This window comes from Coffea arabica, chromosome 2e (genome assembly GCF_036785885.1).
Source record: "Coffea arabica cultivar ET-39 chromosome 2e, Coffea Arabica ET-39 HiFi, whole genome shotgun sequence".
Lineage (NCBI taxonomy): Eukaryota > Viridiplantae > Streptophyta > Magnoliopsida > Gentianales > Rubiaceae > Coffea > Coffea arabica.
The window spans coordinates 12749541-12892601 of NC_092313.1; the positions used below are offsets into that span (position 1 = coordinate 12749541).

The 143061-nt window shown below is 35.6% G+C and overlaps 12 protein-coding genes and 2 long non-coding RNA genes across 22 annotated transcripts; 8 read left to right on the forward strand and 6 right to left on the reverse strand.

The window, feature by feature from the left end:
* Window positions 1-12466: 12466 nt before the first annotated feature.
* LOC113731030 (GDSL esterase/lipase At5g45920-like) lies at window positions 12467-17292 on the reverse strand. The gene is made up of 5 exons (XM_027256066.2): window positions 17143-17292; window positions 16797-17039; window positions 13597-13664; window positions 13271-13435; window positions 12467-12743 (listed from the first exon to the last, which is right to left on the reverse strand). The coding sequence occupies exons 1-5, from the start codon at window positions 17239-17241 to the stop codon at window positions 12584-12586; spliced, it is 735 nt and encodes a 244-aa protein (XP_027111867.1). The 5' UTR covers window positions 17242-17292; the 3' UTR covers window positions 12467-12583.
* Window positions 17293-20327: 3035 nt separating this feature from the next.
* Window positions 20328-25542, reverse strand: LOC113731031 (GDSL esterase/lipase At5g45920-like). Its single transcript, XM_027256067.2, has 5 exons — window positions 25259-25542; window positions 24874-25122; window positions 21436-21503; window positions 21105-21269; window positions 20328-20627 (listed from the first exon to the last, which is right to left on the reverse strand). The coding sequence occupies exons 1-5, from the start codon at window positions 25355-25357 to the stop codon at window positions 20468-20470; spliced, it is 741 nt and encodes a 246-aa protein (XP_027111868.1). The 5' UTR covers window positions 25358-25542; the 3' UTR covers window positions 20328-20467.
* A 22444-nt stretch (window positions 25543-47986) lies between these two features.
* On the reverse strand, window positions 47987-49396 carry LOC113728578 (tetrahydroberberine oxidase-like). The gene has a single exon (XM_027252969.2). The coding sequence runs from the start codon at window positions 49394-49396 to the stop codon at window positions 47987-47989; it is 1410 nt and encodes a 469-aa protein (XP_027108770.2).
* Window positions 49397-57684: 8288 nt separating this feature from the next.
* On the forward strand, window positions 57685-58718 carry LOC113731032 (signaling peptide TAXIMIN 1). Its single transcript, XM_027256068.2, has 2 exons — window positions 57685-58000; window positions 58403-58718. The coding sequence occupies exons 1-2, from the start codon at window positions 57882-57884 to the stop codon at window positions 58524-58526; spliced, it is 243 nt and encodes an 80-aa protein (XP_027111869.1). The 5' UTR covers window positions 57685-57881; the 3' UTR covers window positions 58527-58718.
* Window positions 58719-62338: 3620 nt separating this feature from the next.
* Window positions 62339-67044, forward strand: LOC113731034 (pyruvate decarboxylase 1). The gene is made up of 7 exons (XM_027256069.2): window positions 62339-62982; window positions 63725-63888; window positions 64416-64977; window positions 65539-65627; window positions 65775-65892; window positions 66135-66323; window positions 66542-67044. Exons 1-7 carry the CDS (start codon window positions 62521-62523, stop codon window positions 66710-66712), a joined length of 1755 nt encoding a protein of 584 aa, XP_027111870.1. The 5' UTR covers window positions 62339-62520; the 3' UTR covers window positions 66713-67044.
* LOC113731035 (hexose carrier protein HEX6-like) lies at window positions 66902-69221 on the reverse strand. The gene is made up of 3 exons (XM_027256070.2): window positions 68917-69221; window positions 68245-68567; window positions 66902-68108 (listed from the first exon to the last, which is right to left on the reverse strand). Exons 1-3 carry the CDS (start codon window positions 69044-69046, stop codon window positions 67035-67037), a joined length of 1527 nt encoding a protein of 508 aa, XP_027111871.1. The 5' UTR covers window positions 69047-69221; the 3' UTR covers window positions 66902-67034.
* Window positions 69222-69925: 704 nt separating this feature from the next.
* On the forward strand, window positions 69926-74425 carry LOC113731036 (pentatricopeptide repeat-containing protein At1g28690, mitochondrial-like). Of its 6 annotated transcripts, XR_011840224.1 has the most exons (4): window positions 69926-71892; window positions 72950-73248; window positions 73667-73762; window positions 73878-74160. XR_011840224.1 is itself a non-coding variant. In XM_027256071.2 (2 exons), exon 1 carries the CDS (start codon window positions 70297-70299, stop codon window positions 71878-71880), a length of 1584 nt encoding a protein of 527 aa, XP_027111872.1. In that variant the 5' UTR covers window positions 69926-70296; the 3' UTR covers window positions 71881-71892; window positions 73667-74160. The 6 variants fall into 6 exon arrangements, 1 of the variants encoding a protein (XP_027111872.1); XR_011840226.1 differs by lacking the exons at window positions 72950-73248; window positions 73878-74160 and adding an exon at window positions 74282-74425; XR_003458472.2 differs by having other exon boundaries at window positions 73667-74160.
* A 4585-nt stretch (window positions 74426-79010) lies between these two features.
* LOC113728579 (GDSL esterase/lipase At2g27360-like) lies at window positions 79011-79707 on the forward strand. The gene is made up of 2 exons (XM_027252970.1): window positions 79011-79254; window positions 79442-79707. Exons 1-2 carry the CDS (start codon window positions 79011-79013, stop codon window positions 79705-79707), a joined length of 510 nt encoding a protein of 169 aa, XP_027108771.1.
* An 8106-nt stretch (window positions 79708-87813) lies between these two features.
* Window positions 87814-91813, forward strand: LOC140036669 (uncharacterized). Its single transcript, XM_072079037.1, has 4 exons — window positions 87814-88238; window positions 89369-89561; window positions 90105-90440; window positions 90941-91813. Exons 2-4 carry the CDS (start codon window positions 89436-89438, stop codon window positions 91553-91555), a joined length of 1077 nt encoding a protein of 358 aa, XP_071935138.1. The 5' UTR covers window positions 87814-88238; window positions 89369-89435; the 3' UTR covers window positions 91556-91813.
* A 3612-nt stretch (window positions 91814-95425) lies between these two features.
* On the reverse strand, window positions 95426-96725 carry LOC140036670 (uncharacterized). Its single transcript, XR_011840227.1, has 2 exons — window positions 96406-96725; window positions 95426-96054 (listed from the first exon to the last, which is right to left on the reverse strand). It is a non-coding gene; the product is annotated as an uncharacterized lncRNA (long non-coding RNA).
* A 5160-nt stretch (window positions 96726-101885) lies between these two features.
* Window positions 101886-103015, forward strand: LOC140036109 (uncharacterized). The gene is made up of 2 exons (XM_072077386.1): window positions 101886-102952; window positions 103006-103015. The coding sequence occupies exons 1-2, from the start codon at window positions 101886-101888 to the stop codon at window positions 103013-103015; spliced, it is 1077 nt and encodes a 358-aa protein (XP_071933487.1).
* A 6596-nt stretch (window positions 103016-109611) lies between these two features.
* On the forward strand, window positions 109612-113178 carry LOC140004062 (GDSL esterase/lipase At2g27360-like). Of its 2 annotated transcripts, none has more exons than XM_027256072.2 (5): window positions 109612-110034; window positions 110274-110495; window positions 111514-111665; window positions 111851-112127; window positions 112674-113178. In XM_027256072.2, the coding sequence occupies exons 1-5, from the start codon at window positions 109761-109763 to the stop codon at window positions 112928-112930; spliced, it is 1182 nt and encodes a 393-aa protein (XP_027111873.1). In that variant the 5' UTR covers window positions 109612-109760; the 3' UTR covers window positions 112931-113178. The 2 variants fall into 2 exon arrangements, with proteins under 2 accessions (XP_027111873.1, XP_071935139.1); XM_072079038.1 differs by lacking the exon at window positions 109612-110034 and adding an exon at window positions 110061-110214 and having other exon boundaries at window positions 110298-110495.
* Window positions 113179-128459: 15281 nt separating this feature from the next.
* Window positions 128460-140982, forward strand: LOC113731037 (GDSL esterase/lipase At1g28580). 3 transcript variants are annotated; one of them, XM_072079039.1, is made up of 6 exons: window positions 128460-128900; window positions 129135-129356; window positions 136448-136599; window positions 136785-137061; window positions 139642-139932; window positions 140466-140982. In XM_072079039.1, exons 1-5 carry the CDS (start codon window positions 128627-128629, stop codon window positions 139893-139895), a joined length of 1179 nt encoding a protein of 392 aa, XP_071935140.1. In that variant the 5' UTR covers window positions 128460-128626; the 3' UTR covers window positions 139896-139932; window positions 140466-140982. The 3 variants fall into 3 exon arrangements, with proteins under 3 accessions (XP_071935140.1, XP_027111876.1, XP_027111874.1); XM_027256075.2 differs by having other exon boundaries at window positions 139642-139911; XM_027256073.2 differs by having other exon boundaries at window positions 128461-128900; window positions 139642-140982.
* LOC113731038 (uncharacterized) lies at window positions 137788-138238 on the reverse strand. The gene is made up of 2 exons (XR_003458475.2): window positions 138183-138238; window positions 137788-138080 (listed from the first exon to the last, which is right to left on the reverse strand). It is a non-coding gene; the product is annotated as an uncharacterized lncRNA (long non-coding RNA).
* Window positions 140983-143061: the final 2079 nt, after the last annotated feature.

Sequence of the window (143061 nt, forward strand, 5' to 3'; positions counted from 1 at the left end):
GTCATCTGAGTGCAATTACTGTAAATCTTCAGCTAATCTTTTCATGAAAATATTTAGTCCTATATACCAATTTGCCACTGCAATTTGCAATTCCCAATCTGATGGAAAAATTTTTTTTTTTCTCCTTTCAATATGCTTTGTAGAATAGGGATTGAATCTTTGCTCATGGTTTTCCCAGCTACTAAAAGTAAATTGTAATGATCAACTCAGAGTACTAGGCATGTTGCTTTGGAAAAGTAGTTTTAATCACATGAACTAGCATTCGTTTCCAAAGTATGGTTATCATGAATTTTGACTTTAATAGTAACCATAGTACTAGATGTTCATTGCTACCTGCCCCAGGCTAGAATGGTAAATATCGCATGCCCTTGGTAATTACTGCCAAAATAGAAGTTTCGGAAATTATGAATTTATTTGCTTTTGTTTATGTACATACATTATACTGTATACATTAGTTGTTCGTATTTGGTAGTCTAGTCTGCAAGGGCGGGGATTAAAAAAAGCTCCGCTGTGGAAAATTCAAAGCTTCCTCCCTCCTGGGGAGTGTTTTAATTCTGCAAGACAAAAAAGCTGGCGGGCATTTTCTCCCTCCCAGTCCTAGACGAGGGGAGAGGACCATTGGATTTGGAGTTGGAGGGCTTGTTTGAATTTTTAACTATTCGAAATCAAAACAACGACCATCTCCAAAGTCCAAACAACTTTTACATTCGATTCAACTCTCAAATTTAAAATGCAAATCCCATCTCCCCTCCAAAACAAATCCAGTTTCAGTACAAATACCCCTTCCTATCCCCACCTCTAATCTGTCTCTGTATGACTCTGTCTCTCTTAGCTGTTGCCTTTCTGCAAACTACCCTCGAATACTCGCACAGAGAAACACAGACAGTGTCATAAATGGCTCTACCTTCTCTCTGTGAATTAATCAACAAAGAAAACATCCCAAAAACAGAGGTTCCTGAAGTCAATTCACATCCTTCAATTCAGAGTTTAAAAAAAAGAAGACTACTCTGGAGGAAGCCACTCGAGGACATTACCAACATCTTTCACCCTCCATCTGAACAATCTGTTCGTTTAAATCCATCGTCAGGCACCATTTCTCCTGTTGTTTCTTGCTCTTGTTTGGCTTGTAAGGTCAATAACTCCTGTGATAATTTACAGGTTTTGATATTCCTTTCGAAGACTTCTGTGAATGGATCGAGCATTTTGAGATTAAGAAAGGGCTTTAGATAGTGTAATTTACAGGTTTTGATATTCCTCTCGAAGACTTCTGTGATAATAGCAGTTATTCAATAAATTCTTCTTGAACGAAGTTGTTCTACATAGAATTGACATCTTAACAACTGTTTTCAGTCTCGAAGTTTGTCCTTTGGTCTTGCTTCAAATTGCAAGAATCAAGATGAATATACTTGTCTGTTTATTGGTGGGTATTATTTATGCATTCATGGGCTTCTTCTCGATTGTGAAATCATTAGACGAAATACATTGAACTTTCATGGATGGGTCATTTTTAAGCTGTTTCAAACTGCACTGACAATTTTAATGATCAAGTTTTTATATCGAAGGTAGCCTTCTGAAAATTTTAGTGCACATGATTAATACATTTATAGAAGGGATCGTTAATTAAAAAAAAAAAAAAAAAAGCGTTCATCTTCTTCCTGCATTAAATTCACGCTTATGTTCGGCCTTCTCTAAAAGGTTCTATTACATTAACTAATGACATATGTACGTCTTTTATTCTCCACTTGCAAAAAACGTCAAAAGAAGATATTCTCAGTTAAAGGTGTCGTTACTTTTGAATCTGCTGACTGCAATAGGCCAATCCTCCAGATATGGGCATTAATGAAGGTGTTTAGACCTACACTACACCAATCGTAAACAATCATAATCACGCTTTTCTTTCAGGCGGAGCAACTACAAGTCTTAAACATCTCCAAGAAAAGGCGCAATCAGCACTAATGAACAATCACGCCTTTATTCCTGAAATAAAAGGAGCTAACAACAAAATTACCTGAATTTTGCCCAAGTATCTCTAATCTTAAAATCTTGAAAACTAATAATTTGGCCATAGCTTTGAGAGAATGGAAAGATCATCTTTTTGTTTTCATATTGACACCGGGGAATCCTGGAAAGGGAGTTTTCATGGTTTCATATTCATGGAAACATATATCATCTTTTGTTTGTTTGAGGGTAAAAGTTCTGTATCTATTTAAACATTCATCTTTGCCGTCCTTATTCATCATTTTAAAACATCTCCATAAGCCTCCTCTTCCTGTCTTTTTCTCAAAAATGAAATCAAAGGTAGGTTTATACTCAATGCGCAATTTGTGCTTCTTAAATGCTGATGAAAAATCCAATTCAACTAGGCAATAAACCACACCAAGAATCAATTGGATCAGCCGTGCCGTCCATCCTGATCCTGCAATACTCTTTTATCTTTAGTGGATGAGCTCGACTAGGCAATAAACCATTAAATTTCAACAGCCTAACCATTAAACCATCCTGCAATACTCTAGTTGACTGGATTACTTAAAAAACTGTTGATCAACAGTAATGGTTCATTTACGTCATACAATTAGGTCGTCTGACAAGCGCGCTCCTAATTTGTTGTCGCCATACTATTGCTATGGATTCATCATGATCTTTTAGATAAGTTTTTCGGCGTCGCATTCTGTACCTAAAAGCCAAGATTCACACAACAACGATTAACATTCATTGAAGTCTAGAGGAAACGTCCAATGAAAAGAGAATTTCGTCTTGAGCAAGACCTTTATTGCCGACATCAATATGGTACTATGCACTTTGGCCTACTCAGATGCTGCGCTTATCAGTTAGCCATCTGCACCAGTCAAGCCAAAGCTGGGTGGCTCAAAAAGGCATAAACTTTTTCTTTTTGCTTCTAAAGAAAATAAAGGAATCCTCCTTTAATTAAAAAAAAAAAAAAAGCTGGGATTTTGGTAAGATGATCAGCAAGTGGCTCAACTGGAAACAACTCAAGGACTCGCAGTTTCTTTGGCCCCAGTTACAATTTCAATGTGGCTACTGTTCTTGGGACTCGATGCATCGGTTCTAGGTGTTCCTGTTCCTCTATTGTAGTCGTGCTTTTTAGGGTTGCAACCATGTTACACTAGGTTAACCTTCTAAAACATAATAGTAGTATAACATGAATGCAAGCAACATTCAATAGTGTAACAGAGGACCAAGAGCCTCGGTTCAGAGAAATCCATTAGTCTGAGGTGCTAGCAAATTTGTCCACTAGGACATCACTTGAGCTGACCCGACAAGTCTAAAGAAAAAGGAAAGTATTTCCTACCTAGAAGGCCAAGTTAGAATAAGCAATCGTGTTCTGGGGTGACTGCTGAATTGGCCGGTGATTAACATAAGGATGCTTAACCAATGATATCACATCAGCTGCATCAGCGATAAAAAAGAACGGATCATTCTTGTAGCTTTCACTTTTGCACCAGCCAACAGCCGCCAATCCGCAGTTTTTGTGCCGCGGCATCTCAAATCCAACTTGTCCTTTTCTTATCTGAGAGGGTAGGATATACCTATGAATCAAATTGCTGACTAAGGATTTACTTTAGTTTGACTCATCCATGACCCGGAATTTCGTCAAGGCCACATCAGTCATTGAGCATCACTGGAAATTCATTCGTTCTGTGTCAACTACAATTCGAGGGCTTTCAAAGTAGTAGTATAAGATATGAACTTTACATGTAAGGACAGATGGACCTGCTTTTTGAATCAGTTTCTTTTTTAGAAATTTGAGGAGGAAAAATTTGTGACATAAATGGGATTGCAATATATATAACGGAACCCCGATTCTATGAATCATTTACCTAATCTTCAATCAGTTGCAAAGCTGCTTGTGTTAACTAGCCACTTAAATCTCCAAAGAGCTATTACAGCTGCTTGTTAACTAAATCAAATGGCTAACATGAAATTTCTTTTCTGCCTTATCCTACTAGTTCTTTCATCAGAAACTGCACATGCTCGGCCTTTGAAGCAAATTAGTATTGCTAGAATAGCATTGGAGGCACAATTTGCAGCTGTGAAGATAAGTGGAAACAACAATGACTGGCCTGACAGAGTGGCTCCAGCAGGACCTGATCCACATCATCATTTTGACAATCATAATTGAGTAGAAAACGATTGTGCTGTCACTTTGTTCTTCATCTTAGCCAATCATTCTAGACTTTTTTCTTTTTCTTTTTCTCGTTCTAATCGGTTTTATGGTTGTTACACTTGACATTAACCATTTGAACGGGACGTGGTTTTTAGAATTAGGGGAAAATATGGATATAAGAAAGAGTATATGAACAGTAATGTTGTTCATTGTGCAATCAATCTTTGTATCCACTATCAATCACGTAATTATGGAATTTGAGATTTGATTCTCAAATCCTCCTCTTTCTATCTTCTGTTTGTAAGGTTTAAGAGTCTTGGATAAAATAAATAAGGGTATACATGCATTCTAAAGAGCTTTTTCATCGTGCATGGGTCATATTTTGAGCCTTTTTAATGTGTATTAAGTATCTTTTTATATCCTCCTCTGGCAGTATCAACCGTAACCTATCAATTGTTGATGAAGAAAGCTTTTGAAATTGTTGCAACAGACAATATGAGACTTATTTTTTTAGAGATTGCTTGAAATGGTTACTTCTTTCCGATTCCTTCCGTCTTGGTTATAGGAGGCTGGAATGAGCCATCAAAATGTTTTGTTCTCCGAATATAGAGTTCATGGAAGACGTAATATTATCTAGTTACGATCATTGATATGCTTTTGCACCTAAGATGTGGCCTCTAAATCTTGGCCCAACTACATATTATGCCACTATTTTTTTTTCCCAACATACAACTAATCAACTCCATAAGCTATTAAAAGGGAGTTGAATTGAACGGTAAGATGAAAGAATTGTAATTAAGAGATTCTGGATTTAAAATCGCTCACTTATAAATAAAAATAATAATAAAGCCACAATGAGGGAGAAAAAGAAAACTCCGTGTGCTATTATCTATGATTCATCAAGATCCCAACTGAGGCCGATTTTCCAATTTCTCTTGGTTCCTTCAACTCTACGCCAAGCCACCATTTCCCCTTTCACATCTTGAATCATTCTTTGGATGACAAAATTACACGGCCAATATTTGTGCTGTAGTTCCTAGCTTTCCAAATGCGATAAATAGTAGTCGAAAAATATAACGTGCATACTTGATCAACGAATGAGCTGCTGCTATAATAGAACACAACCAATGCTGTCCCGTGTATTAGACATAAATGCTGAATTTGCCTCCAAACTTGAAAAGAGAATTGACATTGAAAAATAGGTGATTTTCAGTTTCAGTAGCATGCATGACCACATAAGATACAAATATCATCAACCACCATCCCCCAGCTTAGCTTTTAAGTCTGGCTAAAATAGACAATCGCCCTTTACAAAGAAACCAGAGAATATATTAGCAAAACGAAGGACACAAGCCTCGTAACTGTACAATCGAATGCCAGGCCACGACAGATCCGTGGAGAAATGTCTACTCATTTTTCAAGTTAAACGTATGTATTTTCTTTTATTTTAGAGAGAATTGTAGTTTTGATCTCAAATGTTTAGAGGATAAGTACTTTTAATACTTAAAGTTTGCACGAAAGAAAATATAGTCCCAAATGTTTCAAATACGAAACACAATTAATCCTAATGACTGTTTTTACCAATTACTACTGGAATCAGGTCACTTGCCGGTAACTAATTTTTTGAAAATATTCTAAAAAATTAATAAAATATTGATAGCCATAATTTTTAATAAAAGATCACTAATTACCCATATGCTGATCAAGAAATTAATTAGTCTTTAACCTATTTTTTTCGTCAACCGTGTTTTTGTATTATGAGCTAAAGACTAACTAACATGATCATCGTGTGAGTAATTAATCCTCTTTTACTACAAATTATAGCAAAAAATAATGTTTTCACTTTTTTTTAAGTCATTTCAAAAAATCACTTGTTAGTACGTGATCAGATTCTATTAGCAATTGGCAAAAATCAGTCTATTAGACTCAATGTGTTTAAAAATTGAAACATTTGAAACTACATTTGCTTTTGTCTAAATTTTAGGAACTAGAAGTGCTCATACCCCTAATATTTGAGATCAAAATTACAATTCTATTTTTCTTCTAACTTTTTATGCTAGACAGACTTTATATTATACAAGTGGAAAAGATAAAGAGGAAGACGTAGGAGTTGAACCAAACCTCTTAAGTGTACCATAATTGATGTTAATATCAATTAAACTCGTCATAAAATATTACTTGTATATTCAACCTATCATTTGTTCTTGTAGAATAGATTGAAGTAGGTGCAAAATATTAAGGTAGACATGCATTCAGTTACTCCAGAACCTACTTGCTCTCTCTTCTGTCGTAATACCATTCTTTTTTTATCTTCTGAAAATACTGAAAGTTTCATATTTTGAAGAAGCTGTGTTATTTTACATTCAAAAGAATAATTTGTGAACTTTTTTTATACACGAATAAGATTTTCTTATCTAATAAATTGAAATCAATTTTTTTAATAAATTGAAATTAATTGATCACCGGTTGGTCTACAAGTAAAGAATCGGGGGTTTTTTTTTTTTTTTTGGGTAAAAGGGGAAGGAGAAAATGGGTAGGGATGGTGAGTCGAACCCGAGATGTCATGTTAATAGATATACTAATTAATTTAGGTATTAGGGACAAAATCTAGTTCTACTGTACTTTTAGAAAACCAATTTCCTTGTACCACCATTTGGATTTGCAACATATTTACTTTCTTAAAATAGATTGTAACATTACACTCTCGTACGAAGTTTAACCAGCCAAAGTATAGGCCTTGAAGGAATTTCTCGACATTAAACCGAGAAAGGTGGTTGTTTAACGGAATGGGTTTGTCTATCCTAATGTTGACTTGCTTCATATTACTAATTGCCACATGGAATGAGCAATATAAAAATTCACTAAATTTCTTCAAATTATTAATCCAACCATATTTGATCATTCACTAAAATTTGTCTACAAATCCAGCATGTAGGAATAATATGACGAACACTTACTAATAACTGGATATTTACTTTGAAAAATGGATATTTCAGCTAAATATTTGAATTTCTAGTATTTGAAATCTTGACTAAATTCATTCTCTTATATTGAAGGATTTTTCTAAAAATTTACTCCGAAGCATTCGTTAATACACCTAAATTATACTTGACTCACCATGTAAATTTTTGCTAAAAAATTTTATCACTTGAGACCAGTGTTGTTAGATCCGGGTCAGATTGGCCGGTTCGACCGATTTGACTGTGAACTGGCCTTTTTTCCGAATTGGTTTCTGGTATAAAACCGTTTTGATCGGACCGGTCGAACCGACTTTCTTTCCGAACTGGTTTGTAGTATAAAATTGCTTTTGTCAAAAACCAATTAAAACCATCAAAACCGGCTAAACTAGTGATCCGATTCGATTGGTTGACTCGATTTTCAAACTTTTCTTTCTTGTTTTTCCCAAACATAATTTGAGTTACCTAAATTGTAACACTTTTATTTATTAATAGGAATAAAAAAAGTCACCCATTTAGTATGAATATCAAAATCATTCGCTTTCCTAAATGATCTCTAAATCAAGATGTTTTCATCCCTATGATCTCATGATTGTAGCATCAGTGATTCCAACTTACATTAATTTATTTTAATTTAGTTTTTCAAGTAGTTTTGGAGAATGAACATATTTTAACCATGAATTTACATTTTTATATATAATTATTAGGTGTATATTTGATTGCAAGTCTAATATTTTTGAAACATTTTTCATGATTGGCCAAATATAACCAAGAACTTAATTTCAATATTTTTGAAAATTATAAAAATATAAAATAATTATAACATCATGCGGACATCAGTGGATTTTTTAGAATGGTCCGACCGATCCGACCAATTGACCCCTGACCCAATAATTTAGCGGAGTCATTATTCAGTCCGAGTTTAACAACATTGCTTGAGACCAAGAGTGTTTTAGGGTACCCGCTAGCCAAACGCATTATTAAAAACTCATGCTGCCATTTTAAAGTTGATAAGATAGATTAACAATTGAATTCTTATCCTTAGATTTGAGATTGACACTTGGTGAATCCAAGTACAAATAGAGTAAATAAATGGTGGGCCGAAGGACATTTTCAGATCGGACAAAAATATCACAAAACAGGAGAAAATGCTTCCCTCAGGCAAGCTAGGTAAAAATGGTTGACGGGCTCCTGAACTTGAAACTTGAAAGCGTCCCAAGACCAAGACGATAAATACTTGCAAATAATCTTGTACACGATTTTGGAAAAAAGTAATGAAGATTGATAGGTGATATACTAAGGGAAATCGATTAAAAAAATTGTCGTTGTAAACATTTTTAGTTCCTTTATTTTGAAAATTTTGGTATATCGGCTTTAATTTTTTTTAAACTAAAGAAATAGTTGTCTTAGTAATTTTAATGCAAGTATTCCCTCTCGTCTGTTTCATCACTTCTCACCGCCATGGGCCAAAGGACTACGAACAGTACAAATAAAGAGCTACTGATATTTCTTGGCAAAACAGAACGAATATGTCGTTTTTTTTGGCATATCAATGTGTTTATATATCACAGAAAAATATTTGTTTCCACAAGATAAAAAAAATTGAAAATTATCATTGATTTGAATATAGAATTTGCTAAAATAATAATTTAAACAAAAAAAAAGAAGTAAAAGATATAGTAGAGCTAATGACAGAAAATAATTTTGACCCTTACATTTCATTAGTTGAAAAAGACAATTACAACGGACAAAGTTCATTCATAAAGAAGATTAATGACAATATTTTGAAAAGTAACACTAGTAAGAAAAGACAAAATTTTGTTTTATTAGTAACCAGACATTTTTACTTTCCACATGCGATTACAAATTAATCATTGCTGGTCTTAGTATTTTTGTCATTTCTTAGTACTAAGTTGACTCACTAATGATTAAAATTAATGATCTTTGGTAAAGAAGGAAAATTTTATGATTTAGCCTCCATGCCCACTTACCATCCTAATATTTCTTTTATTCACAATTCTATTACTGCCCTCCTAGCACTCGTGAGGCAAGCAAAAGATTCATTTCATAAATTAACCAACAAAAAACCAAGTGATAGTTGGATAAGCATATTGAGAAGAAAAGCAGCAAAACGACAATATGCCGATTTAGGAACGGAAAGAGCACCATCTTTTGGAAAGAAGAGAAATATGTAATGTTATCAACCACCATGCAAATCTTCAATAGTCAGTGGGAACGACCCCATTTTTGCATGTGGCGATTCGAATGTAGAAATGTAAATTTATCAATAATGATAATTGCTACCTAATTATGTTTTTGGCAGTCGGCGCATGCTTTTAATTAGCTTGATAGTACTGTAACATTAGGTCTATCCAATAAGCAGCGGAAGTGTAGAAACAGGAGTTTCATGAACACTTGAGAAATGTTACATGAACGAATTCCAACCATGAATTAAATATTAACGAAAAATAAGAGAAACTCTCAATAATTGGTAGAACCAACCAATATTTGATTTATCACGAGAAAAGTCTTATATCACGTTTATTCACTATTTCACCTTTATGTCAATCAGTAACAATTTCTTTCCCCGCTTCGACTGTATATTTCCTCATCTCCAAGCATATTACAGCAATTTCCGTACATTGATTCGAAATTCAAATATATGAACAGTGGACGGAATCCGGCCCTCGGCGCTAAAGAAATGGCAAATCTAAATACTTATTATAAATAAATGTGTGTATCTGCAATTGTGTACCTAGATGACAATTCGTGCTTTGTTAAACCAATTCCAATTTGATACCTGCTAGATTTTTTCCCCCCTTTTCTTGATGTTTTAGAGCTATCCTTGTCTGCAAAATCATTGACTAATTTATATCTGTCACTTGCATGCATATCTCCATATGTGCGATACGCCTAGTAAAAGGGCCAGATGACAAGGTTGACAACTCAGAAAACCAATTTTATAGGACGAGAAAGGACAGAAAGGAAGTTAAGGCATTAAGGAGTTGCTTTTGTGGGGACAAAAGGCAATTTACACAAAGTTTGTTTGAGATGATAATGGAAGATTGCAGTATATGAATGCTAGTCCACAAGGGAAAGTATATAAAACCTACATTTGCTATTGATGCAAACGCCAACAATTACGTATGTGTTTAAATTTTTTAATCTTATTTTACATCTGTTGGGTCTCTTTCATTTACTTGTTATAAATCTAGAGTGATGTTAATTGATGTGTTACTTCGCAATCACCAAGAGACCATAATCCAGCTGCATTGGTTTCCTCTTTAATTAGCTTTTAGACTGTGCATGAATTATGGCATATTCAACTACCATACGAATTCTTCTTTTAGTATTGTTAATTTTCTTTGCACATTTCAACATCTCAAGTGCAATTGGTTACAGAGGTGTTGCAAATATGCACAGAAAGATAAATAGCAGGGAGCTTTTGCGTCAATTAAGCTTCGAATTATCAAAGATGAAAGATGATAATGATAAGGATGATAACGCTAAGGGGGGACTGACTGACCTTCCGGGTGACAGACTAGTTCCTGAAGGGCCAGATCCTCATCACCATTACAATTCTCCAATGCCAGGATTATCCTGATGTTATAATCCACCTCTAGCAAGGTAGTCAATTTCTGCCACCATTTTAAATCTGCACCATGTATAAGTTCAATACTAGTGATACTAGTCATCTACGCATTAATAGTGTAGATTTAAAATGGAGAAATTTATATGTTTCGTTAGTGAATGCAGGAAAATGTAAATTTTCCTTAATGTGATTATGAATTTCAGTTTTTCTTCCATGAATTTTGTTTTGCATCATTTGCTTCTAATTTATGATGATCATACTCTAGCCTCCTAGCATTGTTAAAATGCTATTTAAAAAAAAAGATGCTTTTATTTGTCTGTCAACTAACTTGCTAACCGATACAAGCAAGTCCAATGTCTTGATTTATTTGTTGATAAAAATGTCGGTATGCATAAGTGTCCCTGCGTTGATTGCATGTAATTCAATTTGATATCCATTTCTTTGACGTTGAGTCGTTTAGATTTCAGTGAAAGCTTGGTTCAATACAGTCCTTTTGAGTCATTTTGATTGCATAGTTATGTGGTACAATTACCTCAAACTGTTGAAGTGATAAATTCCCATGCACATTCCAGATGGAGTTTTGGTCCAAAATGTGAGTTTGTTGTCAAAGTCATTGACATGAATGCTCATTATCAAGCCAAATAGGGATTTCTGAAAATTTTAAAGTGCAGTAAGTAACTCTCCAAAATGAAACTTGAGAATTGTGACGTGCAGTAGAAAGAGATAAACAACATTCATTCAAGTGTACGTCCAATAATGTGGGTTAGCCCCTTTACATGTCTTTATTACTAATTAATCTGATCCATTTCCAAAAATACTAATTTAGTCCCCTAATATTTGACATGCATTAAAAATTCCCATTTTAATATCCTTTGCAAAAAGTTCGCAATTTTCAACTAATCCGGATTAAAATGCCCTCAACTAGTCAAAAATTGATGAGATAAGGGTCCAAATTGGTTTCCATGGTAATTACACGAGTGCGAAGCTGCGCAGACCTAGATGATCTGGACTGCTTAAAGTCTTGAAAGCAGTTGTTATCCGGAATGCAAAAAACCCAAAAACTTTTTAAGAGGTGTAAAGTGGAATAACCATCAACTAATAAACTGCCTCAGATCCTATCCCCTGCATCAAAGCTTGCTCAATGATCCGGAATAGCACTTCTAATTTGAGCTTATCACTAGCCCAAAAAAAAAAAGGGTACTAGTATCATATTTGTCCATGCATTCGGACGTAATGGACTATATATGTCAAATCATCGGAAAGACACAAGTCTTCTTTTTGATAGTGCTACAAACATGAATATACACATACCACTAGCAGGGTTTTCAGTGCGCGTACGGACAGTTGACTGGACTGATTGATGATATATTAATCGAGAAAGGTTCCGTTTCTTGGATTCCAACGCCATTTCGATTCAAAAAATAAAGCAAAAGATCAATGAAACCTGAGGCTTACAAAGCAAAACATTTCTTGGATCCAGCAAACACGGTCGAGAAAAAGTGTTTGATATAAAAAGTTACAGTCTGCTATCGACTTGGTCGGTGCAATTTGAACATTTCTCAAACCCCAAGTGATTTTTTAATCAAGCTGAGTCATTTTCTTGCAGAAACAACAGTATTCTAGTCTCTAGAGTAGCGTTTTATGATAGTCATACGCGTTTCCTGGATCATGTATACCACCTATTGTAGTAAAAACGTTGAGCATCCAAACTGCATAAAACCAAGAATTTGAGGACCACTTTCAAAAGGCAATTTTGAAGATTACCTAAGAACCCCAAAAAAGTACCAACAGTTTGCTACTTGAACATCCTCATGATTATTATAATATTTATACATTTGTTGCTTAGACATCATACTCTAGATCTGGCATGAGGAAACAAAGGCATAGAAGCAGAAGGCTCTGTTTAATTCAAATTTCAAAAGCTTTAAGAGGATCATTTGGATCAATGTCGGTTATGAGAGGAAGATCAGCCAGTAGAGTTTCCAGACTCAGGCCTTCTCCCTTGAGCTTTTCAACGACTTCTTCAAAAACAATCCTATTGCCCCGCTCAGTAAGGTGTAAGCCATCCCTAAAATAAAAATTGCAGCAATCATCACGAATATCAATACCGAATTACCAGTCATATTTAGTCTAAAACCATAAAGCCATCATGAATACAGGTGTTGGATCATATAACTTCATATATTGAAAAGAGGTCTATATCAGCATACAAAAATCTGACATAAATCAGGATAGCATAGATTAAAGACCATTGAAAGGGTCGGCCTAACAACTAAGTCATCATGTTATTCAAATTATCAACAATGATATAGTCTGGATACATTCAGAATACAGAATTTAAACGACGCAGGAAACAAATACCAAGAAGAGAGAAAAATCCCCGATATCTTCAATCAAAAAGGATGAATGCAAACTAAAATCAGCAGTCTACCTGCCTTTACATGCTATTATGGTTGCATGAGTAGTTGGAAATTAGATAGCTAACTATGACTCTGCCACCAGATGGTAACTAAAATTCTTTTACACATATAGTGATGCTGGAGCATGACTACTGGTGAAATAGTTCATAAACTTGGAAATATAATGAAAGAATACCAGAGCAAAGCAGTTTGCCAGCCAGGAAATTGCTGCATTTTGGTCCAGAGATCTATAGCAGGTGCTTCAAATTCGGCTGCAATAGAAAGACAAGCTTTGGCATAACTACCAGCTGCTTCATTTGTCCTCTCCGGCAAGCCCAGCTTGTTCTCACCATATGGATACCTGCATTACGAAATTACAGAATTTCAACTTTTCCAATGCTATCTAATTGAAATGTCAAACAACAACTGAAGTAGTACTACAAGAAAATGGACTGGAAAAAGACGAATGAAGATATGTGTATTCAAATAGACAGCACAATAAATCTCAAGATAGATCCTCACAAGAGTCGTGCTGCTTCATGGATAGGCGGAGGTGTGATTAGCAGAACATGAGTCCGAGGCCATCGTCTCTGAATCAACAAATTCAGATAAGGAACTACTAAGAACCTTGAGATGCATACATACATACATACGTACATACATACATACATATACACACACATATGTGTATATATATGTATCTCTGTATGTGTTTGTATAGAGTAATCTTTTCAATATTTTAGTGGAATGTGCCTCCCGAATATTCTTCATAAGCTTTTCATAAAGCAAATATAGTAAATCAATAAGAACAAAAAAATAAAATAAAATTTAGCTGCAAAAATGGCCTAAAGTATGAGCAAGCACCAAAAAACTTTGACTTGTAACATTGCCCTGCAACATTTGCTAGGCTATTAGATAGGCTTTCCTGCAAATTCGGAATAAGATGATATAGAAAGTTGCTAATGCAAGGGACAAAGACTGCAAAAATTTTCTTGATTCATGCAACCAACGTCAAGCTTATTGAAATAAAGGATGCCTCAAGTTCAGTAGCTTGACTAAAGACCCAATGACCCTAACTATTTTTGAAAACCACATTTAACCTCGACTTAATGTTCAATTCAAATTTCATTACGCACCTGAGCTGAATAAAGCATAGCTCACATATTTTTGGTTTGAGAGGCTACTAATTAATTTTGATCCAACCATATTGTTAGCTTTCTAAAGATCCTTCCAGGTTTTGATGTATACCATGGCAAAAATTATCATTGGATTTAAGGACACAAGAGATAGCAGACCAATTCAACTAATCTGTTTGTAGGCCGAAGATGCTCCAATTTGAAGTCAGACTCAACCGAAGAGTTCCAGAAAGTACAGTACAGTCACTCGTCTATTTTAAATTCATGATTCTAGAGACACTTGGTTCATGCCAAGGCCAAAAACAATCTTGTCACTAAAAAATTCATAATGCCATCAATGCCGGTTTTGTTTCTCAATTTGTCAAAGTTTCCATGCGCATCATGACAAGAGTAGTAGAAGAAGCTAGATGCAGCTCTATTCTTTGATGTGCTATCATGTCAATTCTAGCAAATCCATTAGAAGCACCATGAGTGACGACTAACGATATTATTAAGAGGAAGGACTTGTCAAAGGAAACAAAAGTAACCTTACAATGATGCCATTAAAAAAATCTTGCATTAATTATTGTCCAACAAAGACCTCTAATAAACCTCTTGGATGTGAAAACCTCACACTCTCAGGACATTAATTAATACTCATACAACAAGATCAAAGGCCTCACCTAAAAAGAAATGGCCCACAATTTGCAATAATTGGTAGACCCATATACCAACAATAAAACACACGAATTATTGATCTAACAAACAACTACAATTGACATGCTCCTAGTTTGAGATAGCAGATGATCGGTGTTTGTGATGTGATGCAACTGAGGCCCTTCAATCTAATGAAAATGACAGGGCACTCAATGCACTGCATTATTTAACTTTAAAACAGTAAAATCAGTCGAGTGGCAAAGGCCAATAGTGACAACTGGGCCTGATGCATGCATGCTTTCTCTGGCACATGCTCTTTCTTTTAAGGATGCTCCTAGACCCACCAGTCCAATATGACCAATTTGCGGCTTCACGCTTCCTGATTCACTTCTTGATAACCACTCACATAATATCCCCACTTCAATCCAAGCTCATTATTCAGCAACCAGAATGATATTCTAGCAAATATCAGTCTGGTTGCTGAGTAAACTGAGAAAATAAGCATATAATGAAAGCCTGCCATAAAGGATATTGTCGACATATCCAAAAGAAACCACACAGACACTTACCATAATAGTTCGGAGCTTGAATGTTTAGTGTTATTGGTGGACATCAGTCATATATAATATATATATATAAACATTTGCTCATGTGATAAAGATAACAGGTCATAAGATATTTTAAGGCATGGTATGTAATCAAGAGTCAGTTCTGGAAGATTACACATGCTATGCAAAAGAAAAGGCAAGAGACTAGGAAAGTAGAAGTGTACAACGAAATCTAAGCTATGGTTTGGTGGGAGTCAATTAAGATTCTTTTTCACCCGAAGGTTCTAATTATTAAGTTGAAAGAAAAACAATCTCTTAAGACAACTTGACATGATACTAAGTACATGTGATTTCCTAAGTAGGTGGAGTCAACAACAAAGATAATTCAGTGCATATATATATATATATATATATATATATATATATATATGTATGTATGTATAGTTTACTTCTCCCCTCTCCCTCATCCCCCAAAAAAAGATCGTACCTCGTAAGCCTCATAGTTTCTGATTGCAAGATGGAGTGGTAACTATTGACCTAAAACAGAGGAACAAAGCTTTAACGCACTTAATGTGGTCATGAAGTTCATCCTTTAGTAGTTACTATCTGCTAGGGAAAGACTTATCTGGTTGGATGCAAAATGCTTAATGTGTAGAGCATTTTGGCTTCTCCCATATTAGGATGTGAATGCAGGATCAACCGATACTTATTCAGTTGTTAAATTCCTTTTGCTATTATAAAAGATAATTAAAACAATCCGGTTGTACTTTCATTCTAAAAAGTTTTAGTTCTTCAATGGAAGTAAATGGACAAAAAATGAATTCAAAAGTGAGAAAACGGAAGGGTTCCCAGTCTCCTCTTCTAACGTTAGAAAGCTCTTCAGAAAGGAAACTCTATTCCTATGGAGAAGAGAAAAGCGTCATGAAAATTGACAGAGAAAATGTGTCAGAGTTTGAGTTCTCCTTCATACACAAAGAGGCACGAATTTATGCTAACCAAACTGTGCAGAACTCTAAAAACGATTTTTGACAAGTTCTATGGGAATGTATACTGACAAATACATATTGTTTCTAGATATTGACATACACTTCAGCATTTTCAACTCCTCCAAACCAATTTATAACTTTTTTTTTTTTGCACTATACCTCAATGAACATTATGTCACCAGGGTAATCCTTTTCAAACAAAACTTGCTCTTTTTCCAGCTTAAAAATGGACAGTAACACCATGTGGAGACTGGAGAGAGAGAGAGAGAGAAGCGGTAACATTCTCTTTAAAAGAATAGCTTCAAATCCCCATACAATATTATCAAGAATCATGATATGATACAATCCCTCATCTGCATGTGTGTGTGTGTGTGTGTGTGTGTGGGAGAAAGAGATACAGTCCAGCTAGGCAGTACCTTCAAAAAGGAAACGATGGAGCAAAGATTCTGCTTATACTCATCAACAGGTACGTGTTGGAAGGCAGCATGTCGATCAGGAAGGGAAGCATCATTTGCACCAAAGAACACCGTTACAGCCAAGGGTGCCTCTGCTTCCCCGACGCCACTGTCAGCCGCCGGTGCCGGAGGAAACACCTTGTCTATCACCTTCAAAGCCCACCTTGTATTGTACCCACCAAACCCTCTTACAACCATGTCTACCTGTATATCATTCAAGTAGTGTACTAGTAGCATTAGCAGTCTAGCACCTCAATTTGTTAATTGTATTTGTAAGTACATTGTATATGTTTAAATAGAAACTTACCCTTCGAGAAAAATGGTTGGTAAGAGAAGCACCCCATCCTCCTCCAGCAAAAGAGGATTCAGTGATCGAGTCACCAAAAAGATAAATCTTTGGTCTCATTTCTGTCAGAATCTTTGTAACAGCCTGAGAAGTATGCTGGAGAAATTTGAACTAATGGGAATTAATGGTGTAACAAACACAAACTAACTCTTCGTTTGCTCATATACAATGTTTTAAAACTCGGACCATTAATTGAACCGGTGAGGTGTTCGGATCGAGATTCAATCGGTCGGACCGATTCAACCCTGATTTAATAAATTTTTTAAAAAATAATTTATATAAATATATATGTACAAAATAAGACATGCATTGGATTAATTTAAGATTTTATATGATGAAAAATATAATACTTTCAAAGAAGATGGATTTTCACAAATAAATTTTTTAAATTATAAGTTGAAACAAATAATTTTCATCTCAATCTTAATTGAATTTACCAAAAAAATATTGTTAAATTCAACTAAAAAATGCCACAATATTTTGAAATTATACAAAACTCACATCTATGAGAATTAGACATTGTGAATTTGAATTCTAATTCAATTTTTTGATATTTAGAAATTGCAACTTAAAAAAAAAAGTTTTGAGTTTGGAGGAAGTCAAGAAAAGAGAAAATACAAATACAAACTTGATAAGAGGCAAAAAATGAGAAGAAAGTGAGTGAATGTCGCATTTAATGATTAGTTTTTAGGGTTAAGAAAAACATTTTCAAAAAATGATTAGTTCTTTTAAAAAAAATTTTCAATTTAATAGATAAAAACAAAAAAGTTGCCAGTTCAATCCGGTTCGTACGGTTTGCATGATTTGAATAGTTCAATCCAATTTTTTAGTATAATCAATCCAAAGCATGAATCGGATCGGAGCCAAACGGGCCTGTCCGATCCGATTTTTTAAACACTGCTCATATAGAGAGAGCTGTTGCGCTGGGCTGGCTGCTACTAAAGCGTTGATATTTAACACACACGCAAGGATGAGAGACGGAGACAGTTCCAGTGTGATCGTGGTCAATTGTGGTTCCATCCGCAATGCACAAGGCGTCCACGTTTTAATTACTCTGTCGTCTTTTACAGTTTTACGGAATGGATGTTGGTGAGTAATTAATGGGTGTCACTACTCATTAGGGGGCTGGTGACACTGTCGGAGCTATGATTTTCATGCTAGAACAATTTTTATTCAAATACTAATATTATTCTCAATCAATCAACCTCATGTATTTCCATTGATTTTGTTGGAGCCCATTGTCTACTGATTTCTCTTTTGCTTCTTTTTTCACATTAATGCAGCAACAAGATTTTTTCTCTCATTTCCCCTCCCATTCCCACCTTCAAATCTCTTTACATCTTTCCTATTATATAATTTCTTTTCATTTTCTTGAAACCTTTGCAAAGTGTGGTTCAAGACCTTTTGTATCATATTTTTCTCCGCATCACTCTTGCTATTTGTCCATCACTATCAATAAGTTTTCTCTCTTTTTTTCTTTTCTTTTTTGGTTTTATTCCATTATATTTTCTATCAAATAATCTTTGCCTTACAGGTTTTTGGAATGATCATAAATTTTGATTAAATTTGGGATGCAATTTTGTTGCAATTATAGTGAGATTCAGGTTCTCATCTTTTGAGTAATTTTTGTTGCAATTATAGCACTATTGTACATTTTTTGTTTTATTTTCCTTTTTTTTTTCAATTCAATCCCATACTAACAAATTATAGATTCTATATAGAGTTTTTTTTTAGCTTTTGTATTACTATGAATTTGGGTTCAATTATAGATCATGAGCAAGTCTTGTGGTTTGTTGCTTGCATAGGAGTAAATTTGGAGTTGTTCAATTATTATATGAAACTTAACTTCAACATGTGTCCGTATTTATTAATAACTAGATTAAAGTAATTTTAAATTGCATTATGTTCTACATCCCATAAATATTGAAGGAAAAGTGTGTCTACATTTTTTCAGATTATTTTCATATGGATTGTTAGTTGTTTGAGTTAAATTATGTTGTCATTGCAAAAATAATTTTTAAATATAACTTTGAAAATATAAAAAAGAGCATTTTAAAGCAAAAAAAATTACAATATAAGAAAATATTATGTTAAAAAACTCAAAACCAAATCAGTGAGTTGCGAAAATAATTGATAAATAAATTAAAGAAAAAAAAAGGAGAAGGCAAACTAGTTAATTAATTAGAGAAAAAGAAGTAATTAGTGGACAATGAATCCAACAAAATCATTGAGAATATATGGAGTTGACTAGTCAAAGGTAATGTTGGTGTTTGAATAAAACTTAATCTGGTAGAAAGATTATGGCTCTGGCAATATCACCAGCCTACTCACTAGTATAAGTATAGGTGTTAATTTTTTGGAAAATTAAAATTAAAAAGCAAAGAATGGATAAATATAAAGAAAGGTAACATTTGTTAAGCGTATAAATTTGTATAAGGGATATGATATATGTGTACTAATGAATATATCTACTAATCCAATATAACTTCTCTCTCGAAAATAATTTCACTCTCTCTAGAACTATTTTCTTCTCCTTGTCTCTAGAATTACTTCAATCAAAATCTCCTTCAACTCTCACATGAGAAAGAGACCAGACAAAAGATTTGGTCTTCGATCGCCCTCTCCTATGGGGGGGGGGGGGGGGGGGATTCCTCTCTCTAGTTTTTTAGTTTCTTTTGTAGAAATAAATACTCTCCTACGGTAATTGAATAAGAGTTTCATCTCTTCTAAGATTTTCTCTTGTGAGAGTGCTCGAAAGGCACCGATTAGATTTTTTTTTAACCGAAGCACTTTAATGATATTTTAATATCACAATATGTTCTGCTGTAATTACTTTATTGAGGGATAAAAAAAAAAAGAAAATTACGAGTACTTCAATCGATGAGTATTAATTTTTTTTTTTTTTTTTTAGAACTGCAGCTGCCACATTAGGCTTCATGAGGCATTAATGAAAGAAACCATAGTAAATCCAATTCACATGGACTTTTATAATAGATCTAGGCATCTCCCGGATAAAACCATTTATTGGAGCAAGAAAATTATGGATCCAAATATATCGATCGAATTAGTGTAAAACCAAGAATTTGAGGACCACTTTCGAAGGCAATTGTTAAGATTATCAAAAGAACCAAAATAGTTACGAACAATTTGCTAGTTGAACTTCCTCATGATCATGATAAAGAGTATAATATTTATGAAGATATGTATATGTTTGTTGCTTTAGACCTCATACTCTATAAGTAGCATGATGAAATAAAACGCACAGGGGCAGAAGGTTCTGCTAAATTCAAGTTTCAAAAGCTTGAAGGGGATCATTTGGATCAATGTCTGTAAAGAGTGGAAAGTCAGCTGGCAGAGTTTCCAGCCTCAAGCCTTGTTCCTCGAACTTTGCAACGACTTCTTCAAAAACAATCCTGTTGCCCCGCTCAGTAAGGTGTAAACCATCACTGAAATCAAAGTTTAAGGGGAAAAAAAACGGTTATTGTGACAATTACTGCCGAATCACCTGTCATATTTAGTCTAATACAGAGGTTGGATAATATAAAAAAGAACACTAATTTCATAGTATTGCAAAGAAGTTTGTATCAGCATACAAGAAAATGTAACAAAAGTTTCAGGGAAGCATCCTGGCTTTTCAGAATAGAGGATTTGGATGAACGACTATCTACAAGAGAAAAATCCCAAACTACCATCAAGAGGAAAATCAGGGATATCTTCGATCGAACGGGACGAATGCAAATTAAAGCTAGTAGTTTACCTGCCTTTTCCTGCTGTTGTGATTGCATTAGTATTTGGAAAGTAAATCCACAAGTATGATTTATCCGCAAGATGGAAATATAGAATTCTTTTACACCTTCAAGGATGCTGAAGCATGACTCAAGATGAAATTGTTCATGACACTTGGAAATGAAATGAAAGAATACCATAGGAAAGCAGTTTGCCAGCCAGGAATTTGCTGCATTTTGGTCCAAAGATCTATAGCTGGTGTTTGACATTCGGATGCAACAGAAAGACAAGCTATGGCATAACTGCCAGCCGCTTCATTTGTCCTCTCGGGCAAGCCCAGCTTGATCTCACCATATGGGTTCCTGCATTTTTAACGAACTTAAAGAATTTCGAGCTTTTCCAATTCTATCTATTTGTTATGTCAAACAACATTCAAGGATATAGTATAAGAAAATAAATTCAAAAAAGATGAATGAACATTCGTGTACACAAATAAACAACACAATAGAGCTCAAGATAGATGCTCACAATAGGCGTGCAGCTTCATCAATGGGTGGAGGTGTGATCAGCACAACATGAGTCTTAGGCCATCGTCTCTGAATCAACATATTCAGGGAAGTGACTAATAAGAGCCTCAAGATACAAGAAAAAAAACATATTAATGCAAAAACATAGAGCCATATTTTCCGTATTTTCCTGGAAAAATGCCTTCCAAAAGTTTTTGCATAGCTTTTCATATAGAGAGTTTTTGTAAATCACACAAGAAAGAACACAATTTATCTGAAAAATCACATAAAATAGAGACGGCAACCAAAAACTTTTGAGGTGTAACGTTCTCCTGCAACATTTCCAAGCTATTAGACAGGTTTCCCTCCGTATTTGGGAATAAGACAGTATAGAAATTGCTAATGCAAGGGAGAAAGAGTGCAAAAGTGTTCAGTAGCTTTACTAAAGATCAATAACCCTATTTTTGAAAAGTTCAGTCAACCTTGACTTAAGTTCAAACTTCATCACCAAGATAGCAGAACGAATAATAGCACGCTTATATTTGGCTTGAGATGATTACACAAATTACTTGGGCTACCATTTAATTTCTCTTCAACTGTATCGTTAGCTTTCTGAAGATCCTTTACATCTTGGTGTTTAATAGACAAGCATTATCCACTTGGAAACGACACAAGAGACAACAGACCAATTCAACTATCTGTTCTCGAGCCGAAGTTGCTCCATTTGGAAGCTGGGCTTTACTTTTCACGTTAGACTTGACTCAACTGAAGACTTCCAAAAAGTAGAGGACACTTGCCTAAAAGGAGTGATAACTTTCGGGATTCATGATTCTAGAGACACTCCATTCTTGCCAAGGTCAAAAATAAAAGGTAAAGAATATTGTCGCTTGAAAATTTTTTCTGCCTATCATGCCCATTGATTCTTAATTCGCCAAAGTTCTCGTGCACATCATGACAATGGTAGAAGAAGATAGATACAACTGTGTTCTTTGATTTGCTATCATGTCAAGTCTAGCAAATCAACTAGAAGCACCAAGGGTAATGATATTATTAAGAGGATGGACTGGTCAAAGGAAACAAAAGTAACCTTACTCAATGCCATTAAAAAAATCTTGCATTATTGGCCAACATTGAAGACATCTAATAAACCTATAGTATGTGAAACCTCGCATACTTAGGACTTCTATTAGGACTCCTAAGACAAGATCAAGGGCCTAAACTAAAAGGCATTGGCCCACAATTCAGAATAATTGATAGATCCATCTACCAACATTAAAAAGATAGAATGATTGATCTAACAAACAATTGCAATTAACATACTCCTGACTGGAGAGAGAGCAGGTGATCAGTGTTTGTGATGCAAAATGCGACTAAGGCATTGCCTCTCAATGCCGGAGTAAAGTAAAGGCTAACGAAAATGACAGGGCACTCCATGCACTGCATTATTTAAATACAATTTAGTAGTAAAATCATTCCAGTGGCAAACACCAATAGTGACCCCTGGGCCTTATGCATTTATACTTTTTTGGCACCAGCTCTTTCTTTAAAAGATCTTCCTAGACCCACCAGTCCAATAACAGCACGTTGTGGCTTCACGCTTCCTGATTCACTTCTTGACAACTACTCACGTAATATCCCCACTTCAATGAAAGCTCATCATTCAAAGAGTTGATATTTTATGTTTAAACAAATATGAGTCTAGTTGCTGAATATACTTAGAATAGAAGCATATACTGAAAGCCTGCAATGAGGAAGGAGAATATTGTTATATGCAAAAGAACCATACAGATACTTTCCATAATCGTTCAAAGCCTGAATACTTATTGTTATTGGTGGACACCAGGAATATAATATAAACCAAGATATTAAGATAAAGATAACTGGTCCACTTCTGATACATATGTAATTAAGATATTTTAAAATATGGAAACCAAGATATTTGGAAAGAAGAAGAAGATATTTTAAGGCATGGTAATCAAGAGTCCGTTCTGGAAACTACACATGCTATGCAAAAGACTAGGAAAGTAAAACAAAACCTGGGCTATGGTTCAATTGGAGTTGATTGAGATTCTTTTTGGTTCCGAAGGTTCAAATTATTCAGTTCAAAGAAAAAAAAAATCTCTTAAGACAACTTGACATGATACTAAGTATTGTTTGATTTCCTAAGTTGGTGGAGCCAACACAAAAAGTTAGTCAGTGCATAAAGTTCATTTTCCTCCCACATAGTGTCAGCCTCATAGTTTCTGATTGCAAGCGGAGTACGTAGAAAGAATTGGCCTAAAACACAGGAACAAAGCTTTTATCTACTTAATCTAAGAACGAAGATTATTCTTGGTTGATTATTATTTCATGAGAACATTTTATGTGGTTGGATGCAAATTGCTTAATTTGGAGCATTTTAAATTGCCATGTCAGGTTGTCAATGCAGGCTTTTTTTTAACTATTGTAAAAGATAATTAAAACAATCCAGCTACCTAGAAAGAATAAACTGTTAAACTTTCATGCTAATAAGTTTTAGTTCTTCAGTGGAAGTAAATGGACAAAAAATGAAACTGAAATTTGGAAAGTAAGTAGATCGAAGGGTACCTAGTCTCCTTTACTGGGATTAGAAAGATCTATATAAAAGAAACTCTGTTCCTACGGAGAGGATAAAAACATGACGAGAATTGACAAAGAAAAACTCTACAAACAATTTTTGTGAAGTTTTATCTGTCCTTTACGAACTGGTACTTAAAAAAATTTCAAATTGCTTCTAGATATTGATATAAAACATTTTTCATTATACCTTAATGAACATTAATACAATATGGTCATCTTTTTCATACGAAATTCATATTTTTCCAGCTTAGAATACATACTAACACAAGAGACAAGATAACTAGATAGGTATTCTTTTGGACTAATGGTATCATGACTGTGTGTAGTTGGTGTATTTGCTATAGGAATTTGTTTATCAACATACCAACAAAGCACGTTGAATATTGTTGGTGTATTCCAATTCTTGTTGAACAACAACAATACTCTCTTATTGCATATCTAATGCTATAACAAACACATCAATTGTATACAGCCGGACCAACCTGTAATTGTACCTACCCTAGTCTTTCTATGGAGTATTATTTTTCCTTCGCAGCTTTCTTCATCAAGAAAAGGAAAATGAACATGTGCCAGATGCATCATAGCACAGCAAATTTAAGTCCAAACCACAGTACCATCCCCCAACTAATCTTCAGCAAAGATCATCAGACAAAATCAAGACTGACTTTTGAAGAATAGCTACAAATCCCCACAGTATCAAGGAATCATGATATGATTCTCTCTCATCTGCATGTGTGCGTGTGCGTGTATGAGTTTGGAGAGAGATATGGTCCAGCTAGGTGCACGTGTACTGGCTCCCGATTTGTTTTTGGGTTGGGGGGGGGGGGGGGGGGGAGTGAGGGCGGTCGTGTTGGGGAAATACCTTGAAAAAGGAAAAGATGGAGCGAAGATTCTGCTTATACTCATCAACAGGCACGTGTTGGTAGGCACCATATTGATCAGGAAGACAAGCATCATTTGCACCAAAGAACACCGTCACAGCCAATGGTGCCTCTGCCTCTGCTTCGTCGCCGCCACTGCCAGCCGCCGATGCCGGAGGAAACGCCTTGTCTATCACCTTCAAAGCCCACCTCGTATTGTACCCACTAAACCCTCTCAACACCACATCAACCTGTTGTGCGTATACAACATTCAAGTGGTAGAGTATAAGCAGTTTAGCATTAGCACCTCATTTTGTTATTGATTTTGGTGAAGATAATCAATTATGTAAGGATATTACATATGTGTACAAGAAAAACGAAGCTAACCCTGCGAGAAAAATGATTGGTAAGAGCAGCACCCCATCCACCTTCAGCAAAAGAGTATTCAGTGATGGAGTCACCAAAAAGATATATCTTTGGTCTCATGTTTTTTTGAGATTGAAGGTTGTAAATGCTTGAGAAGTAATGGGAATTAATGGTGTAACAGGTGACAGGAAGGGGATGCTTGAGAATTAAAGCGTAGAAGGCAGAAAGCTGCTTCGTTGGGCTAACTGCTACCAAAACAGTGTATATTTTACACGCACACGCGTACTGCGGAGAGAGGCAGAGAGTTTTGGCGTGTTTAAATCGGACACGGCCCAAACGGTTGTCAAGAAAATCATTCGGCCAGTTTTGTATAAAATACACAAGAAGTGATTTTGTATGTATACGGTGTAATTTATTTTTAACAATATGTAACTATAGAATAAAATTTTGTAGATCCCATACATAGTGTGAAAAACGATGTACAAGATATAATTTGGATCTTTTTTTTTTTTTTTTGTCAAATCTTGATCATGAACCTTCAGGAGAATCAGAACCCCTCATCTGTTTAAATCACGGGCAAGCGTGGTTCGACTCTTCGCAGCTACAAAGACTTTTAAGTGTCTTTGTTGTAGGGCGGGAGATCAGGGGTTCAATCTTTATCTTCTATCATCTACCACTAATATATGATTTCTCCAAATTCAAACAGGTATATAAAACACCCATTTGGTTGGATGGTATTTTAATTTCCGCTAGTTGGATCCTCCCTTAAATAGGTTAATGTAGAAGTAGGGTTCCGATAATAGTTCAATTTAGGGTTCCGATAGTAGTTCAGTTTCGTTGATTCTCCTGGACCCTATTTGTTGGGCCCTCTCTTTGATAGGTTAATATAGGAATATGTTTCGATGATAGTTCATCCCCGTTGGTTTCCCTTGATCCAATTGGACCCCCTAGATAGGTTGGTGTGGGAGTACAAGTAGCGTGAAAAGTTCGACCAACTATTTATGAAGTATGAACAAGGCATTTTTTTTTCCTTTTTTTGATAAAAAAAGGCTACTTCGTCTTAAGTGCCTAATTTATTTTATTTTTTTGGTATAAAACTACGGGCAATTAATTGAAATTGAATTAACCTGAATTCCATCACCAGACGCTACCAGCTCACTTCACATTGATAAACCATCCGATGGTGTCACATGTGCTCAACATCCTATAGTTTTTCTGGTATGAAAAATGACCATTAATAAATAAAATTGAATTAATCAGTCAAATGGTGTCACATATATTCAATTTGACTTTTAGTTTGTATCGTCTGATCCAGATTAGAGTCTTGATTTATACTTTCTTTGATAACATCGAAAAAATCTCATGTTACATCACTAACTTTATTGAATATATATATCACTAACTTTAATTTGACTTTGAAAGGACGTCTTCTATTGTTGGGTTGGCTATTAAACTCTTTGTATCAAATGTTGATTTTTTGGCACATACTAATCCAATTATTTCTCATTTCGATCACTGTGCTCGATCTATTGTATGGTGGAGGTCTTCGTCTTATCTTTCAACAATATCAGTAGGTGGCGCAATGGCTTAGCATTGAACAATTCTAATTATCTCAAATAACAGTTAGTGTGAAAGTAAAAACAGTTATGGAATATTTAGATCGCAAAGTATATCTAAGTTTTTTAGTTTTCTTCAAAAAATTTATTCAAAACTTGTTCATTAACTTGTCTTTTACTGTCTTATGTTTCAGGCCAATGATATTGGAACTTCAAAAAAACCCTCCAAACACTCCATTCTTTTTTTTTTTTTTTGTGGCTAATGAAATCACACAAAACCTTTAAAATATTCTAGGAGACAAAAATTGCTCTTTATGCATTACCCGTAACTATTCCTATTTTGTCACTTCAATTTTTTTCCATTTCGTTGCTCTTACATCAGTCTAAACTTGTTGTATAATTAATAATGGAGAAAATTTCAATGGTTATGATTCTATAAATACCGTGCGGGTATTAATCGTTTTAGTTGTTCTTGAACAAAGTGCTATGGTTTGAAATTGTCTATCGTTTTGGATTTGTTCTTTTTTCTTTAGGTAGAGCTTTATAAATTTAACCAATGCTATAGTTTTTCATCTTTTATATTTTAAGCTTTAACCATTTGTAGTGAAAGGTCTCCACAAAATAATGTAAAATGATCATTTACTGTGCCTCGGGGTAATTTGGTATTGAAATTGTTAAAAATTTTAAATTATGAATTTTTATGTCATTTTCAATGATAATAATGAGTAAGGATGGAATCCCAAGAGTTTTGTTGGAGGTTACAACGGCGTTGGCCGTGTTTCACTATTTACTGCATGGAAGCTATGAATTGATTCTTTCCTTCAGTTCATGAATGCACGTGTTGGTCGAACCAATGTAAAGGTGCATCGATTGACCCTGGTTCCAACTTATCTTTTCTTTCTTTTCTTTAGGTAAGCCTGATTCCAACTTTACAGATTACCACATGATTTTCTTACTATTTTAAAATGTTTACACAACCCTCTTCTAATTCCAAATAAAGTAGATTGAAAATATTCTCCATAAAACCGTTAATTAAAATACCAGTAATACACTTATTTAAGCACTAAATCGAATAATAGTTTGACCACTTTAAAGAAAATTATAAGAAGATTATGTGCAAAAATGTAAAAATCACACAAGGTCTATTGAATATTTATGAAAATTATAGAGGGATTAACTGAATATTATGATTACATCACACATATTTCTAGAGTGCTTTTGGTTCAATTGACATAATTGTTAGTACTTTCCATTCATCTTTCACTTTTCATAATTATGAAGATATTTTAATATCTTAAGGAGGTCATATGATAATGTGAAAAATCACGATATTATTATATGAGCGATACAGTCATTCTTTTTCACGATCAAGTCTACAGAAGTTTTTACGAATGTGTGTCGAAAAATTCGTTAATATATAAACCTAATAAGTAATAAGTATGGATTAATTTTTCTCATATTATGGGTAGGAAAAGTGTATGTGATCTGAACCGAAGCATCGAAGAGGTGAGTGCGAGGAGGGTCGCAGAGGATTTAGATGCTTGATGCATGATTTTCGAAATAAATCTCCATTTTTTTTTTTACACAAGTGGACATATACCAAAAGTTTTTATTAATTCAAAAGTATAATTGTTATGATTATGCTTCAATTGTGTGCATTCTTATTTGGTTACGGTTTCTATTAACTAGCTCGGCAATTAATTTGGTAGTAACAAAAAATTGAAAGGGCATAAGGGAGTAGGAAAAATCTTTCTTCACTGTCATGTAGACTGCAGAGCGTATGTAACATGCAATACCTTCTCAAAAACCCGCGAAATTACAGGTGCCCCTTCAAGATTTTTAGAATTTTTTTGATGTAATAGGTACTTAGATTTATGAAATTCTTATGGTTTCAGTATTAGTCGCTCAGGTGGAAATTGCAAAGGTTTACCAAAGCAAAGAAAATCAGTAAACTATTCTTTCGTTTAATCTTCCTGTGTCTACTATAACTACGGAATGCACATTCTTTGCAATCAAATTCATTAAGACTTCGTGGCGAAACAAAAATGGAGATGACTTTTTGCAAGAGAAAAAAATATTGCTAGAAGTATTGATACAGATTCTATTATTGATGCTTTTAAATCTAAGAAAGGATGACAAGCACAATTTAGAACGCCTAGATTAGATAGATTGCAGCAAGTTGATACCTATTCTTTTGGATATAAATTTTTTTTTTATTTTGAATATTATGCTATAGTAGATTAACCTTTTGAGAATTTGTAACCCCATCGATTACATAATATGCTTTATACTAAATTCTTCAATAAGTGACTGTCATTTCATTAGATACCATTCTTAAATGCCCAACAAATGTCCAGATCTTAGTTGGGCAGGTCTTCTCAAAGGGAGAACCAATTAATATCTAGTGCTTGATATGGGGAAGTACGAGTGTATTTGGATATAAAGGAGTTCATCTGGAACAATATTCTTTTAAATAATGTAGTAATTTTTTGTGATATAATATATTTGTGGTATAGACTTAATTGAAAAATAAAAAGGTTGTTAGAAATATAAAATAATTTTTGACAAATAACAATCTATCCAAACAAATTGAGTGTCTATCTACTATAAAATGAGACTCAGTGATTTTAATTATTATGCTATGCTAGTTCACAACATGACATGTACATGTAAATTTGTATTACAGTAAAATCTCTATAAATTAATACTCAATAAATTAATAACCTCTATCGAATAATAATTTTTTGGTTCCGACTTGGGCTAGCGAACTAAATTAATAATTTGATAAAATAATAAGATAACAAAATTTTTTTTGAAAATCTTACATAACTCTTTGGTCCCATTTATATTATAAATTAATAATTCACTAAAATTAATATCATATTTTCCTATCAGAAACCCATTGTTGCAATTATTTTTGAGTGCATGTGGGGTTCTCTCTACTATGCTCACATAACACTTCACACATTTGATCAGTTATGATTGATTTATGAATGGGATAATTTCAAAAACCTCCCTCGAGGTTTCTAACAATTTCATCTAGTACCTTTGAGATTTTCAATATTACACTTACCTTCTTTGACCCTATAACATGACCATAATAACCTTAATATATTAATATTTTTCATGCAATTAAATAATACGCTCATAATCTTGTGCATAGGAATGCACCACACAATTAAATATTTAATGAAAACAAAAACAAGGTCACTTATAGAATAACTAATTATGTTCTAAACATAATTTTAATCTATTACAAATTAATTTTAGTTTGGTTTGAAAGATCTAAAGATGAATAGAAGAAGATGTAAGTTGAAGATTTAAATATATGGTCATGAATTGGTACTCCAACATTTGAGGGATGAGATGTTATATTAACATAGTTAGTGAAATTTTTTAAGTTTAACAGTACTGACTTTTTTTCTTTTGTAACTTATATTGAGATCTTAGAATTTAAGGATTGATGGTAGCGGTAGTCATGATGATAATAGTACTAATTTGAGATATAGGAATATGAAAGTTTTAAAATAGTAGAGATGAGGGTTGAAAGTGGGTTTGAGATTTTGTGCATATTTTATATATTTTTTTATAGAATTTTATAAGAAGGTAAAATGAACTTCACAATTTCATGAGGGCAATTTGGGTTATTCATTCAAAATTTTGACCATTGAATAGTTTTTGTTACCCAAGTGGTAAATTCAATGGAGGTATGTGTAATTTTTAAAACTTTAAGGGTACTAAGTAAAATTATTAAAAACCTCAAGGTAGGTTTCTAAAATTATCCCTTTATGAATACCTTTTAGATGAAAAGTTATAGTTTAACAATAAGAAATATAAGAAGACTTTGTGTTTGTTTATTATAAGAAAAGTTTCTTATCATTTATATACATAATATTGCTAATATGATTTATTGTATATATTTAATAAAGTAGAAATGGGCATCTATCATTTAATTTTCCTAAATGATAAAAATAATATCAGTTACTTACATACTTACATTGAAAACATTAATAGAATTAAATTATACTTGCAAATTAGGTAGATATGGATTGGTTTATATTCCTTAGATTTGTAGCCTTCTTCTATTAATAGAATTATTCATATTTTTATAAAATAGAAGAAAAGTTTAGTTGATTATATGAGTGTTTCTTTGAATTGTCAGAACACTCTAAAAATTAATAATTTATTAATTCATCAATTAATTAATACCTCTTTAAATTAATAGAATTTATATGGTCCCAATATTATTAATTTATAGAGGTTTTACTGTAATTGCATGCTACTCTCATTGTATATAAAAATCAATATTCAATCCATAATTGTGTATCCAATGTCATTTCAATTTTGATGGTAAATGTGCTCATTACTTTTTTGCAAACATACTTTCAAGTGTGTACTAGGATGCATAAACAAACCGTCGTCGCGATCACCTTATATGTATGAAAGAGAATAAAAGAGTTGCAATGAGTCAAAGAGACCTTGATATATTAGTTAAATATAAGATTCCAAAATTTAAAGATTTTGGTTAAAATCTTTCTTTCCCTTTTCTACTTCTTAATTTCCAGCCATGCAAGTTCAACTAGTTAACAGTAAATTACTTTGAAGGTTCTTGAACTATTTCCATGTATTCATTTTAGTCCTCAAATTATCAACACAAATTTTTTAAAGGCTCAAAATCATTTTAGAATTCAAATTGTGGCCTTGGCATTAATCCAAAGTTTAACAATCAAGTCTTGTCCCGATATTCTTTTATCAAATTTTACAAATACCAAAGAACTTCCAAAATTTTAAAGTCAAGACATCATGGATATGACCAGTAAGGCAGCAACCAATATACTGATTTAACGTTCACATCATGATGCTAAGGTGATATGATTTTGGTGTACATAGGCTTGTAACTCATATATCATTTGAAGCAAGGCTTTATATACCTTTATGATGCAATGTGGGTGTAGTAATTTGGAATCATTACATAGTTACTTAAGTGCATTACGTTGACATCTTATTGCATTTAGATTCCATACTTCACAAAGCTTTGTAACCCGAATTTAGCATTGTACGGTCCATATTTCATGGTGCTATGTGGTAGTATTGATTTGCAATCATTACATACTTATTCGAGTGCATTATGTGGATATCTTACTGTATATTCCATACTTCACGAAGTTTTGTAGGCCAAATTAAGTGTTTACATGAAACTTAAGGGTGGTATGAAAGGACCAATTTGGTTGGTCGAGACACTTTAATGGCAAATTTGAATTGATACTCAAAAACTAAGGACTAAATTGATTAAATTTCAACATACGGGATTCCTAACTCAATAAACCCAAAATGCCAAAATACATGATTCGGAAAAAACTAAACTCTAAACGCCGCCCACATAATTTATCAAATAAATCTATTCGGTGCCTCGATTCCTGAAAATTCCATTCATAACAAATTTGTTATGAATTTAGGAGGAAACATGCACTTAAATTTCGTTCTCACGAGCGTGCGCTGAATCCATATATGGGTGTCCTATAGCCAGATTATTATTATTTTTAAATTCCCTTCTCTGCGTAATTCAACAGAGGTTTGCCTGGGTTGGATAGTTTGTGCTATGCCTCCACATGAAAACAATAAACATTATGGAAATCCGCAGGAGTACTGAATTTACTAGCTTTCTAGAAGCAGCAGACAAAATCTGAATGAAGAGCAGGAGCAGCCAGTATGGACTTGAATTTAATAGAATCTATAGGAATCTCATATTCAATAGTAATAAATTCTTGGCTTCATATTATGGCCCTGAATTCCATGATGAGCTAGTATGGGCTTGAATTTAATAAAATCTACAGGAGCGTGCTCCTAGCAATGATTGGACTGGTGACGAGATACAAGTTGCAACTTCAATCAATTTCGAGGTCTGGAGCCCATTTATTTAAATTCTAATACATAATTGTTCATTATCCAGCAAATTCAAGTGTATAATCTTCATGTTCTGCGATTAATTACCAACTTTTTATTTCCTTTTTTCCTTTGGACTGGCAAGGATTGGATGACGCGTAATTGCTAATCTCCTTTGTACCTTCTGATAATGGTGGAATGCTTTGCTCGTTCTTAAAGAAATCTCCTGGATCCACCATAGTCTTTACCTCCATCAATCTGTCAAAATTTTGCTTGAAATACTTAGTTCCCCAAATGCTTGCTTTTTCATAGCTTGTGATGCCATCAATATTGTTGACTCCCAAATCAAGATCCCTGTAGTTCAAATAGGCAGCTCTTGGGGACTTTGAAACATAGGGATCCTAGAAGTGCACTTGAATATAGTTCTCGAGAATGTAATTTCCGTTGATTTCTATGTAGCGGGTTGTTGTAAAATTTGTCTGAAGAGAAAATCGAATACCCCCAAAACTCGCCGAATTCCTAACAGTTCACATATCTTTTGGAGTCGAATTACAAGTCCACGTATGTCTCCCCTATTTAGAGGTAAAAATAACAAAAAAAAAAACTCAAAAGTTGACTTTCCTGATAATATGTTTTTGCTCCGTCCAATCCACATATGTTTATATACGATTCAGCAGTAAAATTGAAGAAAAGCTCGAAAGTTGACTTTCCCGTTTTATAAGGAATTGACTAACTATTTTGTGGCCAAACCATTATCCATCTTGACCATCTAAATGGTGAATTGCACTTTAAGCTTAATGCTCAATAAAACAGAAGTTCTTAACCATGTTAAGAAAAAATAGATGGAAAGGTCTTTTGTCACCTTTTATTAGTTGTGGTAGTTATATAGCAGAAGGATTACCATTTGTTAAACTGAGTAAAAGATTATTTTTCATAAAGCAAGTTGGATGTACATCATATGTAAAACAAAAGTTATGAAAAATAAAGACTACCTTACAATTAGACTTGGTGTACAATTATCAGTTCAAGCGAATTCCACAATTAGGTGAAGATTTTATTTAAGTTTCAATACACATCTTTATTAGTAAACGCACATATCTTATTTTAACACATTCACGAGCATACGTAATTGAAGAACAGCAATAGTGTAATTCACAAGCTTATGTAATGCGAAGCCAAGTGTAATTGAGGAACATCGATAGTGTTTTTATTTAGATGGACATATTGACGAAACAAGAAGTGCACGAAGAAACGTCATACATTGATTACCAAGTACACATAAGTCCACAATAACGATAAAAATCTATACTTGGTTTTCTTATTTATTATTTTTCTTTTATTAGTTATTTTTTCCCATCCTCATAGATGGATTTCTTAGTAAGATAGTCGAGTGAACAAGTAGTTCATAAGAAACATATATCACCAAGTACGTATATGGTCTGTAATTGGCTTTCCTTATTATTAGCTTTTCCTTTATTATTCAAACTTTCCCTCCTCCTGGGCATGGGGTTACGATAATATCGCCCCTTATAACGGTATTATTCCATGCCGGCCTTTGTAGAACTGTCTGAAAAAATGCATATCCCCGAGCAAACCTAAATGTTTTGGTGCCACCAACTATTGGAACTTCTCTCGCCGTACCACCAACTTGTAAGTTATATCCTGGTCCTTGGAATTCCAATGTGCTACCGTTGTATTGTGAGTTGGAGAAAAGGAGGGAAAATATGCCCTGTGAGGTTGATCCATCACGGGATGAAGCTATATAAATGCCTTAGGCCCGGCCAATAGTTGGAGAATTGTTGCTGATGCCTTGTGTCATGTTAGCATCATTAACAATAATGGTTCCAAAATTGGAGAGAGTTCTCGGCATACCAGGGGCGCCGGCAACTGCAACACTGGTGGTATTTGGTCCGCCCGTAAACACTTGAAGGTACACAGTAATATTTGTTTCCTTTCCACGGCAGCAACCGTAAGGTCCAAGAAGATCAGCTTCTAAACAAACAAAGATTGCTAGTAATAGCACAAGGGTAATTTGGATGGATGCTAAAGCTGAACCTTTTGCCATTTTGTATGTTGAAAGGCTAGCTGAAAAACAAAGAAGGAAGAAACAAAATAGTTAGATGGTGAAGATAATTTGTTCAATGACCGTATTTATAGGATGGAGGAGGTAGCAGTTGCAAATGGTTATAGTAGAACAATTAAATCAATCTTGACTTTTGATTTTTCCACATACAAATGGTTTAAATGAAATAATATTACATTACAAAGAGTTAGGTATAGCACAAAAAGTTTTAAAAGACAATTAAACATCAATGGGTCGCCACCTATCACAATAGGTTTGTGTAATGGTGTGGTGTACTCAGCAGATATATCATTTAAAGTTCAGAGCCAAGAATTTCTTTTGATATATAGTGGGATAATGGAGAACCTTGAAAACATGAAACACATTTCCCTAAAAAAAAATGAAACACATTCAATAAGATTCTGGAAAAGGATTAACTCCACTCTGCATTTTCAAACCTGTACCACTTTAACAAGGTTCCAAACATATACTCAGTAGATAAATTAATGCCGACTTTTGATTTTTCTGCATATAAATGTTTTAAATGAAATAGGATTGCATTTGAAAGAGTTAGGTAGAGCCTATAAAGTTTTAAAAGAGAATTAAACCTCAATGGGTGGCCAACTATCATAGTAGGTTAGTGTAGAATGGTGTGGTATACACGGCAGATATCATTCAAAATTCATAGTTAAGAATTCCTTTTGGTGATGGTAATCCAGGAGGGTGCCCTCGGGCAAACGGGGCTGGGGGGGAGGGAGAATTTTTTGCCCCATTAAAAAACAGGGCAGACGGCGAGGGAGTATACCCCCACCCCATCCCCCGCCCCATCACCCGTTATAAACAATTAAATTTATATGTATATAATTATATATGTGATATTTAATTTAAATAGTTACAAATTTACAATAATGATATTATTAGTTATAAGTATTACATAATGTATATTAGTATTCGTACTATAATTGATATTATCAAATGCTAACAATTATACATGTCTGCTAATAGAAATTGTTAATTAGTTATATCAAATTTACTAACACATTTATACTAAGTTCCTAATTATACTTAACACAATAACATTTTTTTCTCAAAAAATCACACAACAATGATTTAGTGATTGTATTTGTATCAAAAGTGAAAACTTGACTACTTTAGTTGTGTTTGTTTCATCATATTGGATTGCATTTAAATAAATTTTGTTTAATTGTTTTTATGACTTACAATTGTGAAATTACAATGGATAATGATTTGGTGATGTGTTGACATTTAAGTATTTGATCCTTTGGTCAAATTTGACTACAATAAAATTGTATGACAAATTTTTATTCACCCTGTGGGTGTGCCCGTAGGGAAGCGGGGCAAGGCGGGGACGGGGCAGGGGAGGAGTCCCCCGTCTAACCCCCGCCCCATTGCCATTCCTAATTTCTTTTGCTATATAGTGTAATAATGGAAACCTTGAAAACTTGAAACAGATTTACCAAAAAAAAATGAAATACATTTAATAGGGCTCCGAAAAATGACTAACTCCACTTTGCACATTCGAATTTGTACCGATTTAACAATGTTCCAAACTTATACACAGGAGATAAATCAAACTTGACTTAATGGTTCAAATGAAATAAGATTACTTTTCAAGGAGTTTGGTAGAGCATAAAAAGTTTTAAAAGAGAATTAAACCTCAATGGATGGCCACCTATCAAAGTAGCTTTGTGTAGAATGGTGTGGTATACATAGCAGATATATCATTCAAAGTTCAGAGTCAAGAATTTCTTTTGCTATATAAATAGTGAGATAATGGAAAGCCTTGAAATCTTGAAACACTTTTGCCTAAAAAACAAATTACAAAACAATGAAACACATTTCACAAGGTTCTGGAAAGAATTAACTCCGCTTTGCACCTTCGAACTTCTACCACTTTAATAAGGTTCCGAATTTACATTGAGTAGCTAAATCAATCTTGATTTTTGATTTTTCTCCATATAAATGGTTTGAATGAAATGTGATTACATTTGTAAGAGTTAGGTAGAGCGTCAAAAGTTTTAAGAGAGAATTCAATATAAATGGGTAGCCACCTATGAAAATAGGTTTGTATAGAATGGTGTACTTAGCAGATGTATCATTCAAAGTTGATAGTCAAGAATTTCTTCTGTTGTATTGTGGGATAATGGAAAAACTTTAAAACTTGAAACAAAATTACCTTAAAAAAAAATAAGGAAACACATTTAATAAGGTTCTAGAAAAGGATTAACTTAACTTTGCATCTTCAAACTTATCCCACTTTTTCATTTTATACATAAAATTTTAATTTTGAACACTTTGCACCCTAAGCTTTACTTTCACCTTTTAGTCTAGGGCCATTCATGTTTGCAAATTGCATAAGAGCCACTCATTTTCTTGTTAGTTACGTGTAGTAATAGGCTTTTAGCATCCTCTCATTAAAAAATTAATTTAAAAAAATGTCCAAGCATAGGTTTCAATTTTGTAGTTGAAATTGAAAATGTTCACGCATGTTTGGCTATTTACACGCCATATAGGCTTTCAACCTCCTAACCCTAAAATTTAGGGGGTTTGGGGGGAAGGGGAGGGTTGGATGAAGAACAGAGATTGAAATAATAAATCTTTTGTAGCCTTCATTAAGGCGTTGGTCGAATAAGAGAATGTCTGAAGAGAAATTAGAATGAAACAAATACCTTAATTGCCCTAACGAAATGCAATTGAATATAGTTCTCGAGAATGTAATTTCTGTTGATTTCTATGTAGCTGGTTGTTGTAAAATTTGTCTGAAGAGACAATCGAATACCCCCAAAATTCGCCGAATTCCTAACAGTTCACATATCTTTTGGAGTCGGATTACAAGTCCGCGTATGTCTCCCTTATTTAGAGGTGAAAATAACAAAAAAAAAACACAAAAGTTGACTTTTCTGATAATATGTTTTTGCTCCGTCCAATCCACATATGTTTATATACGATTCAGCAGTAAAATTGAAGAAAAGCTCAAAAGTTGACTTTCCCGTTTTATAAGGAATTGACTAACTATTTTGTGGCCAAACCATTATCCATCTTGACCATCTAAATGGTGAATTGCACTTTAAGCTTAATGCTCAATAAAATAGAAGTTCTTAACCATGTTAGAAAAAATAGATGGAAAGGTCTTTTGTCACCTTTTATTAGTTGTGGTAGTTATATAGCAGAAGGATTACCATTTGTTAAACTGAGTAAAAGATTATTTTTCATAAAGCAAGTTGGATGTACATCATATGTAAAACAAAAGTTATGAAAAATAAAGACTACCTTACAATTAGACTTGGTGTACAATTATCAGTTCAAGCGAATTCCGCAATTAGGTGAAGATTTTATCTAAGTTTCAATACACATCTTTATTAGTAAACGCACATATCTTATTTTAACACATTCACGAGCATACGTAATTGAAGAACACCAATAGTGTAATTCACAAGCTTACGTAATGCGAAGCCAAGTGTAATTGAAGAACATCAACAGTGTTTTTATTTAGATGGACATATTGACGAAACAAGAAGTGCACGAAGAAACGTCATACATTGATTACCAAGTACACATAAGTCCACAATAACGATAAAAATCTATACTTGGTTTTCTTATTTATTATTTTTCTTTTATTAGTTATTTTTTCCCATCCTCCTTGATGGATTTCTTAGTAAGATAGTCGAGTGAACAAGTAGTTCATAAGAAACATATATCACCAAATACGTATATGGTCTGTAATTGGCTTTCCTTATTATTAGTTATTCCTTTATTATTCAAACTTTCCCTCCTCCTGGGCATGAGATTACGGTAATATCGCCCCTTATAACGGTATTATTCCGTGCCGGCCTATGTAGAACTGTCTGAAAAAATGCATATCCCCGAGCAAACCTAAACATTTTGGTGCCACCAATTATTGGATCTTCTCTCGCCGTACTACCAATTTGTAAGTTATATCCTGGTCCCTGGAATTCCAATGTGCTACCGTTGTATTGGAAGTTGGAGAAAAGGAAGGAAAATATGCCCCGTGAGCTTGATCCACCATCACGGGATGAAGCTATCTCAATGCCTTGGGCCCGACCAATAGTTGGAGAATTGTTGCTGATGCCTTGTGTTATGTTAAAATCATTAACAATAATGGTTCCAAAATTGTAGGGAGTTCTCGGCATACCAGGGGCGCCGGCAACTGCAACACTGGTGGTATTTGGTCCGCCCGTAAACACTTGAAGGTACACAGTAATATTTGTTTCCTTTCCACGGCAGCAACCGTAAGGGTCAAGAAGATTAGCTTCTGAACTAACAAAAATTGCTAGTAATAGCACAAGGGAAATTTGGATGGATGCTAAAGCTGAACCTTTTGCCATTTTGTATGTTGAAAGGCTAGCTGAAAAACAAAGAAGGAAGAAACAAAATAGTTAGATGGTGAAGATAATTTGTTCAATGACCGTATTTATAGGATGGAGGAGGTAGCAGTTGCAAATGGTTATAGTAGAACAATTAAATCAATCTTGACTTTTGATTTTTCCACATACAAATGGTTTAAATGAAATAATATTACATTACAAAGAGTTAGGTATAGCACAAAAAGTTTTAAAAGACAATTAAACATCAATGGGTCGCCACCTATCACAATAGGTTTGTGTAATGGTGTGGTGTACTCAGCAGATATATCATTTAAAGTTCAGAGCCAAGAATTTCTTTTGATATATAGTGGGATAATGGAGAACCTTGAAAACATGAAACACATTTCCCTAAAAAAAAATGAAACACATTCAATAAGATTCTGGAAAAGGATTAACTCCACTCTGCATTTTCAAACCTGTACCACTTTAACAAGGTTCCAAACATATACTCAGTAGATAAATTAATGTTGACTTTTGATTTTTCAGCATATAAATGTTTTAAATGAAATAGGATTGCATTTGAAAGAGTTAGGTAGAGCCTATAAAGTTTTAAAAGAGAATTAAACCTCAATGGGTGGCCAACTATCATAGTAGGTTAGTGTAGAATGGTGTGGTATATGATAGGGTATAATTTGTTAGTAAATTTATTATTGATTTCCCCTTCTATCCCTGACAAATATTGTGTTAATTGCTGATATTTACTCATATTTGGTATTTGGAATCAATTTCAGGAGTGAAGCAGAAAATTACCAAAAAGGAGGGACTTGTATGGAAAAATGCAGACTTCTAAGGGCTTCAACCTTTAGGTCCTTGAATTGGTGGGGACCACAAGCTAGTGCAAGGCATTTAGTCATTTGGGCTTTTCAAAGAAAGCAACGTAGAGAGACTTGGAACAACAAGTACTTTGGAGGCTTTGTTCACATGTGCGGGGACCACGGATAAGAAGCATGAGTCATTTGGACTCTAGGAAAAGAAACGTACAAGACTTTGAATTTGGTGTGGGGACAACTAGAGATAGCATTAGACTTCCTTTTGGCTTTAAAAAGGGAGAAACGTACGAGAGGTTGATAAATCAATAGTTTTAGCTTAGTTTTTAGCATAGTTTAGTTTGATTCTTTCTTGGTTTCTCTTATGGCCTGGACCTCAGTGGAATTACTTGAAGATTTTCTCATGAGGCGTGGCTAAGTTTGTCTAGTCAAGAACAACGGAGGATTTGGTTCTACTAAATTTGTGAGATCGAATTAGTTTTTATTTATTCCCATTATTCACTGGTATTTGTCTATCTTCTGCTTTATGTTCATATGGTTGTTTTATTATTCGATTATCCAGGGCCCGGATTCTAGATTAATTCAATAACCTGAAGCCAATTAGGGTAGTTAAATCCGTAATTGTTTAATTATTCTAAACTGGTGGCAACTGGCATGATTGGGTTTGTGTCAGGGAGATAGGCAGGCTAACTTAAAGAGACCCTCGTAGCGTGTTGATTGGTTAGAATTAGGCTCTTCTAATTATTCATGCAATTAGGGAATTGAACTTCTATGGTCGTACCTAGGGTTATTTCCTGATTAGAGAAATAGTCAACGGTCGTACCTTGGCTATCGACAAATTGAGGAAGAGTTGGTTGTTTATCGCGTGTATGACAACTATAACTAATTTATCAGATAGTAACTGGAATAATCCTTGCATCTGTGATCGAATTAAGTGAACCATCTCCGAAGTTGTCTCTTGGCTAGAGTTCGTCCATTATTATTTTTATTGTGATAATTAGTTATTTGAGTTGTAGTTATTTTATTTTATTTAATTTATTCCAAGTAATTTAGTTACTATCATTTTCAAAACCCCCCATATCTGGAACTTGAGAAGAAATTAAATTATCCCCAGTCCCTGTGGATTCGACCCTGCTTACCGCTATATACAGAATTTGTATTTTATTTAAGCAGGTATTTATTATTGCACAGGTTTGACGCCTGTCAATTTTTGGCGCCGTTGCCGGGGACTGGTGCCAGATTAATTTGTTTCTTTTCGAGTTCACCTTGTTTTTTATTTCTTATTTTTTTATTTATTTTTCTCTTATTTTTTTTATTATAGTTTATGGCTTCTAACACTCCGTATTTTGGTGATAGACTGGATTTTATTTCCGGGGAAGGCGATGAGACTAGTTTTTTTGCTAAGTTTGCATATTCAGAGGCAGTAAACTCTATTAGAGAAAGAATGGCTGCTGCAACCTGTGAAATTTGTTATGCCAGGGATCATTCGACCGGTATGTGCCCCGAATATCAGGATAATCTGAGTGTCCCACTCAATACTTTTGGAAATTTTTCACCTCAATATCAAACATGGTATGACCCTATTTCACACGGGTATGATCAAGGATGGTTGGATGATTCCAATTTTAATTATGAACAAAGGCCAATAGATTTTCAACAGCTAGAGTTTCAAGAACCGTCATCCATGTCAGGTATGTCTCTTGAAGAAATAGTTGAATCACTAGCTACTAACACATATCAAATTCAACAGGAGGTACATCAACTTCAACAGGAGACACAAAAGATGAGTGAAGAGATGAAAGAAGGAAGGCGTGAATGGGCATCTAAAATAAGCAAATTGATTTCTCCAGTTTATGAAGAATTGCCCTCACCGACTATTATCGACCATGAGGAAGATGAGAGTGCAATTATTCTGACAAATGACATGGTACTGCAAGGGTCTCAAGAAGAAGAATCTAAAGATGCAGATGAAAAGAAAGTTGAAGCACAAGAATTGAGACCCCAACATCAAATGGTTCAAGTGAATGAATCCAGTGAACAATCTCCAAATGCGGTGACATCTCCTCCATTCCTTAATGAATATTTTCCTGACTCTTATTCTTTAATTCCTGTTAGTGAGATTGATTTTATTATACCAGAAAATTTTGAGTTTCATGACATGAACAATTTAAGAGTCACGATGGCAAAATATCTCAAACCAGCAAGTGCTTGTGATGGAGGAGTGAATGAAGATTTAAGGTCATTACTTGGTTGTTTGGTGCCATTTACTAGTCCATGGAAGCCCGTAGCTCGTGTGCTCAAGAATTACTCTATTTACGAGGGCTATCAGGATTACATAGAAGATGAAGCACTGAAGCGAGCTACGCGATTTTATCCTCCATGAATAAACAGGACAATGTCTAGCCAAAGACATTAAAGAAAGGCGCTGCTTGGGAGGCAACCCAAGGCTTTTGTTTTAATTTTTTTATGTTTTCGGAGTTTTTGTTAAGTGTCAGTTGCATTTAGTGATTTGTTGCTTGGTGGCAGGAAAGTGGCAATTAGACGTGCCCACGCCAGGTGGTCACGCCTGAGGGAAAGAAATTTTCGTTCAGAATCTGCGGACTCTATAGCAGTTAGACGTGCCCACGCCTGGTGGTCACGCCTGAGGGAAAGAAATTTTCGTTCAGGATCTGCGGACTCTATAGCAGTTAGACGTGCCCACGCCTAAGCCAGAGGTACTAAAAAAAAAAAAAAAAAAAAATCTTTTCCTTTTTCTTCTCTTCTTTTCTTTCTTCTTCTTTCCTTTCTTTCTTCCCCGCTGCTTTCCCTTTTTTTTTTCCCTTTTCTTTTCTTCTTCACCCGCCGCCGCCAAGAGCTCCACCAATCTCCCCGTAGCTCGTCGCCGAACTGCCATCGCCGCGCGCCGCCCTCACCATGGCACCAGAGCAACACCAGCGCCGCCGTCCAGCCCTGAGCTCCACCGCACGGTCGCTCCCACCACTGCAGCAGATCCAGCTCAGCCGCCTGCCCAAGCTCCACAGCCCAGCGCCGCCACAGCTTGCTGCTGCCTCCAACCCCACACGACGCACAGCGCCCGAACTGTCACCACCGCTCCGTCGTCCAACAGCAAGCTCGCGCGCAGCCGGAGCAGCTTTCCCCCTCGCAGCGAGCCACCAGCGCGCGCGAGCCGTGCCGTTCGCCGCCTTCCAGCGCAAGAGCTCCAGCGCGAACCCCAGCCCAGGCCAGCTCTCAAGCAACACCAGCGTGCACTCCGCGCGCGCGACCAGAGCAGCGAGCAGCAGCTGCAGTCGCGGACTGCAGCCCGCGCGTGCAGGCCGAGCGAGCAGCTTTCCCCCTTGCGCGCGACCTCCAGTCCGCCAGCAGTTTCCTGCAGTGGGCGCGCGACCAGCAGCGCAGGAGCACCTGCGCGCCTGTCATCCCAGCAACAGACCAGGCCAGGCCTCCACACGCCAGCCGTCACCTCTGCCCTAGCGCCAGCCGTCACCCACTGCCAGTCAAAGACTCTGTGAGATCAAGGTTCTCTTCTAGGTCCAGAACCTCTTGACCTTAGCCTACTCCAACCCAACTCAACCATTCCCCGCCTCACTCACTGCTGTGGCCCCGCCATGGTCCCCGTGATTTCAGGGAAGTACCGTTGCTCTTTTGCTTACTATTATTGTTTATTTATCACATTGAGGGCAATGTGTGAATTAGGTGTGGGGGGGTCAGTTTGGGTGCTAGTATTTCCAGTTTTCGATTTCTAGGGGCTTTTCCTTTATTTTTAGTTAGTTTTGCCTATCTTTCATTTATTTTCTTTTCTTTTTCTTTCTAGTGGTCAGTCCTTAAATGAATACCAAGTTTTGATGCTGGATTGTTGCCTCTAATTATGCTATTGCCAATTTTTATTAATAAAAGGGTATTAAATTAATGTGATTGAGTTCATGAACATCTCTTTGGTGAATAGCAATAATTGCTTAACTTTTCCAATTTTTAGTTAACTTTTCTAGGCATAGGGAATGATTGTTGGCATTTTTCATGTGAATTGGTCCAATTATTAATTTTAGTTCTCCATATTTGAAAATTTGAGGCTGGCTGCTGTTCTTTTGTGTCATTTTTAGTTATTGTGCTATATGATTGTAAATAAAAGGTGACTGTACTCCGCTAGTTATCACTACTGAGTAACCGGGGATCTTCACCTAAAGTGTCGATTCTCGCGTCAAAAGGTAGTAATTGCTATGAGTGCGTGGTCCCGTAGCGATTGGAGCTGAGTAACCGGGCTCCTCCATCTATCAAATGTTGGAGTTCGCGTCAAAAGGCTCTAAGGGCTAAGACTAAGTCTTTTGTTACTCAAAAAAAAAAAGGAAAAAAATAAAATAAAGATTGTGTTAGTATGTGAATAAGTCAGCTTGCCGGTTTGTGATCTTAATGTCGAGATTTTGGTTAATAGTTGGACCATTTACTGATAAATGTGAGCAACCATTCTTTTTTCTTAGATTAGTTTGCTTTAAATTGGAAAAGTTGGTGGTTGGGAAGCTAACTGGGGGGATGCTTCTTGGATTTTAATTACTAATGCCCGATATATGGTTCTCTCTTGAATATCTTGGCAATTTGGTAGATAGAGCAATGACCATTATCAAATTTTGGTGTCTGTATACTTTCCCCATGCTTGAGGGCAAGCATGATTCAGGTGTGGGGGGAATTGATAGGGTATAATTTGTTAGTAAATTTATTATTGATTTCCCCTTCTATCCCTGACAAATATTGTGTTAATTGCTGATATTTACTCATATTTGGTATTTGGAATCAATTTCAGGAGTGAAGCAGAAAATTACCAAAAAGGAGGGACTTGTATGGAAAAATGCAGACTTCTAAGGGCTTCAACCTTTAGGTCCTTGAATTGGTGGGGACCACAAGCTAGTGCAAGGCATTTAGTCATTTGGGCTTTTCAAAGAAAGCAACGTAGAGAGACTTGGAACAACAAGTACTTTGGAGGCTTTGTTCACATGTGCGGGGACCACGGATAAGAAGCATGAGTCATTTGGACTTTAGGAAAAGAAACGTACAAGACTTTGAATTTGGTGTGGGGACCACTAGAGATAGCATTAGACTTCCTTTTGGCTTTAAAAAGGGAGAAACGTACGAGAGGTTGATAAATCAATAGTTTTAGCTTAGTTTTTAGCATAGTTTAGTTTGATTCTTTCTTGGTTTCTCTTATGGCCTGGACCTCAGTGGAATTACTTGAAGATTTTCTCATGAGGCGTGGCTAAGTTTGTCTAGTCAAGAACAACGGAGGATTTGGTTCTACTAAATTTGTGAGATCGAATTAGTTTTTATTTATTCCCATTATTCACTGGTATTTGTCTATCTTCTGCTTTATGTTCATATGGTTGTTTTATTATTCGATTATCCAGGGCCCGGATTCTAGATTAATTCAATAACCTGAAGCCAATTAGGGTAGTTAAATCCGTAATTGTTTAATTATTCTAAACTGGTGGCAACTGGCATGATTGGGTTTGTGTCAGGGAGATAGGCAGGCTAACTTAAAGAGACCCTCGTAGCGTGTTGATTGGTTAGAATTAGGCTCTTCTAATTATTCATGCAATTAGGGAATTGAACTTCTATGGTCGTACCTAGGGTTATTTCCTGATTAGAGAAATAGTCAACGGTCGTACCTTGGCTATCGACAAATTGAGGAAGAGTTGGTTGTTTATCACGTGTATGACAACTATAACTAATTTATCAGATAGTAACTGGAATAATCCTTGCATCTGTGATCGAATTAAGTGAACCATCTCCGAAGTTGTCTCTTGGCTAGAGTTCGTCCATTATTATTTTTATTGTGATAATTAGTTATTTGAGTTGTAGTTATTTTATTTTATTTAATTTATTCCAAGTAATTTAGTTACTATCATTTTCAAAACCCCCCATATCTGGAACTTGAGAAGAAATTAAATTATCCCCAGTCCCTGTGGATTCGACCCTGCTTACCGCTATATACAGAATTTGTATTTTATTTAAGCAGGTATTTATTATTGCACAGGTTTGACGCCTGTCAGTATACACGGCAGATATCATTCAAAATTCATAGTTAAGAATTCCTTTTGGTGATGGTAATCCAGGAGGGTGCCCGCGGGCAAATGGGGCTGGGGGGAGGGAGAATTTTTCCCCCCATTAAAAAACAGGGCAGCCGGCGAGGGAGTATACCCCCACCCCATCCCCCGCCCCATCACTCGTTATAAACAATTAAATTTATATGTATATAATTATATATGTGATATTTAATTTAAATAGTTACAAATTTACAATAATGATATTCTTAGTTATAAGTATTACATAATGTATATTAGTATTCGTACTATAATTGATATTATCAAATGCTAACAATTATACATGTCTGCTAATAGAAATTGTTAATTAGTTATATCAAATTTACTAACACATTTATACTAAGTTCCTAATTATACTTAACACAATAACTTTTTTTTCTCAAAAAATCACACAACAATGATTTAGTGATTGTATTTGTATCAAAAGTGAAAACTTGACTACTTTAGTTGTGTTTGTTTCATCATATTGGATTGCATTTAAATAAATTTTGTTTGATTGTTTTTATGACTTACAATTGTGAAATTACAATGGATAATGATTTGGTGATGTGTTGGCATTTAAGTATTTGATCCTTTGGTCAAATTTGACTACAATAAAATTGTATGACAAATTTTTATTCACCCTGTGGGTGTGCCCGTAGGGAAGCGGGGCAAGGCGGGGACGGGGCAGGGGAGGAGTTCCCCGTCTAACCCCCGCCCCATTGCCATTCCTAATTTCTTTTGCTATATAGTGTAATAATGGAAACCTTGAAAACTTGAAACACATTTACCAAAAAAAAAATGAAATACAATTAATAGGGCTCCAAAAAATGACTAACTCCACTTTGCACCTTTGAATTTGTACCGGTTTAGCAATGTTCCAAACTTATACTCGGGAGATAAATCAAACTTGACTTAATGGTTTAAATGAAATAAGATTACATTTCAAGGAGTTTGGTAGAGCATAAAAAGTTTTAAAAGAGAATTAAACCTCAATGGGTGGCCACCTATCAAAGTAGGTTTGTGTAGAATAGTGTGGTATACATAGCAGATATATCATTCAAAGTTCAGAGTCAAGAATTTCTATTGCTATATATATAGTGAGATAATGGAAAGCCTTGAAATCTTGAAACACTTTTACCTAAAAAATAAATTACAAAACAATGAAACACATTTCACAAGGTTCTGGAAAGAATTAACTCCGCTTTGCACCTTCGAACTTCTACCACTTTAATAAGGTTCCGAATTTACATTGAGTAGCTAAATCAATCTGGACTTCTGATTTTTCTGCATATAAATGGTTTGAATGAAATATGATTACATTTCTAAGAGTTAAGTAGAGCGTAAAAAGTTTTAAGAGAGAATTCAATATAAATGGGTAGCCACCTATGAAAATAGGTTTATATAGAATGGTGTACTTAGCAGATGTATCATTCAAAGTTGATAGTCAAGAATTTCTTCTGTTGTATTGTGGGATAATGAAAAACCTTAAAAACTTGAAACAAAATTACCTAAAAAAAAAGGAAACACATTTAATAAGGTTCTAAAAAAGGATTAACTTAACTTTGCATCTTCGAACTTATCCCACTTTTTCATTTTATACCCTAAATTTTAATTTTGAACACTTTGCACCCTAAGCTTTACTTTCACCTTTTAGTCTGGGGCCATTCATGTTTGCAAATTACATAAGAGCCACTCATTTTCTTGTTAGTTACGTGTTGTAATAGGCTTTTAGCATCCTCTCATTAAAAAATTAATTTAAAAAAATGTCCAAGTATAGGTTTCAATTTTGTAGTTGAAATTGAAAATGTTCACGAATGTTTAGCTATTTACACGCCATATAGGCTTCCAACCTCCTAACCCTAAAATTTAGGGGGTTTGGGGGGAAGGGGAGGGTTGGATGAAGAACAGAGATTGAAATAATAAATCTTTTGTAGCCTTCATTAAGACATTGATCGAACAAAAGAATGTCTGAAGAGAAATTAGAATGAAACAAATATCTTAATTGCACTAGAGATCCATGTATTTGTAAATCCTTCTGATCCACTTCATTTCTCTCGTATTTTCTGCATTATTGTATTCTCTACTCCAGGCAGCCCAATAGTGAATGATGTAAACATTCCCTCCTCTATGAGGGAAAGATGTCGCAGATTCTAAGATTTCACTCAGCCTTCCTCCATAAGGACTGAACTGTAGCGAACGATATGCATTAGTACTATCTTCTTCCAAAATTCTTTGGAGCATTCCTTTTAGACCATTTACTGAAATGGGATGCCTAACAAAGTCGGATTTCCCCTTGAAGTACAGCCTATACACTGGAGTCCTGCTTAGAAGAACATCAATGGATTCGTCTCTGGGTAATGATGCAAAGAAGAGTGTGGACTCAATCCAGCTCATCTCGCTGCAATCTTCTTTTACCAAGCCCATCTCGCGGAAGCTTTGCTGCATCAAATAAAGGAGATCATCAACTCCGCCAAGAAATAAAGCAAGAAACGATACTCTGATCGTTCTGTTTCCATCTTGGGGAGAAGATACAGCATTAAATTCAAGCCTGATTGATAGGTTTGGATCAATCTTGTCAGCAATGTATTGCCACTTGTGTACTAGCTCAATTGCATTTTGATCCATTGTCTTGGTTACGTTAAAAATTGTCACATTTTCTGGAACCGAAACTAGGCTTATTTTCCATGCAACAATAATCCCAAAACTTGCTCCTCCACCGCCTCTAATGGCCCAAAAGAGATCCTCTCCCATGGAGTTTCTATCCAAAATTTGACCATTAACATCAATGATTTTGGCATCAATGATGTGATCAACAGCCATCCCGAATTTGCGCGACATCATGCTGTATCCTCCTCCACTGAAGTGCCCTCCCACACCTACCGTGTGACAAGTACCGCCGACAACAGCTAGTCTCCTACTTTTTTCAGCAACCCTGTGATAGAGTTCGCCCAAAGTTGCACCAGCTTGAACCCATGCAGCATAGTTTTCTGTGTCAACAGATATCGAGCTGAGGTTTCTGAGATCCACAATGACAAATGGGATTCTTGAAATGTAAGAAAGACCTTCATAGTCATGTCCACCACTTCGGACTCGAATTTGAATGCCCAGTTTCTTGGCACAATAAATTGCTGCCTGAATCTGGGATTCAACATATGGTGTAAGAATGTAAGCTGGCTCTGAGGATGAGATTGATGCGGATCGCAAATTCGAGGATTGCAAAATTGACAGATATGATGAGTTTTCTGGGGTGTAAATAATGTCAGATATTGAGCTTGAGTTTTGTGATGCAAGGCATTGGACAAAACCATCATGAATTTGAACTGAACCAGCCTGTATGGTGACCAGCAGAAGAATGAGCAAGGAAAGAAGTGAAGGCAACGAGGAGTAGCTTGAAGCCTCCATAGTCCATAACTCCATATCCCTTTCTGGTTCAAGACAAAACCCGAACTTGTTAATCTCCTATTCATAAAAACTCGAGGGAAGGTTTCAATATCAGGAATTGCATAATACCTACACAATGTTCTAGGTGAACCAATCAAATAAACACTTTCCCAAGAAATGTGAAAGTACATGAAACCCAAACGGCAAGCTTTATCTTGGTCAATGACCAACTAGTGGGCAAGCCTAATAGTTGTTTTTTTTTTTTTTTTTTCTCGATACGATAGCTTCTTACACTATAGGGGAGGGGGAGGACCCTAAAGAGATCCAAGAATAATCCGGAAGGGACTGAACCACCACCGGACCAAACGGATGCACTACGTACCCGTCTGGATTTTTTAAACAAGGCCACGTTTAATTATGACAAATTAGTGTGAGGCAAGGGTCACCGAGTTTTAATGCTTTGGTGGTAGGCACCAGCCTTGGGCTGGTGGTTGCCTAATAGTTGATCAATGACCAATAAAACAGCTCCAATTAGAATTGAACACTTTAACTCTCTCCACATCATATGCATTTAATGATTTACTAATAACTAAATACTACCATTTTAACCATTTTTTTTACACCATCATATCTGAGAAAGGATTCAAAAAAAAAAAAAAGATAGGATTCAAAATTAGGATACAGTGCTTTAGATTCCGGAAGGAAAATATGATATAAAAACTGTAGTGAGAGTTGAGGATCTTGTAGTCCTCAACTACAAGATGATGGTTTTGTTATTATCTTGGATTTTATATATTATTATTGTTTAGAAAATATAGAATATATATGCAAACGTATGGGATTCTCACCAAGTTATATGGAATAGACTTGCATATATATTGTCTCATGAAGTTGTAATTTTTATAAAAAATCAACTGTTATATCTTGTTTAAGTTAATTTTGTGTTAATGTAGATGTGGTTTCGTACTCATGGTTTCTATTCTATATTGTTGTTAACATAATTGAGATGACAAATTATTGAGCCTATTAAGTGTTTGATAAAATGCCGAAAAAAAGGCGATCCTTTGTTTTTTATTTTTATTTTTATTTTTTTGGCTCATTGAAGTTAGAATTAGAGTCAACTAAGTTGGAAGAATTGGTCATCCATTTGGCAAGTTGTGCTTGGTCTTTGAACAACTTCTTTTTTTTTTTTTTTTTTTTTTTTTTTTTTTTTTTTTGCTGAAAGGATATTAGAATCACATAAAGAGGGTTTTTTTTTTTGAACAACTTCTATGAAACTAGTTGAGATTTGCTGTGCCTACTCAAAAGCATTTAATTACAATCATATTTTTGAGAAAATACAATGAATTGTTTCTGACCTTCTATTTTTACATTTAGCGTATAAATAGTTTTATAATTTTGGAGTTGATAATGTAGTTAGTGTTTAAAAGTAAAAAGAACAATGTGTATAATCCAATGATGAAAATGGCCAAAACTATTCCGATTTGTTAGAAGTTAGAATAAAAATTTTAGATTAACTTTTTGCATTCTTGATAGGTGCCATTTAACATTTGGAGATAGATATTCGTTAAACATTCAACAATAAGTTATGGTTGTTCAGAGAAACTTAGAAAATAAAATAAAGTGCTTCTTCTAAAATATCTCCAAGAAAAAAAGGCGGAAAAAAGGTAACAGCCCATGTTAAAAAATAAAAAAGAATATAATTCAGAAAAATAGTACTACCATTGGTTGGGCTCACATATTCCTCACCTCAAAGGATTGAATACAGAAGCAAATTTTGTATCTGTTTCAAATTGAAAATTTTGTATAATTGTTAAAAATGAAAAATCAAATTTAAAAAATGTACTGAGTTGAATGTTCAACTCATGATGTTATGAAATAGAAAAAAATCCGACTCCTTTCAGAATCCTTGTCGATTATAACTTGTAAAAAAACCTGCAATTGAGGGGGAAAAAAGATATCTAGTATATTCTTGGCCAAAATTTGTAGCACTCATAAGGAAAATACAAAAACGTCTATCCACAATTTATAAAAAATAAAAAGAAATTTGCATCAATTTCTATGATGGCTGAAGAAATTGCGAGCTTACCAGAGCTACTTTTTTCGTCCGTTAATAAGAACTACTTTTTTTTTTCCATTGAGAGCTAGACCTACCATTTGAAGACATCCTATGATGCCTAGAGCAAAATGCATTCAAGCAAAGTAATTTCTAGTTGGAAAAAAAATTATAGAAAGAATTTCACAAGAGAGGTAGAGACTTATGCTTGACAAAAATCGAGCAAAGAAGGTGAGTTGCAATGGTTGCAATTCTTGCACCGATCTATTTCTTACCTACAGGCAAGTAGGTGGTTCAAACTGAAACAACAACTAATAAATGAAGGATTAAAAAAAAAACAAGGAGAGAAAGAAAACAGTAGGCATAATCATATCAAAATCATAAAAACATCAACTCATCTACAAAAATAAATAAATAAAAGAATCAATTTATAGAGCAATTTGGTAGAAATCAAACATAAGAACGTAACAAAAGAAAACAATTTGGCTGATTTACATAAAAATCGCAAAAAGGAAAAACTGAAAAAGGGTAAAATATCCCAGCAAATGATTCCTCAAACATGCAAATAAAAGAGTTAAACATAAAATATATGTCAATTACTTCTTTAGCTTCAAAATAAGAAAAAGGAAGAAGAGCTTACCGAAACAAAAGCACTAAGAAGAACCAAATGACCAGAAGGCTCAAATAATTGGGCATTCTCTCTTATGTATAAGAAAAATTTTGATTAAAAAAAAGTAAACATCACATCTAATGAATTTTTGGCAAAAAATTGGATGGCGTGTGACAATCGAGACACATAGTCATCCGTGACCATGCAGGTTAGGTAGACAAAGATGGCTTTAGGTAGAGGAAACATATGGAAACAGTAAACTACACTATACCGGCTACTGCTCTTATCTTTCATCATTTGCGTGGCCATTAATTAAAAACCTTCCAATGAAATTGTGCCACTTGTACCAAGAATTACACTAATGGAAACTTGCACATAGATTGTCTCACCATAACTTCTTAAGCACTAGTACTACGTTTGAAGGATGACTGAAGTGTAAATTCTACTTTACAGTCGTAAATTATAGATGCATTCTCTTAAATTTCAATTTTGAATTCTTTACCCCATAAAGTATGAAATATATTCCACTTTAATAATTAAGATTCAATTTTTGGATACTTTACCGTCTAAACCATGAAATCTATTTTACTTTAGTCCACTTTAAATTTTGAGCAATACTTACCTGCTATTCTGTTAGTTTTGATAATTCTATGGATAGATTTTATATTTTACGGGTAAATTGTTCAAAACTAAAATGGGAAGAATTTCATACTTTAGGGAATAAATTGTTCAAAAATTAAAATGTAAGGACTAAGGTGGGACTGCGTCTATAATTAAGGATTTGAAGTAAAATTTAGCGGATGATTAAACGTAATAGTCAAATGTAGTTCTATTTCTTAATTGTCATGTGAAATGTGAACTCTCAAACTTGGAATATAGTTTTAGGCTTTACGAGATAACGAGGATTTGCACGACCACAACTAACAAATTAATATTTTTTTTAATAATTTATTTGTGAATTTAATACCAAAAAAAATGTTGGGCAATGAGGGATTGCACAAGATGATTGCATCTTCGACTCCCTTCAATTATTTCTCCTCAGTCCCTTTAATAATTGAATGTCAACTACAACGTTTTCATTACTAAACTCGTCCTTTTACATTTTTCACAAGTTAAATTGCCATTTAAACAAATTTGTTATATTTTTTACCATAAGCAACGTTGGTAAGTCCAAGTCTGCTTGAACCTACATCATTAATATAATTTAGTCGATGATGGAAAGAGCTAGCCCCAAAACGACTTTTTTTTTAAAAAAAAATTTATAATATAAGTGGAAACACTCGAATACGAAATTTCTTGCTTACACCCCTTCCTTTCAAACCACCAACCCATCCCTCCCCTCTGAACAACTTGATGTTCAACTAAACTACTCCGAAGTTCACATCTCTTGTTGCAAGACACTAGTAGCATTATCTATTATGTATTACATATATATGTAGCACCTAATATATCAATAATAAAATCATTATATGCCTAAAACACCCTTAAGTACTCTGCTACTACGTACTTATTGTGAGTTCTTTCAATTAGAGTCCTATATCTTCTTAACGAGTCTTTACATGCATCTAAATCCCGTGCTCCTAAATTTTTGTTGAGTCCAAGGAAGTCAATTATGATGGTCTTCGTAAGTCTATTACGTGTAGAGGAGTAAAACAATCCCAATTGCCAAGTTTCAAACAATTTGACAGCTTCATTAACAATCACACACACATATGAAGCTAAATATCGTGTTACACGTTCCTCTCCTAATTTGTCCATTTACTCGAAATAAGAGAAACGTGGTTCAGTGTTTGTTTAACTTTCCGCGTAACTTCTAAGCGCGGCTCCTGCTAGTAGCAAAAACAAAACGGAGGTCGTTTTCAGACTATAACTGGAAATGGTCACACGCCATTGACGCCAAGATCAAAGAGAGAAGGATAACATTCATTTGTTGTCCTTTATGACATTATCAAGGCTACAATGCCTCCTGTTATTTTTGTATTCCTCAAGGCTTCAATGCGCATCATGATGATAAGACTTAGGAAACACTGCTAATTGCTACTGATGAAATGTTGCATTATTCCACTTGTCCTTAAAAGCTTGTCTAATAAATGTAAAACTTGCCTTCTAAGACATTACTAATACTCCTACAAAAATTTGGAGGCCACATGTATACAAACGACCATGCACAATTTTCACTTGGATGGATGGTTGATCTGACATGCAATTGTCATACAGTTGAATTCGATAGTGGCAGTAATTAGCTAGTGTTTTGATGCCTGCAAAGCAATGATTCTGACTATCTGAGTTTAGAAAGAGCCGGAAGATAAAAGCGGGTAGTTCATCTACTACATCATTTAACACCGAATTACTAGTAAAATTAGCCAAGTGTTAGAGAGAAGTACCGACAAGTAGGCCATTAGCAAGTAGCTTTCAACCTTTCGGCACCAGTCTAACAAGACCAAACTGAACATCCAACCAAACCAACTTGTTTTTAGCAAGTTCGCCACCAAAGGGGACCCATTATTGGATGTGGGTTGTGAGTTGAAATCTTGCATCCTACAATTAAAAATGTTAAAGAGTGTGCTGGATAGGCTTGTCAATGGTTTGGAATATTGAATTCCGACTTGCATCCTACTCAGACCCATTTAAATGAATAAATAGTTATAAAACATATACAAATATTAATATATAATTTTGGATAGGATATACCAGACCCGTATTCGGACTCGATCGGATTTGGATTCGGGGAGATCAAGTGTAAGACCCATCGAGTATACGGATCGAATCCAGAACAAGTATAAATTAATAAGTTCGGATCTGGAACATTCAATTCTGACCCGAACTCGATCCGTTGACATGTCTAGTGCCGAAGCATACCTTTGATTAATTAGTGTGCCAGAGCACCCTTTTGATCTAAATGAATCTGTCTTTCCTCTAACCCTTTATATAACCCAGTTAAGTTCCCCTCATAGCATAACATCGTATAGGTGTTGCCAATTGATAAAAGAAAAATTTGCATATCACTATTTGATTATGAGTACCCACCTAAAAATCCCCATTTCTAGCAAAGCTCAAGAATCAACACATAGTTTTACACCTCTAAGAAACTATCAGTCAAGTTGATGCCTGTACTAAAGATACAGCCGCGCGATGAACTCAGGCAATAAGTTTAAGCAGATATACTCCATGATGGTTAATAACTTCGCGAGATTCTGCACTGCAGTAGGCAATTTTCAATGCATTGAAATTTGAAAGTAACGAATGCCCATTGTAGCTTTGTTGAACACGGCATGTATGTTCCGGACAATGTTGAGCTGCCGTTCAAGGTGCCAAAGTACTGCGACATGAATGGTTATATTTGTTGGCTAGTAAGCTTTTTTCAAAATTATACTTGTTATTAATTGAGCCAACTTGTATTGGTCCATATATCTTCTCCTAATTTATTTGGGTTGCTGTAGAATAAACAAGGGCCGCTTTGCAATTACAGTTAATCAATTGCACCATATAATGTAAGTACTATCACAATAAATGTATGTACGAGAACAACAAAGGAAGATGATAAGATTATAATATATAAAAACACAGCAAATTTTGTTACTAATTGAAAGTTATGTAACAGGGCTATTTCCATTTGTCAAAATTCAAATTAAATCTTTTGGATCATCAATTGTTTGGTATAATTACTACTATATTTTCAGATTCGGACCGGATATTAACTCGTTCGAGCTTAGGGGTCAATAGGTTCGATCGGGGTTGAAATGTTGAATCGGATGATGTTATAAATAAAAATTATTTAAAAATTAAAATATTATATGTAAAATACCTAAGAGCATGTTAATATTAATAAAGGTATATTTATAGATATTTGATGTTTCAAATATATTTAACAAGAAAATACAAAGAAATTAGAACAATCAAGTAGCAATTTATATTATTTAACGAACATTAACAAGTTTAGAATTAAAATTATGGACTTAATTGAAAAATAACACCAAACTTTAAAACAACATTTATGAAGTATGAAATATTTGAGATATATTAATAATTTTTAACAACTTAGGTGTCAAAACATAATATTAAAAATGTTTTGACCTTTTAAAAAAAAAAAAAAAAAGAACTTTGACAGCCACCGGTTTCCGGTCAAACCCGGTTTTTGACATGGTTTGACCAAGTTTTTATTTTTTAGATTTTTAAGAATAACTCGGACTGAATAGTTGGCCGATTCTCGATTTGACCGGTCGGACCGACCGGTCCGTTCCGAGTTTAAAAACATAGAATTACTTGTAGAGAACTTTGTCTGATAAATGAGACTTGATCTTGAATTGTCCTTCAGTCATTCTTCTTATTGGTCGGACTAAAGTCCCAGGAATCCTGAATTTGTATTTTTTGTTTTATTGACTGTTGTGATGAATTAGAAAAACCAACTCCAAAAATATAGAATTAGTAAGTAATTGAATTCTTACATTATGCAGGTATCAAAACAAGTATTTAGGCTTTTGGTATTGGATATGATGTATTTTAAATAAAGGAAAGAGAAGAAAAACAAAAGGAAAGGGAAATGAAAAATAAGGGGTATTTTAATTTTTAAATAAGGAAAAGCAATAATTGTTAGTTCAACAGCATGAACTAACTCGTGCCACACATATTTGGAAGTATCGGCCGTAAGAATTAGACCAAATGGCATTCTCACCAGCTTCTGTTCACAATTTCCCAGTATGGTAAATCAATACTGCTTCAAATGAAATAATACAATTTCTAAGTTTCATCATAAAAAAAACAATACTGAGTACGTGCACTCTTAACTTTGTGTTTGAAATTTATAATATAGTTTTTTTTAATCTTATAAGATTACAAGAAACCATTGTGGAGGCAATACAATCAACAAATTAACCGAAAAAATGGTAATTACACTTACAATTGAACCCACAAATATTGAGAGATAAACGCACGTGTAGTGAAACTTTATTAGATAGCCTATACATCTTAAAAGTATGATTTTTTTTTTTTTGTTCAAAGGAGATTTCAAGCTTTATAAAACCAACGGCCTTTTGGCTGTTAGCCACCACCAAGACTTGGTGGGATGAGAGGTCAAAGGTTCAAACCTGATCTCCCATTAATTATCATAATATGTGATTTTTTCAAAAAATCTATACGGGTACGTGGTGCACCCGTTTAATCTGATGGTGGTTGAGTTCTCATCAGTCCCCTAGACCCAGTTGGGTCACCCTCCTTAGATTAGGTTTGAAGAGTCAAACTAGAGATCTAACAGTCACCTATCCGATATCCTTGCTAGTTGAGTATTGCGTACAAAGTATGATATTTATGAGGTTGTGATATTTAAGTTTCACAATATGAGCAAATGTAACACCAATTTTTCTCATTAAATGCATTTATTATAGTACTAGAGTGCAGAAATTACGAGCAGCCCATCGCTCAAAATATTTCTCCAATATTATTCCAAAAAACAACGCACCATCAAAGAGATCAATTAAAGTTCAATTTAGATTTTTTTTTAAAAAAGGAATGAGCAAAATAAAATAAATAAAAAAGGAAGTATTTTCAAATACGGACAAGTTTTGGAGCAATCATAATATGAACTGTACAACAAATTACGTAACAGGGTGACTCATTTTATTATTGTCATCGACGCCGGATAACGTGTATGTGTTTTCCTTTGTTTTCTTATTCTCTGTTTTGCCGTTGCGTACAAGAAGAAAAAGAAGGAAGCCTTTGTTTTCTGCTCCCCCGAGGATTTCCGGGAGAGAAATCTGATCATATTTTCCTCCGCGAAAACCAAGAAGATATAAAGGGTCAAGGCTGATTAACCACGATTTCCATCAACAAGTAATATATTTGATCAAGAAGGCAGAGTCATGTGTGACTGCTGTGGTGAAGGCGGTGAATGTCACCCTCTCGGCTTTCTCCTGGGCCTTCCCTTCGCATTGATTTCTTGCCTCCTCTCAATCGTCGGCGTTGTCATCTGGATTGTCGGGTCAGTACATCTTTTCCTCCCTGATCATCACTATCACCCCCTTCTATGTTTTAACTCTCGATACACATCTAATCCTTCACCCTAGAAAAAACTGTGTAGCATGTCTAGGATTAAGGTAAATTCTTTTCAAAATTTTGTTTTCTGGGCTTGAATTAGAGTTGAGCCATTGCCCTCAGTTCTCTGATAATATGTTATCACAAAAATTTGTGTTGTAGCATGTTTAATGTTACGGTAAATTCTTCCTTAAATTTTTTTTGGTTTTCTGGGCTTGAATTAGAGTTGAGTTTTATTAATTATAGCCATTGCCCTCAATTCTTTGGGTTTTTGTCATAAGAATTATTGTAGGATTTAAAATTTTTTCTTTCTTTGTACCAATTGCTTATTGGAAATTTTGTGATGCAGAATATGCATAAGTTGCATATGTCCATGCTGCATCTGTGTAACTGTGGTGATAGAGCTGGCGCTTGGGCTGATCAAAGCTCCATTCTCCATCATGAAGTGGTTCACGAAGCAAATCCCTTGTTAGAAGCTTGAATCTCCTCAACCTGGCCCTGATTTTTAGTAGGTTTTGAAAGTGGAAACTCATCTAAGATTCTGTCTTTCTTGGTTTCAGTGTACGATAACTTTATTGATTTTTCGACTTCTTGATTGAATTCTTTAAACTCAGATCAACTGGACACAGACATCAGTTAGATGCTCATGAATTTCTTGAACCTCATCCTTTAGTTTTACCCCATTTTCTTTTTATGATTCTTTGTCAATTATCAATGTACAATTTTTTTCTTTTACTATAATTTGTGGTGTATAAAAATTTATCTCTTAGTCAATGTGGTGAGCTGTGACATGACGCGTGTGACCCCGACAAATTTTATCTTGAATTCATGATGTGATCACATGGGACATGAAACTTGTCCACGCTATTCGCGGGGGACCATCCTGTCGATCTACAACTAATAATTATTGACAATGGCCGGTGTTCGTTTTCTGAGAGGAGTGTGGTTTTATTTCTTGAGGATAAGGGGTAGGAAGCTGCTAAAGAAAACTTGAGGTAACCCCTGTTTCTTGCTGTGCAGACAACTGAACAAATAAAGAAGAAGAATTGCCTAACAACTAGATATAAACTTGAATCTTTTGGCTTGAAGAACTTAGTGTAAATTAAGCTTGATCCCCATGAACTTGGAGAGGAAATCAATTTGCAACCCTAGGCTTTTCCTAGAGGCAATTGCTTCCATTGACTGAATCAAGTTGTAATTTTTAATGGTCAAAATTTTTTTTTAAGAGCTAATGTTATATAGATTATTAGTGTATATGCTAGCACGATTGCATACATAATATATATGTAAAATTTATATTTCAAATTCTATTTTTAAAAAAAATAGACCGAAGGGAAAGCCACCTAACTCGTTTTAAAGCTCAGTTGGCCTCCCTCCTGGGGCATAGGTCAGGTGGTTGAATCTTCTTAACTGCATTTTCTCTCCAAAATTTTCTGAAACATGGTCGAATGTTATTTAGGATGCGTTTGATAAAATTGAAATCTAAAGTATGAATCCATTAAATTATTAAATTATTAAGTACTAAATTTGAAATTATTGAATTGTTATGTACCAACACTGAGATCTGAAGTCTTAATATATTAAGTTATTGAGTTGTTAAGTATTAAATTTGATATATTTAAGTGTATATCACATTAAGTGATAAGTGAATAGTTTTTCATTTATTTTTGGGAGCAAGTGCCACTTAGTTAATTCATATGTTCAATTTCTTATTATCAGACGCGTCTAAACATAATGACATCTCAATCGATTAAATTTAAGTGCTGAATTGAGTGATCAAACAAAGTCTTAGCTCCTTTCGAGCCCATCAATAGATTAGATAGGTCCATCTTCCTCCGCTTTCCTCCAATATAGGACCAATTGTAATAATGTTGGGCTAAAAAAAAATGCCGTTTTTAACAATATCATATTCTTGTATAATTCTTTAAACATCAGGCAGTCAAAGTTATTCATCGACCTCCTGTATCAAATTGGAAGTCGTCTTTTGCAAGTGATCGTAAGCCATTTGTTGGGCACATCGAAGATGAATAGATACTAGGCGATTTAGTTCAGTATTTAAGGTTCTCCCTTGCGTCTTTGATATTTGATGATTTCATTGAAACATTCTCTAATATCTTATTGTTTGTCTTCTCTGAAATGAAAAACAGAAAAGATGAGAGGGAAAAGAAAGCTGCCTTTCTTAATTTTTTTTTTTTAAGAGTGAGGTTTTTAGTATAAATTGCCTAGAAAAATTGTTGCCAATTTTTTTGAACTATGTTTCAAAGACTTGGGATAAATTACCATCTCTACTATAGGATAGAGCTCCAGCGTTTTAAAACTACAAGGATTAAAGGTTTGGTGACTCGCAAAGCATGTGCGCTGAAGAAACTTTACAGGCCTTGGAATCCAATGTCCAGAAATCTAGCCAGCCACGAGGCCCAAGGAAATGACAAGATTAGTTTACAAGGGCAACTATGAACCATCATGCCAAAACCAACTAGAGTTACCAACAGTTATCCAAGTGTTGAGAGTTGAGGGAAAATTACTTAGATGATCATTTCTGAACTCAGAATTGTATGCCTTAAATCTCATGACCCTGCTACAAAACTAACAAGAAACCAAGAATTTGGATGCCTTCAGAATGGTATATAAGGAACGGATATAGGCTATGATATAAGAAGGAAATGAGATGGTAAAGAATGTTTCGTTGATGATCAAGACAATCCAATCAGATCAAAATTTGACAAAATCTTGGCAAATCAAATTGATTCAAATCTACAATTTACAATTATGGTAAGAACCCGTAAGAAAAGCATGTATCATCATGGATGAAAACATGAAAGTTTCTTATACATAAATTAGGACGTGGACACCCAAAATCTAGTCATGCTAAAAGCCTAAAACAAACATATGGCTTGGCAATTGCAATAATTACTTGAGAATTGAAATTGAATTTTATCTAGAGACATTACTCTGAAATCTTCCTCAAACGCTCTGGGAAAAAAAAATCATGTATACGAGTAAATGGTAAAAGCGCAAGAGAAACATCGCAAATTTAACAAGAAACACATGTTTATTAATTTCATGATATACTACGATTCGATCATACGAGGATGGAAAATATTAAGGGACTAGACCCTAATTCCTTTCACCTTAACGATGTTTATTGAAGCTGTCTGCTGCATACAATTATTTAGACGAGTGCACCAATGCAATTATTTTTGTGTAACCATCTTGGCTGCAAGTGCGAGACAGAGAAAATATAGCGACCCTTGATAAATTTGACTTCTCCCCGGTGAATTCTCTTTTTATTTTTCATAATATATATTTGGATGCATGACATATGTTTTCCTTTACTGAAAAGAGACATAATTATTTTAAATTTGACTAATTTTAAATCTTATTAATAAATAAAAACATGTATCACGCATTCATTCAGACGTGTACTGCAAAAAATGGAGAGGAAATCCATCGGAGGAGAGCCAGATCCGCCCTTCACAAGATCCTACCGTGCCAATAGCTATTTCTAGGAAGGCTTAAAGGAATCTGTCTCCGACTATTCCACAATACAAAAATCCTGCAATCCCATTGGCTATTTCTGATGGAGACCTCTTGTCTTGTCATACTGACAAGGGGTGTGAGAGCAATTTTCAAAATTATAGCTGTGGTAAGTGCTATTACGGAAAACTGCAGGGGAGGTTTCTAAAATTATCTCCCCAAATATACGACATTCCAACCGTAAAAGGGGTGTACGTGGAAGACCACTCAACCTCGGCAGACAATTATAGAGAATTTGGTCAATATTATAGAGATTTTGTCATATTATAGGGATTTTGGTCAATAGTCAATACCAAGAATCTATGCAGCCCACTTGATTACAGCATCTATACCAAAACCTCTTGCCAGAAATTCTTAAAACCATCAAGTGAACCAAATCCAATGAACCATGGCTGCCTCAGGTTTTCAAACCACTTTAACGTGCACATTCCTCTAAAGTCCAGCTCTATGCACCTATTCCTAAATTATGAACAATTATTTCATCAAATCACGAACCTGCCTTTTTGTCGCCTCCAGAATCACTACTACTATAACAAAGATGTGTAATATTAGGTTAATTCATAGGCGTCAATACGGACTAGATACTACAACTATTTGACAGCATTCAAATACAATCCAATCCTCTTGTGCAGCTGACTTCCTGCCTACCATTGCCCATAGTCTTTCAAAAGCACCAAAACTTACAAACACAACACACGGTCACGCACTCCCCAGTCTCCAGTCTCCAGTTTCAAATTTCAACACCCCCCCCCCCCCCCGCCCATCCCACCGCCCACAAACAAAAGACGCTGCTATGATGCCAAGCTATAAATACATGATCATCCCATGATCATGCGACCTAAAACCAGAAAGCTCTTTTAAACCAAAAACCCCGAAAGTTTATAACAATTTCTTGCAAAAAAAAAAAAAAAGTCCAGAAAGGTGACAGAAATGGAAATTCAAGCTATTCATGGAAGTGGCATCACGGCTTGCTCAGCTCAGGCTCCAGCGGGAGGAAGTCTTGGGAGCCACTTGGCTAAGCGGCTGGTGCAGATTGGCGTGAAGGACGTGTTCTCAGTTCCTGGGGACTTCAACCTAGCGCTGTTGGATCATCTCATAGCCGAGCCGGAGTTGAATCTGATCGGCTGCTGTAATGAGCTGAACGCTGGATACGCAGCTGACGGCTACGCACGCGCCAAGGGAGTCGGAGCGTGTGTGGTGACGTTCACTGTGGGCGGGCTGAGTGTGTTGAATGCAATCGCTGGGGCTTATAGTGAGAATTTGCCAGTCATATGTATCGTTGGTGGGCCCAATTCCAATGACTATGGGACCAACCGGATCTTGCATCACACTATTGGGTTACCCGATTTCTCTCAGGAGCTCCGGTGCTTTCAGACAGTTACTTGTATTCAGGTGAAGATGTCTTTACATTTTTTCTTATTTTCCTCATGAGTCACTTTTTACTTAAAATGTAGAACTATTAATTTTTGTTTGCATATCATTATTCGAAAAATAAGATATATTACAGATAAGCCGGTAATTTGTGACATTGTGATCTTGAAACTGTTATTAAATTGAAAAGAGATACAAAGATTGATAATTCAAGAAAAACAAAATGTTAAAAACCTTGATTATTGCCATGCTGAGATGTAATTCAGGCGGGGAAAGAATTTAAGGAAGAATCTTATGATAGATTATGCTTAAAATGTGATAGGTGATTGAAAGAGGCAAGGGGCGAGCGCAGTTGGTAATATAATGTAATGTATTTTGTGACTTGGCTATGAAGGTTTCGTTCACCTTGAAAGTAAAACAACTATTGATATAAATTGGGTTCTAGCAAAATACATTTAAAATTCATAGAGGTCCCAATTATCACCCATTCAAGTCCAATAGAATTATTAACACAAGATTGAAGTACCCTAATATTTGATGGTATGGTGGCTTTATGCAATTGATTTGTAGAGAGTTGTACATATCTTGTTGGAACAATGGTATACCCAATTTGAGCTATCGAGTTGACATGTTGAAAGTATTTGCTATTTTTCCACTTGGGTTGGGTGTTATTGCAGTGTTCAATCAGCTGAAATATGTTAATGTGGACTGGTGTTTTTATTGCTATACTGCCAATTGAGATTGATAAACTGTAATGTGACAGGCAGTGGTGAACAACCTGGATGATGCTCATGAGTTGATTGACACAGCAATTTCAACTGCTTTGAAGGAAAGTAAACCAGCTTACATTAGCATTAGTTGTAATTTGCCTGGACTTTCTCATCCTACCTTTGCAAGAGAGCCAGTCCCATTCTTTCTTGCACCAAAGTATGTTATTCTTCTGTAGTTCCTCATTTCATGGAGTTTAATGTCATTGAGTTTTCTGACAGCGTTTTTATTTGCTTAGTCTTGGAGAATGAACATTTTCACTTGATCCGAAGTAGATAATTTGTTATATGTGTTTGCGTAGGAAAAACAACTAAATCAGATAAGCTGCTAATGCTTCAGATTGGTGGCACTTTGTCCTTTGAGATTTTCAGGTCTTTTGGATATCATCTGTCTGTTTCTGTGACAGTTAATTTTCGACTTTTGGCAACTAGACTTCATCATATTCAAGGAAGAACGCATGGAAACTGTCTTTTTTTGTTGTTTTGTCTGCACTTTGCATTTTGTAATTTCGTTGACTATAAACTTTTCTGTTTATAAAACTTAAAACAGCTTTGAATGCAAAATATAGTTGCTATCTTTGTAATATCGCTTAAAAGTATGTTGGTATTTCTTTGCAAGTCTTTCTACTCTTTTTGATTTTAAGAAGTTGTAATACTTATCTACTGCATGAATCTCTCTCCTTGCAGGGTTAGCAATCAGCTGGGATTGGAAGCAGCAGTTGATGCAACAGCTGAATTTCTGAACAAAGCTGTGAAACCTGTCATCGTTGGAGGCCCAAAGCTAAGGGTGGCAAAGGCACAGCAGGCATTTTTGGAGTTCGCTAATGCTTCTGGCTACCCTGTGGCTGTTATGCCATCAGCCAAGGGGCTGGTGCCAGAGCACCATCCCCATTTTATTGGAACATACTGGGGAGCAGTCAGCAGTAGCTTCTGTGGGGAGATAGTAGAATCTGCTGATGCATATGTCTTTGTTGGCCCTATCTTCAATGACTACAGTTCAGTTGGGTATTCTTTGTTGATCAAAAAAGAGAAATTAATTAGTGTACAACCCAATCGTGTTACTATATGTAATGGGCCTTCATTTGGCTGGGTTTTCATGACGGAATTCTTGTCTGCACTGGCCAAAAAGCTGAAGAAAAACAGCACTGCCATGGAGAATTTTCGCAGGATATATGTCCCTCCAGGAGTTGCTCTCACACGCGGGAAGGATGAACCTCTTAGAGTAAACATCCTCTTCAAGCACATTCAGGTACAAATACTATGCACAACTCTCTACTTCTTTTCATGTGCATCTATTATTTGTGCAGTTCTGAAGAAGATCCAATTCTTGCATAATCAAACTCATGAGAAGCACACAATTAAGAATCAATAATTACCGAACGATGATTAAGAAGAATGCTAAATTAGATTTTCTGTTGATTGTGATACAGATTTTGTTGATATCATACTCATGCAAATCCATCTACAATAATTTTGCTTTTTTAGGTTATGCAAGAAGCTCCAATCTTAAATGTCAAATGCTAGAATATGTAGGCATTCATCTCAAAGAATTTTAACAATGTTAGCATCAGCAGGACACTGGCATGCACTAGCTCAGTTTGCTGGAAAGTTAGTGCATGATGTAGAATGGGAACAAAATTTCCCAATATGGCTGATAGACAGCACAGAAGGAAATGAGGGCAGTGGCCCCTTTTTGTAATTAACTCTTGTACTATCAAGTGTTAATACCTATATATAAAACTGTTAATGTTTGTTGGAAAAGAGGACACTGGCATGCCTCTTGCATTGACTTAACCAAGCTCATTTACAGGAAATGTTGAGTCAAGAAACTGCGGTAATTGCAGAGACAGGAGATTCATGGTTCAATTGTCAAAAGCTTCGGCTGCCTGAGAATTGTGGGTAAGTTTGACTCTGTTGCAAAGTTGGATTCAGCATCTACTCTACAGTACTGTGTTTCAAGACATTTTCACAACTTAGAGGAGTTTTTGGTTAGATTTAGGTTTACTGTCTTTAAAACAGTTTTTTTATGTGATTATGTCTGTTCAGGTATGAATTCCAGATGCAATATGGATCCATTGGGTGGTCGGTGGGTGCAACTCTAGGTTATGCTCAGGCTGCTAGAAACAAACGTGTTATTGCTTGCATTGGAGATGGGAGCTTCCAGGTCAGAGAAAGATTGATTTTAGTTCAAATGACATAACAAACTGAATTTATGAACTTAAGGCATGGCACTATACAATTAGTCTTCATAGTCAGCTTCTTGGGCACTTGAGGCCTTAGGTTTAGTGCAATGACATTTCCATCTGAAAGTGTGCTCATCTTGTCAAATTCCAAATATACAAAAAGCTTTAGACCAATGCGAAAAACAGAATGCTGAGTCAATTTTTTTTTTAATTCATTTCACAGGTGACAGCTCAGGATGTTTCAACCATGTTGCGATGTGGGCAAAATAGCATAATATTTTTAATCAACAATGGAGGGTATACAATTGAAGTAGAGATTCATGATGGCCCCTACAATGTCATAAAAAACTGGGACTACACGGGTCTTGTGAATGCTATCCACAATGGTGAAGGCAAATGCTGGACTGCCAAGGTTAGCTTTAACAGACAAATACCTACTGCCTTACTTTTTGAGTTAAAATTATGATCAACATTAACTGAACATTCAACATTAGTATAATTTCTAGTTAATGGTGAGCAACAGCTTGATGAAATTAATGTGATTCTTAGAATGATTTTACATCTACTCTCTAAACTAGTGGAAGTGGTATTCCATATCCTTGTACTCACGGATGGTCTCTTTGGTAACAGGTGAGAACTGAGGATGAGCTGACAGAAGCAATTGCAACGGCAACAGGCACACATAAGGACTCCTTATGCTTTATTGAGGTTCTGGTTCACAAAGATGACACCAGCAAAGAATTGCTTGAATGGGGATCCCGTGTTTCTAATGCAAATAGCCGCCCTCCTAATCCTCAATAGCGGCATGAAACTTGTAGTAATGGCAAAAGACTTAACAATGGCATCCGAATTGCCATTACCTTTGGTCCATGGAGATGCTGGAGAAGTAGAAATAAGAACTTTAGCAATTCCAATTGCTATGTTGTGCTTAACAAGAATGTTTAAGCGCCTGTATATGCAATATTGTAATTTTATTGTACATTAGCGGCGGAGTTTTTGATGTTTCTGAAATTGTATTTCGAACTGAAGCAAAATGAGTATTTGCGTTTAGTACATCAAATTGTGGTGCATTGATAACATGTTGATTCAAGTGAATAACAGTTTGGGTTCTGAGAGAATCCTTTTAGGCCTCAGTCTTGTTGATCACTTCGTTGTCTACTTCTACTATTTTGTTCCAAAACCAGTGTTTCCTCCAAACTCTTTCCATCTGCTCGATCGGCACATTCTTGGTTTCTGGCAATAAGAGGTAAACAAATGCGGTCATGAGCGCAACCCAGCCTCCAAAGAAGAAGAAAAGCCCATACTTGAAATGGCAAAGCATTGATAGAAAAGTTTGTCCAACAATGAAAGTGAACAAAAAGTTGACTGCAACATTGATACTTTGTCCAGCTGATCGTATCTCAAGAGGAAAAATTTCACTGGGAATTAACCATCCTAACGGACCCCATGACAATCCAAATCCAGCAACATATAAGCAGATCAACACCAAAACTAGAAAGGCATGCCCTTTGCTCAATCCACCATGATCCCCCAGCTTTGCCGCCATAACTCCCCCCACTAAAATTTGCATGACAAACATACAAATGCCACCGTTTATCAGCAGAAACCTTCGGCCAACTTTGTCAACGACCAACATTGATATGAAGGTGGTGCAAATACCTACAGATCCAGTCACTGCAGCGGACAAGAGTGATGCACTTTCTTTCAAGCCAATTGTGCGAAAAAGTATTGGAGCGTAGAAAGCGATCACATTAATCCCCGTCACTTGCTGGAAGAATGGTATCGCTACTGACATGACAAGTTGAGGCCTGTATCTCCTCTGAATGATGTTTTTGAAAGGATGCTTAATGGTTTTAGAAATCTCACCAGCTTTTATAAGATCATCAAATTCTGCTTGGACATCTTCGGTGCCTCTGACTCTTTGCAGTATCCTCTTGGCCTTTTCATGATTGTTGCTGTGCTGAAGTATACTATTCGGAGTTTCTGGAAGAAAAAGGGCACCTAGAGTCAGAATAAATGCTGGGACCGCAGCCAGAGCAAGCGAGATTCGCCATCCCCGTCCATCTTTTATCTTTTCAGTGCCATAGTTAATCAAATTGGCTATTAAGGCTCCAATGCCGATGCTTAGTTGAAAGCTGTTGTTGATTGCTCCCCTGAATTTGGCTGGCGCCATTTCTGACAGGTATAGTGGAACAGCCTGAAGATTGGTAGAGGACAACGTATACGTGTAAGCTGAAAAGAAATTAAGATTGATAAATTGAACTAGACCCATTCATAAGCTCATTTGTTTCCTTTATTATTATGCGGAAGGACTGACAGCTGATGCATCCCACCTGGTTTGCAAAACCAACACCTATTCCAAGCAAAATTCTTCCAAATATAATCATGTACACATTGTATGCAGCGCCACCAAGAGCTGCTCCAGAAAGGAAAGCAGCTCCTCCAGTAAGGATCGATGCCTTGCGCCCAAAAGCTCGAGTGAGTGATGAAGCACAGAATGAAGCAACGAGGCCAGCTAGATAGAGTGAAGAGGTGAATAACGTCAAGAGTTGGCTGTCGAATTTACAATAGTTGCTTGTTTTGGTGTCCTCTTTCATTTTAGTGTAGACATCTGGGAAGAATTTCTTTAGAAATGGCTCCATAGAGGTCACCCCGCCTTCAAAATTGCCAAAACAAGTTAGGACTTCTGATCACTCAACAAGTTCATAGCAATGATTAACAAATACACATTTATTCCTTCACAGAATTTGGGGATCAAATTAGTTTATCAGTTATCAACAAAACTTCCTTCACAGAATTTTACTCTTTGCATCTCTAAGAAGACTCGAAACTTACCAGAAATTAACGAAAAATATAGGAAATTCTTATGTTGGAACTATAAAAGTTGGAATATAACTCAACACCTGTATGCCTACTTCACTCAACACTTGTTCATGCATCATTTCATCAAAGATTTTTTTGTTCTCGACGATGAAACATTGAAACAAAATTGCTACTGAAGAAACCTGAAATTCCAATATCATAGCCAAATATGACTCCTCCCATGGCAGCCATCATGCAAGACAAGACCACGAACGGTGTCATCCTGCCATTGTAGTTTCCTCCATCACTTGTAATTGCCAACCCCACAGCCATAGCCTCTTCCAAAATTATCTGCAGCAGAACAAGTTCCGGCAGGTGCTTCTGCCACTGCCTTATTCTCAAGGGATTGAAAGGAGTACTGTTGTACTCAAGCGTTCCAACTTGAAATAGAGCCAGAGAAGGACACAGCAACAAGTCCAACTTGCTTGCTTGCTTGCTTGAGATGAGTATAGTATTTTTCCAATCCACAATTTCAAAATTTATTATCTTTTCTTGACTTTTTGGTAACCATGTGATGTTGGAATGCTGGTTGTCATTATTGGAGGCTTATATGGCCATCATTGTCAGCTATGAGGAATTGAGGAATATTCAGCACAAGCAAGGTAACCCGAGGAATCAATTCACTAAACGTTATCTAAAAGAATGGACATGCAGGATTCTTGACTATAATATCTTTGCCAATTAAATGCACCAATTAGGGAAGATTTCCATCCATTATTGGTAAGAGAAATCCCCGCATTTGATATTTAGTCATCCATACATGATCTTCCCTCCTATCATCAGCCAATATAGTGAAAAATTAGTAGTTTGAAAAGTTTCATACGATTAGTTATGGCACATGGTACAAGTACAACAACGAAAATCTCTTGTTGGAAAGACAGTCATTAGCTACCTAATTGAAGAACATTATCCTTTCTCCTGCTTACGGCTCTGAGCATTATCTTGAGTTCAAGGCAATTAGTGTATAACAAATATGCATTTCAAATACATAACGGTGAAAGAAAGTAACAAATATACTTTTATTTCAAGTTTTAGTAATTATTAATGATTAAAAGATATATCAATTGATTATTATAAAATTAAAGTTACGTAGAAAAAGTATTATAAATGCAGGAGACGCAATGAAAATGAGAAAATATTGTAACCATTTATTAGAAAGAATCTAAAATATTTTTTCCCCCTTAAACTTGGGATTATTTAGGTATCATCCCGTTTAAAACTTCTCCTAATCCTTTCTGTTTTTCTTCTAGCAAACAAACAAAAGAACTAGAATCCAAATTTTGCATAGTTTTTCTTGACCTGTTGAATCTACCTATCCCATCAGTTTTAAGACTCTGACAAGTTGCTAGGTTAGATGTGTTCGTAGAACCTGGGAGTTGAGTTTAACACCCCTACTGCTGCATATTCTCATGGCCGACACATTCGTTGCATTATGCTGGATAAATTGTTTGGGCTTAAGAGCTAAATGTACATACTGTTGATGGAATTAGCGTGCTCAATGCAATTGTGCAGCAGCCAGAATAATGTCAAAATGTGCGAAATTCAAAACCCCGATCCTATCAAGCTCGAATTTCCCACCAAAAGATTGTAACTACCTTTTGAGCCCTTTAACATCATCCACTTCTCTCTCCTCTGTCCTGCAACACTACATCAACTCAGACCACCCTTCTCATGGCCAAAAGATTCATTCCCACATCATTAAAACTGGGTTCAAGCCCAATCGCAACATCTCCATCAAGATCATCATACTTCACCTGAAATCATCTAGCTTGTCATATGCGCAGAAAGTGTTTGATGAATTGCCTCAGCCAACTCTTAGTTCTTATAACTACATGCTATCAGGTTATATAAAACATGGGCTCGTTGAGAAGTCTTTTGATTTGTTTAGAAAATTGACGTTTTCGGGTGAAAAGTCTGACGGGTTTACATTTTCAATGATATTGAAGGGGTCTAGTTTTGAAAGTGTATTGTCGCGATCCAAGACTGTGGGCAGAGAAGTACATGCGCAGATAATAAAATCTGGTGTTGATGGTGATGATGTGCTTTACACGGCTTTAGTTGACTCGTACGTGAAGAGTAGGAGATTGGACTATGCAAGGAGAGTGTTTGATTTGATGTTGGAGAAGAATGTAGTTTGTTCTACATCTATGATCACTGGTTACATGAACCAGGGTCTTATCGAAGATGCTGAGCACGTCTTCAACAAAACAGTGGAAAAAGACGTGGTGGTTTTCAATGCAATGATTGAGGGTTACAGTAAATTGATTGAAACTGCCAAGAAAGCAATTCAGGTTTTCATTGCCATGCAAAGGACAGGATTTAAGCCCACAATATCAACCTTTGCGAGCATTATTGGGGCTTGTTCTGTAATATCTGCATTTGAAGTTGGTCAGCAGGTTCAGGGGCAACTTATGAAGACTGAATTGTTTACTGATATAAAAATGGGGAGCGCTCTTCTTGATATGTATTCAAAATGTGGAAGAACTGTGGACGCAAGAAAAATTTTTGATCATATGCCTGAAAAGAATGTGTTTTCATGGACTTCCATGATTGATGGTTATGGGAAAAATGGTGCTCCAAATGAAGCACTTCAGCTGTTCAATAGGATGCTGTTAGATCCCTTGGTCAAGCCTAACTATGTTACATTTCTCAGTGCTCTTACTGCATGTGCACATGCCGGACTAGTTGCAACAGGATGGGAGATCTTTTACCGCATGGAGAGAGACTACTCGATGAAACCAAGGATGGAGCACTATGCCTGCATGGTTGATCTCTTAGGCCGTGCAGGAACTCTTAATCAGGCCTTGGAATTTATTATGGAGATGCCTCAAAATCCTAATTCTGATGTTTGGGCTGCTCTGCTGAGTTGTTCTAGGCTGCATGGAGATGTGGACATGGCAAATTTAGCTGCCAATGAACTTTTCAAATTAAATGCTGAGAGTCGACCTGGGGCATATGTTGCATTATCTAATACCTTGGCAGAAGCTGGGAGGTGGAGCAATGTAACTGAGCTTAGGGAGCTAATGAAGACAAGAGGAATATCTAAAGGCACTGGGTTTAGTTGGTTTGGCAGTGATAGTCTAGAAGCTTTATATGCTGGACAATAGATGTAAATGAAGGTAAAAGCTTTTCAAATGTTGTCTTAAACTTCATGCTTATGCATTTCGTTGATCTGCTAGATTATGCATGATTCTGAGATCTCTAAATTGAAAACTAACTGACCATGGCTGCTTTTTAACTTGCTTTAGGGACAGACTTACTGATAGTTTTCAACCATAAACATGTCTTAGTCCTCCCTTTGCTTGTCCTGACATATGATAACAGGAAAATACAAGGAAAAAAGCACAACCTAAAAATTGAAAAGCTTATGCACTCTGAGTTCATTTGTAGAGAACCTGAAACCTATAGCCTTATTGCCCAGCATTGAACAAGTGACAGGAAACCAATTCCTTCAATATTTGTTCAATCATGCAATTTTCCTGGATAGGGAAGACATATGTGATGATGCTGGACAAGTTTGAACCTAGCTTGAATCATGTCAATGTTTTCATGTTGACCTCTGCCATTTGGTGGTACAAATCAGTGGTTGCCTTCATTGATGCAAACTTAAATCCCAGATGCAAATCATTTTCACACTGTGGTGAAAACCTACTTACATCACTGAACTGGTCGTTGTAGATGCTATGATGGTCCACTGACGTTAGATATCTATATTCTTGTACTTTCTTGTCTAAAAGGAACATACGTCTTGTGCTTTGCATATCGTGTTTTCATGTGAAGCAATTGATTTTTACTGGATTGCTTTTCCATCAAAGCGTTCTGAACTTCCACTTGTACCAACATGTTTTGGTAGCAGGGACGCACGAAGAAATTTTTTTTTACTTTTGGAATCCAGTATTTGATGTTGCAACCCATGTATGTGTAGATAGGGAAATTTAATACACATTATTTGGTAACTCTTCAACTGATCAACTAGAGTGGTTTAGAAATTTGGTCCAATCTTTTGCATGGGTTTCAAGTTAAAAAGGTTAAGCATGTGCCTTTTGAGACACAAGTTTGATAATACCGGAGTTAGGTTCTGCTGGGTTTGAAGCAATCCTGGTTTTTGTGTCATGAAAATCTTTGCCATGACATTTGTGAGATTAACTAATGAGGTGATTAATGATCCGTTTGCAGGCTGTGATGAATTTTCACAATTACTCATTCTTTGTTTCTAGGCTAGTTGGACTGATTATAAACAGGAAAACAATCAAGGACGAACCTACAAAAAACTTAGCACATGGGCTTGCCTACTTTTGATTCAATGCCTTGGCTAACAGTTGGAGAATATGAAGAACTTGGTTCATGGACGTTGCTGCTCTGTGATTGTTGTCAAGAATGATATTCAAATAAGACATGATTTTTCTTTTTCTTGAGAGGGGATGATGGGGAAAGCAAGAATGGTGCAATAAGAATCCATATCTGGTCAAAGCAAGGTCTGTGTTCACTGCACAATATTTAATTCCAAGGGAAGGCTATGTTTAGCAATTTTTACACAATAACATGGTCCCCTTTTCTGCGCTTTCTTCTTCTTGGATGAGATTCTTCGTTGTCATTCAAAAATTTCCAATGTCATGATATGCATGGGTGATTTAGTTATCGCTTCTTATGTACAGGAATCATCATTCCGTCTTATTCTGGTTTATATTTGGTGTGGCAACTTCTTAGCAACAAAGTGATATATTTAATTCCACTTTGGAAATGAAATAATAGGAGAACTCTTTTTGTACCTTCACTGAGAAACAAAAAAGTTATTGCTCGGAGTGATATTCAAATTGGCTATTCATTTAATCAATACCTACTTGTAGTCAATCAAGTTGCTTACCACATCTACTGTTTATTGAATTGATACAGGTGCTGGCTGAACTTAGCATGGTGAGGATCATGGTTCCATGGTTGGTTCCAGATCGGTCATTTTCATCAATTCAATGGTCAACACAGTTTTTAAGTGTAAATATACATCCTATAATGACTTCATTATATGGTTAGACAAGCTTAGTGAATACCAAAGCAAAAATGCTTTAAGAAGAGTTGATTGAAAATTGAAAGTTTCATCTTCATGCAGTTTATCTTCCGTCCAGATTATTATAATGCTGAACACAGCTTCATCATCATTGGCAACATATGGGTCTTCTTTGTAAAGTTTTGTTTATTGTACTTGTAGCTAGGGCAAGAGACAAATGTAGCAGGGAATAAAAAATTAGCTGATTACCTCTCCGAAAATTTGTAGTTTCTTGTACGTTATACTCAAGATTGGGTGATTTGGATTTGTTTAGTTACTCTTGAATCGCGAAATCTTTCTTTTCATGACCTTCTTAATGCTAACATATTTTCCTTCCTTAAATTCACCAATTAGTTTCTTACCTTTTAAAACTTTTGTCTCTGTATACCGCCAAATACAAAGGATACTTTTATATTTGTCCTGGTATTGCAATTTAATATTACTTTGTTTTCCTCTTTTATTATCAGTAAGCTGGACCGGAAAGAGGGACCAAAGGGAGGAGCATCTGATGTTTGCTATTTAGTCAACTGTTTAGTTCCAAACACAATATTGCATAGAGAAGACTGCAATGGAGGAGAAATTAGTGTATTATCCAAAATCATATTCGGTCATATAATACAAAAATGGAAGAAAGTTCTCACTCCTAAATCATTGAAAGTGTTCTATGAATGGATACTCTATTCCCCAATGATAGCTGTGCATCGAAACTTGTTTAAAACTAGTTTCTAAATATTCTTGAAGTGTGAACCAAAATTTAAACATCATTGATAATCCAGAGTTTGGCATTTATGTGACAAATTAACCAAACATTTTGTTGGAGGAAATGAAAAGGACTAAATCTTGATGTCTACAACAATCTTGGCGAGATATATTTCATTGTTTCAAAACTAGAAAAGAAATACAAAATATCTAGTAACACATATTTGGAAAGGCAATCTTTGTCAATAGTAACACATTAAAACTATGTTTGAAGTGGATATAGTCATGTCCTAAATCAAATTGTTTGAAGTGAAATTAACCCTCTACACTTCTTTCAGTATTAACAAGGCCATTAAAAATGGTCAAATCAAGAAAAAATGCAGTGAATATATTTCTCTACGATTCATCCTCTCCAAGTTCTTTCCTAAGAACATTTTGTTCGTTTGTACTTCTCGCATTATTGTCTTCACCTCAGCATGCGATAGGATGCTATACATCAATCTTTGCCTTTGGCGATTCACTGACTGATGCTGGAAACTATCTGGAGCTATATCCACATTTAGTCCCACATCATAAACCTCCCCATTTTTTCTTTCCACCCAATGGAGAGACCTACTTTCATTACCCTACTGGCAGATGCTGTGATGGTCGTCTCATGATAGATTTCTTTGGTCTGTATCATCTAATTAATGTATAGTTTCAACACATATACTATATACGTTGTGCACTAGAATTGAAGCCCATGTTTTTTTTTTTTTTGGTTTTGCTTTTTAATATTTTTGTTACCATTAATCTATTGCTTTGCAATGGTTTGTTTGCATATCGGTCTGTTTTGTAGCTGAATATTTTGGACTTCCACTCCTACCAACATATTTTGGTGGTAAGAACAATGAAAGCAACAGAAATTTCGACTCTGGTGTGAATTTTGCAGTTGTAGGGTCTCCAGTACTAAATATTTCATTCTATGAACAAAAAGGACTAGTCTACCTTACTCCATGAAGGATCAGCTGAATTGGTTCAAAGATTTGCTGCCAATTCTTTGCAGATCTTCAAGTAAGTTTTTCCCTGACTATTAGTGTAAAGATTTCTTGACATCAACGGATTTGGATGCAGGATACTTAATCTATATTCAAATTCATGTATACCCGCACAAATTATATATTAAAAAAACAATGCAAGAAAGATTAATCAATATATTTATTGGAAAAATGTTTCTCCAGTTTTGGAATGAAATCAACATAAAATTCCACCATTATGGCTAACAATTGATTTCAGTGCTCCTAAACTAGTATTGATTAATTGCGTTCACCAAGTTCAGCAAAAAGTCTTGACATCTACGAGAATCAAAGGACAGTAAATTAATGCGATTCTTTAAAGATATTGAATTAATGCGATTCTATAGAGGGGTTAATGTCTATTAATGTTCATAGTTGGGTAGAAGCAAAAGTCAAATGCAATGTGTACAGTGTACTGAGCTCAATTATCCACTTACCTTAAAGAGGGAATTTAGTTTGATTTTGCTTTGACATTAAAAAAAAATAAATGTAGATCTTGCAAGAAACGCATTTTTGCTCCCTAATTGATTGTAATGAAAAAGTGATAAAAACAAAAGTTTTAGGGATTGTCGAATGAGACATACAACTCACTACAAATTTAATACATGTTTTGTATATTTGATAAGATCGCGTTTCAGACATAAGATTTCTCGTCCCACTTGGAACAATACTGATGATCGGGGATTCAAAATATCTAAATTTTCTTCCTTCCTTTCTTTCTTTTTATTTTTACTCCAATTTTATTAATAAGCAAAACAAAACTTGTACAAGGGATAAAACCCCCAAACATAGTGACATATGAACAACAAAGGCTATACTAGATGTCTAAATTTTCCTAAGGCATATCTATGTAATTAAGTTACCACATCTCTAAGGCACATAGGAACATGTTTCTCTTCTTTTTTTTTTTTGGGGGGGGGGGGCAGGGGGGGGGGAGGGGGGAGGGTGGAACAGGAACATGTTTCTTTGCTAATCTGAGTACAAGAAAGAAGCTCCTGGCAATGGATTCTGTCATCTAGTCTGTTTCATACCCACCTATTCTTTGTTTCATCGTATATTCCTTTTATGGTTAAATATTGAATAACAATTTGCTCTCGATTTGAGCAATTAATTGCTTGATTCTCTTTCTTTGCTTTATTCTTTGGGGCTTGATTGATTCTCGTCCCTAAGTAGTCTCTCATTGTCTTGTGTCGTTGGCAATTTTCTTACACTAGCTCCAACGCAGTCAATATATCAAGACATCGGTCTTCCAGAAATTGAGGGAGCCAATATATCAAGAAATTAGAATTTGTACTTTCAAATTTCTAGAAGGGTTAATCACATTTTATCCCCTTAAAGAATACCCCATTTCTCAGTTTACCCCCTAACCTTTAATTTTGCTCACTTAACCCCCTTTAGGACAAAATTGCCCTTGCATTATTTTGACTTTTCATTTACCTTGTTTTTATTTCTTTTTCTTTTTCTTCTTTATTTAATTCTTCCTCTTTCCCACAAAAATCTTCACCTTAATGATTGAAATTCAAAAAGAGGAATTGCAGAGATCTATCTTCTCTTTAAATGATTAAAAAAATATTCAAATCACTTTCCTAAAATACAATTTTTTTAGCCTTTCAATTCTTTTAATTTTGGGTTTTCCTCTTTCCTTTCTAGTTTCTCATTTTATTCTCAAGAAAATATCATAAGATGAAATTGTTTTCCTTTCTTTTATTTCTTTTTCTCTTTCTTCTCTCTTTCATCCTTCCCAATAGAAATTCCATTTCAACGAAAATTTTTGTTTTGAGTTTGTAATTGCATATTTCTGGGTGAAGGTTTAAAAGTCATCAAAAACTAATTTTGATTTTTTGTATGATGTCACGTGCCACAAATTTCAATTGATGATTATTAATCAGGTCACAATTTCATTTTAAGATATTTTCTTGGGAATAAAATGAGAAACTAGAAAGGAAAGAGGAAAACCCAAAATTAAAAGAATTGAAAGGCTAAAAAAAATGTATTTTAGGAAAGTGATTTGAATATTTTTTTTAATCATTTAAGGAGAAGATAGATCTCTGCAATTTCTCTTTTTTAATTTCAATCATTAAGGTGAAGATTTTTGTGGGAAAGAGAAAATGAAATAAAAGAAAGGAAAACAAGGTAAATGAAAATTCAAAATAATGCAAGGGTAATTTTGTCCTAAAGGGGGTTAAGTGAGCAAAATTAAAGGTTAGGGGGTAAACTGAGAAATAGGATATTCTTTAAGGGGATAAAATGTGATTAACCCTTTCTAGAATTTGATTTTTTTTTCCCTTTTACGCTCAAGAGTATCATGTTATTCCATCACGAAGATTTAGTTTAGTAGATAATTTCAAAATCTTTATTAATTAGTTTAGTTGATCTTTGCTGACCCATGTGGGATTTACTTGTTTAAGAGATATTTTGCTCAATCGATCAAAGTTTAGCAACTGTATGACAAAAGTGGTACAAGTAGAAATTTCTATCACACACAATTGTAATTCTTTTCCTCAAAACGTTTGAATTATCTTACATAGTTTGACCAATACTAAGGTTATCAAAATCCATTTGCAGGCTGCAATGACCTTATGCAACGCTCATTAATTAGTTATTTTTGGACCATTTGGAGCAAATGATTATAACCATCAATACTTTGGAGGAATAAGCAGGGAAGAAATTCAATCGGTGGTACCCCTAGTTGTTCAAGGCATGGTCTCGGCTGTCATTGTGAGAATCCATCATAGAACTGCTTAAATTACATCACTATTCAGTCATATGGAAAAATATTACCTCCTATCAAATATTTTCTCTGTTTAAACACAATTACATGCATTTAACTCTTCATGTTTTTTTGAAACTGAGCTGATATAGACGTTAACTCCAAACCTATGTTTTATATGTCACACCAAAACGATTTGAAAAGGCCAATGAATAAGCCATCATAATAGTATTCTATTCAACTTGTATAACATTCACTAACCATCTCTCACAGGAATACGTTGCATTTAATGCATGGGCTATTAAACCTTGATGCAAGAAGTAATTAGTAGAGTTTCTAAAAGCAGGTTAACTGTGTTTTTTGGCCAGATTATGTCGGGTGCTATTGGGTCTTCTCACCCTAAAAGCTAGTTCATTGGGTGAGACTTTCCTTTACATTTACAACCAAGCATCCTATCCCTTCTACAACTGATGTGAGATAACCTTCAAAAATCTCTCTTTCAGACATTAAGTCCTAGGTTGGAACAGCATCATCCTTTCATCCAACAGACATAGGTTAAGTTGGGACAATATCAACCTTTCATCTAATGGATAACATTTCATTGGGAGGAGTTATCATAATTGAATCTTGATACCCGTGTTGGGTGCTCTAAATCAGTAGGGTAGCAATTTGCATTTTACTCTTCTATTCCTCAGTTGAATTTTCATTATGCAGGAGCTCATCGAGCTCGGAATGACGACAATAATGGTCCCGGGAATGATCCCAGCTGGTTGCTTACCTCAACCTTTGAGTTTCAATAGAGATCACCCTTCAATAGCAGGATGCATTGGATGGTTGAATGAGCTTATGATCTACCACAATGATATGCTTCAAAAGGAGTTGAATAGAATTCGAGATCACCATCCTCATGCATCTATAATCTATGCAGATTATTACAATTCCACCGTGCAACTCTATCATTCGGCACAAGAATATGGTATTTAATTCATTCTTCTCTGTTCATTTCATTGATTTTTTTTCGGGTCTTTAAAACACGTTCCTGAATATTGAGTACATGACCCTTTTTGAGATATTTGACTTTACAGATATCACCAAAAATTTGGAGATGTTATTAGCCATATATTCTTCCTGAATGCTTAGTAATGTGAAGGAGCTTGATTCAGGTTTCAATGGGAAAAACTTCGTAGCCTGTTGTGGAGGTGGAGGCCCTTACAATTATAACTTTACAGCTGAATGTGGCGATCCATTGACAACTTCTTGTCCATATCCTTCGGTGTTTGTGAACTGGGATGGGAATCATTTCACCGAAGCTGCAAATAGATGGATGACCAGGGCAATTTTAGAAGGACGATACACCTTTCCTCAAATTAACACCTCCTGCATTAGCTCGGTAGATGGAGATGATGGAACACACCTTAGCTCTGGCTAGATTTGATTTTTTTTTTCTGGTTTATTTTTTAGATGCATCTACTTAATGAAGTAAATTGATGGGTTTATGGCCCATTTTAGATCAATACAGGTTGGGGTTGTCCAATTCAAACCGATTAATGTAATTTTAACACATTTCAGTGTCTAATTGTACAAATTGGGTATCACTTTGAATTTGTTAACTAGTATAATTAAAAGAGATAAAAAATTTTCGATGGTAAATTGACATAAGAAAGTTCAATAGGCAAACTAGAAGATTTGAATTGTTTAACGCGGTCGCTTGAGATCTTTTTTTTTTTTTTTTTTTTTCCTTTATAAACTAAATGTGTCCTCTCAAACATATTCCATGAACAATCATCAATTTGACAAGGACTAAGATATTGAGGACAACAATTTTTTTAGTCATCATCCGACATATGAAGCTTGAGAAAAGCTGAGTTTCCCCATATATACACTAAGCACCTAGGTTTAAACCCTCAACATGATGTCCGAGAGGGACTTTAAGATGTCCTTCCTAATCGACTTGGCTAAGCTGCGTTGGCTAAGACTTTGGAAAGGTCACTCTACAAAAATTGATGACTCTAATTTGGGACTTGGTTAGCTTGTCTTGCATATCAGTTTCCCTTATAAATGCTCCTTTCTTCATTTTATTTCTTTCTAGTTCCCTCTTTGTTGTCCAACACTAGCGTTTTAGCCGATCAGAACTGACATTAGCGTCACCACATCCACCCCATCACCACTCACATCAAGAACATGTTTTGTTTTTACTACATTTGAAAGTAAATAGTAATATTTTATGTGTTTTGCACGTGATTGTGTTCTCCCAAAATTTTATATTTCTTTTTTGTAAGGTTTTTTGTGAAATGTTGATTGTTAATATCACAATTTTTTCTTTAAAAGTGGCTTTTTGAAAATATTATTTACATTGAAACCATTGCTCTAATATTTTAAAAATATTTTTTGAATTATTTTAGATAATTTATAACTCAAAATCTGAAGAATTTAGCCAAAATTTTTGAATAATCTTAATTTCATTATAGAAAAAGCATAATATTGTAATATTTTATGCACAGAAGGTGTTAAAGAGAGAACAATATATCTAGACATCGAGCATTGGAGCAGCCAATAGAATTAAATCAATATGAATTCTTCGAATATGAATTTTTTTATATTTTTTAAGGTGTTTATTTTTGTTGGTGGTGGGATTTAAATATTCCATCATAATTATTCCTAGCTGGCTATTTATCTTCATAATTTCAATTTCCAGAGATGGTGGGCATATCCTTTTTTATTTTTTTTTATTCCTATTTGTAATTTTATTTTTCTTTTCTTTTATGTTATTTTGTAGTTTTTAATTTTCTTTTATTTTCTTTGTATTTTTTTATTAGTAATCCATCTCAATAGTATTAATATTTTTTTAACCAACGTGTAGATAAAGAATTTTGGTTAGGAAGTTTTCATATTTATTGCCATCATAATACAAATATACTTAAAGTTAATAGAAGGTTGTTATATATATGTATGTGTGTGTATCACCGTAAATGAAATACAATGAATTACACAATAAAAGAATGAGGGCTTATTAGGAAGTACAAAACTAAAAGATAACATTATACTCACTCCAAAACACTAAAGATTCACCATAGATAGATAGACAGACAGACAAATAGATAGATAGAGAGATAGCATATATAATCTTTTAGTGGAAGGCTGTAGACCGGAACGAAATGATTTGCTATGGGTTCGCCTTGATGTGACGAGGACTCCAACTTTTTTCTTTTCAATTGAGAGCTTGTGCTCTACTTTTTTTTTTTTTTTTTTTTTTTTTTTTTTTTTTTTTTTTTTTTTTTTTTGTCGACGGAGTGGGGTGTCCGGGTCAAGTCCGTAAAGGCGGCCCGACTAATCCCCACTCCGGCCCGGTCCAGCGCCCCAACCAAACCTAGCACGTTAAATGCACGGCGAACTGATGTTGCTGCTGAGGTTCGACCCCAGGACCTAACGGTCCCGAGGAGGAGGCGCCAACCACCAGCCCATTCACGTGGGGGCGAGCTTGTGCTCTACTTGATATTGTGAAAGTACACAACGAAAAAAGTGGATTGGCAGTTACATTTTTGGGGCTAAATTTCTTCCATCAAAGTGGTGTGCTATCATCTTTACAGCAACAATTTTAAAGTATTGATTGTAAGTCCACTTTTTTTATTTTTATTTTATAATTCAAAGGTTCTCTAACCTTACAAACGAGAAGGGATAAAAGGGAAGGGTCCAGAATTGACTTAGAAATCTCATGATCACCTATTTTTATTCCCACACTCTTCATTTTTTGACGTGCATATCATGTGCTCTTGGGTACCAAATAAAAAGTTTTTTTTTTTTTAAAAAAAACATCATATGAAATTGTCATGAGAGGAGAAGTCTTTTGCATTTGGTTGTGAAGTATTCCAAGATTGGGCCGTGTTGGCCCGATTCAATTTCAACCATTTATTTCAAAATTGGGATAATTTTATATGCCTCCCCTGATGTTTATCCTAGTTACAGCTACCTCCCCTAGTGTTTCAATAATTACAGTTACCTCCCTTGATTGGTTGAAAAGACTTTAGTATCCTTTGACTTTTCAAGACTTTCAAAAAGATAAAAGCCACAAAAAATCAAAAGTAACCAGATAATGAAAGAACCACATGTCACCTAACAAGGAAGCTACTAACAAGAACACGGCTCAAATGGAAATTGAGATATAGGGATACTCCACAATCTCTTCTATTTGGATTTGAGTCTCCAAACCTTTTTTTTTCTTTGAGTCTATATACTTGGTTGCGTAAAGTTTCTAGAATCTAATGGTTGTCTCTATTTGTTGGTAGTTTTTTGACAAGGGATATTCGTCTCTAATTAATGGAAATTTTAAAATATAAATAAAAAATATAATCCTTTAACCTATAAACTTATGAAAAGCTTTAAAATTCTTTCCATAGTTGGTTAAAGACTTTTCCCATTCACTGATGAATTTTGGTGCGACAATTGCTGTACCATAAGTAACCCGACTTGATGTAGACAATACGATACGAGCCATGCATCTTAGTTGTCACTTCCGGCCGCCACCACAAGTAACCTGTAAGCCTGTAAATGAATCTATAATTGGCACGATGACCATGCAAGGATCTTTGCATGTGCCCATCTTTAATGCTTATCCACAAATTACAAGTCTACGTGCTCGTACTCTAGTGGCGGCGGTGTCTGCAAGTGGGAGCCTGGGTGGGATGGGGACGGGGCATATTTTTCTTCCCTCAGTTTTAAATGGGCCGACAAACGATGCTCCTGCTGATTTGCTCTGTCTCCCCACGTCACCCGCTTGAGTTGGCTTTCGACAATTGAAATTAGGGTTCGAAGTTTTGGCACCAGAAATAAAGTTGTCAATTTTAATCCAAGAAATAATAGCCCAAGTTCTAGGTTGCATGCTAGTCAATACAATTACTCCATTAATGTCACCAAAAAAAAAAAAAGAATAGAAAAAAAGACCTGCCAGGTTTCAGAAAACCTCTTGATACACACTATTAAGTAGTTTTATCTTGATACACATAATTAAGAAATAGATCCGAGGTGAGGTTAAAAATAGAGTGAGTGGATGTTAATTAATGCTTAGTAGAAGCTCCCTGTTCCCTCTCCCTGAGTCCTCACATCGTCTTGTGAGGGTGTAAGTGTCTAGGATTTAGATTTCATAAGTATTGCCAAACTTCAGCAATTGCCTTTTGGTTGAGCTTGTGGGATATAAAAAAAAAAAAAAAAGTAGTTTTATCTCGTGGTAGCAGTGGCTGCTGAAGAATGTCCGGATTCCTCGGTAATTAAACTGCAAGAAGAGTTGATGTGAGGAGCGGTGTACGGCCCTTCTACTAAACTTTTGGTGATAAATTTGTTTGCAGCTTCAGTACAGTGAGCCCCATCCCAGCTGATAGATAAAGATGGCTGAGCACAAGCTGTCGAGGGCGGGTCGCCACACACAGCATCGGAGTCATAATTGTAGGGGATGCCTCCCGCACCACAGCAGGCCATTAGAGGTTCTCCCCCAAACCCTTAAAAAGAACGTTCACAAGAAATGCTTCTCTCAGAATTATGAGAGTCCTGCATATCATGATGATGCTTATTTGGGAGATTACGTACACACACACACACACAAGGATTTCAAACAAATTCACATTGAGTTAATTTTGTTAAGTAAGGTAATTAGTGATGGAAACATATATCTAGACGTGTTATACATGGTTCGACCGAGGCCTCTCAGACTTGGCAGACCAGAACGTTAGTTCCAAAAAACGAAAGGAAAAAAAGAACAATATAGGAACTTCAAATGTGGTTATCACCAAAGCTTAACTTCTTTATTTCCTTTTGTTCTATAGAATAAATTCCCTTTCATGATTAAACATAGACAGCTTTATAGCAGATGTAATAACCTTACACCTATTAACACTAGTTCTATACCCTCCAATCAAAGTTGCCGAAACAATGCTTGATTTGATTTTGATAGTTGTGATTTAGACAATGGTTTGTGTAAAAAGAAACGAACAGAGATATAGAAGATCATACAACTAATATACATAAATAAAGAAGAAAAAAACAGAGAGAGAGAGAGAGAGAGAGAGCATTACCATGTTGCTCTGGAGAGAGATAAAGCTGGATGAGAGCATCGTAATAATTGGCATACATTACTACTGCATTACGATGCCTTTGCCGAATTCGAGTTAACTCTGCTTGAAGTAGTTCATTGTGATACTTGGAGAAATCGTTTAACCAAATGAGACAACCTGTTATTGGATCATAATCTTCTTTCTTATAGCCCTTGAACATTGTTAACGAAATTGGCATACATCCATCTGGCACCAATCCTGGAACCATGATGTTCTTCACTCCAAGATTGATCAATTCCTACATCAGGAAGATGCAAACTACAGATTTTCGGACTTACACTGATATTCTTAAGAATGGAAGCATGCAAGACCATAATCCAAAACATTTGTAAATCTTCAAAGGAAATTATTTTTTGATTTTTTTTTTGTTGACACAATAGTTTCTATTTCATACCTACTCTTACTCTATTACTCTATACTAAGGGAGATGGAGTGGGCTCAAATTAGCCAATGGGGAACCTATTCAAAAAAAATTGCTTTTAGGCCAATGGAAAATTTATTTGTGTATTGAGGTGCTTCCTTTTTGGGAATCTGAAATATCTACTGCTACTTATTGCCCCATTAAAATTTCGAGTCAATATATGAAACAATACAATATCTAATTAAGTGGTTACAATTATCATATCTATTCTTTGGATTAACGTTTTGGTTAGGCTATTAACTCAAGGACATGAGTTAGCAGCTGCAAAGTTCTTGACTTGACTCTCAAATCCTTCCTCCTTCCTCCTTTTCCTTTGTCGCGAGCCTCCCTTGAACAAAAAAAATCTTGTGGTACCCAAAAGGCTTTAGTACTATTCATTGGCATATATAACATAAGGATGAGCCATGTACAGAGAGATTCTTCTTTTGTCCCTGGCGTTAGAAAGAGGGTCCAACCTCAATGTCTTTAGTTCCCCCCTCCCTCTCCTAACCTCCCCTGCCTTCCATGCATTTTTTTTTTCTCTCTCTCTGGATAGCTACAACTGCCCCTTCGTTTCCATCAAAAAGAGAGAAAAAAAAAAGAGAGTTTTACGAGCATCATTTTTTACACCAAAACTTTATATTCGATTAGTCAAATTTTAATTTGTTTCAGTTGAGTCATTTCAATATATGGAATTGGAAAATTGTGAAAGTGAAAATGCTACTTGGCACTTTGGTGAGAAACAATTTCTCTCTCTCTTTTTTTTTTTATTCATTTCAAGAAAACCAACCTAAGACACAAAAAATATCAGATTCTTACTTGAATAGAAATGCTAATGGCATTAATAACCAGAGGAACCAAAGTTTTTGTCTCCTCCAAACTTCTTCCTTGAAGGAAGGAATGGCCATAGTCGTTGCCACCGAAAGGTCCCATAACAATCAGTGAGCTATTAAAAAGTTCCCTACAGCCTGCAAAGAGTGATAGCATACCGATATACTCGAATAGCTTAGCTAAGTTCAATTTTTCAGACAAATAAACCTTCCAATTGAAGGAGCATTGAATTAAAGCTTGTTCAATAGAACTTTGAAAAAAAAAAAGGCATAGTATGTCATCAGCATGTTGTCAAATATCTAAACCCCTCTAAGGTAAACACTAGAGTCAATTTCAACATATACAATTGCAAAAGTATTCTTATGATTGGCCCGTGATACATGGGGTCTGTGGTTTCCCCTTTTAGCCTTTGAGGTGGTAGAACAAGATTGCAAAGATATAGGTGCTTATGACTTAAGCACCTGGCATTGGATGAGGCAAAAATTTGGGTAGAGCCGATTTTAAAGACCTAGTGATCCAAATTTTATCATATCTTTAATACTTAAATTGATAAAATAGTGCAATAAATTTTGAACCACTAAATTTACATAAATCGGGTCTATTCACCTTTGGATGTATCTCCCAAGTTATCCCATATTTCAAAATTATACTTGTCCCTATGAACCTATTAAATTTAGATGAATGGACAAGTGTAACCTAATACATTTATTTAACACAAAGTGTAATTTATAGTTTGGCGGTATCTCTTCTTGAAATTTAACGACAACATGAAAACCTACTTTCGCTTGAAAAGTGTAAGCAAATCAGTTTCGGACTAATAATAACTAGTATTAGTTAGTTTAGTATGTCGCTAACTATTTTCTCGCCAAGAAGTCTTACTTGATGATCTACAAAGAGAGGGCAGTACTCCTTTGAACCAGCTCAGTTGAGTTCTCATGGAGATATTAGACGTAGTAAAATGGATTCCTCTTTCTTCATAAAAACCAACATCAAGTGCTGGAGCTCCCACAACTGCAAAATTGATGCCGGCACCAAAGTTTGAGCTACTTTGGTTCACGCCCCTAATATATGGTGGTATGAGTGGAAGCCCATAATACTCAGCTGCGAAAGAGAATGCCGGCGTTAAATATCCGGCAATGATCTAGACTCTTTACCTGTGTTTTCAAACTCGGACCGGACCGGCCGGTCCGACCGGTTGAACCAGGAATCGGCCAAGTGTCCGGTCCGAGTTGATCATCAGAACCGGGAGATTTAAAATCCGGTCAACTCCGGTCAAAAATCGGGTTTGACCGGATTTGAGAACTGAAAAAACCGGTCCAACATGAGATTTTGTAAAAAAAGTTCAAACTTTTTTAATATTATATTTTGACCCCCTAAATTGTGAAAACTTATTAATATATCTCAAATATTTCATACTTTATAAATATTGTCCTAAAATTTGATGTTATTTTTCAATTAAATCCATAATTTTAATTCTAAACTTGTTAATGTTTATTAAATAATATAAATTATTACTTGATTGTTCTAATTTCTTTGTATTTTCTTGTTAAATATATTTGAAATATCAAATATATATAAATATATCTTTATTAATATCAATATTTTATTGGATATTTTATATACAATAATTTAATTTTTAAATAATTTTTATTTATGACGTCATCCGGTTCGACCCCTATCAACCCCGGCCGAACCCATTGACCCCTGACCCCTGACCTCGACCGAGTCGATATCCGGTCCGGTTCTGAAAACATAGCTCTTTACCACACGAATTTTGTATTGGAACCGAAAACTTATGTGTATGAAGACTGACGATATTGACACTCCACAAGAAAAATGCTAAGCACTCCACGCTTACTCATTATTGTTGGAAATGTCAGGAGGACCGGTAACCAGCTGGAATCTCTAATAATGTCTTGGGACCAAAAATGAAATGTATGACAATGATGGCTACCGAGTTCCATAATCTTAAGTTTGGGGGCAGAAGTTTAACGAAGGATACAGTTTATGAACAAAACAAAGGAAAAACAATGGATCCGTTTGGATAGTAATTTTGGTTAGCGGAATTTACTACAGCAAGTTAATTTTTGAAATTCTTGTTTGGACACGTCAGATTACAAGTTTTGGTTAGCGGCGTTGGTTGACCCCACAAAAGCCATAAAAGGAAGAGAAATTCTTTCATTCACGTGAAATGGTCAGATAAACGAATTTAATATCCCATCAAGGGCCAGACACCGATGCTTTGTCTGGCCCGTGATCCGTCCGTTGGTCTTTCTAACAAAACGACTGCAAAACCTTCGTTTAACTCTTTTCGGCCCCAAAACAACTCTATGCAGCTCTGTCCTCCTGCAGAAGCATTTCACCCCAAAATCTTAAATTGCCTAACTTGCTTGTGCGACCAAGTACCGAAGAGGAAGATTTGCAGAAATCGGTTGGCTGTCAAAGTGGGTTGATTAAGCGCTTGGTTTGTTCTAAAGGGTTTTAACGAAGAAGGAGATCGTCTGGGTTTTGGCAAGCCATAGGAGCAGACGGCGTTGTCAATACCGAACGCAGAAATCAGAAATCCAGAAATCTTTTGCGGAAAATCGGAAGGCCAGATTTGTATAAAGTTAAAATCAGATTTGGCAGGTATAATTTTGATATTATCATTTCCTGTCTGAGATTGGTAATATGGTTTAACTACTCAATTTCATGATTTGGCCGGGATTCTTAAGTGTGTATTTTGTAGGTCTCTATCCCAAAGCCCCTCCCTCGTTTGCCCAATATATATTCACCCGCCCTTCAAAATCCTTTTTGGTTTACGCATATATATCTACATTCCCTAATATTGACAGATTACGTGTAATTTGGAAACCAATCCCAATTCAGTTTTCTTCTTAATCATTCGGCCCTTTTTTCTTTAATTTATATCAGGCCATTCACTAGATTTGCAAAATGCTGAAAATGTTGGTGCTATTGCTGGTATCCGTACTAATAGTCTACAAAATTATGCTCTTCCGATTTCATATATGTGGTCAAATAGGTTTCCTTTATATAATTCAGATGAATATATTGGATCTACTAATCATGTTAAAATTTCATATTTTAAAATTAAATCCCCGATCACCTAGAAGTACCAGTGAGCATATTCAATTCTGCCATGCTCGTTACTTTTTGGTTGAAGCTTCTGGTACAACCTTTTCAATGAATAAAAGGAGCTCCTCTTTTCAATTAATGTCTGCATTAAGAATATATTAATTTGCCCTGGTTTAGAATATTATTATCTTACATCATTAAATATAATTCTAAGGGATCAATTCTGTATACAGAAAAGTATCCAACCAATTCTAGTCATAGATTACCATCCGGCAATTAATTAGGTAATTGAGCAAATAAGGGGACTATGATCAGAAAAATCAAAAACATGGAGTCGAAACCCTAAATCCATGTAGTAATCTGGCAATTTGTAGCATAATTTGTTTCTTAAAAGATCAAAGGCTTATAAATAGGAACCTCTTTGCATAAGTTTTATAGAAAGTTTGGACTATATCCTTTTAACGTTTTGAAGACTTTGCCTTCTATTGCCGGCCATATTCATCAGCTTACAAAGCGACAAAATGGTTTCCCAACTGATCCAAAATATCGAATGGATGCATAGGGAAATATTTTATAACCCAGTAGTAGTTCCCCATCCTTTCTTTATAATAATTTGGCATTCTCGGATATTACCTCCACATGTAACAAAAGCATATCTGCCTGCTGCAATAAATATTCCTCAGGTGGTTTATGATCTAGTCCGAGGTCCGTGCGTGCCATGACCTTTTGGCCGAAGTAGAGCACCAGTAAATGCCCAACAAGCGGAGGAGATCACTGTCCGGCCCTACTACTCCACCCCGTCTTTCTGAACCTTCATCCGTCCACTCCGTCACAGACTCGAACGACTACATCCAGTCCCTCGTCAACTATTTCAGAGTAAGTTTGGACTCTATCCAAGTTAACTGGCCTCTGTTCTCAAATCAGTCCATTCATCAATCCCCAAATAAAAATTTTGCATGATTAAAAGCTAATTACCTGCGCTCTTATATTCTTAGGCAGACCAGATTTTATCTCGAACCATTCCCGAGTCCATGGATAAGTATTTGCTATTTGGTTTATACGACCATGATCTCTATAATTGTTACCGTATAATATAGTTTGTATGAGTACTTGTACACCAGCTTTTTTAAGCCTTAATATTCTTATCATTTTGTCCCATATTTAAAACACGTCTATGAATTATAATGGGAGCCAATCATATAGAGATCGTGTCACTATATAAATCGTATTTCTGATTCCAAATATAGCATTGAAATTCGTGGATCCAAGCTTTGCACTTGCTTTGCTGCAGTGGCTTTGATAAATAGGATTTTAGCCGTACAATGAATTGCCATGATCTTCCTTCAACCAGATTGGTTTTTTAGCCGTACAATGAATTGTTATTAATGCTTAGCAATCCGTTTGGTTTCCTTGTTTCAGATGCCACGAGACCACACCACGGCAAAGGCCCATTGGGATGAAAATATGGAGATTCATTTCTGTATGACATTCGTCGAGTGGAAAAGGAGCGGGGAGTGGAATCCAAACGTTGCATCAGAGGCCAATTGGATGAAGCTTGCTGCGCACTTGAATGCCGCCTGGGGGAAGCAATATGCGTGGACAGTGTACCATTCTAAACTCGCACGGTTGAAGAAGATTTGGCGCTGCTTTGCCAAGTTAAAGGGTCTGCGACAAACTTCCGAAACTGGTATTGGTTGGGACGAGAATAGGAGGTGCTTCTTGGGAGAACCGTCTCAATGGAACAATTTGTGCCTGGTATTTTTTAATTTCGACCCGAAGATTCAGTTCCAAAGCAGAACTAAAAACTTTGGCCTTATCTTTTTGCCATCATTCACTATTCGGTTACCTGTTCATGACATATTTTTTTGCGTATCGATGCATGTTAGACTACATATTCCATAATAGGCTATAAAAGAATAAAGCCACGACAGAATCATCTTCGAATTCTGCTCAAAAGAAGTCGTGACCATGCATTTTTTTCTGAGTATTCGTCACCTAATCTATAATAGTATTCTTAAAAGTGGCAACTCTTACTTCTTGACAGTGTAGGTGCATACGTGCACATCATAAGTTAAAGCTGGATGAAGCACGATTTTGTCTACAATTCAGTTGATTCTAAAAAAAGGTTTTTGTCGAACTCAAATTCTATCTATATATTGATTAAGGGAACATATACTACTCTTGAAATGTACTCTTGAATTTACATCAGATTTGTATACTCTTGTTTCTCAGTCCTTGTTTTGTCTTTGATTCAGGAGAATAAGGATTATGGATACTTTAGATCCGGCCAATGTGTCGACAAATACGCAATCCTGCACGAGGTCTTTGAAGCAGAAACCGCCACAGGGAGTCAAGCTCAGGCATCTTCAGTACCGCCTTCAATTTACAATCCACGCAACCGAGCTGGCCAAAGTTCTGGGCAGGTTTTCTCATCGCCCCTGGGAGATGAAATGTACAATGCCGGGCAGGGGACTGGTTTCGATGAAGATGCTCCAATTGCTGGAGTGAAGCGAGGTTCAAGCAGCCAGGGGATAACGAGCTCGGGCCCGAGTGCATCCCGGGGAAGCAAGTCAAGTAGAACTTCGTCTGATCCATTCGTCGAGTGTGCCAACTCACTATCCACCCTAGCGAATTCTAAGCTGCATATCAGGAGTCGCCGAGAATCTGAAAAGGAGAAATTTGGACCGGAAATGACAGCCCAGGTCGTGGAATCGTTCGAAGAACTGGACAAAGAGGTGAAGCTCGCTGCAGTTTTGGCACTCCAAGACGACAAGTGGCGGAAGACTTTCCTGAGTCTCAGTCGCGAGATGCAGGAGTTTTGGTTGCAGACTCTACAGAAAGCCCCTCCTAAGGGACCCGATGGAAAGTAGACTTCACTTGGCCTTGCTTGTGTCCCTTCGGCTTAGCTTACTTTCGACTGATAGACTGGAATGAAATTGCGCTATTTCATTTGACTCTTCTGGACATTGAAAAATGATTTGTATTGGGACTTTTGGTACCTTTAGCAATTTGGCTACTGCAATTGATTTTCTATGTACTGCCAATATGTATTATTTAGTTTGCATACGCTTGTCGATGTTGAGTTGTCTTTTTCCCGGTGGAATGAATTGGAACTGTTTCATTTGTCATTTTGGCTTGGACATATATATTATCGTTACTCCTGTATTAAACATTCAATAAGTAGCTATAGTTGCGGGTTGATTGCTATGTACAGGAGTAAACCACGAGAGCTTGCCGGACTTGCCGTCTGACATATATATACTTGGTTCGCATATGTAGAGAAGTCCAAACGCAGAAAACATATCATGCCTCTGGCATTCATCAGGAATGAATTATATTCATTACTCAATTGCCGGTTACATTCTTTGGCGGTTACATATCATGGTTACTCAATTATTCACGTGAAACATATACTCAATTACTCAATTCTTTGCCAATTTTCATATACTACTCTTGTACTGCCAAATATAGATGCCACCAGATTTCGTTCCTGTCCTGGTTGGAAAAAATAACTCTTCAAATGTCAGGACTTGGTACGCAGGAGAAAATAGACGTACAATGAAGCACGACTGATTTGGACCAAAAGCAAATGAAGTCATGTGTTATTTTTTTTAATTGATTTTTCATATAAATGAAAAGATCTTCAACATATAAGTCAAGCATATGTAGAGAAGCTCTACCATTATGCAAGGCCACCATCTACACAAAACTCCAAAAGGGAGGAGCAAGAAAGTAGATACTCCCAGAACGCACGTCAATATGTACCTGGCAAAAGCTGCCCACAGGTCATTTGTTTTGGCATCCAAAGATGACCTATCGACACGGCCCAAATAATTGCAGACAATTATTCACGTGATGTCAGGCCATTGGACCCCATGCAAAAAAATCTATCATAGTCCGATAATATGCTATGCCTTTAAAAGGAACTTAAGAATAACAAAAACGAAAGAGAGCATGTGATAACTCAGACCTCACACAGCTCTCATATAGCATCCTCTATTTGGGCTAAACACTACTTGTTCCTGGCAACATATTTGGTGGGAAAGGTTCCAAATGAGCGACTGCGGAGATGAGCAGGGGACCAGCTCGTCTTCGGACGAAGAGGATGTTCTGTTTGCTGCGGGTGCTGCGCTGCTATTTGGACCAAATGCAGAACCATACGGAGGTCCACTCCAGAAGGTGCCATGCAGGACGTCTGCGCTGTCAGGACGACACTGGGTTGAGGAAGTGCTGTCAGGCCACCATACCCGGATCATGGATGCAACAAGGCTAAACGTTGATTCTTTCATGAGGTTGTGCCAGCTTTTGGCCGAATGCGGATTTGTTCCCCAAAATCATCAGAAAAGTGTTACAATAGAGGAGGCACTTGCGATGACATTGGTCATGATGAGCCACAACATGAGAATGCGTATGATTGCTGATCGATTTAACCATTCGACGGAGACAGTGCATCGAAATATTCACGAAGTCATTCGGGGCCTATGCACCTTCGCGCAATTCGCAATTACTCCAAGATGGCAGGATGAAATTCATCCGAAAATTCTTAATGACACGAGGTTTTATCCTTGGTTTGAAGTACGGTGACATTCAAAATCCTATCTCGTTGATTCAAAAAATCCTTTGTTCCAAATGCTTTGTCCTGTATATATAAAATTCTTTTTTTCAAGTATGCTGACATTCTAATATGCCAACTATTTTATTTATTCATGTTCATAGCTTATAAATAGACATGAATATTTTAATTTACGTCAAGGGTTACCTCCACATGTTGTTGTTAAGAATTTCTACTTGTTATTGGTTGGATTTGTAATTCTGTGCTTAATATTTTAGGTCATCAAATAATTAACAAAATAAGGAAATGCCATATCTTTTCTTGTTTTCGGCAAAAGAAAAAATTTTTGGCTTGTTTTTTGTCTAACAACACTAGGAGGATGAGCACATCATTTTAAAACCAAATGGGGGCTACTAGTTGGCCCTATTATCGTAATTACACTCAACCGTAGCTATTATCCTTTTTGATGACTTTACTTCTCTATCCAAGTATATGCCTTATTTTTTACTCTATGAATGTACTCCAAGAATTGTGTCTATAGCCTTTTTTTTTGTGTTAAATGCCTTTTTTTTCCACACGTAATAGAACTAAATGGCAACTTTTCACACTGTATACCCTTCTTTTTCCCGGTGTACATCCGCATAGCTTTCTCACTTGTCCCTCTTTAAACCTGAACTTTTTTCTTCTTTAGCCCTTTCACCTATTCCCATGCGTTTGATGAACTTTGGCCAGAAAAGAAAACAAAAAAGTATGCCACTGGGTAGATTATTGATGTCAAAAACCAATTGGGTAGATTTGTCATGACGTTGCAGTAGAGATAAGTCTTCTGTCAGAAATTTTGGGTGTGACATGGACGAAGAGTATGCCACTGGAGTGTTTTTTTTTAATGACATTTTAATGCAGATCCATTTCAGAATCACGAGAATATGTCCATTTTAATAATTTATAATTTCAGGACTGCGTCGGAGCTATTGATGGGACACATATACCTGTTTGTGCCCCAAGAGGACAGCAAGTGGCATACACTAATCGACACGGTGTACAATCACAAAATGTTTTGGCTGTGTGCGACCATGATATGCGATTTGTGTACGTGTATGCCGGTTGGGAAGGAAGTGCACATGATGCCCGAGTCTTAGATGGGGCTTTGACCGGCCCAAATCACTTCCCCATGCCTCCTACAGGTAATACAAGTAATCCCTCCCTTCACGTAAATTTGGAAAGCAATTGCATATTTTTATCCCATTCCTTAGCAGACCGAATGATATATATATTGGATCTCTTAAATTGCTGTCTTAAATTTGGCTTAGCAAGTATATTTGTTTGGCCTTTTTCAATTTATGAAATTCTGGCATAAATGGACGCTTCAAATTGTTTATCAAATCGTACCGATATTCAATAAATTGTACGAAAGATCCGAAAGTTCGAAATGGTCAAAGCTAATTCGTTCCTATCTCATAATTGACTTAGGAAAATATTATTTGGTTGACTCCGCATATCGAAACTTGCCCGGTTTCTTACCACCATATAGGGGACGCCAAGCTGATGTTAGTGGTCGCAGGAGGGGGAGATTTGCAACTGCGAAAGAGCTGTTTAATTACCGGCACTCTGCACTACGGAATGTCATAGAGCGAAGTTTCGGTGTCCTAAAAAGGAGATTTGCGATTTTAAGGGGGGCCGTTCCGAACTACATGATGACAACACAGATAAATGTAGTTATTGCTTGTTGTGCCGTGCATAACTTCATTAGGGATCAACAACCGAATGATATGTACTTTGCTGACGCGGAGGAGGGAGATCTAGATATTCATGGTACAATTCCTCCTTATCCCGAGATACAGCCATTGCATTCTCCGCCTGAAGTTATTGAGCAATGGATTGCCATGAGAGACACACTGGCTACGCATATGTTCAATGCCTATAGAAATAGGCGACAAAATGCATGAAACATGTGAACCCATGATTTGATATTAGCTAGAGGCTCCTACAGTAATAAGTGTACCTTTAATAATTTGTCATGCCCAACTATATATCTTGTGATGCCAAATATGGTTGTTGCCTGTCGTTGTAATTCTATATTTGTAATTCTATATCCTGTATGTGCCTCATATATTCTTGTTGCATGTCGTTTGCTATTTGTATCAGCAAGTAAGGAGTTTTATTTTGTAGGTCTCTAGACAAGCCTTGCTGCAAAACTTAGGGCTAATTTTCCTCGACTCAGACACCTTTCCTAATTCTCTTGCTGCAGTTTAATAGTTAAAAATTAAATAAAACAACACATCAATTGCCACACTCATGCTTTTAAGCCGTCCCGCGAATTACAGGTGATTGCAAACAAAAAAAAGTATTTGGCAGGGTGTGGCATGGGCTGCGCATAATAGAGAATTCCAGCATTCTCCTCCATAGATGGTGGACAGACTTGCCCGAACGTGCAAATCCCAAATACTCTCGTCGATTTTTCATGTTACTCGTAGTATATATCGTCCTGCTTAAATTTGATGGGTTCCCCCCAGAACACAAATTGTTAAATTTGACCACTGCAAAGTAGCTGGCCAAAAATTCATCAGGTGCCAATTCATCAGCTGCCAATTGCCGTGAATTGTCCTCCCACGTTCCTAAAGTGAATTCAAACTGTGGGTCCCGGTCAATTTCATATAATTGGCCCATACACACCACTCTCTGGTGAAGTGCCAAAAGAAAAAAAGAATCCGTCTCTCTCCTGCAGTGGGACCGCACACCAACAAATTTGACTAAGGAACCGTAATCTGTTTCATTCCTGACAATTTCATAATTACGCTCTGAATTCTTCCGTCCGGACTGCCACAATTCAAATTACAAACATCCAAAACAAAACATCTTCACATATTACAAATCATACAAAACAAATTTGCAATCCAAATCACACAAATTCTTCCTATCCAAACAAACCCAATGTAGTAGTATTTCTTATGCAGGTCTTTCTAGCACAAAGTGGTGGCGGATATGCATATTAGTCTGATCACGTCCCATTGGAACGTAGGTAACAGTAGGTAGTAACAATTTTACAGACAACGAAATCTTTAGAATTTTGTCTTTTATTTTGGGAAAGTTAGAATAGAAAAGACATATAATTTGAGGGCAATGCGATAATTAAAGAGTGAATTGCTTGTGTATATATGAAGCACTAACCCATGAAGTCTATGATTGTTCGACCGTCAGAAGTTCGACCAGTGGGATGATGAAAGTAGGTCTCTCCATAAGGGGGTGAGGCATAGCGGGGAAGTTTATGGGTCCCTGGAAACATTTGTTGATAAATGTGGATGTAATTTCCAGCATCTGAGAGAGAATCACCAAAGGCATAGATGGATGTGTAACAGGCCGAAGCAATTTGAAGGGGAGTCAATAATAATACTACGAGAATGGCGAAACAGAATGGGAGGGTTTTCAGAAGAGCTGATGAGGAAGTTGCCATGTCTACCTATTTTTGTGACTGAAACCACCTTACTTATAGTGCCCCGGAAAGCACTTAAAATAAAGTTTTTACGCTTTTTTTCTTTTTGAATGAAAGGTCGCTTTTTACAATCCTTTTCTAAATTTTGCACTCTTGTGTAGCCATTTCCCTGTTGATGGTTGCAGGACGACCCGCTGGCCGCTAGTGCTATTGATAGTTTGTGATGGGGCCATGTTGGCCCGATTCGACTTCAACTATTCATTTCAAAATTGAGATAATTTCACGTACCTCCTTGAGAGTTATTCTAATTATATGCAGGTGCCTCTCGTCATGTTTTAATAATTATATTTACCTTCTTTGATTGATTGAAAAGACTTTAGTAACCTTTGACTTGCCAAAAGATAAAGGAGATAAAAGAAAAATGGAAAAAAAATAATAAGTGACGAGATAATGAGAGAACCAAACGTCACCGACAAACTCCAGCCCTCTTCTCCACTTTTCTTCGTCGGCCTCCTCTCGCCCCCCAATTCCTAACTCTACCTTCCATCCCTCTGTTGCGCCTCTCCTCCTTCCTTGATTGCTACCTTTCTTTTACCCTTTTTCTTAGCTGATAACTAGAGCTATCAATGGGGTTGGGCGAACTCACAACCTCTTATATTTGGTTTGAGTCTGTAAACTTGATTGTTAAAGTTTTTAGAATCTAATGGTAGTCTCTGCTTGTTGGTAGTTTTGATATGAGATATTTTGATGGGAATAATATCTGCATCTTGAGCAAAACAAAACAAAGTACGATGGTGATTGGTGGTTGCTGGACTTGGGTGAACTTGACCATGTGTGTTTCTTTTTTTAATTTTTGTCAGGTCTGTGTGGGTAGGTTGGTGTGATAAATAGTTGCTCCATTATGGAAGCCGTGGAAACTTGGCTGCAATGAGTCCACACAGCCTCAAGTACCAGTTTGAAAGGGACTAATGCAATCCTTTTCGTGGTTTGTTTTGCGGGACAACAATAATACTAACCGGCGAGACAACAATAATAATAACTGATGGCAATTGGCAGCCAATGGAAAAAGTTGGTGGTCAAACGCGCTCATCTCTTGTACAGCGACCCTGATATTCCCCAGAAATGGAGCAAATATTTTTTTTTGGCCTCTTCCATTCTTCTGTGATGGTTGGCTTGTTGCCTCCAATTTTCTGTCGTTAGAACTGCAAAGCTCAAAAGAAATTCCACACGATTTTTGAGAGGCAAGGACTAATTTTAGTACATTTATACCTCAGACGTGTATATGATGGTGAGATTATGTTAAGATTTTTTTGTTAGCAAGGTGGGAAGCAATAACCAACAAAAATTAAGTATGAATAGCCGAACTGAATCTTTACCAAATTTCATACGCGGAGATGTATAGAAATCAAATAGACATAACTTAGGAGGAGTTTTTATAATTAACTTCAAATAATATTTCAAATCATACCCTATCGAGACACATTCATAGCTTTAAACCTACCCTTGAAGCACCACCCACTCGGACGTGACTCGCACTCTTATCTGCACTGGGTTTGGTTTCACAAGTGTCTACCATGACAACGCTCCAATTAACTTGCTTTGTTTCTAGCTGAATTAATTCCACTTTACACTTTCGAACTTGTATCATTTTTTGACTTTGCATTCTAACTTCAACTTTGAACACTTTGCACTTGAAACTCACAATTTTGAAAATTTTACAACTTAAACTCTCAAATTTGTTTCATTAAAATCCAATCAATGATAATATTAACAAAATTAATAGTACAGAGAACTCTACAAATCAATGGTAATATGTTAAAACTAGTAAGAAATGAGCCAAGGTATCACAACTAGAACAAAACCATTTATTGTAGTTAATTTACGCTATCTTTTATCTTTGTTAATTTTATTAATAATACTAGTGATTGCGACCATGCAAATCAATGACAACATGCTAAAAGTGGTAAAAAACAGTCGAAAGATTATAGATAGAATAAAACGATACATTTTATAATGAGAAAGTGAAAAGGTGATACACATACAAAATATACAAAATGGAATTAGTCCCATTTTAAACAGAAACATGGCCCTCAAATCTCAATACAAGATTTCCTCTTTGGTGGGCATAATTTAATACTGGATTTTACATGGCACAAAGTAGTACTAGTTTTCTTTCAAATTATTTTAACTTGCAAAATTCCATAGTTGGATAGGATTTAATTCTTGATTGTCACGATGCTAAGAATATCATGGTCCCAGGAATGCCGTCCGATGGATGCTTACCGGCTTTTTTTTTTTTGGTAGGAAAGACTTGCATAAAATAAAAAAGGAAAGAGCGAATTGCGCGAAATGTCACTAAACTATTTCAAAGTGCCGGTTCTGGTCACTAAACTTTTTTATTAGCGCGAAATGTCACTGAACTAGTAAATATGTACCGTTTTGGTCACTCCGTGTATTTGTGCCGTCAGGAGAGACGGAAATCAACTTTTTGAGGGGCAAATTCGTCTGCACAACCTTAGTGGGAAGAGTTTCATCTGGTAAGTGAAAGGTTTAACTGTGGGGCTTTGGAATGTTGGTAAAATTTTTGGGAATGTGGACAATGACAGTGAAAAGTATCAAAATTGATCCATTCTTCTCACAGTAATCAGTGACAAGATTCAAAGAACTGGCAAAAGACGAAGATTAGCAGTGAAGAATCGGTCATCGATGACAGCGAAATGGGTGAAAAGGCAAAGGGATGAATTCATTGATCCGTACACATTATACGGTAAGAAATATTACAATCCGTACACATTTTGCTTGATTAATGGTGTTGTTTGTGTTTTGAGTATAAAGAAGTATTTAGTGAGAGTTTTTATTGGGTTTAGGGTTTGCTGAAGTGATCCGGTTGTTTAGAAAATGACATAAGAACGATTGACTTCACTTTTTGTCGTATAAGTGGGTTGCAAAGGGTCCTACAAGAACCCTCTATCTTGTAATTTAATCATAAAAAATAAACTTTTCAAAATGCAGTTGTCTGATTCGGGTTAATTAACAAATGGGGGTTAAGTATTTTTATAAGAAGAACAGCATGTATGACAATAAAAAATGGTGATTAACAAGAATCATGTTGTTTGCCTTTGTCGTTGTTGTTGCAGTTCCTGATAGACCTGCATTTTCGATTAAACTCCACCACGGCGGTAAAATTGAGGGAGAGAAATACAAGAGTTATGTGGGTGGAGAGATTGATTATTTCGATCTTTGCCACGCTGATTTTATGTCGATTCATGAAATAAATAAAATGGTGGAAAAGTGTGGGCACAACGATACTATGTTATATTATTACATTGACCCTAGAGGGGATTTGAACCATGGACTGATGGAACTTCAAACGGATGAAGACATTATGCAATTCTGTGGTTGGGTTAATGAGTACAAGTTGATGGAAGTATACTGTCATCATTTAACAGTTGAGGAAATATATGAGTTGCAGAAGAAAAAGGAATTGGAACAGTTATCACAGACAAAGAGTTCAGTGGTAATAGAGGAGATCTTGGATGATGGTGAAATTCTTACACAACAGGCAGCAATACCTCATAGACAACGAAAAGGAGTCCAAGCTAGTAGATCAGCTGCAGCTTTAGAGTGGACACATGACCATGCTGGTGAAGATGAAGATGCATACCAAAATTCTTCTAGGAGATGTGAACAGGCCAACAACAATACACAGGAGTCCGAGCCACAAATGCATAGCCAAGTTGATAATGACCCAACTCCATCAAGTCAGAATAGGAGGGACAATGACAGTTCCAGAAATAGAAGAAACAGAGATAGGAGAAAATCTCGTACGTCGGAGGCCCTTTGTGGTGCTACAAAAAGAGTTAGAAAAGGAGGTGTAGCAAATGAAGGTGTATCAAATAATGGTGCTGCAACTGAAGGTGCATCAAATGGAGGGGCAGCAGGTCAAGGTCCATCAAATGGAGGTGCAGTAGGTGAAGGTGCAACAAATGAAGGTGCAGCAACTGAACCTGTAACAGAAACTGGGGCAGCAACTGAAGCTGAAGCATGTGAAAATAGAGAAGGTGCAGCAACTGAAGCTGAAACAGAAGCTGGTCCTGAAACTGAAGCTGAAGCATTTGAAAATAGAGCGGAACACAACCCACTATTGGATGATATTGTGGAAGGGGAATTAAATAGTGATCCAGATTCAGAAGATGAAGATGTTCCTGTGAGATACACTAGTTTCAATGCTAGCAGAGATGGAACAGATCCCCATTTTCATGTTGGGCAAAAATTTGGAACCAAAAAACAGTTCAGAGATGCTCTCAGAAATTATGCAATTATAAGTGGAAGACCTGTATATATGTATACAAGTGACAAAACAAGAATGAGAGCTAAATGTGCAGATCCGTGTAAGTGGTACATTTATGCTAGCCACGTTCCTGCTTTGGGTACTGAAGACTTTGTAGTTAAAATAATTTACGATGTCCACACCAATTGCAGCCATGCTTGGAGAAACAAAAACATGACATCCAATTGGGTAGCAGACAAGTTTGAAGAGTCTGTTAGATCCAACATGAACATGCCTGTTAGGCAATTGTTACAGAGTATAGATGAGCAATATAGTTGCGAGATCACAAGAAACAAAGGTTACAAAGCACTTGCAATGGCTAAGGCTGCTATCAAAGGGTCAGCATCTCAGCAGTATATTGATGTTGGGAGGTACGCAGCAGAACTACAAAAAACTCACCCTGACACCACCATAGACATCAAGTATTCACCAAGAGCTGATCCTGAAAGTAATCCCAGATTCATGAGATTTTACTGCTGTTTGGGACCAATGAAAAAGGGATTTAGAGAGGGATGTAGGCCCCTTATTGCTCTTGATGGCTGTCACACTAAGGGGGCATATCCAGGGCAGTTGTTGATTGCTATTGGGGCAGATCCAAATAGTGGCTGGTGGCCATTAGCTTGGGCAGTTGTTGAGAAGGAGGCTCGGGAACAATGGCTTTGGTTTTTGAGTTTACTGATTGGTGATCTAGAAATACCAGCAACTAGCAGTGAATACACTTTTATTTCAGACCAACAGAAGGTTAGGAGTACTGTTCTTTATCCTTATAGCATGTATTGTATAGGATAATTTTTGCAAGTGACTAAACTTAGAACTCTTTTATAGGGTCTTGATAGTGCACTGCTGGAGTTATTACCAGAAGCTGGCCATAGATATTGTGTACAGCATATGTACAGAAATTTCAAGAAAAAGCACCCTGGTGAAGTGCTTAAAGAAAAATTCTGGAGCATTGCAGCAGCATCAACAATGGAGTTCTATGAGGCAGCTTTGGAAGAGCTTAGAGCATATGACCAGCAAGCTCACGCGTGGGTCAAGAGAGCTGCACCACCTCATCACTGGTGTAAGGCTTTTTTTCCACTTCACGTGAAATCTGACATGCTGGTTAATAATTTATCAGAGACATTTAATTCTCATATATTAAATGCTAGAGAGTTGCCAGTGATTGGGATGGTTGAGTGGATTAGACAATTCATAATGGAAAGGATATCAAATAGGGTATATTGGATGAGAAAATGTAGTGGTCCTGTGGGACCAGCAATAAAGGCTTTGATTGAGGAGAGGGAAAAGTTTTCTAGAAAGTGGAAGCCAATATCAAATGGGAAGGGGGGATATCAGGTTAGGGGACCTAAGGGGGAACAATTTGCTGTGTACTTAAGAGACAGAACCTGTACATGCAGGTTGTGGCAAATTAGTGGGCTCCCCTGCTGCCATGCAATTTCTGCCATTTTAAAAATTGGTAGGAACCCAAATGACTATGCCGATCAGTGTTATAGTAGAGATCTATTCTTTCAAATATATGAGAATGTACTATATCCAATTAGTGGAAAGTCTCTATGGCCTCAGAGTGATATTCCCATATTAGATCCTCCACTTGCATGTGTCCAACCTGGTAGGCCCAAGAAAGCAAGAAGAAAAGGTAGTTCTGAAAATAGAAGTGGTGTTCATGTGGGAACGAATAATGTGCAAAAATTAAAAAAGCATGTGATCATGCACTGTAGAAGATGTGGTCAGGCAGGCCACAATGCTGCTACCTGCAAAAGTGTTCCAGAAAATAATGGAGGTGAAGGCTGCAGTCAACCTGCTCCAGCTCCTAAACATGCTAGAAAGTCAAAAGGCACCAACAATGGCTCAAGCACAACACATGGAGCTAATTCTCAGGAGCCTGATTTTGCTCATGTGGAAGTTCAAGGATATTCTTCAAGTTGTGTCAATTCTCAGCCACATGGAGCTGAAGAGCAAACTACTTCCCATAATGACACTGGTTCACATGCTGAACGTAATGCACAAGCTGCCACTAGTAATACGAAAAAGCAGCAGATTAGAAAGACTAAGACACCTGTAGGTGCAAAAATTTATTTCTAAATTTATTTTTAATTTTACTATGGTAAATAGCTATTGTTAATATTTATTGTACTTGTGTACATGTGAGGAGAGTTAGGCCTGTCAATGATACCGACCAGTCTACTACAGCGGCCAACAAACAGTCTCTCCATTCAAAGAGAAAGCTGTCTGAAATTGACAAGATAAGGATCAACACCAACTATGAGTACTTGGGCAAAGAGCCTCCATTCAAGATTGGTAGATGGGCTGGAACATCAAGGAGCAGTAGAAGTAGAAGTGGAAGATCAGATTAAAGGACTTGTTTGCATAGCTTTTGTTTGGATGTATTCTATGTCTAGGACAATTCCAGATTATTTATATGTGAAACATGGCTAACTTTGTTGGCAGTTGTTTGGAATGACAGTGACAATTATCTCTTTTGTAAAGCAGCTGCTTGGAATGATAGTGATAATTATCTCTTTTGTTGTATTTGGCTTTATGTTTTCTGCATTTGTGAGCTACTTTTCTTTTGCACCACCCATATGTTGGAACTAATACTTCAGTCTTTTATTCATAAATTACAATTTCAAACATCCATGGTGTAAACAACACCAACCAAAATGAGGTGTATATAAAAACACTACAACCTCAACAACAACGAGCTGTGTATTAAAACATTTGACAACACTGGTTTAGGATTTGAAGTACAACAATACTCTAGTAGCCATCAATTTGCAGCCTTCCAAACTTCTGTCCCTTGTTAGGCCCCCAAATCCACATTGATGCATTAACAATTGTCCAGGCTATAACAAAAAGAACAATGACCATTTTTTTCACTTTCTTTCTTCCAAGCTTCTCCTTCAGATTTTTTACTTTATCCTCCATTTTCTCAGCTTTCTTTTGCAACTTGAGAATTTGTTGCCGCAAAGTTTCATTCTCGATTTCCACCCTATTTATTCTTCTTAAAAGACCGGGTATGACTTGTTTCGAACGCTCACACATTTCTTCATCATACCAATTCCAATAACCACAGCCATCAACCTACAAAAAAATTATCCAAATTCTTTTTAGCCGATAAACGTCTAAACAATTAAACATTAACCTAATTTAACGAATTTCCTATATCTTCACACACTTACCTTGCCATTAGGACATTCAACATATCTCCTTGCCGGGTTCCTATCAGTCCATGAAGTCTTCAAATTGGTTTTACTGCCACAAGAGCAGGTCGGAGTTGTTTCCTTGCCTTTTCCTCTCATGAAGCTTCAACACATTCCCAGCAAATTGCAAGTCGGAGTTCTTTTCTTAGGTATTCCTCCAATGAAGCTTCAACACATTCCCAGCAAATTGCAACTTCGTATATTGTCCCTCCTACTCCATATTTGCAGAAGAAATCTATTACAGGATAAGGGTTTGCACTTCCTAATTGAACTTACGAGTTGTCTGAAGCTTTAGAGTGATTTATGGTGGAGAGTTTCAAGGAAAAGACTGTGCAGACGAATTTGCCCCTCAAAAAGTTGATTTCCGTCTCTCCTGACGGCACAAATACACGGAGTGACCAAAACGGTACAGATTTACTAGTTCAGTGACATTTCGCGCTAATAAAAAAGTTTAGTGACCAGAACCGGCACTTTGAAATAGTTTAGTGACATTTCGCGCAATTTGCTCAAAAGGAAATGTTACAACTTAGCAATGTATCTGGGGAAACAGACTCCCCTCAAATCATCAGACAAAATAGATCCTAAGCTAAGAGGACAGGAATCTAGAAGTGAAAAGGGGCACAAAAGCTTTTCACCTAACTTTGCTAGTGCATCTGCTCCTCTATTCGCCTCTCTATAGATGTGTTTTACTTGCACTTGCTGGAAATTAGAAAGAAGGTACCTGCAATCATTTAAGATAGGAGCAAGGTCATGACCTTCAGGGATTGTAGTGTTTAGCATTTTAAGGACAACTTCACAGTCACATTCAACAATCAAACATTGGATATTCAATGATCTTGCGATTTTGAGTCCATCTCTAATGGCCCAACATTCTGCAATCAGATTGTTGGTGTGGCCGAGCTTCCGAATCGACCCTTTAATCCAAGTACCAAGATGGTCTCTTATTAGGGTCTCGCATCCACTGAGACCAGGGTTGCGAGAGCAGGATCCGTCAGAATTCAATTTAAGCCATCCTCTGGGTGGTGGAGTCCATCCAATGAGGACCTGGCTTGACAGCTGCCTTGACATATTTCAATGATTCTGCTAAAGATGATTGTGATACAGAAACAGGCTGCTTTAGGGTAAATTATTTGGATGGTCATCAAATTTTTGAAATTGTCAAGTTTTGATCATTAAACTATTAAAAATCTGATTTTGATCATTGAACTATCTAAAATTTAGATTTCGAACCATTCCGTTAGATTTCATCGTTAAACATAACAAATATAAGTGCTCGCATACTTTACGAGACAAAAGAAAAGGGCATAGTTAATAATTAAATTTGACGGAATGATTCAAAATCTAAACTTTGAATAATTTAGTGGCCAAAACTAGATTTTTAATAATTTAATGGATAAAATTTGATGATTTAAAAAATTTAGTGGCTCTCCGGATAATTTACCCGCTGTCTGATTGGTTAAACGACTTTTGTTAGTCTCACAATCAAGGACTTAAAAGCAGGGTGCCAGAGTTGAGTCAAATTCGATAACGTTATCTTGACACATTTATTGTCTATGCCAATTACTTCAATGCTCTTATGCAACTTTATCGTTTTCCACAACAATTTGGTACTTCGTTTCACCCTCGTTGTAGATCATTTGTGTTATTTTCTTCTTCTAGGTAATGTTATTTACACTTCTATTATATTATTTGTATTTTTATTATTTTATTTTCAGTTGAACGAGATCATATTTTTCCTGCACTAATTTCTTGTTCTTGTTCATGAGCTAACTTTATCAGATTTAATCATCTAATTAGGGTAGAAAAAGAAATTAGGATAGAAATTATATATAGTTTTATCCAAATGAAAAACAGATAATGAGAGTGCAAATAACCTAATAAAAGTGTAAATAACATCACCCTTCATCTATCATCTTCTTTAGAAGTTAAAAGCATTAGTTTTATTTTTTTTGAAATATTAGTTTTATTTTTTTTAATAAATACAAAATGAAGTTCCCAAATGTGTAAGTGAGACGTCATGCTTATCCCCAAAAAAAAAAAAATTTGCTTCATTTTTTCCTATGGACTTCTGAATTCTAATTTCATATTACTACTTAACAAATTCACATGTGTCCCGTGTAGTTTTGCAACCTGGATCATGACAAAATTGAGTCCAGGTTGATCAATAACGTGTTAAAGATATTCAAGATTTTTTTTTATTCAGCTGCATTTCAAGATTTGAAGTCTTGGTTCTAATTAAGCTCCTCAAGTGGAACGTGCTCGTAACGTTGAGAATTGGTCAAATTAGACGAAAGTGTAAGAAAAAAAAAATTTTAGACCTCACTTTTATACTTTAACACCATTTGAATTTTTGATTGTTTTGACAGACTGGGCTATAATAATCCTTCCGACCAATAACAAGAATAGATTTTTTTTGAAATCAGAATAGCTTTAGTCCTAAAATATTCGAAGATTAAACCTCCAAGTTGTCATGGAAACCAACATCAGTTCTTTCCAAGAATCTAACTAATATTCCGAAAAATTATTCAACTCACACATGAATACCAAAAGAATTTTGTTGAACCATGAACAAACACGTTGTTTTGGGATGTAAGCCCAGATTCTTTAACCACTTGATCTCTTTTGCTCAATTACTATTAAGCTTTTTAAACACGGTTGATCTGGTCACACACATTTAGAGTGTGCAATTCTTAAAGATGCTTTTTAAGCTCTTTAGACTTAATGCTATTTTCTCTTTCATCTCATAATTTCTTCAATAAAGTGGTTCAAACAGGTTTCCTGTAAAGATGCAGTTTACCAAAGGACAAAGCACGTAAAGTCAGCACTTTCTTGATTAATTTTTGCCCAGGAAACTGGTCATAATTTGTGGATTTTGTGTAATTCTATTGAATAGCGTTCAATCTAGAACCTCCGTTTATTATTTCTTGCGTTGAAATTGAGAACTTTGTTTGCGGTGTTTAGAGATAATGATCTAGTATTGGATTATTGAAATTCTCTTCGTTAAGTTCATTGCCTGAGAAAATTTATCTTAGATTGTAAGAGCTAGCAGTGTGTTTGGATTGTAAGTTATTTGAGATATTTTTACTGTAACACTTTTTGTGATGTGATGTATGTGAGATAAAAAGGTAATTGAGAAGATAAAAAGGTGTATTGGAAATTGTAATAGTGATGTCAGCAAATATATTTGGGCAAATAACTTGCAATCCAAACACACTACGGCCGGATGCTATGTGGGTATGTTGTTGAAGTCATTCCTAAATGTAGGGTCGTTTGCGGTTGCGGTAGTTTAGTAAAAAGTAATTCATGTAAGAGAGTTTTTATTAAAAATACTTATTAAGTGCTTAAGTGATTTTAACTATATTGTTTGGATACATAAATTCAATAAATACTCATTATATTGGATAATGTAAAATTTGAAAATTTTTAAATGTATTTATTCAATTAGTTAGTTCATAATACATGATAAAATGATTAAATTTAATATTTTATTTTTTTAAATACAAAAGTTATTGTATGGGTGTGCGTGTTTCTCTCTCTCTCTATATATATATATATATGGACTCGGGGCACGGACGGTTGCAGGTGCAACCGTCCAGGGCAATTTTGGTCATTATCAACTGCGCGTAACTTTCTTTGTACATCGTGTAACTTTTTTTTCACATGATGTATTTTCACAACAGATAGTGGTGGGTCCCACACTTGGCGCGAAAATCGAGTTACATGGTGTAATCTCAGCCGCACAAAATTTTGAGGGCAAATCTTGGCCTGGGTAGGGTCGAGAAAAATACAGATTTTGTATATAGCGGTGAGTAGGGTCGAATCCACAGGGACTGGGGATAATTTGTTTCTTCTAAAGTCCAAAGTATGGGGGGTTTTGGATTAAATGCTAACTAAATAAATTAACTGCAGAAAATAATTAATTAAAAGAAATGATTGGGGAAACTCTAGCCAAGGGTACACATCAGAAATGGTTCATGCACTGATCATTGATGCAGAAATAATTCCAACATTTAGCAATAGATTAGTTATAGTTGTCATGCACGCGATAAACAACCAACCCTTCCTTAATTTCTCGATAGCTAAGGTACGACCGTTAGCTATTTCTCTAACCCAAAAATAACCCTAGGTACGACCGTAGGATTTAATTTCTAGATTGCATTAATAATTAGAAAGGCCCAATCCTAACCAACAAACACGCTACGAGGGTTTGTTTAAATTAGATCATATGCTCCCCTGACATAAACCCAATTACGCCAGTTGCTACTGAGGTAGAGATAACGAACAATTACGGATTCAATTACCCCTATTTAGCAAAAATAGCCTATATGAATAATTAATTATTGCGCACTAATCAATCATACACAAGGCCATAGCAATTAAAATCAAGGAACATATAAATACCAATAAATGAAGAAAATAATTAAAACAGATTCGATCTCACAGTAATTGTCGAATCAAATCGTCAGTTGTTCCCTTGACTAGAAAAGCTTAACCACGCCTCATGAGAAAATCTCCCCGTTGGGGAATATTGTCGAATACCTGGCGTGTGTCAGAGGCCAGTCCAAAGAAAGAAAACTAGAACTAAACTAAAAAAACTAAAACTAAAGCCCTAGATATCTCTTGCTTCTGTACGTTGTCCCCTTTTAAAGCAACAAAAGAAAGATGACTAAAAGTTATCTAGGTGGTCCCCACACATGTGGACAAAGCCTCCCAAGTACTTCTTGTTTCAAGTCTCTCTACGTTGCTTTCTTTGAAGCCCAAATGACCAAATGCCTTTCACTAGCTTGTGGTCCCCCACCAATTCAAGGGCCCAAGGATTGAAGCCCTTAGAAGTCTCCATATTTTTCACAAAGTCCCTCCTTTTTGGTAGTTTTCTGCTTCATTCCTGAAATTGATTCCAAATACCAAATATGAGTAAATATCAGCAATTAACACAATATTTGTCAGGGATAGAAGGGAAAATTAATAATAAAAATACTAACAAATTATACCCTATCATACATGGTGTAATCTCAGCCGCACAAAATTTTGAGGGCAAATCTTGGCCCTTAACCGTGCAGGGACGGTATACATATTTATGACATTATCCGGACCGCTGAACTCGGCTGGGTCTATGCCCAATCTGTGTCTAAAAACATAGGTGTACGCTACTCTGAAAAAGCTTCTTAAATAGTTAATGATGCTAGCTTTTTTTCCCTTTCATCTCCCAATTTCTTTAATAAATATGCAGTTTGCAAAAGGACAGAACCACGTTTATTACGGGTCAATCTGAAGAACACCTTTACAGTTATGTTGAAATCGACGCCGGTGTTGCCTTCAAATGGAGTAATCTAAGGGTGTGATTACATGTACCAGTCACGTGCTTGTCAAGTGCTTTATAGAGAACGCTACAGAAGTTCCACTAGTATAGTATGTGGGACTCGTTAATTAATGGCTGCTGCTGCTGCAAGAAAATCCGCACAAAGGGCCATCTGAAAGACTCGTAGCCTTTGGCTTCATATTGCGGAATATTTTGACTTCTTTAACCTTCAGATCCTTCCTTCACCATTATTACTAGTAAAACATGGCCGCTTCATCTTCTATCCAATTACTAACACCTGCATTAGCAATACCCATTCTTTCTTTCTTGAAATTATCTACTTCAGCAAGAGCATCAGCTGGATCATGCTACAAATCCATCATCGGCTTTGGGGATTCCCTCACTGATACCGGCAACTTAGTCCAGCTCTTCCCACCCGGTAATCCTACCCACTGTTATCGACCACCGAATGGGGAAACCTTCTTTAAACACCCTACCGGTCGTTGCTCCGATGGCCGTCTCATCATTGATTTTATTGGTACGAACGCAGAGAAAAAGAGAGAGATAAGCGCATCACACATTTAAGTTATAAAGATGTACTATTTATACAGATTTTGCTCTCGTTTTTTTTTTTTCCATCAGATAGATTTTGCTTTAGTGTTTCTAAACAAGTCTTCAATTCTCATCATCTCAGACCCTAAAGCAACCTTAAATTCATGTACGTTTCATCATTTTGATTGCACGTTAATTCATTGATCAAATGTTCTGGCCTTTTAGCTGAGAGTTTTGGGCTTCCGTTAGTACCAGCATACCTTTGGAGAGATGAAAGTACGGATTTTCGACAAGGCGTGAATTTCGCTGTATCAGGAGCTACAGCACTTAACAATTCATTTTTCTTGGAAATGGGACTGCATGATCTTTCAACGAATGTGTCACTGGGAACACAGTTAAGGTGGTTCAAAGATATATTGCCGTCTCTATGCAGCAGCAACTCTTCAGGTAAGTAAATTAATGAGTCGTACATACCGTAGAGCGGGCAAAATGGAGTGTGAATATATTAGTGGAAATTTTGTAGTGTTTTCTGTGCCATTAGAATATAAACAAACGAACGAACAGGTGTGAGGTAAACTACCGGACCATTGCCTCAATAGTCACCAAGAAAGCCTTTAAGTCCCTCTTAGGGTGTTGGTTGAGGGATCAACTACCCTTGCTAGCATTAAATGCCAAGGACCTCTAGCTTCTCAAATCCAATGGTGCCTTGGTGTAGAGGCAGTTTAGTTCTTTTTGAATTCTTCTTAATGACCCTGAGATGGTTTAGTCCTATCTGGATTCTTAATGATCCCTTTGAACCTATTTTCTTTTTCCCATAGTATAGGAGTAACGCCCCATTTCGGGTTGCGATGCTTATAGTGAAAAAATATTTTTAGGTGCTAAAAGTACTTTTAAAGTGTTGGTAAATATCATCTCATAAAATAAGGAGTAGAGCTTTTGGTGTTAAAAATACAAGTTCAAATTTGATGCTTTTAAAGTTACTTTTGTGATTTAACAAATAAAATATTAAATTTAATCATCTTATCCTATATTATATTATGAACCAAATAAAAAAATAAACACTTTTAAAAACTTTCAAATTACACATTATCTAATACAATAAGTACTTATTGAATTATGTTACTAAATAATATATTTAAAAGCATTTAAACAGTTGATAAGTACTTTTGTTAAAAACTCTATTAGAGAAATACTTTTCAATAAATTACCGCAATCCCAAACGGACCCTAAGTATAGTTGTAAACCAGCAACTGTTAAATGTGAAATGTCCAATCTTTTTCTTTTCTTCAATTTTTCCTTTTAGTTGGGAAAAGATGGAATTTAAGAAGTCGGAGGGAGAATGGGGAATAGAACTCATAATCTGTAAGTCCTGAAATCTCAACTTAAGAAAAAAAAAAAAGAAGAAAAAGCAAGGTAGTAGTAATAACATGTATGATTCTAAATCAAATATGTACATGATGAACAGATTGCAGCAGCGAATTTCTTCAAAGCTCGTTTGTTCTTATGGGAGAGATTGGGGGCGATGATTACAACCATGCGCTTCTTAATGGAATAAAACTAGATGAGGTCAAATCATATGTTCCCGCTGTTGTGCGCGAAATCGCTTCAGCTGTCGAGGTAAAAAACAACCTGAAATTCGTTGACCACTGGTCTAATAGTCTCCTTCTTCTTGACAACTACATTACATGTATTTCAAAAAAAAGAAATTACTCCAGCGATGTTATTTTAAAATTCATCCGTTAATTTTTTTTATTTTTGTTGTAAAAGCTTAGTGAATGAGCAATTTCATGGTAATAATGCAGGAAATGATTAAGCTTGGAGCTGTGACATTGGTGGTTCCTGGGAACTTACCAATTGGATGCTTGGCTGCCTATCTGACTGATTTTCAAAGTTCCAACCAGCATGACTACGACACGGCTACTGGTTGCATAAACTGGTTAAATGATTTAGCCAAATATCATAACAGATTGCTGCAGAAAGAACTTAATCGCATCAGAACACTTCATCCTCATGCCACCATAATCTATGCCGATTACTACAATGCTGCAATGAGATTATATCGTTCCCCAATCACATATGGTATTTCTCCATTTTTTCAACTTGATTTACATTTTACTTTTGCCTTGGATTCTTTTTCTCCTTCCTATCCAATGCTAGTCTCGAAACATAATATATGAAGATGGGGAATGAAGGCAAAAGAATCCTTGGCCCTACAATTTGGATGAATTACCACAAAGTTCAGTGATAATATATGGTAACTAAATGTAGTCAATGGAGTTTGTCAAAGCTGCAATTTTAGTCAAATATTTTATCCTTGATACAGCCTTTTTTCCTTTTTCTTGTTTTCTTTTCAATCTAATCTGTACCGTAAAATTCTAAACTTTTACAAATAATTATTAAAAATTTTAAAATGGACAGTACATATCTGAGCCACGTTAGGTTGAGCAATTCGGGTCGATCACGGTAAAAACGGTAATAGAATGTTGGTTCTACTAATTCTGATAAGCCATTTCTTTTTCTTTTAATTTTTAATATAATTATCATAAACAAAGCTAATACTTTGCTCTTTTGCTTTTATGGTCCCCAAAACTGGAACATATATTGATATCTCAATCGTTGTTGCAGGATTTAGAGGAGAAGCTCTAAGGGCTTGCTGCGGAGCTGGAGGCCCGTACAATTATATTTCCTCAATTCATTGTGGCGACCTACCAACAACTCCTTGTGACGATCCGTCTTTGTATGTTAACTGGGACGGTTTGCACTTGACCGAAGCTGCCTACCAACTGGTAGCTCAGGGCATGCTTCAAGGACCATATTCTACTACTCCTATCAATACAATCTGTCCTCTTGCATCCACTAGTTCAGGAGGACTTCTGCTTTAAGATTAGCTTAGATTTTGTGAGATGTCCCTTTTTATCACTTGGTAGCAAAATTTTAAACCAAATTAAATTGTTATTTTATTTAGTTTATGTGGTTTGTGGTTGGCGTTTCTAGTTTTTGATTGGTTGGATAAGCCTATCCATAAATATGTGGTTTGTAAGAGCCTTCAATTTGGGAGGCAAAATGATACCTAAAGGCTCCATATTTCCTTTTCATTCCCAATCAAAAGGCTCCATATTTTACTCAACAAGTGGTGCGGAATTGTTTGTGCTTCTGCTGCATATTTTTGAGCCAACATCACTTAATTTTTTAGGGCTTCCTCTTTTTTTTTTTCCAACTTATGTACTGTTCATTGTCAGATCATTAGTTCTATTATTTTTGTTGGCAAGTGTTTTATCATTTGCTCAGTTGCAAGTGAAGTAGATTTATGTGTTAGGGCGGTTATTTATATTTAACCTTTGGTGAAAACTATCACCTATGAAACCCCAAGATCTTTATGGCGATTATTAAGAAATAATTAGCACAAAATTGCGGAAGCGTACCTTGATTCATGTTGACAAACTGGTGCTTGAATCCCTAGAGATTTTGGGGTGACCTTTCAGGTCAACACGTATTTACAGATCCTTGAGAGAGCCCTTTAGTATCTCTCTGGTATCTTTCCTGACGATGGGATATCAGGAAAGAGCTGTATATTGTGGTACTAGAAAATACGACAAAAAAGATACGTGTGACCTGGGGACCATAACCCTATTTATAAGTAACATTCTTGTTATCTTTTGGAGCCCTATTTCATCCCATCATAGAAATAGGAGCCCACTCAATGCTAAATCATGCTTTTTTTTCCGAAGAGCCCTTAAGTTTCTACACATTAAAGGCACACATCCTATTAGATACATTAAATCCAAACCATATTTGATCATTTTAATTGAATTTAACCTTATTTGACAGTTTGCAACCCATAATTATTCACATATAAGTCCAATGTTGGATTAAGGATCCAACATTATGTATATATGTTACTATACGAGCTCTTGTAATAGCACTTTTTTTCAATAAATTTTTGTTGAATTGCTTTGTCCGTCATATATGCATTTTTCAACGTGCGAATTTTAATACCAAGTGAAATTAGTAAGTTTAATCAATTAGCTGGTAAATTTAAAGATGCTATTCTGGTTTGACCAATCAATTAGCTGGTGTTTTAGCTAGTAGCCTTACATAGGTTTAACACGGTAGAGTTGAGTGCTTAGTGCACGAGAATTTTGTCCATGTATAATGATTGAATCCACTTGCCAATTATTCTCTCCATCCCAGTTTGATAGTTTTAATTTTTTTTCTCACACAGCTTTAAAAAATTAGTTAATTTTGTTGGAAAAACAAATCTATTTTAATGTTTTCTAAAATACCTTTACATTAATATTAGGAGTATCCCCAATTACTATATCATTGCATTAATTATAACAATAATAATGTTGGTATATTGTACCATTCAAGACATATATCAAATCAATTATTGGTAAAAAAGTTGACTGTATTAAATAAGATAGGTTATATTTACTAATAACGAAGTATATTAAATAAGGATATTGTAGAGAAGTTAAAAGTTAACTATATTCTTGAATTGGAAGGTAAACTATAATTTGAGATAGATGAAAAAGAAAAACATCTTCATCAAAGTGGGATGGAGGAAATAACATCTTAATGAGCATTGCATTTTTTCACCAGTCCCTGAAATCTCTGTTTTGAAACTCGGACTGGACCGGCCGGTCGAATCGGGAACCTGCCAAGTGTCCGGTTCGAGTCATGGTAAAAAACCGGAAATTTAAAGCCTGGTCAAAGCCGATCAAAAACCGGGTTTGACCGGGAAAAACAGGTTTTTCCGGTTCAATGGGCATTTTTAAAAAAAAAAACTCAATCTTTTCAATATTATGTTTTGGCCCCCTAAATTGTTAAAACTTATTAATATACCTCAAATATTTCATACTTTATAAATATTGTCCTAAAATTTGATGTTATTTTTCAATTAAATTCATAATTTTAATTCTAAACTTGTCAATATTTATTAAATAACATAAATTGCTACTTGATTGTTCTAATTTCTTTGTATTTTCTTGTTAAATATATTTGAAACATCAAATGTATATGAATATACCTTTATTAATATTAATATATTATTAGATATTTTATATATAATATTTTAATTTTTAAATAATTTTTATTTATGATGTCATCCGGTTCGACCCCTATCGACTCCCGATCGAACCCATTGACCCCTGACCCCTGATCTCGGCCGAGTCGATACCCGGTCCGGTTCTGAAAACATAGCCTGAAATGTCTGGAGATTTCTCGTTTTCTTTTGCCTTTTCCAGAGCCTTAATGGGGAGACTACTAATAACTTCCTCAATTGCTAGACAACTGCGTCTGAATATGATCCTCGACTACCATTAAGACGAATTTAATTAGTTATCTTTGTGCCTCAAAAACATTTGGTAAGTAAATGTAATTTTCAAATCCCCGCCCCCCCCCCCCCCTCCCAAAAAAAATAAAAATGAGCAGTAATACTGAGGCCACGTTACAGTCAATAATTTTGGAAGTTCATGCCAATTTCCGCTCCAACCGCGCGTTTATCAAAGGATCCTTGTAGTGTGGTATGCTCGGTTGTGAAAATGTTTGACACCATGATGTCGAGTGCCTTCATGTTGAAATTAATATGATGATTGATGACCGATGTCCATAATATGCATAAATCTCAACCTCTATCCAACGTGATGGCCCTACTTTTTTTTATGAAGATTATACTTGATAGAACAACATTTTTGTGAACATTCTGCTTTGGTTCTCCAAGAAGCAAAGACCCAGATGGATTTCCAGTAGAATTTTTACCACAAATTGGGCTATCGTATAGTCTCATGTCAATAAAGGCTTTAAGCACTGTTTTGATACTGAGTTTTTACACCCTCCTTTGAGTAGTACCATTATCTCTTTGATTCCAGAAGTCCAAAATCCTTCCACTATGCATGATCACAGACCAATATCCTTCTGCAACGTCATCAGACAAGCTCTATTCTAAAATTAATTTTGACAGCGAGAACGAAGAAGGTGCTGCCTCAATTAATTAGTAGTAGGCAGAATGCACGCCTCAAAGGTAGAGCCATTACAGATAATATATTATTGATGCATGATATTGTTGCATGGTTATCACAAAAAAGAAATTGAAAATGATTAAGAGTGATCTACAACTTTCACAACGTGTGTCATACTGTCATATTCCTATATTCCGAACTAGTATTCCAAACAGTATGAGCATACATCTTTTCTCAGAAGAACTTCCTTTTGTATTTTTCATCTCGTCAAAGCTATGTGTTTATGCTAAAAGCGTGTTGTTCGTTAGAACAAGTAGTTTATGCTTTTCGGTTCCCTCATTGTTTGCATCTCTGAAATTTTCTTTTGTTAAGATAGGTAGAACACCGTACCAATCTCAAGAACCATTTCTCTACAATAGAAAAATATCAAATAACACACGTAAAACCCTTATTTATTACAATGTTTCATTTGTTTCAGCACCATTACAATGTTTCGAAACTTATATTACGTCTGCCTAAGTGCTCATTAGGTAAAGCCTAAGATGGGCTTCAGCTTTGGATCTTTATAAAGTGAAGGGGAATCTGGGGGAGGGAATTGATATTTAACACTTCCATATTTGTGGTTGGCACTCTCATTGGTTTTTTTTAAGTCATGTAAAGAGATGAAAATACTTTTTAACTCTCATTCATTTATAGCCACGATATGTCTTCCCATATAAGATTAAGGTAAAATATTGGAGTACTTTGTATGTTGTTTTAGATTTGGGTTTGTTTTTCTCTTTTTAGTAGGCGTGTATAGAGCAGTAGCTTCTGCTTGTGTGACGTTAATTTGTTTTTTTCCCTTCATAAAAGTTTTATATTTACCTAAAAATACAAATATTGGTGTAATTTGTCTTTTATATCATTAGAAAAGTTGAAAACAGTGCCATTAATTAATGTGAAAGTGCCAATATCACCTCCCTAAAGGATATTGAGTTGCAGTATCAATTTGATGAATAGCAGACCATAAGTTGCGCAACTTGCCCAATTTATGAAAATTTCCCGTTCGAGTATCCGATTCAGTATCTGATGTAATTTTCACTATTCGGTGCCATATAATGCTCAATACCCTTTTCTTCTAAACTTTCATATGAGTATCTAGTGTACTACCGGGATTGACTCCCTTTATTTAGTGTCGTATATTTTTTCCTATATCAAGTGTCCAGCATCATATATTTTGCCTTTCTGTCACAAAAAATACCAAAAAACTCTTTGCTATTTGTTAAATGTTCAATTTAATTTTCTCTGGTATGGAAACCTATATTATAATTCCCTATAGTTTCAACTAAATTGAAAATTAGACGGAAAGCATCCAATCTAATGGTTATACATAAAATGTCAATATTGCCTCTATATAAATGAACTCCCTATGGTTCGTCAAATGTTCAATTTAACTTTCTTTTATTTGAAAAACTACACTATATCTCTATGTGATTTCGACTAAATTGAAAATTGAATGAAAAATATTTCACGTATAGTAGGAGCAATATTGATATTTCACGCAAACCGTTAGATTGGATGTTTTCTATCCAATTTTTAATTTAGTCAAAATCATAGACAGTTATAGTGTAGATTTCCAAACTAAAATGAGTTAAATTAAACATTTGTCAAATCACAGGGAGTTTTTTTGATATTTTACCCATTTAATAAATAAATCTGCCCACTTTCACACAATTTTTCACACTTTGTTTACCACATCAATTAGTTATCACCTAATCATCAAGATAAGCATTGCCATCATCATTTTAAGCCTAATTCCATCACAATCCATCCAAAATATATACAAAATATTAGGCAAAATACATACTTGGCACATATTAATGGGGATGCCAGTCACTTAATTGAGATGGATATCCAAGTGCTTACTACAAGAAGTATTCAAGTTTCCTCATATCAGAACCATCTCTCTTTCCATACATGATCGCGAGAACTAAATCTTTCCTAATTGGCTAGGCAAACCAACTCAGCTACTGAATTATATAATTGATTATAGTAAGTGTGTTTGAGTGATAAAGTTGAAGATTTTCAGTCAAGTCGACCTCGATGATGGAGATTTTTGGCCTTGAAGTGGATTCACATGCGGATCCGAAGCGATCCATTCGTGGATCTTCAATACTTTGCGCCGATGCTCATGCTGGAGTTGTTCTGGTCAAGCCATCCAAAAGAACTCCGGCGCCAGTGTTTAGGCCGATATTTGGGCCAATGTTCATCTGAAAAATGCATGAAATTGACGTTTTTCAGCTTCAATAAGCCCAATCCTACCCCGTTTCAGATACTACTTTAAGAAACTGTAAAGATATCTTAGGTGGGTGAAAATATTAGTATAGGTTAGTTTTTATATCTTTTCATAGTTTCGTCTTGAGAGATCAAGATCAAACGAAGGTGAATTGAGGAGCACACAAGGAGAGAAGATTGGAACAAGCAGTTGAGAAGTTTTCTTACTCTTTTGCTTATCTTTGTAGCAACTCTTTGAATTCGTGGTTTTAATTTCCAAATCACGTTGAACTAAATTATCTCTAGGGTTAGGGTTCGTATGAAGGATTGATTAATTCTTCTAATTTAGTTTCTTGCCTTTTGCTATTGTTTATTTATCTTAATTTAGTTACATGTTTGTGATTGGCTATCATAAACATGCTTTTAGGATTTGTATTGAACTGAGAAGGGATATATAACTGTGCACTAGATAAATAAACATATTTACTCTAATCATGAGAGTAAGTTAGGATTTGTATAACGCACTTAAATCACCAAAATTCTTAAAGGGTTTAATTGAATACTTGCGATCTTGAGAGAGACGTAGGATTTAATTAAACATATTTTAGATGCATCGAGAGGTGGTCTAAAATATAGTCGTGTGATGTGTTCATGGTTTATTGAGAAATTAACTAGATAATTGATTCAAATTATGGATTAAAATCTAAAACCCTAAGCTCGCGTCTATTATTTTCTCACTACTACTTTATTTGCATTGATTATTCTTTTATTTCTTATTTAGAAAATACAATTTTTTGAATTTAAATTTTGTTATTTTGTTAGAATAATTAAAGTAGAAAATTAACTTGTCCCTGTGGATTCGACCCTGAAATACTCCAAATAAATTATTACTACGATTGACCCTGTGCGCTTGCAAGAATTCGTCGATCAGCATGTAATTCTTTTCCACAAAACGTTTGCAAATGTTGAGGCCCTAGCATAATTATGCAAAAGTTAGGGGATAAATTATAATTATATTTTATGGACTTAGATGAAAATCAGTGAACATAAGAACACAATCACATTTTCAGAAAATTAAAGAATGCCTAAAATACATAAAATATCTAAAACTACATATTAAAAGAAAAACAAAGGACAGATAAAAACAAAAGCTTGGTCCATATTCTTTAACCCATCGAGTTCCATAACAAAATTGGACAGTTGGCTGAGGCGTCTGATCCAAACAGAAATTACCTACATGACTCTAACACAATGAATGTAAGTCCAAATGAAATATACGTCTAATACAATGTTGTTAATTTGAAATACTAAAATTAGTCATTTTTTGCTATAAACTTGCAAAACGAACTTCGTATGCCTTGAAAGAAAGATACAAAATCACGCAATCCATAACTTATATTCAACTATATTGCACAGCAAAAACCCTAAACCTAAACCCTAAAACCTAAAACCCTAACTCTAAAACATTAACGCAAAAATCCAAACCCAAAAATCCTAAACCCTAACTTTAAAAACCAAGTTCCGTCAAAACTTTTTTTTTTTCCAATGTCAGCCGCTGCCGTGCTGACTATGCACGGCAGCAGCTGCTCAAATTGCACAACATGTCGGCCTTTGTCAGCCTTTGGCAAGAGGCTGTCAAAGGCTGACAAAGGCCCCTGACCCTTTTGTTTTTTTTTGACCGCCTGTCCCCTGTCGTGCCTAGTAGCGTGGCTGGGGACAGGCTGATTTTTTTAAAAAAAAATTGCGCGCTGACCGCACTGAAATTTTTGTAGAGGTTCTGATCGGCTGACACCATCTAGTGGGGAAGGGAAAAATTCATTCTGCTGCCGTGCTGAGTCAGCACGGCAGGTATAGATTGAGAAATACCCTGTGTCAGAGTTACATTTGACGGATGTTTTTTTTTTACACATATATTCTAAGAAATTAGCTGATGAGAACATAAAGATTTGGATTCCTTTCAAATTCAAGGAAATTCAATTGGTGGTTGATGGTGTAATCGGGTTCAAAAATCATTGAAGATTTGTCATGCTTATTTCTTGTTATTTATTTAAGTAGGTTTCCAGCAATACTTGTTAGTTATTCTTGAGTTATTAAGGGAAATAAAGGCTAAGGTCATGTTGACCATAGTTAAGCCAATTGAGTCAGTTAGTTTCCTATTCTAATTGAATTAGAGTTTTAGGAAAGTAGTTAATTGCTTCCAAATTTATTTAGGAAGTTGTGTCAAGTCAAATAAAGAAACTTGTATTGTTTCCAATTTAGATTAGGGTTTTGAGTCTTGTAAGGCTATAAATAGCCAACTTTATTTAACTATTCAGGATATGATATTGAAGATGAATTAATAAAAAGAAAGTTGTCTCCTTTTATGGAGTTCCTTGATGGAACTTGAGTTTCTTCTTGAACAGTATCAAGTATTTAGTTTGGATGCTTGTGGTGTTCAAGACAAGATGATCACATTATCTTGTTCTTTCAAACCAATAACCAATCCACTAGGTTTTTAGAGACGGATTCTCTTTAGATCTAGCAAGGTAGTTATTGTTCCATAACCAATAACCAATCCACTAGGTTTTGAGAGACGGGTTCTTTTTAGGTCTAGTAAGGTAGTTATTGTTCCATAACCTGGTCAAGATAGATGTTTCTGCTGCCTGATCGATTTGATTTCTTCTCAAGTGGTCCTTGGAGAATCGTGTTCATATCATCTGGTATCAGAGTTTCGGCTCTTGATTCAGGTTAATATCCTTTTCTTTTCTTTTTTTTTTCTATTTATTTTTCGACTAAAACCCTAGCCGCCTTTTGATTTAAAAGAAAAAAAAAATTTTTAATTCTTATTTTTTTGATTTTATCACTTGAGTCTAACCTATCCTGTGATTGATCGAGATTGAAATTTTTTGGTGTGATTACGTTCTTAAAAATAGGTTTTTCAAGGGTTTAACTCCCATTAAATTTCTTCCAAGTGAAGTCGTAACCTTATGTTGAGTCGTCAAAAACAAAAACAAAAAAAAATATTCGGAACTGTTCACGGCGGTACTATTCATCGGCACTGATCATGACTGTAGCAGTACTATTCATCCGAATTTTTTTTTTTTTTACCTTGTGTTTGTTTCTTGTAGTTGGTTTGATAATTTTTTGAAATTCTTGGATTGCATAGTGGGTTCTTGAAAAAAAAATCTTGATACTTTGAAAACCCTAAAAATCATCCTCTTGAATCTTGAAGTGCGGCTACCTTATTTTCTTGAATTGGCAAGTTAGAAAAACAAAAAAAGAAAGAAAGAAGGAAAAAAAAAAGGCAGCCTTGCCTTGAATGGTTTCCAAATCTTGATTGATATCTTGATTGATTTTCAAATCTTGATTGGTTTCCAAATCTTGATTGATTGCCAAATCTTGATTGATTTTCAAATATTGGTTGACTTCCAAATTCTAGCCAAGTACAATTGGGTGAAAATATTCTTGACAAATGGAGCATGTGCAATGGTTCGTGTTCATAATCAAGTTGAGTTGGCGACATGGTTCTTGGATTGCATTTATCAAGACATTCTCCGAGTTACTCCTTTGTAAACAAGCACTCGATTTGAGGACAAATTGTCTTTCAAGAGGAGGGGAATGATGAGAACATGAAGATTTGGATTCCCTTCAAATTCAAGGAAATTCAATTGATAGTTGTTGGTGCAATCGGATTCAAAAATCATTGAAGATCTGTCATGCTTATTTCTTGTTATTTATTTAAGTAAGTTTCCAACAATACTTGTTAGTTAGTCTTGAGTTATTAAGGGAAATAAAGGCTAAGGTCATGTTGACCATAGTTAAGCCAATTGAGTCAGTTAGTTTCCTATTCTAATTGAATTAGAGTTTTAGGAAAGTAGTTAATTGCTTCCAAATTTATTTAGGAAGTTGTGTCAAGTCAAATAAAGAAACTTGTATTGTTTCCAATTTAGATTAGGGTTTTGAGTCTTCTAAGGCTATAAATAGCCAACTTTATTTAACTATTCAGGATATGATATTGAAGATGAATTAATAAAAAGAAAATTGTCTCCTTTTATGGAGTTCGTTGATGGAACTTGAGTTTCTTCTTGAACAGTATCAAGTATTTAGCTTGGATGCTTGTGGTGTTCAAGGCAAGATGATCACATCATCTTGTTCTTTCAAGCCAATAACCAATCCACTAGGTTTTTAGAGACGGGTTCTCTTTAGATCTAGCAAGATAGTTATTGTTCCATAACCAATAACCAATCCACTAGGTTTTGAGAGACGGGTTCTCTTTAGGTCTAGTAAGATAGTTATCGTTCCATAACCTGGTCAAGATAGATGTTTCTGCTGCCTGATCGATTTGATTTCTTCTCGAGTGGTCCTTGGAGAATCGGGTTCATATCATCTGGTATCAGAGTTTCGGCTCTTGATTCAGGTTAATATCCTTTTTTTTCTATTTATTTTTCTACCAAAACCCTAGCTGCCTTTTGATTTAAAAGAAACAAAAAAAAAATTTAATTCTTGTTTTTTTGATTTTATCACTTGAGTCTAACCTATCCTGTGATTGATCGAGATTGAAAATTTTTGGTGTGATTACGTTCTTAAAAATAGGTTTTTCAAAGGTTTAACTCCCATTAAATTTCTTCCAAGTGAAGTCATAATCTTGTGTTGAGTCATCAAAAGCAAAAAAAAAAAAAAAATATTCGGAACTGTTCACGGCGGTACTATTCATCGGCACTGATCATGACTGTAGCAGTACTGTTCATCCGAAATTTTTTTTTTTTTTTTTACTTTGTGTTTGTTTCTTGTAGTTGGTTTGATAATTTCTTGAATTTCTTGGATTGCATAGTAGGTTCTTGAAAAAAAATCTTGATACTTTGAAAACCCTAAAAATCATCCTCTTGAATCTTGAAGTGCGGCTACCTTATTTTCTTGAATTGGCAAGTTAGAAAAACAAAAAAAAAAAGAAAGAAAGAAGGAAAAAAAAAGAGGCAGCCTTGCCTTGAATGGTTTCCAAATCTTGATTGATATCTTGATTGATTTTCAAATCTTGATTGGTTTCCAAATCTTGATTGATATCTTGATTGATTGCCAAATATTGGTTGACTTTTAAATTCTAGCCAAGTACAATTGGGTGAAGATATTCTTGACAAATGGAGCATGTGCAATGGTTCGTGTTCATAATCAAGTTGAGTTGGCGACATGGTTCTTGGATTGCATTTATCAAAACATTCTCCGAGTTACTCCTTTGTAAGCAAGCACTCGATTTGAGGACAAATTTTCTTTCAAGAGGAGGGGAATGATGAGAACATGAAGATTTGGATTCCCTTCAAATTCAAGGAAATTCAATTGATGGTTGTTGGTGCAATCGGGTTCAAAAATCATTGAAAATTTGTCATGCTTATTTCTTGTTATTTGTTTAAGTAAGTTTCCAGCAATACTTGTTAGTTAGTCTTGAGTTATTAAGGGAAATAAAGGCTAAGGTCATGTTGACCATAGTTAAGCCAATTGAGTCAGTTAGTTTCCTATTCTAATTGAATTAGAGTTTTAGGAAAGTAGTTAATTGCTTCCAAATTTATTTAGGAAGTTGTGTCAAGTCAAATAAAGAAACTTGTATTGTTTCCAATTTAGATTAGGGTTTTGAGTCTTGTAAGGCTATAAATAGCCAACTTTATTTAACTATTCAGGATATGATATTGAAGATGAATTAATAAAAAGAGAGTTGTCTCCTTTTATGGAGTTTCTTAATGGAACTTGAGTTTCTTCTTGAATAGTATCAAGTATTTAGCTTGGATACTTGTGGTGTTCAAGGCAAGATGATCACATCATCTTGTTCTTTCAAGTCAATAACCAATCCACTAGGTTTTTAGAGATGTGTTCTCTTTAGATCTAGTAAGGTAGTTATTGTTCCATAACCAATAACCAATCCACTAGGTTTTGAGAGACGGGTTCTCTTTAGGTCTATAAGGTAGTTATTGTTCCATAACCTGGTCAAGATAGATCTTTTTGCTGCCTGGTCGATTCGATTTCTTCTCGAGTGGTCCTTAGAGAATCAGGTTCATATCATTAGCCTACCACCTCAGTTCTCTTCCGCACACTGTTCACTAATTTTTTGACCTTGTACAACCTTCCTTAAAGACCCCTAACAAGGAAGCTACTAACAAGAACACGGCTCTAATAGAAATTGAGATATGGAGATACTCCACAATCTCTTCTATTTGGATTTGAGTCTCTAAACTTTTTTTTTCTCTCTCTCTTTGAGTCTATAAACTAGATTGTGTAAAGTTTCTAGAATCTAATGGTTGTCTCAATTTTGTTGGTAGTTTTTTTATAAGGGATATTTGTCTCTATTTAATGAATTTTTTTAAAATGCAAAAAAGGAATTTGAACTCTTAACTTACACTAAAAAAAAGCTTTAAACCTTTGCAGCCAATTAAAGAAGAGCTTTGATCTGTCCTTAATGGAGAACTACGCCAAGAGTAGTTGGTTAAAGATTTTCCCATTCATTCATGAATTTTGGTGCGACAATTATTGTAGACAATGATCCGTGCATCTTAGTTGCCACCACAAGTAACCTCTGCAAGCCTGTAAATAAATCTATAATTATAGTTGGCACGATGACCACGCAAGGCTCTTTGCATGTGCTCATCTTTAATCCATATCCACATATTACAAGCTTGTATTCTAGTACGCATATGAAAGGGGTCGGTATCTGCGCATGGGAGACCAGACGGGCACGAGGTTCACCACAACAGGCCATTAGAGGTTCTCCCCCAAACCCTTGGAAAAAACATTCACAAGAAATGCTTCTTTCAGAATTATGAAAAAAAATTAAGAATCCTGCATATCATGATGCTCATCTGGGAGATTAGGTAAACACACACACAAAAGGATTTCAAACAAATTCACATTGAGTTAATTTTGTTAAATAAGGTAATTAGCGATGGAAACATATCTAGATGTGTTGTAGAAGCTTTGACAGAGGCCACTCAGAATTAGCAAACCAGAACATTAGCTCCAAAAAAAAAAGAAGAATATAGGAACTTCAAATGTCGTTATCATCAAAACTTAGCTTCTTTATTTAGACAGCTTCATTTTTTTTCCACTAACACTTAAAACTTAACTTATTTATTTGATTGTTAAATAAATTAAGCTTCATCAATGTCATGAAGCAAGAAGCACATATTCTTTTGTTCCCTTTTTCTACAAAACAATAATAACAGGAAAAGCAAATAAGAAACTTGTGTCAAAGTAGCAGGTGCTGCTTTTGACATCTATTCTACTTCTTTAGAAGTGAAACCCCAAATTTGAATATGGACTACGAGTAAGGAAATTGAGACCCACTGCTCGGATTTGTTTCCTTTGTATTGCTTGGAAAATGAATCGCTAGTATTCGTTTATTACTTTAATTGGACCTTTTCATAATTTAGAACGAAACCAATAAAAATCCTCTACTCCATGTGAAGACATAGTAATTATCCCTAAAAGATATTTCCCTTCATTCACGAATTTTGGTGCCAACAATTTGAAGTTTTTCACTACTTTAATAGACTATAATAAATTTTTTTAAACTTAAGGGATTAGCTTGAACCTTATGGTTTGTATTTTATTGGCCCAATAAGAAATTTTGTAGGGTAGCAAAGACACAAAGAAAAAAACTAAAAAATAAAACAAAAAAAGGAATGAGAATGTATTGTATAAAAAGTAAGACATAGTATAATTTTTTCTTCTTATATTCAAGACCAGAAAAATGAAAAGGCAACTTATTTTTTATTTCTTTTTTAACTGGGCTAGCTAATACTTCAATGAGGTTATACAACGGTTCCCATATTCATTAAAAGGGGTTTTAGGTGTTAGTTTTTTTAATTCTAAGTTAAGCCCAAGAAATGTTTATATCAACAGGGCAACTATGAGTGTCTACGGTAAAGGGTACGTTAGGCATATTAAATAGTGCCAACCTTTGGAAGTATTCAACTGCATTTTTTTTTTTTTTTGCCTCTCCTCATTAATTTAGACCTTTTATTTATCAGTTTAGCTAATGAGTGCCTATTGGCACCAATTAAGAGGGGCTTCAGGTGCCAATGTTTTAGAAAGCGTAATTAATTTGAAAAAGAATATCTAAATATAGAAAGTGCAATAAATGTGTTTGTGTATATTAACATGGTATTTTAGATATAATTTAAGTGGGTTAAGAAGTCCCCATTAGATACTTGTTTAAAAAAATCTTTATTTATTTAGACTGAGCACACACTTTCCTTTCCTACAAGTTTCTCCCTCGCTGACTATTTTTTATTTTTTCACATTGACTTAGGCAACAAATTCTCTTCATTTTTTTTTATTTCCGTTCCACATTTTGGTTCTTTTACAACTATTGCTTGTTTGACTAATTGTGATTTTTAAGACAATTTAAAATTTCAAAAGACTATTTGTTTCAAAGCGTGCCTATGCCCGAGATTGAGAAGTTGAAAATTGGAGATGGGATCGTTCAAAAAAAAAGATTGGAGATGGGACCGAAAAATTATCTCTGAAATTTGGAACTATCTTTTGGACATTTTGTTCAGAGTTTTTATTAGAGTAGGGAACTTGTTCAGCTAGCATTCTATTTTAGAATAAGTTAGTTTCAAATAAGTTTTTGGAAGTTGATTAGGATAGGAAATAAAGGAAATGTCAAGTTTTTAGAAGTTGATTAGGATAGGAAATAGAGGAAAAGTCAATTTACGGTTGGAGAAAAAAAAAGGAAGATAAGATATAATCAATCACTCGGGGTGGAAAGACGTGGAGGACGTATCCTTTATAATCTCCTTTGTGACTTGACTGAAAGGATAGAGAAATGTGACCAGCAGTTTGATTTTTCTTTTCGTACTTTTGGAATAACAGTAGATAAGCTTCCTTTCATACGTACTTTCAAATGACACTTAGTTGGGGTTTCTTTCTAGCTTACAAGCTTTACAAAACAAGACTTGTAAGATGAATTTCATGGAGATTTTTAGCTGCGTTTTCTTCGTGGAGTGAAGCTAAATTTATAATTAGTTGAGGAGTAATCAATGCACGATTTCATGATCAATTATGAGATCATTTCATTTTTTCTGTGCCTAATTTTATATGTTCATGAGTATTTAATTATTTTCTATATTTCACTGGTTACTATTATTTGGATTTAGTTGAATAATTTGGCCAACTATTCAATTGTCTGAATGATTTAATGCCAATTAAGACATCAAGTTTGTAATACTTGATAGTTTAATATTAGTGGCAGATAATACAATTTCATTACTTTACGAATAGTCTAATTTGTGCTATGGAAATAATTAATTTAGTTTAAATGAACTTGCATGTGTAGTTGTTAACTAAAATTGGGTCTCTCTACTATTTAATGCTGATATATAAAGATGGTTGAGCACAAGCTATCAAGGGTGGGTCGCCACACACAGCATCGAAGCCATAATTGTAGGGGGATGCCTCCCGCACCACAACAGGCCATTAGAGGTTCTCCCCCAAACCCTTGAAAAAAACGTTCACAAGAAATGCTTCTCTCAGAATTATGAAGAAAAATCAAGAATCCTGCATATCATGATGCTCATTTGGGAGATTAGGTAAACACACACACACACACACAAAAGGATTTCAAACAAATTCACATTGAGTTAATTTTGTTAAATGAGGTAATTAGTGATGGAAACATATCTAGATGTGTTATAGAAGGTTTGACAGAGGGAAAAAAAGAAAGAAAGAAGAATATATAGGAACTTCAAATGTGGTTATCATCAAAACTTAACTTCAAACACCAGCACAAGATATAAAATAAAATACACATGTATAGTGTGGCTTAATTTATTTTTACAACATTATCATGTCGTTGACTCAATTATTCACTTTACTCAATTATGACCAACTCGTTCGAGTAACCATTTTGACACCTCTAGATTTGGGTACAGTCAGTATAGATTTTACAAGTCAGGATTCAAATATGCCAGTTTTTTTTCCTTAATATTATAGCTTGGGGCATGATTTGAATGTGTTCGCAGTTTTGGTTTCCCATTCAACCCTGTCACCCACCCTTTACTCACCTAGTTTTGTCGTTTGGCCAAATTTTTTTGTGTTACAATTATTCAAGATGACTTTGTCTATTGATGTTCCATCTTTAACAGCTATCGCCTACGCTTGACTCATCTAGTTTGGTCGTTTGGCCAAATTTTTGTGTTACAATTATTCAAGATGACTTTGTCTATTGATGTTCCGTGTACAAAAGTTCCACTAGTATGTAGGATTCGTTAATGGCTGCTGCTGCAAGAAAATCCGCACAAAGGGCTATCTAAAAGACTCGTAGCCTTTGGCTTCATATTGCAGAATATTTTAACTTCTTTAACTTTCAGATCCTTCCTTCACCATTATTACTATTAAAACATGGCCGCTTCATCTTCTATCCAATTACTAACACCTGCATTAGCAATACTCATACTTTCTTCATTGAAATTATCTACTTCACCAAGAGCATCAGCTGGATCATGCTACAAATCCATCATCAGCTTTGGGGATTCCCTTACTGATACTGGCAACTTAGTCCAGCTCTTCCCACCCGATAATACTACCCACTGTCATCGACCACCGTATGGGGAAACCTTCTTTAACCACCCTACCGGTCGTTGCTCCAATGGCCGTCTCATCATTGATTTCTTTGGTACGTACGCAGAGAGAGAGATAAGCGCATCACACAATTTAAGTTATAAAGATGTATTATTTATACAGATTTTGCTCTCGTTTTCTTTTTCTATCAGATAGATTTTGCTTTCGTGTTTCTGAACAAGTCTTCAATTCTCACATCATCTCAGACCCTAAAACAACCTTAAATTCATGTACGTTTCATCATTTTGATTGCATGTTAATTCATTGATCAAATGTTCTGGCCGTGTAGCTGAGAGTTTTGGGCTTCCGTTAGTACCACCATACCTCTGGAGAGATGACAGTGCGGATTTTCGACAAGGCGTGAATTTCGCTGTATCAGGAGCTACAGCACTTAACAATTCATTTTTCCTGGAAATGGGACTGCATGATCTTGCAACGAATGTGTCACTGGGAACACAGTTAAGGTGGTTCAAAGATATATTGCCGTCTCTATGCAGCAGCAACTCTTCAGGTAAGTAAATTAATGAGTCGTACATACCGTATAGCGGGCAAAATGGAGTGTGAATATATTAGTGGAAATTTTGTAGTGCTTTCTGTGCCATTAGAATATAAACAAACGAACGAACAGGTGTGAGGTAAACTACCGGACCATTGCTTCAATAGTCACCAAGAAAGCCTTTAAGTCCCTCTTAGGGTGTTGGTTGAGGGATCAAATACCCTTGCTAGCATTAAATGCCAAGGACCTCTAGCTTCTCAAATCCAATGGTGCCTTGGTGTAGAGGCAGTTTAGTTCTTTTTGAATTCTTCTTAATGACCCCTGAGATGGTTTAGTCCAATCTGGATTCCTAATGATCCCTTCGGACCTATTTTCTTTTTCCCATAGTATAGGAGTAATGCCCCGTTTCGGGTTGCGATGCTTTTGGTAAAAAAATACTCTTAGGTGCTAAAAGTACTTTTAAAGTGTTGGTAAATATCATCCCATAAAACAAGGAGTAGAACTTTTGGTGTTAAAACATAAGTTCAAATTTGATGATTTTAAAGTAGTTTTTGTGATTTAAAAAATAAAATATTAAATTTAATCATCTTATCCTATATTATGAACCAAATAAAAAGATAAACACTTTTAAAAACTTTCAAATTACACATTATCCAATACAATAAGTATTTATTGAATTATGTTACTAAATAATATATTTAAAAGCACTTAAACAATTGATAAGTACTTTTGTTAAATACTCTATTAGGGAAATACTTTTCAATAAATTACCGCAACCCCAAACGGACCCTAAGTATAGTTGTAAATCAGCAACTGTTAAACGTGAAATGTCCAATCTTTTTCTTTTCTTCAATTTTTCCTTTAGTTGGGAAAGGATGGAATTTAAGAAGTTGGAGGGAAAATGGGGAATAGAACTCATAATCTGTAAGTCCTGAAATCTCAACTTAAGAAAAAAAAAAGAAAAAGCAAGGTAGTAGTAATTTTTTTTTTGTCGAAACGATAGGAGAATTTCATTATCATAAAGAAACTACATGTGCGAGCAACGGCTCGAGAGAACTTTACAAAAAGTGTTCAAAGACACTGAGGAAAAATTCTTTCCTCATCCACAATAATGCCTAAGGCATTAGCATTAAGTTTTCTGCTATCTATCATATTTTCTTCCCTATCCAATCCAAAGGAGCACATGCAAAACAGTCTCTGCAGCTTAGAGATATTTTCCAGCAATGTAGCCATTTTTCTATCCGTGGGTCGTTGCTGTGTTATTTGTTTCCACAGCTCCTTGTTACATAAGTTGAGCCTGACTTTGCTCCATTGATGTTGCACAGCTTTGCACAAAACCAGTTTTAATACCATTGCATTACCTAGGACTTTGTTCCCCAGGCTTCTCTCTTTCTGCACCCAATCTGCAATTCTAGTGCTTGCATTTTCTTTTACTGTGACTCCAATGCCAAGAGTGTTCTGTCCTTTCTTCGTTGTTGTTGTCACATCCATAACTATAGTTCCTTCAGCTTCATTGCCCTGGCTTTGTTGTTCGTGCATGAAGGCTGATTCTTCTGTACTCTTTCTATCCTTCGATTTCTCCACTTCTATTTGCTCCAACCATTCTTTATGTGCTCTTTCTAATGTTCTTATTGGTGTGGATCTATTTGAGCTCTCAAATTCCTTTTTATTTCTATCTTTTCACACCTGCCACAAAATATTTGCAGTCAGACCAATATGTTCCTTCCCTTCTGGTCTTTTCCTTGCTTCTGAAATTCTAAGCCACCATCGTTTGAAGTCTCCCTGCTGGTCCTTAGCTCCATCCCACTGAATAGGAGCTACCTTCCATATGTCCACCGTGTAAGGACGGTTTAGCAATAGGTGTTCTATTGTTTCCTATGCCTCTCCACATGTTGTGCACATAGGATCACCCACTCCTGTTCTTCTACTCACTGCTTCCCTTACTGGCAAAGCTCCTTTAATGCATTTCCAGATGAAGAACTTGATTTTGTGTTTAATGTTGAGCTTCCAGAGTGTGTTCCACATCTGTGCCACTTGTTGACTTCCTTCTGCATAACTTGAGCCAGCTCCCTCAGAGTTGCACCTCCTTGCACTTCTGTTTTTCTTCATCAGAAATTTGTAGCATGAATTGACTGTATACATCCCTCCAGCCTGTGGTTGCCAATAGTAGCTGTCTTCCCTCCCTGATAGGCTTAAAGGGATATTTAGAATTCTCTCAGCATCATTTCTATTGAAAGTTCTGAAAATAATGTTCCTGTTCCATCTGTTATGACATATAAGCTCATCCACCATTTCCAGCTCACTGTTACTAGATCTACAGGTAGTTGGCTTACCTGTGATTGTCTCTAGTATCCATTTATGTTCCCAAATTCTTGTATTTCTACCATTTCCAATTCTCCTGATTAGACCTTCATCAAGTAAACTTCTTGCTCCCATTAATCCTTGTCAAATCCAGGATGCATTCTTGGGGGGATTACATTGTAGGATGGACTCCTTAGGGAAATATTTCGCTTGTTGACAAGAAGGTGTTTTCATCACCTTGCTGACAAAGAAGGTTTGGCTTGGTAAGGAGCCTCCATACCTGCTTCCCTAACAGTGCTTTATTGAAGGCTTCAAGGTCCTTGAAGCCTAGTCCTCCTACATTTCTCTGCAGTGTCATTCTTTCCCAAGCAATCCAGTGCATTTTGTTCCTACCATTGGTTTCTCCCCACCAGAAATTGGCCATCAAAGCACTAATGTCTTTGCAAAATTTTCTTGGTAGCTTAAAACATGACATAACGTACATTGGCATGGTTATTGCAACTACCTTCAACATTACCTCTTTCCCTGCTGAGCTCAGAAATTTGTTTTTCCAATTCTGAAGTCTTCTTTTTATGTTTTCTTTTACGAAGCCAAATATTTGATCCGTAGTTCTTGAAATCACCATTGGAAGTCCCAAGTATTTTCCTTGCTTTGCTTCAGCCATCCCTCCTAGAGTTTGGCATACCTCTTTCCTTTGCTCACAGTTCATGTTTCTACTAAAAAAAACTACAGAATTGGTCCTTGCCTGCTAATTTTCAGTCCTTTGATCCTTTTTCTTTCTTCGGCTTTCCTCAACAAATTGGAGAATCCTTCTGAGCATATTAAGAATAGATAAGGAGACAAGGGATCTCCTTGTCATATTCCCCTTCCTGGTGACACAAAACCTTTGATCTCTCCATTGCAGTTGAAAGAGTAGTTTACTGTTTTCAAGCAACTAGTGATCCAATTGATCCATGTAGAACAGAAACCCATTTTTTCCATTATAGCCTGCAAAAATTGCCACTCTACCCTATCATAAGCTTTTGTCATATCTAACTTAATTGTCATGTATCCATCTTTCTCTTGTCTTTTGTTTTTGAGGTAGTGCATGTACTCATGAGCTACAATCACATTGTCTAAAATCTGTCTATCAGGAATAAAAGCTGATTGAGTTTTGCTTATGTATTTGTCCAGGACATACTTCAAATGATTTGCTAGAATTTTAGAGATGATTTTGTATAGCACACTGCAAAGACTGATAGGACTATAGTTTTTCAAACTGGTTGGGTGCAAGATTTTGGGAATAAGAAAGATGACAGTATGGTTTACAGATTTAAGCATGAATCCTGAGTTAAAAAATGCTTTGATTGCTGGGATAATGTCACTCTTAATGGTGCTCCAGAACCTCTGAAAAAACAGTGGAGACATCCCATCTTGTCCTGGAGTTTTTTTAGGATTCATGGAAAATAATGCATCATGAATTTCGTCCTCCTCCACTGCTTTGGTCAGCTTGTCATTCATCTCCTGAGATATGGAGTGTTGAATACCATCTAGAATTTCTGACATATCACTCCTCCCTCCACTTTTAAACAACTCCTTAAAGAAATCTGAAATTTCTGTCACCACCTCATCCTCATTTTCTGTCCAAGAATCATTTTCTCTCTGTAAATTTCTGATTCTATTGCTCACTCTCCTTCCCTTGACGTAGGTATGGAAATACTTAGTGTTCTTATCACCCTCCCTTAGCCAACAGATTCTAGCTTTTTGATTCCAAAAGTTTTCTTCCTCCTTATATGCAGTCTTCAACTGATCTTATTGTCAGTTAGTTTACCTTTCCTGTTTTCAAAACCTGAGTCCTTAATTCTCTCTAGTTCCTTCTTCAAATCAGTGATTCTACTCCTAGAGTTAGCTTGGAAAGTATCCTTCCACTTCAAGAGTTCAATTCTACAGTTTTTTATCTTCTTTGTGATTTTGAACATTCTTAATCCTTGCTCCTCCTTATTCCAAGCTTTCTCTATCACCTGTTGCACCCCCTCCCTATGAAGCCATATCTTATCAAAATAAAACCTCTTCTTTTTCCTTTCTTTCCCCGAGGCTGTATCTAACAAAAGCATATAGTGATCAGAAACAAAGGTGTCAATGTGCTGACATCTTGCCTTCTCAAATTCTTGGAACCATTCAACACTACATAGACATCTGTCCAGTCTTTGTCTGACCTCTCCTTCATTATCCCAGTGATTGCTCCACGTTCAAGGTTGTCATTCAAAACCAACATCAATTAAGCTATTCTGATCTATGAAGTCTTGGAAGTCCCTAAAGCTCCTCTCCTCCCTTACTACTCCTCCCCACTTTTCTTCATTAGACAGAATATCATTGAAGTTCCCAGCTATCATGTATCTAGATCCCCACAGCCTTTTCCTATTACTCAGCACCCTCCATTGTTCGTTCCTGATCATATGGTCACAACTAGCATATACTCCAATAAACCACCAGACAACCTGAGAGTCAGTGTCTTCTATTTTAGCTTCTATCGTGAAGGCAGTTGTGTATGCCTCCAAGATTTGCGTTTCCTTAGTCCAAAACAAAGCCATGCCACATGCTTTATTCATAGTTTCAACTACCACATTATTGTCAAATCTTAACCCTATAGCTAATCTATCTATAACTGGTTTCCTAGTTTTAGTCTCACTTAAGAAAATCAAACTTGGAGAGGAGAGGTTGTTCACCTCCCTCAAATGGGGAACTGTCAAGGGGCTCCCCACTCCTTGACAGTTCCACACCAGAACTCTCATCTTCCTTTGGGGGTCCCTTTAAGGAAGGACCCCACCTCCTCTCCCCTCACCTCAGCAGAATATAACTTTTCCATAGGTTTGGTTTTTTTCCACTGAACTATCTCATGATTAACTTCCTCCATCTCTTCATCCCTGATCAGAACCTTTCTTTTTCCAACGTTCAACTGGCTATCTCCATTACCATTTAAATCCCTCAATGGTCTTCTGGTTCTGGTTGGGGACTTTCATCTTCTAAACGTCCTCTTGGCTTGCTTATCTATAGCCTCCAAAACCTTCTCAGTTCTTTGGGATTCATAGTGGATCACTAGCACCCCTGCAGTTTCCTCATTGACCCCAAGACCTTGATTCTAGTTTTGCAACTCTACCTCTCTATCCTCCTCCATCTCTTCTACTATAGTTAGGGTCTGAATTTCTTCCTCAACCTGGATCACTAGAGGGAGGTCAGGTTTCCCTTTTTCAAGGTTCATGTGGCCCTCCTTACAGCCTTGATTATCTTCCTTGTTTTCTATAACACTTATTGAGGCTCTTGCATCCTTCCCTGTCCTAGCATCCTCCATTCCCTTCCTCAAGTCCTGAGTGTTGTTTCCTCCCTTGCCATTGGACTTAAGAGATTCCAACAGACTCTTATTCAGTTGGGTCCTATTTCTCTCCTGCTCAACCAGTTCTCCTTTCTGGAAGGTCCAATACCTTTTTTAGCTTGACTCTTCAGGTCTAGCTGATTTTTTCTGAGGTGAACTTCTATTATTTCCAGGGACCAAACTGGTTTTCTGCAGTACATCCCCCTAAGACTCTCTTCTCTTTGCAGGACCTCTCACTGTGCCCTACTATCCCACAGCTATAGCAGAAGTCAAGACACCTTTCGTATTTAAATGCTATCCACTTAAGAGCTCCTGCAATTTTAACCACGGTACCTCTAAGAAGAGGTTTAGACAAGTCTACCAGAACTAAAATTTTCAAATGCCTGCCCTCTTTTCCTCCAGACTGAGGGACTAACACCTCTCTAACTTCTTTAAAAACTACCCCAATCTTTTTTCCAACCTCTTTAGAAAGCCAGTGTACTGGCAAATTCCAGAGTTGCACCCAAAGGGGTGCGATCACAAAATCTCTATAGTCTTCTTCTATTCCTTCTGCCCACCTATTCAGAACTAACACTTGGTTATCTATCACCCAAGGTCCACCATAAACAATTCTTTCCTTGTCATCAGAGCTAGGGATGTTGAACTGAAACACATTAGGTCCTAGCTCCATCACTGTTATATTCCTTAGATATCCCCATGCCATAGCCACGAAATTTTAATCCCTGTAAAGTTAGCAACTTTCTCTCCTATAACTCTTCCTATAAGACTACCTTCACATGCTCTAACTCTATTATGAAGGTCTTCCACCTCTAGCGTGGCTCCTGAGAGCTCATTCCTCTCCAGTGAAAATTTTTGTAGAAGCTCCGACAGGTCTCCCTCCATGGATAGGATTAGACACTTCTGGGCGGTATTTCCACTCCACACTCAGGAGACATAAGGTATTACAGGGTAGAGACAGAAATATTAAACAAAAAGACAAAGAAGACCACAAGATGCACTATACGGAACTACTGACTGAGAAGTAAAGTGAAGAAAGAAGATGTAGAAAGGTGCTTTGGTCGCAATTACCTCTAAATAAAGACAAAGGAAAGATAAAACACAGAACCTCGTTATACCTGACGTTAACTTACCGTAGGTTTAGAGCTTGTGACGCTTGATCTACTACCCTTCATGCATTAATTAAGTCGTTGTGATTCTGCTTTCGTTAGCCTTAATTCCAGACAGGATTGAGCAAGGATATGGCTTGGAAGTTCATGTTGATAAAAGTACGGGAGTTTGGTAGTTTGAAAAAGTTTGAGTTTCCTGACTTTCCCACCAAAGAGATGAGGAGCTCTTATCCCAAGAAAGAGCACTTCTACTTAGAGTGAGAAACACCTCTACTTAGTGAGAGGACATCTGTATAAGGTAGTAGTAATAACATGTATGATTCTAAATCAAATATGTACATGATGAACAGATTGCAGCAGCGAATTTCTTCAAAGCTCGTTTGTTCTTATGGGAGAGATTGGGGGCGATGATTACAACCATGCGCTTCTTAATGGAATAAAACTAGATGAGGTCAAATCATATGTTCCCGCTGTTGTGCGCGAAATCGCTTCAGCTATCGAGGTAAAAAACAACCTGAAATTCGTTGACCACTGGTCTAATAGTCTCCTTCTTCTTGACAACTACATTACATGTATTTCAAAAAAAAGAAATTACTCCAGCGATGTTATTTTAAAATTCATCCGTTAATTTTTTTTATTTTTGTTGTAAAAGCTTAGTGAATGAGCAATTTCATGGTAATAATGCAGGAAATGATTAAGCTTGGAGCTGTGACATTGGTGGTTCCTGGGAACTTACCAATTGGATGCTTGGCTGCCTATCTGACTGATTTTCAAAGTTCCAACCAGCATGACTACGACACGGCTACTGGTTGCATAAACTGGTTAAATGATTTAGCCAAATATCATAACAGATTGCTGCAGAAAGAACTTAATCGCATCAGAACACTTCATCCTCATGCCACCATAATCTATGCCGATTACTACAATGCTGCAATGAGATTATATCGTTCCCCAATCACATATGGTATTTCTCCATTTTTTCAACTTGATTTCCATTTTACTTTTGCCTTGGATTCTTTTTCTCCTTCCTATCCAATGCTAGTCTCGAATCATAATATATGAAGATGGGGAATGAAGGCAAAAGAATCCTTGGCCCTACAATTTGGATGAATTACCACAAAGTTCAGTGATAACATATGGTAACTAAATGTAGTCAATGGAGTTTGTCAAAGCTGCAATTTTAGTCAAATATTTTATCCTTGATACAGCCTTTTTTCCTTTTTCTTGTTTTCTTTTCAATCTAATCTGTACCGTAAAATTCTAAACTTTTACAAATAATTATTAAAAATTTTAAAATGGACAGTACATATCTGAGCCACGTTAGGTTGAGCAATTCGGGTCGATCACGGTAAAAACGGTAATAGAATGTTGGTTTAGGGGTGAGCATTCGGTGCATATTCGGTAATTCGGTGCACTGAATTCGGTGAATTCGGTTATTCTACCTGTAAAATTTTAAACCGTTTTCAATTCCGAATTGGGGCATAACCGAATTCATCCGAAACCGATTTCAAATTTGAAAACGGTAATGAATTCGGTTAAACCGAATTCATCTATTTAAAAAAAATAAAAAATAAAAAACCTGTTATCAGCTTAAGTTTGCAACGCTGCTTCCGTACAATTTACAGGCTATGAGGCTAATTGCAAACTAATTCTAATTGCAAACTTACAGGCTTCAAGCCTACAACACCAATTCAAAGGAAATCAACATCCAAATTATTACACACACATTACAAATGCCAAAATCCATCAAATACAAATCTGGAGTACCAAGTACCAACTGCCAATAGACAATACAACGACAAGTTATTCAAAGTAACACTAACAGACATTTTTCAAGTTCACATTTCACAAGTCACAATGAACTGAATGCAGAAACCAGAAATCAGAAATCAAAATCTGAAAACTGACTGCAACATAATTTAGTTCCAGACTTCTATTATCTTTAAAGAGTGATTGAAGTTTCAGCACCTCCATTAGTCAAGCCTGCAACAAAACATAAAAATGAAATATAGTAGTTACTTTAAAACAATAGAGAAATGAAATTTTACAATAATCAGCATATACAATAGATAAGAAATATGTTACCAGATTCTAAAGCTTCAAGATCCTCCAATTCTTCTTCCACATTCAATTTAGAATCCTCAATGATTTATAAATTATTACTAATTTGATCCCCAAATTTATTCATAATTGAACACATTACTTATGTTCTAATCATTTTGTGGTTTAATTGGCATTTATTTGATCACTTATACCTACAATCCTTAGTCTATGATTTAAGAAACACATAAAAAGTGATTAACTTAAACTAGAATAAACCTTAGACTATACAATGATTGGTGATAATTTATGAATTTATAATTTACAATGACTAATAATAAGCAATATTAGTTAGTAGTTACAATGAATTTATAATTTACACTGATTAATAATAAGTACTATTAGTTACAAACTTACAAATTACAATGACTAGTGATAACTTATATTAGTTACAAACTTATAATTTATTTCAAATCAAAATAAAAACTTATTTACTTACACATGTTATTGTGAAAGTCAATACACTAGTACATTCATTTGCAATTCATATGCATTCACTTACACTGCTAAGTGCTAACTACTTAGCTGTCTTATCTATACTTAAAGTCTTAAGAATTAAGATTAGTGAATAGATAATATGAATTTTTAAGTTAAATATGTAGAGTGCACTAATACTTGCAAGTTAGAGATTACGCATTCAAATATTCAATAATTCAAACATGAATGATGTATCAAATTACCAATATCTAAATTTAATTACTAATTATGTTTATTGTTTAATATTTAGTATTATGCAATATGCATATATGACATATGTGTTAATTATTATCTAATTCTAGTCATGTTACTCATGTATAAAATAATAAGTATTATAGTTATCTTATATTGTTATGTATTACTATATATTTGTATTATTATAGTCATATAACAATTAACAAATACTAAAATAATATATTGTACATTATTATATATTATTATTATTATAAGTACATGATATGATGATAAATTGATAATACCATATACTAATTATTATTAATAGCATTTACCTATATAATATAATAAAGTATTAGTAGTATATACTAATACTAAATAGCATTTATCTATATATTATATAATTTTATATGCCAATTTGGTAATTCGAATGCGGTAATGCGGTACCCGATTTCAATTACCGAATTGGAATGCGAAATCGGTTATTACCTAATTCATAATCTCATTACCTATTTCATACCATATTAGAATTCGGTGAATTTGGTACGTACCGAATTTGTACCAAATTACCAAATTCCCGATTTCAAATTACCGAATTGAATTTGAAATCGGTTATGAATTCGGTAAGAACCGAATATGCTCACCCCTATGTTGGTTCTACTAATTCTGATAAGCCATTTCTTTTTCTTTTAATTTTTAATATAATTATCATAAACAAAGCTAATACTTTGCTCTTTTGCTTTTATGGTCCCCAAAACTGGAACATATATTGATATCTCAATCGTTGTTGCAGGATTTAGAGGAGAAGCTCTAAGGGCTTGCTGCGGAGCTGGAGGCCCGTACAATTATATTTCCTCAATTCATTGTGGCGACCTACCAACAACTCCTTGTGACGATCCGTCTTTGTATGTTAACTGGGACGGTTTGCACTTGACCGAAGCTGCCTACCAATTGGTAGCTCAGGGCATGCTTCAAGGACCATATTCTAATCCTCCTATCAATACAATCTGCCCTCTTGCATCCACGAGTTCAGGACTTCTGCTTTAAGATTAGCTTAGATTTTGTGAGATGTCCCTATCACTTGGTAGCAAAATTTTAAACCAAATTAAATTGTTATTTATTTAGTTGATGTGGTTTGTGGTTGGCGTTTCTAGTTTTTGATTGGTTGGATAAGCCTATCTATAAATATGTGGTTTGCAAGAGCACAAAGCCTTCAATTTGGGAGGCAAAATGATACCTAAAGGCTCCATATTTCCTTTTCATTCCCAATCAAAAGGCTTCATATTTTACTCAACAAGTGGTGTGGAATATTTATGTTTCTGCTGCGTATTTTTGAGCCAACATCACTTAATTTTTTAGGGCTTCCTCTTTTTTTTTTCAACTTCTGTACCGTTCATTGTCAGATCATTAGTTCTATGATTTTTTTTGGCAAGTGTTTTATCATTTGCTCAGTTGCAAGTGAAGTAGATTTATGTATATATGTTACTATAGAAGCTCTTGTAATATGATAGGTTGCAATTTTATCATTTATTTTATTATTAATTTCCCCTATTATCTGACCTGATGTGGATTAATTGCTAGATTCTACTCACTTTTGATATTTTGCATTTATTTCAGGGTGTACAACGAAAATATCATAACAAGTACCAATTTGGCAGAAAAAGAATCCAGATGATAGAATTTAACCCAGGGGCATTTTTGAAAAAGAAGATGTTACGCCCATTTTGGTAAATTCTGCGAAGGAAGGACGGCTGAAGGGGTTCTTCTTGCTGGTAGGAGCCGCCGCACAGGGATCTTAGTTAGTAATTAGATAGAATAAGAATTGCAGAGGATGAGCACTACTTTAGTCCTTAGCTTTGACTTTTCCTTGGGTTCTTGGTAGCTTTTCTTCTCGGATGTCACAGGAGCAATTGGGAAGATTCCATCATTATTTGTAACTTTCATTAATCTTTCATTCGCTCGGCCGAATTGGGTTTTCCCAAACGCAGACGATGGCCGCGGCTCTCTCTCTCCAATTTTGTATGGTTTTTTAGCATCAAATATGAACTAGTTTCTTCACTCTAGTCAAGGAACAATGGAGGCTTTGGTTCGCCTAAAAATTGTGAGATCGATTTAATTTTATCTTTTTCTTTTATTTGTTGGTATTCGCATATTCCCTAGTTACAGTGCTTATGATTGTTTAATTAATTGAATGTCTTGGATCCGGATAATTAGTTAATTTGATAATCTATTGTCAATTGGGACGTTAAATCCGTAATTGTTTAATTGTCTTAAAATAGTGATAACTGGCATGATTGGATTTGTATCAGGGGAATACGCGGGCTAATCTAAAATAACCCTGGTAGTGTGTTATTTGGTTAGAATAGGGCTCCTCTAATACGTAAGACAATTGGGAAATTAAATCTTACGGGCGTACCTAAAATTATTTCACAATTAGAGTAATGATTAACGGGCGTACCTTAATCACTGACACAGTAAGGAGGGGTTGACTGTCATCGCTTGTTTGGCTGTTATAACCTATTTATTAGTAAATAATTGGAATTGCCTTTGTTTCGATGATCAATTAGGTGAACCATTGCTGAAGTTATTCCTTGGCTAGATCCTTTGATTTTAGTAAATTGTTATTTAATTTCTAGTTGGCTATTTTATTTTTATTATTTTACTTTTAGTTGAATTGCTTAAATTGTCACCCTTGAGATAAAAACACCCCCCTTGTCACTGTGAATTTGAAAAGAAACAGTTACACCCAGTCCCTGTGGATTCGACCCTGCTTACCACTATTTTCAAAAATAAACTTTAGCTGAACAGGTTTTTATTATTGCACAGGCTGACAACCTGTCATAATAGTACTGTTTTTTCAATCAATTTTTGTTGAATTGCTTTGTCCATCATATATTCATTTTTCAAGGTGCGAATTTTAATACCAAGTGAAATTATTGAGTTTAATCAATTAGCTGGTAAATTTAAAGATGCTATTCTGGTTTGACCAATCATTGACTTGTGCTGGAATTGAAAATGATTTGAGGTCTGGGTATTTTTTTGTAGCCTTGCATAGGTTTAACATGGTAGAGTTGAGTGCTTAGTGCACGAGAATTTTGTCCATGTACAATGATTGAATCCACTTGCCAATTACAACCTCTATTCCATTTTAATAGTTTTAATTTTTTTTTCTCACACAACTTTAAAAAATTAGTTAACTTTATTAAAAAAGTAAATCTAATCTAATATTTTTCTAAAATACCTTTACATTAATATTAGGAGGATCACTAATTACTATATATTTACATTAATTATAAAAATAATAATGCTAGTATATTGCACCATTCAAGACATATATCAAAGCAATTATTGATAAAATAATTGCATGTAGTTATATTTACTAATAACAAAGTATATTAAATAAGAGTATTTTAGAGAAGTTAAAAGTTAGGGAAAGTGGACTATAATTTGAGATAAATGAAAAGGAAAAACAAGATCATTAAGGTAGGATAGAGGAAACAACGTCTTAATAAGCTTTGCATTTTTTTCACCAGCCCCTGAAATGTCTGGAGATTTCTCGTTTTCTTTTGCCTCTTTCCGAGCCTTAACGGGGAGACTACTAATAACTTCCTCGCTTGCAAGACAACTGCGTCTGAATATGATCCTTTACAACCATTAGGACGACTTTAATTAGTTATCGTTGTGCCTCAAAAACATTTGATAATTAAATGCAATTTTCAAGCCCCCCATCCCCCCCCCCCCCCCCAAAACAAATAAAAATTAAATGATCAGTAATAATGAGGCAACCTTACACTCAACAAATTTGGAAGCCCATGCCAATTTCCGCTCCAACCGTTTATCAAAGGATCCTTGTACTGTGGTATTCTCGGTTGTGAAAATGTTTGACACCATGATGTCGAGTACGTTCATGTTGAAATTAATATGATGACTGATGGCCGATGACCATAATATGCATAAATCTCAACCTCTACCCAACGTCATGGGCCTACTTTTTTATGAAGATTATACTTGATAGAACATCATTTTTGTGAACATTCTGCGTTGGTTCTCCAAGAAGCAAAGACCCAGATGGATTTCCACTAGAATTTTTACCACAAATTGGGCTATTGTATAGTCTCATGTCAATAAAGGCATTGAGCACTGTTTTGATACTGAGTTTTTACATCCTCCTTTGAGAAGTACCATTATCTCTTTGATTCCAGAAGTCCAAAAT

What these genes read in the sequence shown, in the direction of transcription:
- LOC113731030 (XM_027256066.2), bottom strand. Translation starts at nt 17,241, where the DNA reads ATGAGACCAAAGATTTATCTTTTTGGTGACTCGATCACTGAATCCTCT. An exon ending in CATGAAGCAGCACGACTCTT is followed by an intron (nt 13,436 to 13,596) that starts GTGAGGATCTAT and finishes TTCGTAATGCAG; the next exon opens with GTATCCATATGGTGAGAACA. An exon ending in TGGCAAACTGCTTTGCTCTG is followed by an intron (nt 12,744 to 13,270) that starts GTATTCTTTCAT and finishes TTTTTATTTTAG; the next exon opens with GGATGGCTTACACCTTACTG.
- LOC113731031 (XM_027256067.2), bottom strand. Translation starts at nt 25,357, where the DNA reads ATGAGACCAAAGATATATCTTTTTGGTGACTCCATCACTGAATACTCT. An exon ending in CCAATCATTTTTCTCGCAGG is followed by an intron (nt 25,123 to 25,258) that starts GTTAGCTTCGTT and finishes TACGCACAACAG; the next exon opens with GTTGATGTGGTGTTGAGAGG. An exon ending in TGGCAAACTGCTTTCCTATG is followed by an intron (nt 20,628 to 21,104) that starts GTATTCTTTCAT and finishes CTTTGATTTCAG; the next exon opens with TGATGGTTTACACCTTACTG.
- LOC113728578 (XM_027252969.2), bottom strand. Translation starts at nt 49,396, where the DNA reads ATGGAGTTATGGACTATGGAGGCTTCAAGCTACTCCTCGTTGCCTTCA.
- LOC113731032 (XM_027256068.2), top strand. Translation starts at nt 57,882, where the DNA reads ATGTGTGACTGCTGTGGTGAAGGCGGTGAATGTCACCCTCTCGGCTTT. An exon ending in GTTGTCATCTGGATTGTCGG is followed by an intron (nt 58,001 to 58,402) that starts GTCAGTACATCT and finishes TTTGTGATGCAG; the next exon opens with AATATGCATAAGTTGCATAT.
- LOC113731034 (XM_027256069.2), top strand. Translation starts at nt 62,521, where the DNA reads ATGGAAATTCAAGCTATTCATGGAAGTGGCATCACGGCTTGCTCAGCT. An exon ending in TCCTCTTCAAGCACATTCAG is followed by an intron (nt 64,978 to 65,538) that starts GTACAAATACTA and finishes GCTCATTTACAG; the next exon opens with GAAATGTTGAGTCAAGAAAC. An exon ending in CGGCTGCCTGAGAATTGTGG is followed by an intron (nt 65,628 to 65,774) that starts GTAAGTTTGACT and finishes ATGTCTGTTCAG; the next exon opens with GTATGAATTCCAGATGCAAT.
- LOC113731035 (XM_027256070.2), bottom strand. Translation starts at nt 69,046, where the DNA reads ATGGCTGTGGGGTTGGCAATTACAAGTGATGGAGGAAACTACAATGGC. An exon ending in CTATGATATTGGAATTTCAG is followed by an intron (nt 68,568 to 68,916) that starts GTTTCTTCAGTA and finishes GCAATTTTGAAG; the next exon opens with GCGGGGTGACCTCTATGGAG. An exon ending in GTGTTGGTTTTGCAAACCAG is followed by an intron (nt 68,109 to 68,244) that starts GTGGGATGCATC and finishes ACCAATCTTCAG; the next exon opens with GCTGTTCCACTATACCTGTC.
- LOC113731036 (XM_027256071.2), top strand. Translation starts at nt 70,297, where the DNA reads ATGTCAAAATGTGCGAAATTCAAAACCCCGATCCTATCAAGCTCGAAT.
- LOC113728579 (XM_027252970.1), top strand. Translation starts at nt 79,011, where the DNA reads ATGACGACAATAATGGTCCCGGGAATGATCCCAGCTGGTTGCTTACCT. An exon ending in TCATTCGGCACAAGAATATG is followed by an intron (nt 79,255 to 79,441) that starts GTATTTAATTCA and finishes AGCTTGATTCAG; the next exon opens with GTTTCAATGGGAAAAACTTC.
- LOC140036669 (XM_072079037.1), top strand. Translation starts at nt 89,436, where the DNA reads ATGCCCAACAAGCGGAGGAGATCACTGTCCGGCCCTACTACTCCACCC. An exon ending in CCCTCGTCAACTATTTCAGA is followed by an intron (nt 89,562 to 90,104) that starts GTAAGTTTGGAC and finishes TCCTTGTTTCAG; the next exon opens with ATGCCACGAGACCACACCAC. An exon ending in AATGGAACAATTTGTGCCTG is followed by an intron (nt 90,441 to 90,940) that starts GTATTTTTTAAT and finishes TCTTTGATTCAG; the next exon opens with GAGAATAAGGATTATGGATA.
- LOC140036109 (XM_072077386.1), top strand. Translation starts at nt 101,886, where the DNA reads ATGTACAGAAATTTCAAGAAAAAGCACCCTGGTGAAGTGCTTAAAGAA.
- LOC140004062 (XM_027256072.2), top strand. Translation starts at nt 109,761, where the DNA reads ATGGCCGCTTCATCTTCTATCCAATTACTAACACCTGCATTAGCAATA. An exon ending in TCTCATCATTGATTTTATTG is followed by an intron (nt 110,035 to 110,273) that starts GTACGAACGCAG and finishes CTGGCCTTTTAG; the next exon opens with CTGAGAGTTTTGGGCTTCCG. An exon ending in AAATCGCTTCAGCTGTCGAG is followed by an intron (nt 111,666 to 111,850) that starts GTAAAAAACAAC and finishes GTAATAATGCAG; the next exon opens with GAAATGATTAAGCTTGGAGC.
- LOC113731037 (XM_072079039.1), top strand. Translation starts at nt 128,627, where the DNA reads ATGGCCGCTTCATCTTCTATCCAATTACTAACACCTGCATTAGCAATA. An exon ending in ATGCAGCAGCAACTCTTCAG is followed by an intron (nt 129,357 to 136,447) that starts GTAAGTAAATTA and finishes CATGATGAACAG; the next exon opens with ATTGCAGCAGCGAATTTCTT. An exon ending in AAATCGCTTCAGCTATCGAG is followed by an intron (nt 136,600 to 136,784) that starts GTAAAAAACAAC and finishes GTAATAATGCAG; the next exon opens with GAAATGATTAAGCTTGGAGC.